The sequence below is a fragment of the Pelophylax lessonae genome (assembly GCF_965119305.1).
Source record: "Pelophylax lessonae genome assembly, chromosome: 2".
Classification (NCBI taxonomy): Eukaryota; Metazoa; Chordata; class Amphibia; order Anura; family Ranidae; genus Pelophylax; species Pelophylax lessonae.
In genome coordinates, this window is record NC_138769.1 from 502,664,513 (window position 1) to 502,808,691 (window position 144,179).

Here is a 144,179-nt window from a genome sequence, read left to right on the forward strand (position 1 = left end):
TTATTGGCTTGCAGATGCATTAGCACTGTTTCATTTTGTGATGTAAAATGAAGATAGCTTATTGCTTTATTTTAAGTGTCTTGAATAAGACTAAAATGCCTTGTATAATAGTATATGAAAGAAGAAATGTCTGCTGTTTATACAATCAGATTCTGTATTTTCTTCCGGATTCTGTATTTTCTTTATGTTCATGCTCAGTTTTTGAGCTTTTTGTTTGTTCTTTGCTTCTTTTTTATTTTTTTATATATGGCTTTATTTTTTTCCCCCTCATTATGTTTGTTGTATGTAACCAGGAACACAATACACAAAGAAGAGATAGAGTAACCAATTATGAGGCTATACTGAATCCCGCCTGTTGTGAAGAAGCATGTCTAATTCCTTTAATAGCCAACTGGAATTTGTAGTTGAAGAATTTAAATATATGGTTAATTGCAAGCTATGACAGTTTTTTCCAGAATTTGTCCAATTAGTACCAGTTTTACAGTCTTCCTGTTGTGTAGTTTAGTCTCATTTAGCTAGTACAATGCCATTTATCATTACAAATTAATGTGTAGGTTCTGCCCAGCACTGAGCCGTTTAAAGATCAAATGTACATCATAATCGGTTGTGGAGATCATTTTAAAAATGATCCTGGAAGTGTCTGCAATCCTGAAATGTAATTGCAGCAACACTGTAAAGAATGTTTTTTTTTTCTGCCGTTTTATTTTTTCAGTAGGTCCAGTATTACCAGCTAGCAGAACCAATAGGTGTTTTTTTGCCATGCATTTTGTAATTTGTGATGAAATTGCCTAACCAATGTTTGTAGGCTGTCAGCTTGCACCATAAAAACTAATTAACAAATTTTAAGGCCACTTTTTCAGCCGTTTGACTTTTAATTTTCAGCCTCTAAATGCAACTCCTTGTTGACCTATGTGGCCATGAGCATTTAGAGGCTTAAAAAAAAAAACTCACTGCACATTAGAGAAAGAACATTTTGGGCAAAAACAATGCTGAATGCTAGGAACATTTAACACTTAAGCATTCATTCATTCCAAAGGTCAGAATAAATTGACTAAATAAATAGATATTTTAAATAATTTAATTCTAGCCAGTGGAATCAATGAAAGCCCAAATGCTTGCTGCACCTGAATTGCTTCTAAAAGTGCATAATGTGGCTATAGATGCGTTTTTAAGCAGCTCTTCTCCTGCAAGGGGCTGACCAAATGCCCAGCGTGCATGAGGCCTTAGAATCAGTGTAGTCAACCATATGTGTTCGTTTTCTACAAATGTGGGAGCAGTGTCAGGACAAGGTCATCTAGAGCCCAGAACGAACATGCCAAACTGTGCCCCCCCCCCCCAGGATGTATGAGCATTATGTGTCAGCAGAATCCCCCCCCCCAAACAAAACACAGAGCACTAATCTGCATGCTTACCCCCTAAGCATAAATGCCCCCTCCTTCCGGGACAAATCTGCCTCCTGCTGAAATCCCTGCTCTCAGCATTAATCTTGCTCCCATACTCCAAATCCCCCCAGCTTAAATGCCCCCCTCTAAAAAAAAAAAAAAAATCACCCCTCCTAGCACAAATAATCTACCCCTAAAATTTCCCTTCCTAGTATACAACTTCTTCAACCCACTTTAATTTCCTCCTTCCTATCACAAATCCCCCCCCCCCCCCTAAATCCTCTCTCCTAGCACAAATCTTCTTTCAAACAAACCTCACCCCCTAAAATAAAGTTTTTCCTCCTAGAACAATACTTACCCCCTGCTGAACCCCAAATCCCCCCTTCCAACACAAATACCTCCCCTTAATCTCATTGTAGCACCCCCCCACCTCGCATGATAACAATAGTGCCCAGGGCAGCCTCCCTCCTGCCCGCCCCTTGTCCCGACCCTGTGGGGGAGTACGGTATGTCATACTAAAACGATTAGGACCATGGGCGATTATGGAAGAGATTCCTACTGCTATCAGAGTACTGGTAAAAAATGGTTCTTATCATGGAGCAGTTGTCAATTTACTGCTGTTTTTGGCATTTGTAAAATGTCATTTAGACTACTCAACCGATTAGTAGTGACTTGCACATGTTGTTATGCAGGGCTTTCATTTGCATAGGGTATGTGCTATGCATTAGAGGATTATCCTCAGAAAGACTGACAAAGTGTTATTTACTGTATTTACTAATTACTAAGGGCTTAAAATTCAACACCATGATTTTATATTACCAATTCTGGAGCTTCACTTTCTCCCCAGTTAAAGAAAACGTGTCACAATTGGGTTTATGAAGGAATCTGATTACAAAGTTTTTAATTATTATAACTGTGCAGGTTTACTTATGAAAGATTTATTTTTTCTCTTTATTTGTTATGAATCTAATTATCCAGCCATGGCTTTGAGGTCGGAGTGTCAGGGACACTTGTTGCATGCCAGCTGCTTGATATCTTGCACTATCCAATTAGCAAAAAGGAGACATCTTTCTTGATTAACTAAACCTTATATACTTATAATCACAGGAGGATATTTTCCTTAAATCTGGAGAAGACAGAATCTGGAGAAGCTGTGCATGTCATCCAATCAGCTTCTATCTTTCTTTTTCAAAGTTTAACTATAAGGTGATTGGTTGCAATGCACAGCTTCTCCAGATTCTGTCTGCTTCAGTTTTGATAAATTCCCATTATTATATTTACAGTGTGGCTGCCAAATCACATATACACATGCATGTATAAGTTCCAATATGATTACTATGAATTGACCAATAATTATGGTGCTCTTTGGCATTTACATGTCAGCATCCAAACTTACTAAGGCTAAGAAGTGGTGTATCTAAAATAAAAAATGGAATATTTCTCAAAATGTTTGGGTCCCATCTGACCTCTTAATAATAATTTAAATGCACAGTTCATATGGGAGCAAAACGGTATAATAAGTTCTTGATATCAATAAAGGCAACTATAAAGCCTACTACACACTATTGTTTTTTTTTTCAACCCAGCGGGCTGAACAAAAAAAAACAAAAACTGAAGAGCCGGGAAGAGCCGCTGTACTAACTATGCAAGGTTAGTATAGCGATCGGCCCTTGCTGAGCTATTGTGTTCTGACAGGGAGTGGTCTCCCTGCCAGAACACACTGGTCAGCGCTCAGCCCCTTCAACCAGTCACACTGGCTGCCAAATGCACTGGCCAATTGTCGGTCAGTTTCTATTGAACCGGTTGATGCTGCTCAATGTTCGGCCCCTGTGTATGGCCCTTAAATAAACAAGAAAGTTAAAAAATCCATAAATAAATTACAACCCCCACCACACTTTTGTAGGTGTTAAAAAAAGCTAATTATCTTATCAAAATTAATCCACTATACAAATATGGTTCTGACAAACCAACAAAGCAGCCATTTTTTTAATCCCCTAAAGTAAAATATGAATAAACCAGAACAAAATGATCTAGTTCATTACAGGACTAAGTGCATATTTATCCTCTTAATGTGTCACAAAAAATAAATAAAAATAAATATATTATCTACAATGATATCACTTGAAAATTATTAGCAATAATAAACATCTACCTAAATCCCCAAAAACCTCAACTATTTTCCAGAATGAGGTGAAACTGATACAAAGTTATACGTGGGGTTATTTACTAAAACTAGAGAGAGCAAAATCTGGTGCAACTCTGCAAAGAAACCAATCAGCATCCAGGTTTTATTGCCAAAGATTAATGAAACAAGCTGATGTTAGAAGCTGATTGGCTACCATGCACAGCAGGCACCAGATTCTGAGTGCACCAGTTTTAGTAAATCTACTCTACTACCCCACCAAAAAATGTAGCAAGACTTCTTTCTGCACTCCTATATATTCACCCTTCAAACTTCCAAACATACACCATGTGCTGTCCTTCACCCACATAAATCTAAACTCACCAAAAGATATTGCCACACTTTCACAGATATGGAAATTGCACTTATGGGATCTCAGAAAGATTAAAGCTGCCTCTTCAAACACTGGGCTGTCTTTAATGTGTGCATGTAATCTCTCCACCAGTGAGTATAAAAAGGAAGAGGCCATACATAGTGTAATACTGTAGGATTAAAAACCTTTGATTACTACAAGGCCATTATACGCACTTAAAAATTGTACAAAAAAGCATCCAAAATATCCCCAGCAGACCACAGCAGTGAATAGCGAGCACTCCTGCTAATGTCTCACACATACAGCTGTGCTGAGAAGAGACACTGCCCGATGTACAACTAAATGCTGCCAATTAACACACACAAAGCCCAGCTTCACCCTTAATTTAAGGGTGGATATTTGGTCACTATCACATTCAACTCATTCTCGAACATGGTTGAGTTTTTTCGAGGACTTATGTACACATTTAGAATTGCTGTTAATTTTGAAGAGATATAATTTTAGGTGAGATATACTGAATATATATATATACACTGCCCGGCCAACCAAAAAAGTCACCACCAAAAAAAAGCCACACACTCTTATATTCCATTGGACCGCCTTTACCTTTGATTACAGCACGTATTCACCGTGGCATTGTTTCAATAAACTTCTGCAATGTCACAAGATTTATTTCCGTCCAGTGTTGCATTCATTTTTCACCAAATCATGGGAAAGTCGGCCCACTGGGCAAAGCCTTCTGCAGCACATCCCAAAGATTCTCAATGGGGTTAGGTTCTGGACTCTGTGGTGACCAATTGGCCAATCCATGTGTGAAAATGATGCCTCATGCTCCCTGAACCACTCTTTCACAATTTGAGCCCGATGAATTCTGGCATTGTCATCTTGGAATATGCCCACATTATCAGTGAAGAAAAAATCTGTTAACCTCCCCGGCGGTATGATTCTGTCAGGAATTACATACCAAAAGCGGTACAATTCTTTTCATGGAAATTTGGCGTTATGTATTATAGGCCTACAATTCTTAGTAATTACTGACTTAAACCTGACCAAAACAAGACTCTAGTAGACATCCCAGATGTGATAAATTTGAAACACAAATGCATGAATTATAATCAAATCAATATTATAATTTTATTATTTAATATATAATATATATAATAAAATTATATTATTGATTAGATTATAATTCATGCTTTATATATTATATATATATATGTGTGTGTGTGTATATCTATATTATATATACACACACACATATATATATATATATATATATGTAATATATAACGCATGAATTATAATTGAATCAATAATATAATTTTATATATATATATATATATATATATATATATATGTGTGTGTGTGTGTGCATATATATATATATATATATATATATATATATATATATATATATATATATATACATATATACACATATATACATACACACATATATATATATATATATATATATATATATATATATATATACCGGTATGTATATATATATATATATATATATATATATATATATATATATATATATATATATATATATATATATATATATATATATTTATATATATATATATATAATATATATAAAATATAAAATGTGTTATGTGTTTGTGTTTTGTGCAACGTTTTTTTTTTTTTTTTTTTTTTAATTTCCCTCCCTAGTTCCGCTCCCATGCAGCATTGCTGCTGCAGGGAACGGAACTAGGAAGTCATCACACCGACGGAGGACGGAGGAGCGGCGGGACTCTCGGCTGGTGGTCACAGCAATCATCGCTGGATCGCCAGGAGAAGGTAAGAGAACACCGCTGCGATCTCTGCACATCCACCCCGAGCGTGACTCGGGGTTACCGCTCCTGATAGAAAAAATCAACCCCGAGTCACGCTCGGGATCACCGCCAGGGAGGTTAATGGATTGACCTGGTCATTAAGTATTTTCAGGTAGTGAGCTGACCTCATTTTTCGGGCACATGCAGTAACTATCCAATAGAATAGTTACTGCATGCTTACGGTAGTTTAGTTAGTTGCTTAGTTAATTCCAGGTGGTAACTTTTTTTTTTTGTCGGGGCAGTGTATATTGTGACACATTAATAGGGGAATTAAAAAGGACTTAGCACTGTATTGAGCTAGATCAGTGTTGGCGAACCTTGGCACCCCATGATGCTCAACTACACTGCAGAGTGCATGAGCATCATGGGAAATGTAGTTCCAAAACATCTGGGATGCCAAGGTTTGCCATCACTGAACTAGATCATTTGTTCTGGTTTATTTATTTAAAAAAAGCCATAAAACACATTGTGTAGAGTATATCATAGAGTATATGTGCAGATTTTCCATTTGTTGCCACGACGAATACACATACATGATATCATATGCTGCTTATACCCTGCCTTTTTTGCTCAGCACAGTGTACAGGTTTTTCATCTGCTGCTTTGTTAGGTGTAGGCACATTTGATTGTTTAGCATGCTGATCATATACATTATTTTTTTTTTTATTAAAGTCAAAGTAAAATGTTGACATTTGGATTACTTATTGCACCTTCTCAGAGCATAGAGTAAAAAGGTAGCATTATTTGGATATTCATCAGGTAGGGCAAAATGAGAGTGCACCATACACATTGCATATCAATGAATGTTTTTCCCGCTAGGTTCAGGAACATGTGCATACACACTAATGCAAGCCCACAATTTAAGTGTGCTATAGCAATTTATCCTCACACTTATCCATTACTTTATTAGATAAGGCTCAAAGTGTAAGATCAGGTACATAATAGGCCAGCAAATGTCAGTCTTCCTGATACTTATGGCTCTCTAATTGCCTCAGAAATGGCAGTTCCTATATTTCTATCCTAATGAATCCCTTTTAAGAGAAATCATACCTACATTTCAATCATTTTTATTCAAATAGTGCCATTTAAAAGTAGATTTCTGGCTGGAAATTATTCTTATTTTTTGGCACTTTTAGGTTTAACATTTTAGTAGAATGTAATGTCATCTACAACCAAATTAATAACAATTTACAAACATTAAAATATAATATACATTACATTTTGAACACTTTTGGAACCTCCAAACGTATTTAAATTTTAACTGTATACTGTAATCTAGAATACTGGAATCTTTTATGTGACCCTGATATGTACACTAATAGGGGCATTCAATAGATTAATAATCCATTGTTTCTGTCTACATCTAATATAAATTACACTGCCCCCCCCCCCCTAAAAAACAAAAAAACAAAAACATCACATTCAATGATATTCAATTAATTTGTTTATGAGCATCTTTGTCAATGTTTGCTTTCCTAGCATGGAATGTCAGGTGCCATTTGGCACAAGTAGTAGTTTGGGTCAAATTGGCTGTTGAGAATCTTGAAAACCAATGTACATATGCATTTTACATGTAGCTAAGATGGCCCACAGGCATTAAAATCAATTAACACCAAAGAATAATGTTTACATCTGTTATAACAGTTATAATAAACACATATGTTAATATATATATATATATATACTGAAAGTGTACATATTGAATACAGTAAATACATTTTTGAGTTATTCAGTGATTTTATTTCATTATTCATTATTATTTCAATTGTTTTCAATATTTGCTTTAAACATGCTCCTAGTGCATATTTATCTATAGCTTTGTGTATAATTTTCTGACATATGTATTAAAATGTATTTTTCTGAATTGCTTACCTACATTGCTGACATAGAAATCATTGTTTTTGCAGGGATGCATACAGATGTAAGGAAACCTTGCACAAGAGCATTGTATTGCGGGTGATATTGAATAAGTACTTGCCATTCCTCATTACCAGCAAACCCTAATGCTTTATAAATCAGGGTCGAAGTCCTGATTTAAAAAGGTTACCAAATGTTTGCATAATTTAGAGGTCTACTGTTTTATTGTGTTTTAATGTCCAGTTTTCATAATTTATCTGTCAGAATGTTTTGATTTTGTGATTTTTTGTCTGTGTATTGACTTGTGTTCTTTTTGTAATTGGTTTTAATTAATTTTTAAAACCATTGGCTTCAAACGTGTAAATGAAACAGAGGTAATGGCTGTTTTATATTATCTAATTATAACTGGTTTATTTTTTAAGGCATGGTGAAGGCCAATGATGATGAATGCAGTAAAGCCACCAATAACTCATTAGTTTTCAGCTTATGCTATTTTAGAATAGATGGATTTTTTTTTTTTTTTCCTGAAATTAACTTCTTTCTCTTTCCCACTCTCTCACAGAACCTCATTCTTATTCTCTGTCACTCTGTTTCTCTAGCATATCCCACATACACAAAACAATGAGCCAGGTGAGTTGCGTACCATCTCTAGTGTTTAGGGCTTCAGCGCATTTTTTTATTTTTTTGTATTTTTATATTTCCTTTACTAAACCTGCATATCCAAGGTTTACCAATGGATAGAACTGCCTACATATTGATGATTGCTCGCTGCTGGAGATTCCCTATTAATGATGCTGCTGCTTGTGCGTAGTCATTGAAATATTTTTAAGTTGAATAGTTGAGGATGTTCTTCAACAGGGTACTTTGCACCTACTTGGGGTTAATCTACATTAAATGTCATTTATCCATCTGTTTACCCAACCATTTTTACTATATTTGGGTCCAATGCTGTTCACCTTCTTCACTTGTGCTTAGAATGGGGGTAAACACACATGTTTTCCCATGTCATGTGCCACCATGTTTTCTGAGGTCTGTTCTATTTTAGATGTTAGGACTGTTTTAAGCTGCATAGTTGAGGATGTTCTTCAACAGGGTACTGTGCACCTACTCTGGGTTCATCTACATTGAATGTCATTTATCCATCTGTTTACCCAACCATTTTTACTATATTTGAGTCCAATGCTATTTACCTTCTTCACTTGTGCTTAGAATGGGGGTAAACACACATGTTTTCCCATGTCATGTGCCACCATGTTTTCTGAGGTCTGTTCTATTTTAGATGTTAGGACTGTTTTACTTAGAAACTCATTATACTCATTATAGTTGGGGTTAACGGGCAGGGATTTGTTGTAAGTGACTTTGTTTACTCTGTCCTATGCTATGAGAAATGCTCCTAGCATTGTGCCATTTGTGATTGCCTCTCACTATATTCTCTGTACATCTTTAATTACAAATGAATACCACCTTGAAAATTGATACCTGGAATAACAGGGGTTTGAACGCTGCTCTTAAGCAGTCTTTATTAATCAGTTACTATAAGAAACACAGACTTCAAACTATTGGGCTACAAGAAATACATTTGACAGGATTGTAACTGCTTTCATTTAAAAGACTGTGTATAGCATGTACTATGCTATGTATTGCAATTTTTCTTAGGTTGTCCCTATTTTAAATGCTAAGTCTGCTCATTGTGGGGTGTTAGAGGTGAGGAAAGATCCTTTGGTATATTATCTTATCTGAAAGTCCTCATTAAGGGTGAAGCGCTTGTTATTGTTAACATTTATGTACTGGCCCATGCAGACCTTGGACTTTATAGCCAATATTACCTTGCTAGTTTTGTATGGCAACACTGATTTGACCTGGTGGAGGTGAAAATATTCAACTGGGAGAGAGTACTCATGCCATTTGGCCTCATATGTTACAATTTTATTTACAGATTTGGCCTTTAGTTCCAACAACTTGCTTCCCTATGTGTGTGGGACTAGTACCTCCCTGAGGAGATTGCATACGATGGCTCTTTGGCTCTGGACCTTTATCTTGGCAGTCTCTTTGAGACCTAATTCCTGCTGGAATAATTCATGTTCAAAAGTTATTATCCAAAACTGTCTGGCAATTCTCAAACTCCCACTCAATCTCTTAAGAGGGAAACCTTTATGGTGACCATTCGTGCTTCCTTTTTAGCCATGGTTGGCACTATTCACCAATACTTTGCCATGCTGGCAGTCAAGAAGAGGTCTGAAATAGCCTGAGTCAAAATCCGCTATGTCTTTAAACCTTCCACATCCAATTATGGGGATTGGCTATTGAAAATAATTTTTTACCTTGGCAACAAGGCCATACATTTTGACCTATTTCTCTAAACCTAGATATAACATCATACCATTTTTATCTTGGTACCATTCACTGTACAGGAGTTCATGGGTACTTGGGAGGTTCTCGAGGCCTTTGTTTCATTGAATACCACATGCTATACTTCTACAGGCACTTATTAGGAGGCAGCTTTAGATCACTTTTTATCCAAGATAAATTTTCTGTAATTGACTCCTTAGTTGAGATCAGAATAAAGGCTCCTTTATCCAAAGGTGAAACTAAACATGCAATTGCTGTTTTTATGCTCAAAAATATCGGTGGATTTTGACAACTTTGTATTTTTGAGGAGGATTTTGGCAGGGGGTCTTCTTCCTAATACTATACGTGTGACTTTGCAATATCCTGTTTGTATTTTATATAATGATCAAGCAAAAGGGTGAAAATAAAATGTAAGTGAATAAATATCTGTTGAAATCCACAAACTTTAAATCATGCCACACTGGTAAAATAAAAGGCACAAAGATAATTGCATATACAGTAAAACCTTGGATTGCGAGCATAATTCGTTCCGGAAGCATGCTTGTAATCCAAAGCACTCTTATATCAAAGCGAATTTCCCCATAAGAAATAATGGAAACTCAGATGATTCGTTCCACAACCATTTATTTATAAATCCTTCAATTTATAGTCCATATAAAAAGATTATAGCATTGCAATAGGTTGTGTAACCATAAAATGTCCATCCACAAATAGCCGCTTCCACAAGGGGATTGGAAGCAAAATCCAGCAGGAGCTACAGGGTAGCAGTATGGTTCCATTTAATGAAGGTATAACATTTAGCAACTCACATGGTTGATGAATAAAACAGGCACATCTAAGTATGCTGGCATCCGGGGTAAAGCTGTCCACATAGACCATCTTCTGCACCACCGACTGCTAGTCTGTAATCCTGACCGGGAAGACCACCCTGCAGTAAAGCGATCTGAAAGCGAGGGGCAGCATGGAAAGGATGACGTAGATGGCGGTGCGGAGGATAGTCTATGTGGACAGCTTTACCCCTGATGCTTGCATACTTAGATGTGCCTGTTCCAATCATCAACCATGTGAGTTGCTAAATGTCGAACCTTCATTAAATGTAACCATATTGCTACACTTAGAGGCTCCTCTCTTCTCTTTTATACTCAGCTGTGACTTGAGGCTACTTGTATATCAAGACATCGCTTGTATACCAAGTCAAAATTTATTTGAAAATTTTGCTTGTCTTGCAAAGCGCTCTTAAACCAAGTTACTCTCAAACCAAGGTTTTACTGTATAACTTTTAATGTGCAAATCCACAACTAGAGCCAATGTGCACCTAATATCTGAACATTCAAATATTAACATATACCATGATATATATATAAATAATTCAATGAGTATAACAGCTCAGATTTACACAGTCCTCATTATTTATTCATGGTGTATCCCTTCACCATTTGATTGTGAATTTTCATATAATAGTGTATTCTTCCCGTCTTCCCAGTGACACTGCTGTGCTCCCTGACCTCTCACCCGAAGGTTGCTTTGAATAAGCATGAAGAAACTCCCCAATGGTAATGCTGTGTATTCAGCTCACCTCTAGGGTTCCTCTGTGTTCTTTCCCAGTCCACTGCTCTCTATGATGGTAGTAAGTACTCTAGGGTGCTCCTAAAGGTCCTCTCTTTATTTAGATCAGCCCAAAATGAGACAGAGGGACTTTGTTCCAAATCAGAGACTATGCACTGCACTAAAACACAACCACATTGTACTTTGCTGCCTAGGTGCATTATGGAATGGGGTGCACCCCCTCTTCATCGGTGCATAGTTCCCGACTATCCCTGATTTGGAACAAAGTCTCTCTGTCTCATTTCGGGCTGATCTTCAGTATATAAAGAGAGGACCCTTAGGAGCACCCTAGAGTACTTACTTCCTGTCTTGGATCTTAATGTATGCCGGATGCGCAAGTAACTCCATTGCGCTAATAGATGCACTTTTGGATATTAATATGCAACAAGCACAATTAATCGTGCAGTGCTAAAAATCAGTTCCAAGCTCTTTTGTATAAGGTAAGCAGTGCCCAGTAATACAGACACACAGGCTGTTATCACATTGGATGCTCGATAGAATGTCCTGCCTAAAGCACTGAGCTTCATTTATTTATGGGACAACACAGGGATAATAGCAGGAAATAATGCCTATACAACATCAACCAATCAGTTCCAAATATACAGTCATATGACATAAGTTACTCACATAGAATCAGCCAATGACACACCTGTGTACATTCAAATATACAATAGAAAAGGGGAGTATAGGATCGTGAATGAGCAGAACAGCGTGCACCGCTTTACGCCGTTGGTGTGTGGAAATCCGCACACTGTAGTTAACAATGAAACCCAGGTGTAGCCAAATTTGCGCCTAACACTGCACAATGTAACCAGTGTGTAAAACTGTGAACGCTGCTCTGATCAAACTAATAGGATTATACTACTGTTCCCATAGATGTGAGGCTATCTGCAGGGAAAGAGCCATGCTGTTTCCACTATGGTGATCAGGCACATTAGAAAGACATAAGTGTGTATCGATTCATAAAGGCAGATAGATATCAAAATGATATTGACTTCACAGAGCAAACATATCCCCACCGAGCAAACAAATCTGCACATTATACAGGGCTCCTGCTGGTGGTCATATCCTTGAACTCCACACCGCAATACACATAGATCTCTACCAGTAAACAAACCCACGCCTAGTGCATGGAGTATTCGCCGGCGGAAATGTCTATGTAGAGCGAACACATCTACACATCTAAAGGAAGGTTTTCAATGCCAGTAGTCTTTCTTCAATGCTGGTTCGCCCGTACAAGCTCTAATGAGCGTATTACAAGCAAACTGACAACAGGAGGCATAATGACAAGCTAAATAAAGCAAATCCTGAAAAATGTCCACACTAGTCCTAATAAAATTTCCACAACACTTCCATCATAGAGAGCAGTGTACTGATAAAGAACACAGAGAAACCCTAGAGGCGAGCTGAATTTACAGCATTACCATTGAGGAGTTATTACTTAATGCTTTTTTAAAGCAACCTTCAGGTGAGAGGTCAGAGAGCACAGCGGTGTCAGTGGGAAGAATACACTATTATATGAACATTCACAATCAAATGGTTTAGGGATACACCATGAATATATAATGAGGACTATGTACATCTGAGCTGTTATACTCATTGAATTCTTTTAGTTATATATATCATGGTATCTGTTAATATTTGAATGTACAGATATTAGGTGCACATTGGCTCTTCGTGGATTTGCACATTGCACATTAAATATGCGATTATCTATGTGCTTTTCGTTTTATCTGAGTTGTATGATTTTAAGTTTGTGGATTTCAACAGATATTTATTCACTTACATTTTCTTCACCCTTTTGTTTGATCATTATATAAAATACAAATTGCATGATGTAATTGGCAGCGTGGCACTATTCACTTTATGTTATACCAAATAACAAGTGCCAGCAGCAGCCATATTATCAATTTCATTCTACATTTATTGAGAGCACGAGAGTAACACACTATACATATATTGGAGACTTTGATTATGATTATCCTAAAACCAGGGAAGGATGTCTCTAAGTGTGACTGCTACTACCCTATCTTCTTATTAATTCTGATGTGAAAGTTGTGGACAAAATTCTGGTGCTAAGATTGAATCGATGTGTGATTGACTTGATGGGGTCAGATTATTTGGGCTTCATAACCAATAGATGTATTCAAATGAATATCTGAAGGTTATTTAATGATTTACAGATCCCTCAAAAGCATAGGTGGGGAGGGTGGTGATAAACACATTTGATACCACGGAATGGCTAAACCCTCTTGGGGTCTTGCATAGATTTGCTTTATAGCAGATAGATTAGCTTTGGCCCTAAATTTGTTTGTTGTGTCTGAAATGTTTTATACATCCCCTAGATCTAGAATTAGGGCTAATGATTCTGTTTCTACAACACTCCTTTTCAGTGTACCAGGGACAGGGTTGTCCACTCTTACCTACTTTCTTTGCTTTTGTCAAGGATCATCTTAACACAAAGATAGGATCCACCTTCCTTATTCACTATTTATGAATGAATTCCTTGGTGCAACATATCTTCCTCTATGCTGATGATACCCTGTTTATCTAAAGGACCCTTTAACAAGCTTTATTTTACCTTCCTAAAAATGTTGTTGTGTTTGGTAGGTTCTCTGGGTTCAAAGTTAACTTTAAAAAGTCTCTTCTCTTCCTATTAGACAATTAGGTTTACCTCATTTACTAAGCTCTGGAGCAACTGCACTTTGTGAAGTGCACAGTCTATTTGCCTTTAGAAAATCAACCCCTTAGAGTTACATTTGTGTACCAGCTATATGGCAATGGGTCATTTCAAAGTTTCCAGGGTATGAAACTGGAACATGGTGTTCATGCTACATTCTACCAACAACTGCAACATGCAGTTGCCACAACTACTTGTGTGATATTCTCATGCACCTTTTTGAAGAAGCTTCTACTATCTTCCAATAATGCTAAATTAATTTCACAATTCTATGATGCAATGCTTTTTGCTAGGACAGACCAAACTCCCCCAATTTAACATAAACAGTATATTTTGTTAAAGTAATCAACAAATGAAGAATTTTAGGACTCTTATTATTATACTATAATATTTTACTATATTATACTGTTATTTAATCTAGGGACCAATTATTTAAATTCAAATTGTACCACCACATTTACTACACCTCAATTTGACATGCTCTACCCTAATGCTTTATCGATTTCTTTCCTGCTTTATAGTCCTGACCAATGATCCAAACATTTTGGATACCAGTTAACTGTTTCATAGAAACAGTTAAATACCTAATCTCTGCTGTCCTAAGATGTGTCTTCTGGGCTTAGTGGAGGATCTTCAGATCTCTTCACATTCAAAGCACCTGTTGAGAGCTTAATATTTTTATGTTAAAAAAAAAAAAAATATATATATATATATATATATATATATATATATATATGTGTGTATATATATTTCTTATGTGTAAGTGGTCATCTCCACCATGGCTTGCTGAGTAGTAAAACCTGAATAACTCTGCCCTACCCTAATACCAAAATTACGTACTCTAACGGAGGTTTCCCAAACAAGTATGATGAAATGTGGGGACAGTGAGCTCAATCGCCCCTTACTACATTGTCCCTGAATGATTAGTACCAAGTGTCAAGGTCTCTCTGTATCTGTAATTTTATGTACTTTACATATTCATTTTCATGACTTAAGTCAGCCACATTTGTCTTTTTTTCTAGCTGTCTTTTTTTTTTTAAATAAAGAACATGGAGGACATGGAACTTTTTTCTGCTTTGGCAAAAACCATTATAATGCCCCTTTTATTTTTTTACTTAATGTATTACTATTAATAAATGAATAGTAATAACTAAAGTAATAATAGTAATAATAGAAATAGACCTTTAGTACTAGTTTATTTACCTTCTAAATACCTTAAAATGTTATCCAAAACTCAATAAAAACATTTTGTTTCTTATAATGTTTTTTGATAATAAAATAAGGTTCCTAGTTTGCACTAATAGATGTCTTTTAAGCGCTTCAATACAGGGCACTTTCACCCTCTCCCTGTCCAGGCCAATGTTCAGCTTTCAGCACTGTCATACTTTGAATGACAATTGTGTGGTCATGCAACGCTGTGCCTAAATTACATTTCTACAATTTTTTTGTGACAGATAGAGCTTTCTTTTGGTGGTATGTACTGTAATCATCACTGTTTTTTTTCTTTTTGCTAAAAAAAATGGAAAAAGCCCAAAAGTTTTGAGAAAAAAAGGTTTTCTTAATTTCTGTTAGAAAATTTTGTAAAAAAGCAATTTTCCTTCTTCACTAGTGTGCGCTGATGAGGCGGCGCTGATGGGCACTGATGAGACGGCACTGAAGGGCACTGATGAGGTGGCATTGATGAGGATGCACTAATATGCAGCACTGATGGGCACTGATAGGCGCCATTGATATGCATCACTGATAGGCAGCACTGATGGGCACTGATATGTGGCACTAATGCACACTGATAGCTGGCACTAATAGGTGGCACAGGTAGGCATCACTGATGGGCACTGATAAGTGGCACTTATAGGCACTTATAGGTGGCACAGATAGGCGGCACTGAAAGACAGCACTGATTAGCATCACTGATGTGCACTGATTGACATCATTCTGGACACTGACTGGCATCACTTCTGGGCACTGACTTGCATCACTTCTGGGCTGTTGGTGCTGCACTGATAATCAGGGCACTTATGATCAGTGGCTGATTATTTGTGCAGCTCTCCCCTCTGAGGAAATATCGCTGATTGTCTCTCCGCTCCTCACATGCTGACAGTGTGAAGAGAGGAAAGCAGATAACTGGCATTAAAGCCCCGTACACACGTACCGATCGTCGGCCGAACGATCGGCCGTCTTTTGTCCGAGGGCTGTCTTGTCTGTTGAAAAGTGCAAAAGACTGCACACTAATTTTGTCGGCCAACAACAGCCGACTGCAGAAGTGATGTCATGTGATGGTTAACTTTCCATGTGTTTTTTCTTTTCTGAGCATGCCCAGTCTTGCAAATCTGCTGTCTGTCGGCCGAATTCTGTACTGACTGGCGAACAATCGGCCATTCTGGTGTCGGCATACAAAAATTTTAATGCTTGCATGACAGATTCTGTTCGGCCGAAAGTGCGCTGTCGGCTGTCGGAAGCATCATACTAACAAGCCGAAAATCGTCCGATTGTTCGGCGGCCGAACAGTTTCGGCCGACAATCGGTACGTGTGTACGGGCCTTTACTTGTTTACATGTGATCAGCTGTGGGTGGACACAGCTGATCACATGGGTAAAGAGCCTTATCATCGGCTCTTTACTGAGATCGAGGATGTGCCATGTCTGAGGGACACAGGACATTGCAGAACGCCCCTCTGCGCGCCCCTGCTTGGGCGCATGCACTGCAAGACTTGGGTAATGTCATATGACATTGTCCCAGAACGAGAGAACCACCCTGCTACGATCATTATACAATACGGCAGGTGGGAGGTGGTAAAAATAATACCCCAATATTTTTTTTTTCAGGCTTTTATTCCCAAACATTTGATAGTAAATTTTGAGGTTGATTTACTAAAACTGGAAAGTGCAAAAAAAATAAAAATAATAAGTTTCCTGTTTTTTTTTTTTTTTTTTCAAATCTTAATTGAACAAGCTGAAGTTAGAAGCTGATTGGTTACCATAATCTCTATATATTGTTACATTGCATTCACCAACTGCTAGTATTAATAAAGCATCTTCTAAAATGAGCCTTTATTCTGGCTGTACAACCTTCCGTGCCTCACTATTGATTCACAATTATAATAGGTGGCCTTATTTGTGATTCACAGAAAATGGAAGGAAGGATTCCAAAGCTCAACTTGGAGTGCCAAATTCAGTATTTGTCAAATATAGTGTTTCAGGTTCCAAAGGCTTCTGCAATGTTTAAGAGCCCAATCTATATTTATTTTAGCAGTTTATATACAGTCGTTTAGATTAACAGCAGGTTTACTTTAATTTCCTTCTTAGTCATCTTATAAACAAATAAAAGTCAGAATCTATTTATGTCTGTGGTTTTAGGGCATGGCTATATATGAGACTTGAAGGTACTATCGGTAGATCAAAACATTTATATCTCTTACAAAGGATCACTTTGTTTGCATCATATTGATTTTTATGGAACCAAATACACAGGAGGCCACAGATCAATTTTTTGAAATCAATAATCTACAATTGTGCAGTGCCACAATGTAGTTTAATTTTAGTTGTGGAAAGTATGAGAAATGAATTCCCTACATAGACCTGAATATAGTAGTAAAAAAAAAATAAACAGCTTAATAAAATATTCATTCATGAATATGCTCATGTGACAAACTTACTTGACACCTATCCTTCAACATCAGATATGCCCCCATAGCGGTGGATGCATGGACATAAGCTTCATACTCCTTTTGGTAATAAATACTGTATATAAATGCAATGGTGGATGCTTAGGCATGTGTACACATCTTCTGCTACATCTTCTGCTTCTCCTGGCTTCACCTGATCCTTAGAGGGACTCTTTTACTTTAAACATCTGCCCATTCTTTTATTGACTTCTTAAAAAATTCTTCTTAGCCTGTCTGTTGTATTGATATCCATGTTGTCACCTTGCCAGTGCATTTTTGGGAATTCCTACAAATTATGCTTGTTACTTTATTTTGACCCATGGCTTGCACCCAGCTATTATCCTGGTTTTGCTTTTTCTCAATGCCTTGGTGAAAAGGCTTCATAGTTTGATCTTCGGGCTGCTAGCAAATATCATATGTTTAACCATCTTAGCGGTATTCCCGAGTGTGGCTCGGGGTTAAATTTCAGAGCCAAAAGCGGTAACCCAGAGCCACACTCGGGGTAGCGCCAGAAGCATCGCTGGATCCTGTAAAAGAGGTTTCTTACCTTGTCACCGGGATCCGGCGATGTGTCTCGGTGGTGTCTCGCGGCAGATCTTCCTCCCGATCCTCTCCGTCACCCGGCTTCCGTCTCCTGCGACGTGACGTTCGCAGGGGGGTGGAACCGGCGGCAAATTCAAATGTAAAAACACACCAAACACACTGATACTATTCAAAATAAAATAAATTCACATTACATTGCCCCCAGTGCCCTTTCCTGCAGTTTTACTGTACTTTTTATGTAAATATATATATATATGTAATTCTTGTGAATGAGCAGCCCAAACCAAATGTATATATATATATATATATATATATATATATATATATAATAAATGTATACAGTTGGTTTGGGCTGCTCATTCACAAGAATTGCATGCAAAATAATGGTACCGCTTTCAGCACCTAAAATCCAAAAGAATCATACCGCCAGGGAGGTTAATAGATAGTTTGTCAGTGGCAGAATTAAACAAACTAAATAATCCATAACATAGTTTTTGGGAGCAACCAAGTGTACTTAATGCACATAAAGCTTTCCAAGATGGTGACTACCTGTAGCAAAGAGTGCAACAACAATCATCTAGTCTGATCAGCTAACAGCTATCAAACACTTACAGTTGGGAGATTTACTTCATTTAAAGTACAACCTGGAGTAATATGAACTATGTAATTTAACTGTAATTAAAAAATGATTTACAGTTTTCTCAGATATTTTAATGCTCAAACTATTTAGGAATAATTTCTCAATTTGTTACATATACACATGTTTGAACATAATTTGCCATTTGGTGCTCTGAGCATATATCCATATAGGCACCTGCCATATGTATAGAAGGTGTATCATTTTATTAACATTCATATAAATTCTTACCTCTTCTCAGGTGTGCTGAATGTTCAGATCTGTTATATTTACTATATTCATTAGTATATGCTGGATATCACAGCCAGTGTGGTACTTATAGTGGTGTGGCTATATGAGCTGTGCCCTGTCATTCAGCCAAGCAGTCCTGCCATTTTTCCACCTCTACTCTTCACTTATCCAGTTACAGAATACCTTGTACTTTGTGAATAGTTCATTTTTTCCATTAGGAGTTTAAATAGATGTCTATGGCTGGAGTTTTAATTTAATGTTCACCTCAAGTGAACCTGTGTTCTCCAAATAAAATGACTGCAAGGAGATGCAAGAGGAATATTTTACCGAATATTCCTGGGGCTCCAAACTTTGGAACATACTAATATGACATTTTTACCTTTACCTCCTAAACTTGTGTCCAGATCTGTCCCTCCCACCTCTCGTTCCTTCTTATTGGTTGATGGGTCCTATGATTTACCTTATTGGTTTAAAATACAATTATTGACATATTCAGTGGCCGAACTGATTACCTTTATCCTTCTATCTATCTATCTATCTATCTATCTATCTATCTATCTATCTATCTATCTATCTATCTATCTATCTATCTATCTATCTATCTATCTATCTATCTATCTATCTATCTATCTATCTATCTATCTATCATGCATTTATTTATATAGTTACAATACCATTCTTAACATAGAGATGGGTAAAATGTGGCTAGGTTGCTATGGAAACAAGAGCCAAAATATTTCTATAGCTATACAAAATTACATATAAAGAGGTGACATTGGATTGAATACAATACAATGTCTCTTAGGATATGGAGATATGGATTTGTTCTCATGGTTTTATTGGCAATAGTCAGGTGTGTATATTTTAATAATCATGTTTTGTAAATTGTAAAGTGGACAAAAGGCATCTGTTGGTGTATATATACACTATATATTTATTTACACAGTATACAATCCACATACATACTGTATATATATATATATACTATATAAAATATACATATATATATATATGTGTGTGTGTATATATATATATATATATGTATGTATGTATGTATGTATGTATGTATATATATATATATATATATATATATATATATATATATATATATAAGCAGTAAGTATTGAACACGTCACCATTTTTCTAGGTAAATATATTTCTAAAGGTGCTTTTGGCATGACATTTTCACCACTTGTTGTCAGTAACAACTTAGCAATCCATACATTTAAAGAAACCGAAACACATAGGTTCAGTAATTAAAGAGGAAGTAAACTTCTATCGTTTTAAGTTTTACCTATAAGTAAGCCTATATTAAAAAAATAATAATAATAATAAAAATTTTATACAAATAATATAAATAAATACATCTTTCCCCTAGTTTGTAGACGCAATAACTTTTGCACAAACCCATCAAAATATGCTTATTGCAATTTTTTTACCAAAAATATGTAGCAGAATATAAATTGGCCTAAAAGGATGAAAAAAATTGATTTAAAATTTTTTTTGGAATTTTATATAGCAGAATGTGAAAAAAAAATATATTTTTTCAGAATTGTCGCTTTTTTTTTGCTTATAGCGCAAAAAATAAAGATTGCACAGGTAATCAAATACCACCAAAAGAAAGCTATATTTGTGGGGAAAAAAAGTGCAATTTTCCTTTAAAGTGCCGAATCGCAAAAAATGGCCTGGTCATTAAGGGGGGAAATCCTTCCAGTCCAGAACTGGTTAAGGCATATCTATAGGTCATGTAAATATCTCCTGAACATGCACCATTTAGGAGATATTTACTGGGCCAGTTACGTCACTGGTACATGCGATATGAAGGAACAGCGACTCGTACCATTTCTTTAGATCAGTGTGCCGTAACTGGCGGCTCCTGGGCGCATGCACAGGAGTGACGTCATCGCAGCTCTGGCCAGTCACAGAGTCATAGCCACGAACCCAGAAGGAAGACCGGGTAAAGATGGACACTGCCTCCAGCGATGACATCGCAATGCTGGAACACTTCGTTTTCAGGTAAGTTTAACATAATGTGATAGTATGCAGGAAAGTTAAAAAAAAAAACGCTATAGGTTATGTGTAAAAAAATTTCATGACACAGGGAAAAAGTATTTAACACGCTAACTAAAATGGATTTATTACTTCATCCATCGTTTGTTGGTAATGACAGCCTCCTGTATGGAGAATCTAGTCGCATGCATTGCTCAGGTGTGATTTTGGCCCATTCTTCCACACAAACAGTCTTCAAATCTTGAAGGTTCCATGGGCCTCTTCTATGAACTCTGATCTTTTGTATTTTGTGTTTCAACATGTTTATTGGTTTTGAGAATAAATACAAGGATAGAAAGACAAGGCTTTCTGCAACCCACCCCATAGGTGGCAATGGCATGAACAGGAACAGAGAGTAACTAGAAAATAGGCGAGGGAAACAAAAATAACTAAAGAAATAGGGTCATAGGCAAGAGAGAGGGGGAGAGTGAGGAAGGAGGTAACTCAGACTCAGAAGCCCCAAAAGGAGCAATTGGAGTGAGGGGAACTCATAAGAGATCCACGGTTCCCAAACCTTGAGAAATTTGGCATGTGAATCGTTCACAATACTAGACTTTTGTCAATGAGATCTTTAGTTCTTTTCATAGGTTTTCTATTGGATTCAAGTCAGGTGATTGGCTGGGCCATTCTAGCAGCTTTATTATTTTTTTTTTTTAAACCAATTGAGAGTTTCCTTGGCTTTGTGCTTGGGAACATTGTCTTGCTGAAATGTCCAACCTTGTTTCATCCTTATCCTCCTGGTAGATGGCAGCAGAGTTTTATCAAGAATGTCTTGTTAAATTTTTCCATTCATCCTTCCTTAACCACTTAAGCCCCGGAAGATTTTACCCCCTCCCTGACCAGGGCCTATTTTGCGATTCGGCACTGCGTGACTTTAACGGACAATTGCGCGGTCGTGCGATGCTGTACCTAAACGAATTTGACGTCCTTTATTTCCCACAAACAGAGCTTTCTTTTGGTGGTATTTGATCACCTGTGCGATTTTTTGATCATGCGCTATAAACAAAAAAAGAGCGTCAATTTTGCAAAAATAACAATATTTTTCACATTTTTTTATATGAAATTCCCCAAAAAAATGTAAAAATCAAAATTTTTTAACATTTTCGGCCAATTTGTTTTATGCTACATATGTTTGGTAAAAAAAATTGCAAAAAGCGTATTTTGATTGGTTTGCGCAAAAGTTATCGCGTTTACTAACAAAGGGAAAGATTTTTGTCATTTTTGTTGTTTTTTTTTTTTAACGAGTAATGGCGGCGATCTGCGATTTTTTTTTGCGGGACTGCGACATTGCAGCGCACAGATCGGACCCTTGACTGACATTTTTGACACTTTTGGGGTTAACAGTGACATTACTGCAGTAATCAGTGCTATACATATGCACTGTTACTGTAAAAATGACACTGGCAGTGAAGGAGTTAACTGTATTGGAGAGGGAGGGGTTAAGTGTGTCCTAGGGGCGTGTTTCTAACTGTGATTGGCTGTGGCTACTAGTGTAAGAACAGAAATCAACGGTCCTACATTGTAGAACCGTCTGATCTCCATTCTTACACAGGAAAGAATGACAGGCGGCTTTGTTTACATTAGCCGCCTGCCTTTCTTCCGGTGTAAAAGATGATCGCGAGTGCCCAGCGGACATTGGGTCCGCGGGCACATGCGCGGGGGGGGGCCCGTGACCGCGCGGGAGCGCGCCTCCGGCGGCGCGCGGGAGCTCCCTAGAGCCTCACAGGCTAGCGACATAGCCCTACGTCGCTTTGCCTGTGAGGGGCTGACTGCCGACGTAAATAGTCGTGCAGCGGTTGGCAAGTGGTTAAATGAGATGCATTTTGCCAGTACCGTATGCTGAAAAACAGCCCCGCACCATAATGTTTCCACCTCCAAAATTCACTGTTGGTATGGTGTTTTTGGGGTGATGTGCAGTGCCATTTGACCTTCAAACATGGTGTGTAGGGATGAGCTTCGAGTTTGAGTTGAAACATAATTTCAATTTGAACATTGGGCGTTGGTGTGTTCGCTGAAAACACAAACAAATGGGGCGCTCGGCGGGAAGTTGGCCTGCTGATGAGCGCCCCATGATGCACTACGCTGGTGCAGTGAATAAATTACTGATAGTCTGATGATTGGCCAAAGCATGCACATGACCATACAGCTTTGGCCAATCACAGCACAATGTCTGTGATTGGCCAAAGGCAGGGTGCCTTTAGCCAATCATGGTTCAGGTGCTAAGTCCACGCCCCATGCTATTTAAAACTGCTGCTTATACTGCAGCTGTGTATAGTGTGTTAGGCGAGATAAGAGTGAGATTAGGCAGGTAGTTAGTGGATTGTGCATTGTATCTAGTAATAGATCAGGCAGTGTAGTATATATATATATATATATATATATATATATATATATATAATATATACTTGCTTTCGGCTGTAATGTATTGTCGGCTCCCGGCAATACAGATAAAAAACATGATGAAAAAAACGGCGTGGAGTCCCCACCTTCGGGTCTGGTACAGATTTTAAGGGGAACCCCACGCCAAAACTGAAAAAAAAATGGCGTGGGGTCCACCCAAAATCAATACCAGACTCTTGTCCAAGTAAGCAGCCTGGCTGGAAAGGATAGGGGGGAGACGAGTGAGCGCCCCCCTCCGAACCATACCAGGCCACTTGCCCTCAACATGGAGAGAGTGCTTTGGGGTGCCTCCCAAAGCCCCTTGTCCCCATGTTGATGGGGACAAGGGCCTCATCAATGGGGGGCTTATCAAAATCTGGCGTCCCCTTTAACCAGGGGGCCCTCAGATTCCGCCCCCCATGTGAATGAATATTGAGTACATCATACCCCTACTCATTCACCAAAAAGCGTACAATAATAAAAGTCAAAAGCCAGTTTCTGACAAGTCCTTTATTAAAAAATGTAAAAATAGTGTCCCCCAATGTAAATCCATCGTCAATCACGTCACTCGCCGCACCCGAAAAATAGAAAAAAAAATGCTCCCACCTCTTCAGACGCCTCCGGCGTAATGAGCTGCTGGAGCTGTGACAGCTCTTTTATAGGAAAAGACCATGGACACCACCCGGTGGCACCGCCCCTTCTGACATGACGTCAGTAATTTATTCACTACACCTGAGCAGTGCATTATGGTTTGCTCGAGACGTCGGATTCCTATAAAAGTGCTGTCAAACTCAAACAAGTCATTACGCGGGAGGCGTCTGAAGAGGTTGGAGCTTTTTTTTTCTATTTTTGGGGTGCAGCGGGCGACGTGATTGATGATGGATTTACATCAGGGGACACGATTTTTTTATTTTTATTTTTTAATAAAGGACTTGTCAAAAACTAGCTTTTGTCTTTTTTTTGTGTACACTTTTTTGGTGAATGGGTAGGGGTACGATGTACCCGATATCCATTCACATGGGGGGCAGGATCTGGGGGTCCCCTTGTTAAAGGGGGCTTCCAGATTCTAATAAGCCCCACACCCGCAGACCCCGACAACCACAGCCTAGGGTTGTCCAGGAAGAGACCCTTGTCCTCATCAACATGGGGCAGCAGGGGAAGGTGATTTTAGACCTGGAAACAGGTCTAAACTAGAGGTGAGCGCAGGGTTGAAAGGAGGTGGGAGTCACCACACAATTGTATTAACTAAAATCCACAAGGGTGAAGGTGGAAAAACTGGGATATGAAAAGCACATTTAAAGGGAAAGATATTTGAAAGAAGAAAAGCACTACTAATTGAATTATAGTCATCTGGGACTGTCACATTTGCTTTATTTATTTTATTTTTTGTACATGAGAATGTTTGTCACTAAATAATGATGGGCACTGGTCAAGGGGGAGAAGCCAGGAGGGGGACCCAAGAAATGAAGGATCCAGGCTGCTCTGTGCCAAACCATTGCACAGAACAGGTAAGTATAACGTTTGTTATTTTTTGAAAAAAAACAAAAAAAACACTGAATCTTTAATATAATTTTAAGGATAGGTCAGAATACAAAAAGATGACCCTCAAGTTAATACTGTTTCATCATGTAAACGTTTATTTTTTTAAGGCCATTACAAAATAGGTTGGCTCCTTTAGAGGGAAGAAAACGAATATGAAATTCATTACTTGAAAAAATCAATCAAGTTCAACTGTATACAATATATACTGACAATTATACTTCCTCTAGGAGAAGGTCTAGAAGGAAATGTAGGCTTTGCCTATCTATGCTGCATATGCATTGCTATTGTCTAACATATTGAGTTGCCATAAAGTCTAATAATCCATGTAATTACTATTCAATAACAATAAACAGATGAGGATCCCGAATGTAGAATGTTTTATTCACTTAAACTAGAATGGTCTTAAGGCTATGGACATTCCACTATTTATTTATTATTAATGTGTAGTAAAAATTCTTTTAAAAACAAGCCCTTCCTGAGCTCTTTAGCTGCAGGTACCATGGGGCAATTAATCCTCATGTTTCTGTGAAAAATACTTCTAATTCAATGTTCTTTTCTAGATTGTTATATTCCTACTTGCCATCATTGAGTTGGCTACTTTCCAGACTTTTAAGTTGTAAAGTAAATACAGAGGAAGTACACAGTAAAGGTAGGGCAGAGGCCTGAAACTCAAACTGAACAATATACTTAATAGGATTCTTGACGATTTTGCGATATGTGTGATATGCCACTCCCCCAATGCCGATTTTACAGCCAGGAGCTCTCGGTTGCAAATGTCAGCCCCAATCTCAGAAACCTTGATTTCCAACAAAAATTTAGGGCAGTGTAGGGATGCCCTAATACAGAAGATGAAGTTAACATCATCTTTATAGTTTTGAAAGCTTGAATTTTTTTCTTGTGGCCACAATTTAGCATTAGCACCTTTCTTGGTAAAAGTGGAGAAGCGTTGGATACATTTCCTAAACAAATTGGCAAATTGGCATTGAATTACTTGAAAATGCTTAGGCAAAAGACACTGAAAAATAGCCTGGACCTTGATGGGATCCATGGCTAAGCTAGTATAGGAGATAATGTACTCCAGAAATTGAACTTTGGTAGCATGAAACTTACATTTCTCCAGGTTTGGCATTGGTGTTAAATTAGAATGTCATCAAAATAGTAGACAAGGAGCTTGCTTAGGTAGTCACAGAAGATATTGTTAACTGATTCCTAAAAGACAGCTGAGGCTTTTTATAAACTGAAGGGCAATACTAAGTGCCATCTTTGGTACTGAAGGCTTTGGTACTCTGGTACTGAAGGCTTTCTTCTACTTATCACCAATAAGTTATAAGCCCCTGTGAGATCGAACATGGAGAAAATGGGGGCTCCCTGGATGCAGGTGAAAAACTCTGTAACCAAAGGGAGTAGGTGTTGGTTAGGAATACTAATATGATTCAGGTCTGTATAGTTTGTACATGGTGTGACAGTGCCATCTTTTTCTCTACAAAAAAGAAACCTGCACCAGCAGGAAAAGATGAGGGTTGATTTAATTAATTTTGAATGTTTTTTCTCTGTGGCCTGGTTTTCAGGTTCTTAGAGAGGGTAAACTCACCCCTTGGGTGTTGAGGTACCAGGGAGTAAATCAATTGGGCAGTCATAATGCCAGTGCAGTGGAAGTTTAGAGGCAGATCTCGCATGGAAGCAGTCAGGAATAGATGTAATGGCAAATGAGGCTAGAGCAACTTAGTAATATAGACAGTGATCAATGTAAATGTCGCTCCAGGCCACAATCGTCAACTGATACTCAGGTTGTGTGCACATAACCATGGAACCCCCAAGATCAGAGAGTAGGCCAGAGAATGAAAATTAAAGAAAAATATATTCATGCTAATGGGATCCTATGGTAAATACCAGCAGTCTGGAGGTGAACTGTACCTTGGGCAAGTGGATGGTTGCCGATTGGAACCAGGGGGAATGGGGAGACCACCAGAGCAATAGGGAGCTGAAGCTAAGAGGCTAAATCTTTATCCATGAAGTTGCCTGCTAAGCCACAGTCCATAGGCAGAGATATTGTGCTTAGGAGTTTGGTAGATAATACCAGGTGTGGGGCAATTACCCTGGGCTTCCAAATTGCTTTGGAGAGCCCCAATTTACATTGGCTTTGAGGTGCTCGATCATTGCAGCCAGAGTTTGAGACCCATCTTCAGAAGTGGAAACAATATTGCTCATTGGTCAGCCTACCTTAAAAAAAAAGCACACCGATGTGTTTCTGCCATGTGCACATGGTCAACCATCATAAAAGAGACCTAAAGAATTGAACAATTTATCCCCAAAACCAAAAGAAGGATTAGAAGACAGTAAACTAGAGGCCAGGGCAACAAATCCTCTTGGATTAATGCTATTATGATCTTGATTTGCTGGTGTTTAGATCTTAAGGGTGAGGCAGTTACCATTACAACAGTCTAGTAAAGGAATGTTAGGCTCAGGATCAGGTACTGTAGATGCAGCAGAAGCAGGGATAGGATTAATTTGAAAAGTTTGGACTGTGAGTGCTTGAACCTGATAGGTCAACTTATAATTCATCTGCAAAAACTGGATTTGTGAAGGATCCATGTCTCCGAGTTATAATATAAGGGTTTATTGTTTATGTCCTGTTCTGTGAACATAGTGAGGCTTTTACGCAGTTTTACCTATAGCAGACAGCTTTCCCTTAAGGATGGTATTCTATCTCCACCTGTATTGCTCTCTCTCCACTTATTTCTTGCCAGCCCATGAATAATGCAGAGCAGCAATTTAAAATGGGGCTAATATGCGACAACCACAAGCCAACCCTGTTGATGTGAATGGACAAGTTTGACAGGTGATACTGCTTGTCAGCTTGATATGCTGAGTTAAATTTTCCATGACTATGGCACAAAACAGCACTGCTGTGACATGTGAACAGCCTTATCTGGCTGAATTGTAAACCCTAGCTGGGTGGCTGGGGTGGCAGTAAAACTGAGCCTCCTGTTTTACTGCCCCCTGGTCACCCTGTGTAAAAGAGACCTTACTGTAATGCTTCTTTTGACATAAAGCCTAATGTTTATGTTTACAGAGTGTGGTTGCTAAAGTTAGGCCCATTTCACACTAAGGGGGAGAGTTACTAAAACTGGTGCACTCACAAACTGATGCAGCTGTGCACGGTAGCCAATCAGTTACTAACTTCAGCTTGTTCAATTAAGCTTTGACAATAAAACCAGGGAGCTGATTGGTTTCTATGCGTTGTACTGGATTTTGCATTCTCCACCTTTAATAAAAAAAACCCCTAAGGGTCCAATCAGGTCCCCCTGTCAGTTTTACAATAGTACCTGATAGGACCCTCCATTCACCCCTATAGACGGGTAGGTGTAAACGCAGTTGTTTCCCATCCAGTCCACTTAAAAAAAAAGAAAAATGGAAAGGTATCTGTCCCCCTCCATCTAGGCGGATTCAATTGAAGGACAGTTGAGTGTAAATGGACAGTAAAGTCCCTTTACACCAACCAGTCCATAGAAGTGTCATCTGCCTGCTCTGCTCAGATCAGCAGGGGATTAGTGGACGGATCCCCTGCTGATCTAATCGGCGTCCAACCTGTGTAAAAGGGACCTTAAAATTCACACAAATAAATGAATGTGCCTCATCCTTTTTTGGATGGCTGCTTCCAGGGTTTCAATCAGACAAAGTAAGGTTTCTTATGAGCTGCCCTTTATCTAACTCATATAAGTCTGGGAACCCTTTGATAATTTGTAAAAAAAAAAAATATATATATATATATATAATTAGGTATCTTCAAAAAGTTTCTGCACTTTTTTGATAAAGTTTTGCAGCCATCTTCACCACGGCAACTCTTATACTAAACTACTGTACAAGGTCAGCCGACTTGCCAGACAGGCTAGTCACATGACACTCTCAGGCACGACCAATTACTCCTCCTCCCACCCTCACCTTTTCCAGCTGTTTGCTAATAAAAGTTTTTCATTGGCAAGATACAGTATATTGGGGATACCAACAGAGTATGAATTTTCAATTAGCCTTGATTTTGTCTGAAATTTTGTGTGAAATAAGTTGCTTTATCACTTGCCATACCTGTACATCGCTCCTCCTCAAATTCCTATTGAGGCTAACCCATATCACCTATAGCTTTGTCTGTGTTTCCTATATAAGTGTCCTTTGGTGGAGGGGCGGGCCTGCCTGATGAAGGAGGAGGACCTCCGAAACGACGTTGCGGCCCGCCCTCCACGCTCTGTCTAGCCCTCTGATCCCTGTCGGACTCCGTGGAGGAACCGACAGGTTACACACGCCACTTCCGGTTCCGGGTCACCATCCCCACCGGCTCTGCTGTACAACGGACACCTGTGAGGCTGCCCATTCAGGGAGCCCACGATACTTGCAGCACTGGCCAGCAGCTGGAACTGTCTATTGCTACACAGCACAGGACCATTATGTCAGTTTCTTGATTTGTTTAACTTCTACTGGTCCCATTGTGGGAACTGCGGATCGATATCCATATAATTGTGCTCTGGGTCTCCTGTTTTTACATGTAAGTTGCTGCAATCAATTGTCATTTGTCTATTTCCATTCATGACTTGGCGCCCTTGTTCTTCTTTTTTCTGTGTTTGCTGTATGCTTGGAGGGATTCCCTACCTCTGGAGGAGCTGCCTGTCATCATATATCCCTTACACCCTGATTTGGACTTTATGATTTCCCACCAGAAGGAACTATCATCATTGTGATTACTACACGCTTGAAGAAGGACTTTGTCTACAGATTACTTCATGCATCCTTACTAATGTCCTGTTTGTCCCCCCCTTTTTTTCATCCATCTAATTTATTCTTATTGATTCATTCATTCCACCATCTAAGAGGGGGGGTTTCTTTATTGTGGAACAGTGAGCAATGACTGACTGACTTATGTCAGTTACTTTGTTTACAGTATTGTTGTAGGGTTTGTCAGCTGCTCCTGTACTACATTATGGATCACATTAGAGAATTATTGTTCCATAGGGATAAGAGATTTAGTAACTTATTCGTGAAAGATTCTTTCCCCCCCCCCCCCCCACCCCTGTCATACCCCCATTTAAGCTCAAACCCCTTCCGTTGTTTTCTCCCCATACCCAGAAGTTTGAACTTCACATGCGCAAATTGTTCCACCAATTGGAAGATTTATTGGTCGCTGAAAATCTCCAATGATGGGACGTATCCTTCCTACACAAATATCTAGAATTGAAGGTCACCCCTAGAGGCCTTAGGGTCTATAAGGGGTGTTCCTTTTTAGATCCGGATCTTATGATTGAATGGCGACACATTTCCGATTTTTGCACCACACAATGGATTAAAGTCATCATCAGACAAAGGGAACAAAAGATTAATAAATATGCACCCCAGATTAATCATGTCGTAGATCTCATTCTACAACACTCATCCTTTTGTTTTCTGGACAGGTGGTTCTGTCACCTTCTAGATAAAATTTGGACTAAGGAGAGGCTGATGGTCCATAAAAAGATTGCTAAATTGAATCGAGATTTAGCGGACTATCAGCTGAACAGAGCACACACTTGGGCCACTGATAAGCGCCGGGGTAGGTTAGCGCAGCAATTACCACAATCCTCTGTGATTACATCTCTTCCCTCCCACCCTCGCAGACCCCAGACAGGTTCCGCACCACGATCTACCCGATCGGTTGTTCGGACACAGTCCCAACACAATTGTGGCAAGAAGGCATTCTACAGGTTAGCCAGGTTGGCACTTCACATATGCCCTCCCCTGATGTTTCTCCTGGGATGCCACCTCCCCCCCCCCCCGGAAGGGAGGCAGAGTGACTTTGACAACACAGTTGATGGTCAGTCTTGTCAAGACTCTTTGGTCCGTCCATCAGCCGTCCCCCCCTTGTCCCTTTTCACGCACGGTTGCCCCTGATGTAGTGGCCCCAGAACCTGGTGTATATGATTTGTCCCAGGAGTTGTCCCAGTCCCATTCCTCCCCTGCATTGTGTGCTCGCACCTGTACTGAGAACCATCATCATCATTTTTTGGTACAGACCCCACCCATCGGCCTGATGAAAACATCCACAAAAAGAAAAAAATCAGAAGAGGCAGACGAGGTGGGAAATCCCAAAAAAAGCAGCACATAGACAATCTTTTGACACCATCAAAATCTTTAACCTCTCGTCCCACTCCCTGAGTGTAGACAAAATGTCCATTCTCCAAAAGGGTCTTAATTTTGCCCCCAGTAACCCCCCCAATCCCTTTACTCTCTTCAGAGACTTCAACGGGTTCATCCGGAAGTTAACTCTGAAGAGATTCTTCTACATCAAAGAATTGTCCAACACCAATAGTCTCCCTCCGCGGGGGTCTCTACCAGAACCCGCAGTAGAAAATTATAGTGAGGACAATTTGACGATATTAGAGATTTTAGAGTCACTCCATGCAGAAGCTGAGGGAGATGGAGAAGGATATCCGACTCCAACTCCGATATCTCTTGCCCCCCATCAGACACACCCACCATAAACCCACCTTCACCTTTTATCCTACCCAGGCCAAGGGTTCTTTCATTGATGAATTTTACCACACCACATTCAATGAACTACGTGAGTTATGCTCTACAGTGCAATCTCATTCACACCATAACACCAACCTCACCTCTGGAGAGAAATTGGCCCTTAGTTCTTTAGGCAACAACCCGGACATTATTATTAGACAGGCAGACAATGGGGGAGGAGTGGTTATCCAGGATGCCAATGAATATCTCCAGGAGTCTAGCAGACTCCTGTCGGATAAGAAAACCTACACAAAACTGACTCCTTTAAATTAGAACTAAAGTCTCTTCTAGACCCGGCCCCCAAGGAGAAAATCCTAAATAAAAAGGAGTATCAGTTCCTTTTTAAGGAACTATGCAAACACCCATACTTCTATCATCTGCCAAAGGTGCACAAAAATTTCACCTGTCCCCCTGGCAGACCCATCATAGCTGCTATGGCTAGTTTGACATCTAGTCTATCTCAATATATAGACTCCTTCCTGCAGCCCTTGGTCCAGGCCCTACCATTCTATATTAGAGACTCCATCCACCTTCTTGACACCCTCTCCCATTACATCTGGAGTGATACTTACACTTGGCTCTCTCTAGATGTGTGTCGTCTTTATATATGTCTATCCCACACGGCACAGGCATTGCCGCCGTCAGGTACTTTTTGCCCAGGGACCCCAATATCCACCATAAGCAAGCCCAATTCATCACTGACAGTACCCAGTTCTGTTTAGAACATAACTACTTCAAATTCCTAGGTGATTATTTCCTACAGCTGCATGGGACAGCCATGGGCGCGTCCTTTGCTCCGTCATATGCCAACCTCACCATAGGTTGGTGGGAGGATAAATGCATATGGAGGAATAATCCCTTTGCGGCCCACCTGATCTATTATGGTCGATATATTGACGACGTGATAGTTATCTGGGATGGGCCCCCTTCCACCATAGCTCCGTTCATCGAGTTTTGCAATAGTAATGATATGGGTATTTCCTTTACTCACGTGATGGATTCCACCTCTTTGGTTTTCCTAGATTTCGAGTTGTCCCACAGAGGAGGTAGGATTGTGTCCAAGACACATTTCAAGCCCTCTGCGGGCAACTCGTTTTTCCACTCTGGAAGTTGCCACCATCCAAAGTGGATACAAAATATCCCCAAGGGGCAATTTTCCAGATTGCTGAAGAATTGTACCCTTGAGGAGGACTATGAGGTACAGGGCTAAGTTCTCATCAACAGGTTCCTGGACAAGGGGTATGACCCTACCCTGGTCCATACGGCCTTTGAAGAATGCAGACATCACCGCACTGCCAAACCCAAATCTGAATTGTCATCTTTTGGTGAGGTCAAATTTATAACTCAGTATCATTATGCTCACAAAAAGATGGAGAGCATTATCAGACGCCATTGGGGGATCCTAATGCAGGATCCCAAATTGGCTCCTGTTTTACCCAAGCACCCCCAAGTTATATACAGAAGGCCTAGGAGCATAAAAAACATAATAGCCCCAAGTAGGATCCACAAGCCCAAAATTGATTCACAGTCCCTTACCACCTTCTGTAATCTAGTGGGCATGTATCAATGTAAAAAAATCCTATGTAAAATGTGCCCTTTTGTCACACACAGACAAAAGTGGTTCCATGGACCACTGGGGAAAAATATACTTATAAACATTTTTTTAATTGCTCCACGGATTTTGTTGTATATGGTTTGGGGTGTCCCTGTGGTCTCCTTTACATGGGACGCACTTTTCGCACGGTGCGTGCCCGTTTTGGGGACCACAGGAGACTGATTGAAAAGGGTTCCCTGGAGCATAGTGTCCCTAGACACTTTCGTCTCCACCACAGTCGGTCCACTGAGGGATTACGCGTTTGGGTCATTGAGACCATTCCCCCCGGTGATTCGGTAGCAGAGCGCTTCCAGACCCTCTGCCACAGAGAAACTTTCTGGATTTTTACTCTTAACTCCTTGGCACCTGGGGGGTTAAATGAGGAGCTCGAAATTAATACGATTTTGTAATGAGCATTCCTAGATATTTATGATGTAATTCTGCTAATCTATTTTCTCTATATGAATTGGTCCAATAGGATCCTTTGCAAGTATTTCTATTGCAACATAGTTGTTTTAGCATATCTTATGTTATGGTGGCCATCGGTCCCCCACATATATATATATTATATTTTTTTTTATATTTAATATATATATATATATATACTTGGCCTGTCAGCTAATAGGGCAGTCATGATAATCTTAGGTGTTATTTATATTTATATGTTTTTTATGTTTTTATCCATATGCATTTATTATACATTTTTTATCCATGTAGTTTTTATGAATTTATACATACTTCATACAATCTTAATTTAACATTGTGACACTGCTTATATAGAGTCGAGGGACAGATGACAGGAAGCCCCCACACCTGTTTTATAGAGGTGGGTGGTTTCCCCTTCTCTCAACATGCAGTATTATGGTTGTTTTAATTTAAATTCATTGATTCATACTTTTGGTATTTGTATAATATAGAAATATACAGTGTCTTTTAATATATTCACTAGTGTGCTGCTTGTGTATAACCTCCTGTGTAGTCCATTGACAGAACTCTCTCTTTCCATCTGCTTGTAATAATTCCTACTGAGGCTAACCCATATCACCTATAGCTTAATAGGTCCCTTTGTCTGTGTTTCCTATATAAGTGTCCTTCGGTCCACGCTCTGTCTAGCCCTCTGATCCCTGTCGGACTCCGTGGAGGAACCGACAGGTTACACACGCCACTTCCGGTTCCGGGTCACCATCCCCACCGGCTCTGCTGTACAACGGACACCTGTGAGGCTGCCCATCCAGGGAATCCACGATACTTGCAGCACTGGCCGGCAGCTGGAACTGTCTATTGCTACACAGCACAGGACCATTATGTCAGTTTCTTGATTTGTTCAACTTCTACTGGTCCCATTGTGGGAACTGCGGATCGATATCCATATGATTGTCCTCTGGGTCTCCTGTTTTTACATGTAAGTTGCTGCAATCAATTGTCATTTGTCTATTTCCATTCATGACTTGGCGCCCTTGTTCTTCTTTTTTCTGTGTTTGCTGTATGCTTGGAGGGATTCCCTACCTCTGGAGGAGCTGCCTGTCATCATATATCCCTTACACCCTGATTTGGACTTTATGATTTCCCACCAGAAGGAACTATCATCATTGTGATTACTACACGCTTGAAGAAGGACTTTGTCTATAGATGAGTTCATGCATCCTTACTAATGTCCTGTTTGTCCCCCCCCTTTTTTTTATCCATCTAATTTATTCTTATTGATTCATTCATTCCATCATCTAAGAGGGGGGGTTTCTTTATTGTGGAACAGTGAGCGCTGACTCACTGACTTATGTCAGTTATTTTGTTTACAGTATTTTTGTTTATAGTGGTTAAATGGTTCCCCTGCTTTTGGCTTCTTGCACCAGGGCCCTGAAGGTTCTAGTTACACCTCTGTGTTAACCCCTTCCCAGCCAGTGTCATTATTACAGTGTCAGTGTACAGTAATATTACTATATTACTGTCACTAGCAATGTCAGTGTCAGTTAGTACCCTCCCAGATAGTGTCTGATAGTGGCAGATTGCCCGCTACCCTATCTTAGTCACACTAGAGGTTGCTTTTCACCATCATTATAGTACAGCATCTATATCTGTGTAAATTCCAGTATATATACCATACTTTGTAAACGCTATAACTTTCATACAAACCTATTAATTTACACTTATTAGGATATTATTTTTACCAAAGATGTGGCAGAATACATTTTGGTCCAAATTTGTTAAGAAATTTGATTTTTTTTTTTATTATTCTTTTAATTGGATATGTTTTTATAACAGAAAGTAGAAAATATCAAACTTTTTGGTCTTTTTTCATTTATATCGCAAAAAAAGAAAAAAATCCAGTGGTTATCAAATATTGCCAAAAGAATTCTCTATTTATGCGAAAAAAAATTATAAAAATTTAATTTGTTTACAATGTGTTGCATGACCGCACAATTGCCAGTTAAAGTAGCGCAGCATTGAATAGCTAAAAAATGCTCTGGTCATAAAGGGAGTAAAACCTTCCAGGGGTCAAGTGGTTAAGATACATTTGACCACTGCGCTCATAAATACACTAGTAGATCAAGGATTTAGTAGATCAAAAATAGAGAGAGTATTCCATGTTCCAGAGACATGTTAAATATATAGTAGAGAACTAAATGTACTTCAGAGCATTTTGGGCTGAGTCAGTGTCTTTAATGATTGAGAAGATGCTCTGAAAACCAATTATTATGCTCTTGCTGAGGATACAGTGTAAGGAATATTTGTTCTTCTGGTAAAAATTCAATTTGATCTAGTATTTTAAAACATTCTAATATACCAATCTTCCAGATTCTAATTGTTTTAAACCTTTTAAACAGATTAAAAAGTAGATTCAATGGATCTTATGTGATCTTTTTTCAAGCCACCTCTTTAACCACTTTACCACCGGAGGATTTTGCTGTCTTCCGTCCAGGCCACTTTTTGCGATTCGGCGCTGTGCGACTTCAACTGACAATTGCGCGGACGTGCGACGCCGTACCCAAACGAAATTTACGTCCTTTTTTTCCCACAAACAGAGCTTTCTTTTGGTGGTATTTGATCACCTGTGCGATTTTTACTTTTTGCGCTATAAACAAAAAAAGAGCGTTTATTTTGAAAAAATAACAATATTTTTAACATTTTTTTATATGAAATTCCCCCCAAAAAAGATGTAAAAACCAATTTTTTTAAAATTTTTGGCCAATTTGTTTTATGCTACCTATGTTTGGTAAAAAAAATCGCAATAAGCGTATTTTGATTGGTTTGCGCAAAAGTTATTGCGTTTACTAACAAAGGGAAAGATTTCTGTCATTTTTGGTGTTTTTTTTTTAACGCGTAATGGCGGCGATCTGCGATTTTTTTTTTTGCGGGACTGCGACATTGCGGCGCACAGATCGGAATCTTGACTGACATTTTTGACACTTTTGGGGGTACCAGTGACATTACTGCAGTAATCAGTGCTATATATATGCACTGTTACTGTAAAAATGACACTGGCAGGGAAGGGGTTAATTTTATTGGAGAGGGAGGGGTTAATGTATGCCTGGTGCTTACTGACGTGTGGGGGGGGAGGTGACTGAGTGAGTCATGGACAGATCGGATGTCCAGCTATGCTGAACAGTCCGATCTGTCACTCCCTGTCACTATGGAGATCCGCCCGCTTGTGTTTACACAGGCGGGCGGATCTCCACACTAGATCCCCCGCGATCGGGGCAGAGCAGCGGCGATCGCCGCTGCTCCTCCCCTGGCCCGACTCCCGCTGTGAATGAAAACAGGGGGAGCGAGCCTCCGGCGGCGCGCAAGCGCCGCCCAGAAGGGGGAGTGTCTGACGACGTAGTACTACGTCGTCAGACGATAACGAGCCACTCTGCCGCAGTAATATTACTGTGGGCGGAGGTAAAGTGGTTAATCAAAAATTTAGTCTAGTGTAAAATTTGCCATGCAAAACTTTTTAAGGCCTGTTGTAATATGAAGTGATTCACATCTAGAAATGAATGCTCATTAAGCTTCCACAGCTACATGAACATGATCATGTAATGAGGATATGGACACACAAATAGATAATTCAAACAGGTTAACAGAACTTGGTTAAATCAAAAGAAGGTTAAGAGCCCATTCACATTGAGGCGACACGACTTTCTTGGGGCGACCTGTGAAGCCGTGTGCACCGCGACTTTGGCGCGACTTGCAGAGACTTCACATAATGCAAGTCTATGCAAGTCGCTCCGAGGTCATCCCAAAGTAGTACAGGACCCTTTTTCTAAGTCGGAGCGACTTGTGTCAATGGGCCGCGACATACCGCGACTTGTCAGGCTAACAAGTCGCCTGACAAGTCACGCTAATGTGAATGGGCTCTAATACAAATATTGTATATTTACATTTAGTTAAAACGTTTAGGCATGCTATTACTTATTACACAGTACAACAGATTGAATAAAATAGACAGAAAAAATTATTCCAAATGATTCATCCTGTGTCTGGACTGATATAGGTCCAGTTTCAATTCCCTGGCATTAGGGAGTTCTGCCTGACTGCAAGCTATGAATAAACTAATAAAATGATATTAGTTCTATAAGGACCGTTTACTTTAAAATATCCTCTGTTACTACCATATGACTCTCCTTTTCTTGCAAAGTGTTAATTTGGGTTAAATACCAAGAATTTTGGAGGGAAAATTAAATGCACAGGAACCCCCCAGGACCCATTTTATGAAACAAATAGGAGGTCACCACTGTTGTATATGTAAACAAAGGAACGTTTTGAAGTTGGTACCAGAAGATTAGGGCTGGGTTGCTGGTATTGTTTAAAGAAACATCAGGGACACAAACATTAGCCACAGGGCCATCTTACCGAATGGGCACGCTGGGCAGTTGCCCAGGGGCCCCACTTGCCCGGGGGGCCCTACCTGCCTAGCGACTTATCCCCAGCCAAGCATTAGTCCCAATTCTCATGTGCATCCCACCGCCGACCTTAGCAGGTGGCAATGGCCTGTCGGCCCTGCACTGCTGTCAGGCCATTTGGGCCATGGAGGGGGAGCCCACAACTGCAGGAATGCCTGTCCACCTCCACGGGAACAGGCACACACAGGACAGTCGAGTCTGACTCCCATCTGTGTGTGTGTTCACCGGACCCAGCCGCCGAACTTGGAAGCTGTCATTAGCCCTACACTGCTATATCAATAGAAATAGCCTTATTGATCATTTGCATTTTTATTCTCGTTGGTGATTGTGTAGGCAGGGCCCCAGTGCACTGCATTGCCCGGGGCCCTTTAATGGTCTTAAGATGGCACTGATTAGCCATACATTGACCCAAATTTAGCTGGTTCAGCAAGGACTGAAGCAATTTCGATTCAGGTATGCCCATTTCTGTTCGTGAGAAGCTGATCTGTTGATAAACCTCCCACAAACTGGGCTTCTAGAAAATTTCAGTTTGATCAGCACCACAGCCAATAGTCTGCAGTGCTGATCTGTGTATTCTGACAGCAGAAAGGTGGGGGAGTCTCCCTGCTGTCAGAATACAAAGACACCGTGGGGGGATTTTTGCATCCACACTAAATATGTGGTTGGGAGAATCAGTTTAGTTTTTCTTTCAGCCGACTGGCGCATGGCTCATGTACTGTATGGGCAGTTTTATTCTCTACTGTAAAGACTTCAGAGCCATTACTACATCTTAATTTTTAGCTGTAAATAAACATACATCCTACGCATATATTTAGCATCTCAAACCTATATCTGCATAAATCTAAACATTTCCTATAACTAAATTCAACTAATAAAATTCTAAAATGTTTGGTTTTGCAATGTGCCTTTGAACTTGCTACATATATAATGTCCCTTTATCTTTTCATATTTGGTACACCACATCCCAGAAAAATAATCAATGTATCAAATGCACCACTCAGGACTTTAAAGGTGTCACACCATTAACCATAAAAAATAGATTAAAACAAGATGTATATTTACATACAATATCATAAAAATGTACAAAGTTACCATAAAACCTAAATGGATTATTATTTCAACTGATAGAACTACAGCTGTGTATAAAGTAAAATGTTTACATACATATGCATACATTTACTATAGGCATCAAAGAGTTTCGGCAAATATGTTTTTTACACTAATTCAGACAAAACTTTATCTTGCAAAGTGAGTTGTTGTTTTGATTGTAAAATGGTTACGTGTTTTTCAGATCTTATCTGCTTCTTCATACATACAGTATATAAGATACAAATTGCCTAATGTGCTTGTATGTTAATTTATGTGGACATCACAGACCACTTGCGGGGGGGGGGGGGGGGCTGCAGGGTACCTAAATGTGCCAGGCAAAATGTGTCCTACTAACAGGGACTACATGTTTGAAATGATCAACTGGTCTAAGGGAACCCAGAGCATACACAGCATAAATCCAACACCTGCTTTGAAGGACCTAGCTCTTCATATAGGCGGTGGATCTGTGGAGATCTTGAGGGAAGTGGCAACCTCTAGTGTCAAAGGGTATGTGGAATTTGCAGTGAATTTAGCAGGCTTATTGCTTATTGGATGGGAGAAATAGGTATCCAGTCATTTCCTGAGTGATTTAATTATATAGAATTTCCATTGATGAGTGGAGTGTAACCACCATGTATAGCCTGGGTCCCATTGAGACAACAAAAATAGTTCTATACTGTCATTACAAGTGAAGATAGAACAGAAATTCAAGACCGCAAAAAAAAAGTCAATGCCAGTTAATGAAGCATGAGGACTTGATAAGGTAAGGTTTAGGGATCAACCCATTATTGGGAAATCCCGATATATCGAGGGCCGATATGCACTTTCCCCGATATATCGGTATCGGCCCCGGAGCTGGCCGATATTGCCGATATTATTGTATGTAATTTTAGTGTATGTAAAATCCTAGCATCCGCTTTATTAGTGTTTTATATAAAGTCAAGTGTGTGTTTTTGTAATGTAATAGTGTGAAATACATTTGTTACATTGCCGTTCAGCCCTTCCGTGACCCCCAGCTGTCAGTGGGGGAGAAGAGAAGGACAGCAGAGCGGGAGATTAGCTTTCACAGTCATACTATTCTAATCGAATACCCAGCGCTTCTGTGTACACTGCAAAGGGGAGGGCTGAGATACTCCTCCTGACAGCTATGAGAGGAAAAAACAGCAGAGTGGGAGCTTAGCAAGGAGAGCCCAGAGCAGTGATGTAATGAAGGTATTCCCCACTATTCTATTACAAAAACACACACTGGACATTATGTAAAACAAGAAAAAAAAAAAAAAAGTGGATTCTAGGATTTTATTTACACTAAACTAGGTTCACACAGGATTCCTGGCATGCAAGGAGGGAAGGGAAGAGCGCACATTACAGCTAAAAGACCTACCCCACATGTTCAGTACCAGATTTGTGTCAAAAATTATCTTTATTTTGCAAACATTTTAATGTACAAAATATCGACCCATATCAGCCGATACCGATATGCAATGGCCAAAATATCGGTATCAGCAAAGAAAAACCGATATCGGTCGATCCCTAGTAAGGTTTATGATTTAATGTCTATGATTGTGGAAATGTTTCAACCAAAATAAAACTCGTATACATGCATGCTTCTTGTAAAATGTCAAAAATCAATAAACATGCACAAAGCTCACATAATATAATGGTGGACTAGCCACACTACAGCCTAGTGGATCGGCATACCGCAAAACCAGTCAATTGTACAGTGACATATGGAGTACAGCTAGGCCACTTTCACACATGTGGACCATTTGTTTCATGAGTTCAGTCACATTTTTTCAAAGAAAAAGAAGAGATTACATCAGATTTTCATTAATTTGTAATCCATTTTTTACAACCGTTTTTTACATCCTCCAGCTAGAGTGCTTAACCACTTAAGCCCCGGAGCCATTTTTTCATGCAAAACGGACCATTTGCCCATTTACATTTGTTCTTCCTCCGATCTGTTTTTTAATGGAAGAAAAATAGGGCTTTGATCCATTCCAAAAAAACAGATGTTGACAAAAGGGGATGTAAATGGATGCCTTGATGTCCATTTTTCATCCATCAAAGTTAAACACATGTGTGAAAGGGGCCTTACCAGTAAATACAGCACCGCGGCTGCATTCACTTTAAGGGTTAGTCCCTGAACTGGTTGGAATGTAATGCTGGACGTTCTTGGCTTTGATGCGGAGCAATCCTTACCATCAGCCATTATTTTATCCCTTTCAGCATAACAGAGGGAGCTGACCAGATCTTCTGTGCTTACAAACCACGTTTGTCTAGACTCCTATAATTTGGAGTCTATGTTTCCAGTAAGGAGGGATTCTATGTGATTTATGGTGGAGGTGCACCTGGGTGATCGACACTCACATTTACCTGTTCACCCAAATTGGACACTTTTTAGGAGATTTTATTTGCAATCACTGTTTCACTTCATATATCATAGAGAACAGCATTGATTGTTTAACTTTATGGACAATTTTATTTATTTTGAATGCTTAGTGCGGCAACTTATGTTATTTTTTTGTTCTATCACAAATGGTCCTATTGTGTTGTTGCCAGCAGCTTACACTTATTTTTAATTGTATTATTTAAGTCTACCTGCGCAATATTTTTTTTCTAATTTATGTTTACCAGTAAATGGTAACTAGCAATGCAATTGTTTTACACAACCTAGATCCATTACGCATAATTCCTGTCCATATTTTGGAGGGGCCTCCAAAACTCTGTTTGTGAGTCGGAGTTAATAAAAACGGAATTCCTACACAAAGGAAAAAATGTCAGAATCCCAATATGAATAGCCAGCAATATCCTCATGGGTACTTTCTAATGACTCTAGCATAGATCACCTATATACATTATATTACCAAAAGTAATAAGATGCCTGCCTTTACACACACATGAACTTTAATGGCATCCCAGTCTTAGTCTGTAAGCTTCAATATTGTGTTGGCCAACCTTTTGCAGTTATAACAGCTTCAACTCTTGGGATGGCTGTCTACAAGGTTTAGGAGTGTGTCTATGGGAATGTTTGACCATTCTTCCAAAAGCACATTTGTAAGGTTAGACACTGATGTTAGAGAGAAGGACTGGCTCTCAGTCTGTGCTCTAATTCATCCAAAAGTGTTCTATTGGGTTAAGGTCAGGGATGAGCAGGTCAGTCACATTCCTTTGCTTTGTGCACTGGTCCAAATCATTTGGTGGAGGGGGAATTATGGTGCTGGGTTGTTTTTCAGGGGTTTGGGCTTGGCCCCTTAGTTCCAGTGAAGGGCACATTTAAGGCATCAGCTTACCAAGACATTTTGGCCAATTTCATTCCCACAACTTTGTGGAAACAGTTTGAGGTTGGCCCTACCTGTTCCAACATGATTTTGCACCAGTGCACAAAGCAAGGTCCATTAAGACATGGATGAGCGATTTTGGGGTAGAGGAACTTGACTGGCCTTCACAGAGTCCTGACCTCAACCTGATAGAATACCTTTGTGAAGAATTAGAGCGGAGACTGCGAGCCAGGCCTTCTCTCCAACATTAGTTCCTAACAGCACAAATGTTCTTCTGGACAAATGGTCAAACATTCCCAAAGACACACTCCTAAACCTTGTCAATAGCCTCCCCAGAAGAGTTGAAGCTGTTATAGTCACAAAGGTCGGTCCAACTTAACCACTTTAGCACCAGCCGCCGCAGATGTACTGCAGCAGGCTGGCGCTCCCAGGCAAAAGCCCGTACATGTATGGCGCTTGCCTGGGAGGAGCTAGGGGGCGATCAGTCCATAGTTCCCAAGACCTCTCACATTTTGCACAATTGAGGGAGTCAATAGCAAGCATTTGCTCAAAGGTATTTTTTTACTGGACAATTGTTTTAATGTCAGAAATGTTAATGGAGTCATTCGATTTTCATTTGAGAAGCACCAGTATTTAGGGCTGCTAGTAACACATGGGTGACTAACACTCTAAAAGAGCTTGGATATTTGTCTATACCAACATGGAGAATTGCCAGGCCCAAGTCTGAGGGTGAGATAATCCCAGTGAGTGAGGATATGAGTTGGAAAACCTGTTTCCAAAAGCTTTTTAGAGTGGGACAATCCCAGAAGGTTTGCAGTAAGTTTCCTATTTGGCTGCAATTGCACCATCAAAGGGGGGATATAGAGGCGGAGAATTTAGCTAGTCTACAGAAAATATATTTCCATCTGTTGATTATATTGACAATCATCCCCCAGTGGTTGGGATGCCATAAAAGTTCATGTGGGTGTAAAGGCAGGCATCCCAATACTTTTGGTAATATAATGTATATTATTCTTGCATTGGAGCACAAAATGTGTGCTTCAGTATACAGTTGTAGTGTTTAATGCTTCATTCACACCTAGGCAGTTTGAATCATGGGCCGAATTGCCATGATTCTACCTGCAATTTCAAATCACGGCAAAACGTGGGACACGTTTGTGATGCCATTACTTCCTAGTGGCATCCCAATCGCAGTGTGATTTGGGGGCGGTTGTCACCTAATAAATCCTGCTCCAATCACGGCAAATCGCAGCTTGGTGCTGTTGCCAAGAAGAAGCTCCTGATCCTTTCTCAAAGCTTTGCGCTTTGCGAATTTGCTGCGATTGCTGCACGATTTATCACACAACAATCGTGGCAAAATTGCCCCATGTTTAGGGTGCCATTAAGGCATCATGGCACTGCAAACGCATCCCGCATTTTGCTGCGATTCTGTAATCATGGGCAGAATTGATTCCACCCCCAATTCAGCCTGACTGGTAAGCAAAGGTGGAAAACAAGCATGTGCCCCCCCTCCACCCTCTATATCCTACTCTATATAGTATATCCCTCTATAGTGTGTACTTGTCTCGATCCAGAGCAGTAAGTGTCATATCTCTCTGCTGCATCATTCTTCTGCTATCTGCATGAGTCACTTCTGACAGGTTTTCTTGACACCGAGAGTTAGAAAATCTGACAGGGAAGGGAGCTTCAGCAAACAGCTTGTGACTGAAAGCCTCAGCTCTGTTATTCTGTGCTGTGTGAAAGTAAGTGGGTTCCTTCCCTCCTATCAGCTGTTCTCACTGAGATCTGTAGAGTAGAACTTCAGCTTCCCACCCTCTGATTTTTGAAAGCTCAGACAAGCTGTAAAAATTCTGCTCTGAATGGTTGTAGAGAAGAGAAGGCTGTAGATAAACAGGTGCAACTTATGTAGGCAGATTTGTTTAATCTCTGCGTATCATTTGAAGCTAGTCACATCACTGGGCACATGTAAGGGTTTACAACCACTTCAATTGTGTCAAGAAAATTGTAAAAAATCCAGTAACATTTGTATTTCACTTTTCTTTATAACACGCATGTATACATTTGTGCATTTTAAAACTATGTAACACCTGAGGAAGGAACCTATGGAAGGCTCCAACATGTATTTTAATAACTTAAAGCAGATTTTCACCCAAAAGGTAAAGCTCCGCTTATCACATTTGGCACCTTTTGAGGGAAGGGGGGAGCGGGTACCTAGTTTTGACAAGTATCCACTCCCACTTTCAGATCAGTTTGCCACGATGAACTGAGCCGGATGTTCAGCCCCCCTCTCCTTCCCCCACAGCCAGCCCATTTATAAAGTGCAACACGCTTCACGCATGCGCAGTAGGAGACTGCCTGTGAAGCAGCAAGCCTACAGTATTTGGAGCTTCTCTTTAGGTTAACTAATGGGTATCGTATAAACCTGGAAAAAGAAAGTGTGACATAAGGAGCCAATGAATTTGGGAGAAGCCACCCCTGAGTAATGTATAAAAATGTAAAAACCCCCCAAAAAACCCAATCTTACCACCAGGAGAGAGGGGCAAGAAAGAGGTTTGAGCAAGAAATGTGCCTTTAAATGATGACTGCAAAATAAATGCAAACTACAAAGTATATTATACATAGTCATTTTTATTATTACAAAGATTGATACGATATACAGTGGGTATGGAAAGTTTGGGCACCCCAAGTAAAAAGTTGTATTAATGTGCATAAAGAAGCCAAAGAAAGATGGAAAAATCTCCAAAAGGCATCAAATTACAGATTAGACATTCTTATAATATGTCAACAAAAGTTAGATTTTATTTCAATCATTGACACTTTCAAAATGACAGAAAACAAAAAATGGCGCCTGCAAACGTTTGGGCACCCTGCAGAATTTATAGCATGCACGGCCCCCTTTGCAAGGCTGAGACCTGCCAGTGTCATGGATTGTTCTCAATCATCGTCTGGGAAGACCAGGTGATGTCAATCTCAAAGGTTTTAAATGCCCAGACTCATCTGATCTTGCCTCAACAATCAGCACCATGGGATCTTCTAAGCAGTTGTCTAGAAAACTGAAACTGAAAATAGTTGACGATCACAAAGCTGGAGAAGGCTATAAGAAGATAGAAAAGCGTTTTCAGATGTCAATATCCTCTGTTCGGAATGTAATTAAGAAATGGCAGTCATCAGGAACAGTGGAAGTTAAAGCAAGATCTGGAAGACCAAGAAAAATATCAGACAGAACAGCTCGCAGGATTGTGAGTAAAACAATTCAAAACCCACGTTTGACTGCACGATCCCTCCAGAAAGATCTGGCAGACACTGGAGTTGTGGTACACTATTCCACTATAAAGAGATACTTGTACAAATATGGTCTTCATGGAAGAGTCATCAGAAGAAAACCTCTTCTACGTCCTCACCACAAAAATCAGCGTTTGAACTTTGCAAATGAACATATAGACAAAGCCTGATGCATTTTGGAAACAAGTTCTGTGGACCGATGAGGTTAAAATTTAACTTTTTGGATGGAATGAGCAAAGGTACGTTTGGAGAAGAAGGGGCACAGAATTTAATGAAAAGAACCTCTGTCCAACTGTTAAGCATGGGGGTGGATCAATCATGCTTTGGGGTTGTATTGCAGCCAGTGGCACAGGGAACATCTCACGAGTAGAAGGAAAAATGGATTCAATAAAATTTCAGCAAATTTTGGATGGTAACTTGATGCCATCTGTATAAAAGCTGAAGTTAAAGAGAGAATGGCTTCTACAAATGGATAATGATCTTAAACAAACCTCGAAATCCACGGGGAATTACATCAAGAGGCGTAAACTGAAGGTTTTGCCATGGCCTTCACAATCTCCTGATCTCAACATAATTGAAAATCTATGGATAGACCTTAAAAGAGCAGTGCGTGACAGAAATATCAAAGAACTGGAAGACTTTTGTAAGGAAGAATGGGCAAAGATACCTCAAACAAGAATTGAAAGACTCTTGGCTGGCTACAAAAAGCGTTTACAAACTGTTATACTTGCCAAAGGGGGCAGTACAAGATATTAACTCTGCAGGGTGCCCAAACTTTTGCAGACGTCATTTTTCTGTTTTCTGTTATTTAGAAAGTGTAAATGATGGAAATAAAATCTAACTTTTGTTGACATATAAGAATGTCTAATCTGTAATTTGATGCCTTTTGGAAATCTTTCCATCTTTCCTTGGCTTCTTTATGCACATTAATACAAATTTTTACCTGGGGTGCCCAAACATTCGATCCCCACTGTAGAGGCATACCTTACACCAGGCCAAATAATGCCCCAATAAGAAAATTGAACACACATAATATTGTGTTATTAATGGAAATCAGGAAAAAACTGTTGTCGGCATGTTTGTGGCACATCTGACCCACTTTTTCTATTTGTGTGTCCACATTAATTTTACAAATATCTGTTAACTAAAAATAGAAAAAAGTATATATGTATATACACAAAAAAAAAAAAAAAAAACATATACATAGATAAATACACACATAGCATATCACAACCAGTAGGGTCTATCAAAAACAGGAAAACCACAAAATAATTTTTTTTTTAAAAAAATGGGGGGGGGGGGGAGGAGGGAGGGGGATGAAACAGAGGGAAAAAGTATCTACATAAATTGTAGACACGAAAGAAAACCATAAATCGAAAACACAAAAAATACCCGACATATCAACTGTAAAATAGATGCGTTCCAGTTAGGGGGAGACAAAAACTAGTTGCATCAAAGACCAGGGAACCACCAAAAATTGACACTTGCCTGACATCAAGATCAAATTCTGAGATAAAATTATATATCATTCCAGGTTCAACACATAAAGTGTCTGTGGGCTAGAGGTAACAGTGGACAATAAACACACCAGCAAAGAGAAGGGTGGGGGTGTTCCCCATGTCCACAGGTACACAAAAAATCCTATTTTTGAAGTGATTGGTGATCTCCTGGGCAGTGATTGAGTTAGTGAGTGCAGGCCATGGAGGACGAAGTATAGAGTAAAAGGTAGAGAAGAGTTGACAGGAACTGCATGAGCAGGCATTAATGAAAGTGAGACAATAGGCCTGCTTGGCAGTGTGGAGACAAGAATTATATTTTTGGAGGGAAGTCTTATATTGGTTGAAGTCTTTCTGAGACTTTGTCTTACACCACAGACACTCAAGAGCGCAGCTACATTTTTTTGAGACTTCTGGTGTCATCTGTTTGCCAGGGTTGTAGAGATCGGGGCCTGATTCTGTGTGCAGTGGGGGGGACCGAGCTCATCCAGGGCAGAGGACAGGGATCCATTGTAGACAGAAGTGGTTTGATTGGGGCAGGACAGGGATGATTTTATCATAGAGGTGATCAGTAGCAGAATAGAGAAGAGAGGGGGAGCAGAGAGGGGGAAATGATTGTTGGAGAGCGCATAGGTAGGACAGTACAAAGTAAAGGGTGTTGCCATCAGAGTGAGCAGAAGCCTGTGTCCATTGCTTCAGGTCGAAAAAAGAGGTTAGACAAAGAAGTTAGTAGGAGTGTTAGAATTAACAGGAATGTTGAAGTCTCCAAAAATGATTGTGGAAATTTCAGAAGAGAGAAAGTAGGGTTGCCAGGCAGATAAATGATCAAATTAAGTTAATACCATTCCAGGGGGTGGAAGAAATAGAAAAGTGAGACCCGCGCTGTCTGAGGGAATATATAATGAAATTAGATCCTTCCCAGATGCTGCATGTATCGGTACTGAAACCATGCAGTGAACAGACTAATATACAGGGGTGGGGGATAGTGTGCTTCTAGGAAGTGTTAAAATTAATATAAAGTGAATACTCAATTAAAATATAGGGAAAGTGTTTATACACAATAGAATAAATATGGTGTTGATATTAAAGTGCAATAGTGTAAATAATTCAACCTTAGATAGTGACCATTAGTGCTTATAGTTCCATCAAAATCATCAAATATAAAGTGCAATAGTGTAAACCAAAATATATAGAAAAATTCATTAAAGATATATATAAAATTTCCAATAAAGATATATATAAAAATATATATAAAAATATACAATTCTTCTCTTAGTAAATATCTATCAAAACAATTCAGTGACAGGTAAAAGGTGCTTAGTGCGTGATAGGGGGGTGGTAGATCACAGCAATTCTTAAAGAAATTGGAGAAAATTGATGTAGACAATGTGCTTCAAATGATGAAGGGACAGAGAGGGAAGAGAATGAAAAACCTGAAAGCTGCTCTGTGCCTTCTGCAGGCAGTGAAAAGCATTTACTTGGTCTCCTCTCAGTCAGTGATTTTCTCAGCATTTTATCCCTGTAGCAAGTCACATGGTGAAAGTACATGCAGAAGTAGGGTCTGATCAATGTCAAAAACAGTATCTCTCCTGCGCTCAAGTGGTATGCAGAAAGGTGAGTGATCTGAATTGTATTTTTTGCACAAAACTAGCAGTTTTGCTGCCCCCTCAGGACCCAGGGTATCCAATAACACTGAAAAACAACAAGAGAAGGGCGTATGCATTACCACTAAAAAGGTTTATTAGAATCCAAATAGGTAGCATACATTATACTCACAAAGGTAATATATATACACGCATGCAGGAAATAAGGACCAATTGTCTCCAGGACACTTCTATGCTGCTGGATGGCGTGATGGCTTCCACAATGACCCGGCTGATGCGTTTCTAGCGAGAACCCTCTTCTTCAGAGCCAAAATTGCCACTCATTGTCTGATCTCTGTCAGGCATGTGTAAACACAGCCAGGACTTGCACAGGCATCAGGATTTACAGACATTTTCATGAATGTGTGATCTCTGAGAAAGCATCTAAGATCAAGAACTTTCTGCTCACCCTTTTTAGTGCCCAAATAAAGATGGCTGTGTTTTTGATAAGAAAAGCAATTAAATAGGTTTTCATGGGAAATATTTTGATCTTTGTTAGAGGTAATAAACACTTGCAAATGTTACCATTACAACATTTCTAATGCTATGTTCACTTTAATATTGTACTTTTGGAATAAAAAAGTATGTTACAGTAAAATATTAATGTAATATTGCTGCTACCACTATCTTTTCTGTAAGCAAAATGCAAAGATAACATACCATTTCATTGTAGTACATCTGATCTGATGCATTTCTCCTGCTTTACTCCTAATTGCTCACACGTGTGTAAAGCCCATAGTATATGTATTGCTGCTGGCAAAACATAGCTAAAATGTTTAATGTTTCTTCTTGTTATCATTGTTCTGCCATCCCAGAAATGTCTGACAAATGCAGCTTACAGCACAAGACATTTATGTACAATAGCTGGTGTATATGTCATAAGAAAGCCTGAAAAGATGTCTGGTAAAGATCAGGAATGTCAACATTCTTTATGTTTAAATCAATAAGTATAAAAGTAAATTTAACAGGCAGAAAAACTCAAATAGAAAATACTACCTCGAAGGAATTCAGCAAAGTATTTTAGGAGTAATACGACTTTTTTGTATGGGTTAAAAAAGAAGACTAAAATTCTGCTATTATTAAATTTAGCCCTCTCAAGTTTCTTTTCACTAATATTGTCAAGAAAATGTTTTAAAGAATTGAAAAGGTAAAAAAGAGCTCAGAATTTAACATTTTACTCCAGATGATTATTTCTTTATATTTACTAAATATTTAACCCATGTTTGTATTTAATATAATTGACACTGATAGGCGTTTGCTGTAGTACATGCTGAAAAATCAGTGAAGTTAAGGTTTATTTAATTTTTTTTTTTTTTAGAATTGTATTATTGCACTTTTATACACTGTGCACTAACAAAAAAAAAAAAAAACAGATCAGGCATGCTGTAACATTATTTATTTATTTATTATTTGTCTTAACCGGTTGCCGACCGCCGCACGACTATATACTGCGGCGGTCAGCCCCAGCCAGGCAGAGTGACGTATGGGTACGTCACTCGCCTGTCACTGACTTGTGAGCCAATTGCGGGCGGGCGCCCGCCGCGGCTTGTTCGCTGAAAGTCAGTGCGTGTGACCGGCGGACCCGTCCGGTGAAGGGAGAAAGGCGGAGCGGCTTATGTAAACAAGCCGCCCGTCATTCTCCCTGGTGTAAAAATGAAGATCAGACGGTTCTACTATGTACGACCGTTGATCTTTGTTTTTACACCAATAGCCATGTCCCTTTACAGTTAGAAACATGCCCCTAGGACACACTTAACCCCTCCCTCTCCAATACAGTTAACCCCTTCCCTGCCAGTGTCATTTTTGCAGTAACAGTGCATATGTATAGCACTGATTACTGCAGTAATGTCACTGGTAACCCCAAAAGTGTCAAAAATGTCAGTCAAGGGTCTAAAATGTCGCAGTACCGAAAAAAAAAAATCGCAGATCGCCGCCATTACGCGTTAAAAAAAAACACCAAAAATGACAAAAATCTTTCCCTTTGTTAGTAAATGCCATAACTTTTGCGCAAACCAATCAAAATACGCTTTTTGCGATTTTTTTTTTACCAAACATATGTAGCATAAAACAAATTGGCCAAAAATGTTAAAAATTTTTTATTTTTACATTTTTTTGGGGGGAATTTCATATAAAAAAATGTGAAAAATATTGTTATTTTTGCAAAATTGACGCTCTTTTTTTGTTTATAGCGCATGATCAAAAAATCGCACAGGTGATCAAATACCACCAAAAGAAAGCTCTGTTTGTGGGAAAAAAAGGACGTCAAATTCATTTAGGTACAGTGTCGCACGACCGCGCAATTGTCCGTTAAAGTCACGCAGTAAAAAATCGCAAAAAACCCCCTGGTCTTTTAGCAGCCAAATCCTCCGGGGCTTAAGTGGTTAAAGCATTGTACTTTTTTTTTTTTTAGAATTGTGTTATTACACTTTTTTCATCCTGTACATGCACAAAAATACCAAACAAGCTGTACCATTATTTATTTATTGTTTGTCTGAAAGCTTTATACATTTTTTTTATGTTTGAGCACATCATTTTTTTTTTTGAACGGTAAGAAGGTTTTAATATGTTGGGTGATCTACACGAAGCTGTTTGTCCCATTTTGGATGCTAGTTAAACAGTTTGTTACCCCTTATATATTTTTTTTTTTGTCTCAATAATTGTTATTGAAATACATTTTCCAGGTTTTACAAACAGGGTAGGTACACACATTAGGGTAAATGCAACAGATTATCAAACAGTACATGGAGGTGACACATATGGTAAGCAGTGTCAGTAAATTTCAGAATCTTTGAAACATGTTACAGCCTTTGGACAAATGCCTATTTTGGCTTAGTATTCCTGTCAGTCCATAGTTCCCAAGACCTCTCACATTTTGCACAATTGAGGGAGTCAATAGCAAGCATTTGTTCAAACGTATTTTTACTGGTCAATCGCTTTAATGTCAGAAATGTTAATGGAGTCATTCGATTTTCATTTGAGAAGCACCAGTATCTAGGGCTGCTAGTAACACATGGGTGACTAACACTCTAAAAGAGCTTGGATATTTGGCTATACCAACATGGAGAATTGCTAGGCCCAAGTCTGAGGGTGAGATAATCCCAGTGAGTGAGGATATGAGTTGGAAAACCTGTTTCCAAAAGCTTTTTAGAGTGGGACAATCCCAGAAGGTTTGCAGTAAGTTTCCTATTTGGCCACAATTGCACCATCAAAGGGGGGATATAGAGGGGGCTAATTTAGCTAGTCTACAGAAAATATATTTCCATCTGTTGATTATATTGACAATCATCCCCCAGTGGTTGACCCAATGCATCACTTTATATATATCTCGAAATGCAGATTGCCAGTGGTTCAGTGTGAAAGAAGCATGTAAATCTGGTTCCCATTTTTGGATTGCATCAGTTTTGAGGAATGTCCACTTATCCTGTAGGATATTGTAGAAAAGGTATATATCTTTATCAATCGGCTTTTGGGAGGTAAGAGATTGCCAGGCCTTATGGTGTATATGTAATTCCAGAATAGGATGATGGCTTAAAAAATGTACAGTGCGTAAGCAAGTGAAGTGCACAGCTCTCGGGAGGTCGAACACTCAGTCACCAGAGCTTCATCATTCTTGGGTTTAGAATTACATGTGATATCTTGCACATAGTTTATACCATAGAATGGAAACAACTTAGTGGAAAGAAAATTAATCATGGCTTCTAAATAAGTGCAGGGGGTACTTTGAGGTCCACTTTCTATTTCGTGTTGGTGTAATGGTTGTGTAGAAGTCTCTAGGCCATTAAGGACACTTGGATAGGTGGAGATAGCGTGGAGATGTCCCAAGGCCTCCATTAATCTCCCATAAGGAGGGATACTAGGTCATTAGTGGCTGCTAGGGATGTCTCCACATGTAGCCATAATGGGCCATTAACTTCCTTAAAGTGATTTTAAAGTCTCAAGGTTTTTCACCTTAATGCATTCTATGCATTAAGGTGAAAAACCTTCTTGGCTGCAGCTGCCCACAGAATCCCCCTTTTTCTTACCTGAGTCGACCTGATCCAACGATGTGCAGGAGCCCAGCGACCCCAGCCACTGTCTCTCTCCTAATTGGCTCCTGCTGCTGTCAATCAAATCCAGTGCCATTCAATGGACGCAGCAGTATGAGCCTGGAGTAAGCCCGAACAGGTGCCCCATGGAAAGCTGCTTTCTGTGGGGGCACCCGATGAAGGGGAGGAGCCAGGAGCTCTGACGGGGCACCCCAGAAAAAGGATCAGGGCCGCTCTGTGCAAAACCCTTTTTAAAAAAATAAAAAATAAACCTTTACAACCCCTTTAAACTAGTACTTGATATAATGCATCCTGACCTCCTAATAGTAATCACAAATATCTACCAGGCCTGCTCCTCCTGCAAATTTGTGCGAAGTCAAATTTGAGCGTGAGCATCTAGCTTTTTTGACGTTCCAAATTAATTTCTGCAGTGGATCCGACAGGGATTTCAAATAGTGGGTGGGAATAGGAATAGGCAATACTCAAAACACATTGAGAATTTGGGGCAATATTGTCATTGAGGCCTGACTGCCTACCTGGCCAAGAAAGTTTGTGGTACGATATATTTTTCATTTGGGTTATAAGTTTAGCAATTAAACTGAGGTTAGTGGTGGCAAGCACAGAATGACAGAGGAGAATCTGTTCAGACTTGGTAGAATCTTCAGTACTTGGTGTGGCCAGTCTGTGTGAGTCCAGTCCTTAGGCAAGTCATCTCTAGGCTGTGTGTATAGGAGTCTTTAGGAGTATAGGCTTGGGAAGGAATCAAACGAGTTATGGCCCTGTGTGTACCAAACATGGGTGGGGGGGGGGGGGGAAGAAGAAAGTTAGTGTTATTAGAAGCAACATATAGGTAACCATAAAAACAGGATCCATTGACGGATCCATGTTCAGATATTCCTGCTGGTATGAATAGGGAGAAAGAGGGAAGGTGTGCAGTACTTTCTCTTAGCCAGAGGGAGAAGGTGAGTGAAGGTATTTAGGAGCATAATGTCAAACAACATTGTACACAGTGTAGTATAGCTTTGTAGAACAGAAGGGCTGGCAGTAACCCTCTTTTGATTTTATTGCCAGCTACTAATAGCGGCAGGATTTGATGGGAGGATTTATTTATCGGCCCACACACAGGAGCTGACAAGCAGGGAGGGAGGAGGAGAGGGGGGAGAGCGGAAAGAGAGGAGAGCAGTGGGTTGATGGAGGCACATAAACTGACCACGGTATCATAGATCAGCAGCCATGACTACCCTCATCAGTTTACATAGGGGGACACAGAAACAGGCAGGATCAAGCAGGTTTTATTTAGAACATAGAGAGGGGCAAGTTTCACAGCACAAGCACTATGCTGTGTATTCTGCTTTAAAAGAACAGTTTTTTTTTTTTTTTTTTTTTAGGGTTACAACCACTTTAAGTGAATACAGCATTATTACAAATTTTAGCATTTAGGGTAATTTGTACCCTCTTCAACCTAACTTAATATTAACTGAATATTGCATTAACAATTTATGCATGCTAATTTTTTTACCCACATAAATCATGATAAAGCATCAAGAGTCCAATAGAGCTCTTCTAAAGTAAAACACATATGTTCACTCCAAGCTTTACCATTGTGCTACTTTAGATGAAATTACCACTTGTGATATAGTTTTATTCATATATTCGAGGGGTGCAAATTACATAAATGTTGTGTTAAAAAACATTACATGAAAATGCATTTTCTTAAATATATATATTTTTTTACTGTTACATTTAAACAATGAAATAAAAATACATGTATCCAAATTTGCTACAAAAGCCCTATCTGCCCCCAAAACTGATGTATAATACATTTTGGCAGACTACAAAATCATTAAGATATAATATATGGAGCCAAGACAAAAAATGCTATGTACTCAAGGGGACTTGGGAAGAATAAAGCCTGGGACATTAGGTGAATAAAATCAAATTACATGTAGCACTGCCCTCATAAGAGCTGCTAGATATTCACTTTGGGGGTCCTCCTGGTTACCAGCGCAATTCCTTATTTCCTTCCTCGCTCAAACTTCAATAATAAGGCCAGGGGTATTTGGTTGTTTTGTTGTTTATTTTATAATGGGGATAGGAGAAGGAAATAGTGGGATACTCCAATAAACTACTCACAGTATTGAGGACTTCTATCTTCTCTACTTTTCTCTTAGATGTGGAACAGCCAGGCTGTCAATCAATCCTGCCACTTTGGATGAATAGGAATTAAGTCTCTTGGTTCCTTCAAGATTATTTGGTGGACACACTTTTATCTTCAGGACACTCTCCCTAGTATCCTCTCTCTCTCTTCTGATACCCGTCTATTAACTATCCTATGAGCAGGGGTGACCCACTCAGGTCTGGCCCCTTGGCACGAGTCCCTGTACTCACAATACACAATACACAGGTTCTCCAGTGTCTCCCCTCTCAGTCAGATTCCCCAGGCCTCTGGGTTCAGCTCCTCTTAACTGCTCCTCTGGCCCTCAGGACGACCTCCAGCATCCGCATGGACCCTCTACAGAGGAGGAGGAGCTCTGCTCTCCAACGAAAGACCCCTCAGCACATGTGCTCCTGGCTTTTATACAGTATCCCAGATTGCACCAAGGCGATCTGCCCTCTGCCAATCATCAGGACTGTATCAAAAGCTTATGCACCCATTTGTCAGGTTTCCTCCCACTGTCGAACATGCCTCCCTATTGGACCAACGTGAAACACTTCAGACTGAATGAATCGCATACTGAGCACAATGAGCAGACCTCACTAACAGATCCTGTTCTCTGGAAGGCAGAGAACAATATAGATTTACCTGCAGCCCCTCTGGTAAGCAGACAGAGCTCAAAACTATACTCCTATCACTAGCACCTACCTCGGAGGGTGCTACTTACAAAATGTATCAGTCCTTAAAATATCAACAAAGAATGTAAAAAAAAAAAAAAAAACTTTTTAACTTCAAAACAATAACTCTTGTGACATTTTATATACAATTAGGTTGATTTACTAAAACTGGAAAGTGCAAAATCTGGCGTAGCTGTGCATAGAAACCAATCAGCTTCTAGGATTTATTGTCAAAGCTTATTTGAAAAAGCTGAAGTTAGAAGCTGATTGGTTACCAGATTTTGCACTCTCCAATTTTAGTAAATCCACCCCAGCATTCGGTATTGTTGAGTATTTGCATAACTCAAATATTCCCATTTTCCATATTTTTTAGTCACATAATGTCAGTAAGGGGATAAAGGTAAAAGTAAAAAATGTCTGATTTTTTTTTTTTCTCTGAGCGTCCATATTTTCTATCAAACTTTTTCTTTTAACCACTTAAGCCCCGGAGGATTTGGCTGCTAAAGGACCAGACCCCTTTTTTCAACTTGGCACTTCGTGACTTTAACTGATAATTGCTCGGTCATGCAATGCTGTACCTAAACGAAATTTACGTCCTTTTTTTCCCACAAACAGAGCTTTCTTTTGGTGGCATTTGATCACCTCTGCGCTTTTTATTTTTTGCGATATTAATAAAAAAAGAGCGAAAATTTTGCAAAAAAATGACATTTTCAACTTTGTCTTTTAAAAAATATCCAATATACTCAATTTATGTCATTTTTTTTGGCCAAAATATATTTAGCTACATGTCTTTGACAAAAAAAAAATCAATGAGCGTATTTTTATTGGTTTGCGCAAAAGTTATAGCGTCTACAAACTATGGTGTAAATACTGAAATTTACGAAGCTTTAATTTCTGACTGCCTATCTCATTTCATGAAGTGCTAAAATGGCGGGGCAGTACAAAACCCCCCCAAACTACCACTTTTTGGAAAGTAGACATCCTAAGGAATGTTCTGAGAGGCATGTTGAGCTCATTGAATATTTTATTTTTTTGTCACAGGTGTTTGAAAAATGACTAAAAAAATTTTTTTTTTTTTTTTTACACAAAGTTGTCATTGAAATGATATATTGCTCACACATGCCATGGGTATATGTGTAATTACACCCCAAAATATATTCTGCTGCTTCTCCTGAGTACAGGGATACCACATATGTGAGACTTTTTGGGAGCGTAGCTGTGTACGGGAGCCGGAAAACAAATCACCACCATCAGAATTTCAAAGGGCGTACATTTTTCATTGCATTTTCTCACTACCTATAACGGTTTAGGAGGCCCTGAAATGTCAAGATACCACAAAACCCCCCCAAATGACCCCATTTTGGAAAGTAGACACCCCAAGCTGTTTGCTGAGAGGCATGGTGAGTCCATGGAATATTTTATATTTTGCCACAAGTTTCGGGAAAATTACAATTTTTTTTTTTAATTTTTTTTTTTTACACAACGTTGTCACTAAAAGATAAATTTCTCACACATGACATGGGTATATGTGGAATGACACCCCAAAATACATTCTGCCGCTTCTCCTGAGTATGGGGATGCCCCATGTGTGAGACTTTTTGGGAGCCTAGCTGTGTACAGGACCGCGAAAACCAATCAACACTCTCAGGTTTTCTAATGGCGTAAATTGTTCATGTCACCTCTGCACTACCTGTCGCAGTTTCGGAGGCCCTAAAATTTCAAGATAGCACAAAACCCCCCCAAATGACCCCATTTTGGAAAGTAGACACCCCAAGCTATTTGCCGAGAGGCATGGTGAGTCCATGGAATATTTTATATTTTGCCACAAGTTCCGGGAAATATATATATATATATATTTTTTTTTTTTTTTTACACAAAGCTGTCAGTAAATGATATATTGCTCACACATGCCATGGGTATATGTGAAATGACACCCCAAAATACATTCTGCTGCTTCTCCTGAGTACAGGGATACCCCATGTGTGAGACTTTTTTGCAGTCTAGCCGAGTACAGGACCCCGAAAACCAACCTCCACTTTCAGGCTTTCCAAGGGCGTAAATTGTTGATTTCACTCCTGACTACCTATCACAGTTTCGGAGGCCCTAAAATTCCAAGATAGCACAAAACCCCCCCAAATGACCCCATTTTGGAAAGTAGACACCCCAAGCTGTTTGCTGAGAGGCATGGTGAGTCCATGGAATATTTTATATTTTGCCACAAGTTCCGGGAAATATATATATATATATATATATATTTTTTTTTTTTACACAAAGCTGTCAGTAAATGATATATTGCTCACACATGCCATGTGTATATGTGAAATGACACCCCAAAATACATTCTGCTGCTTCTCCTGAGTACAGGGATACCCCATGTGTGAGACTTTTTTGCAGTCTAGCCGAGTACAGGACCCCGAAAACCAACCTCCACTTTCAGGCTTTCCAAGGGCGTAAATTGTTGATTTCACTCCTGACTACCTATCACAGTTTCGGAGGCCCTAAAATTCCAAGATAGCACAAAACCCCCCCAAATGACCCCATTTTGGAAAGTAGACACCCCAAGCTGTTTGCTGAGAGGCATGGTGAGTCCATGGAATATTTTATATTTTGCCACAAGTTCCAGGAAATATATATATATATATATATATTTTTTTTTTTACACAAAGCTGTCAGTAAATGATATATTGCTCACACATGCCATGTGTATATGTGAAATGACACCCCAAAATACATTCTGCTGCTTCTCCTGAGTACAGGGATACCCCATGTGTGAGACTTTTTTGCAGTCTAGCCGAGTACAGGACCCCGAAAACCAACCTCCACTTTCAGGCTTTCCAAAGGCGTAAATTGTTGATTTCACTCCTGACTACCTATCACAGTTTCGGAGGCCCTAAAATTCCAAGATAGCACAAAACCCCCCCAAATGACCCCATTTTGGAAAGTAGACACCCCAAGCTGTTTGCTGAGAGGCATGGTGAGTCCATGGAATATTTTATATTTTGCCACAAGTTCCGGGAAATATATATATATATATATATTTATTTTTTTTTTTACACAAAGCTGTCAGTAAATGATATATTGCTCACACATGCCATGGGTATATGTGAAATGACACCCCAAAATACATTCTGCTGCTTCTCCTGAGTACAGGGATACCCCATGTGTGAGACTTTTTTGCAGTCTAGCCGAGTACAGGACCCCGAAAACCAACCTCCACTTTCAGGCTTTCCAAGGGCGTAAATTGTTGATTTCACTCCTGACTACCTATCACAGTTTCGGAGGCCCTAAAATTCCAAGATAGCACAAAACCCCCCCAAATGACCCCATTTTGGAAAGTAGACACCCTGAGCTATTTGCAGAGAGGCATGTTGAGTGTTTTGCAGATCTCACTTTTTGTCACAAAGTTTTGGAAATTGAAAAAAGAGGAAAAAAAATGCATTTTCCTGTTTTTTCTTCATTTTCCAAAAAAAATGAGAGCTGCAAAATACTCACCATGCCTCTCAGCAAATAGATTGGAGTGTCTACTTTGCAAAATTGGGTCATTTGGGGGGGTTTTGTGCTATCTTGGAATTTTAGGGCCTCCGAAACTGTGATAGGTAGTCAGGAGTGAAATCAACAATTTACGCCCTTGGAAAGCCTGAAAGTGGAGGTTGGTTTTCGGGGTCCTGTACTCGGCTAGACTGCAAAAAAGTCTCACACATGGGGTATCCCTGTACTCAGGAGAAGCAGCAGAATGTATTTTGGGGTGTCATTTCACATATACCCATGGCATGCGTGAGCATTATATCATTTACTGACAACTTTGTGTTAAAAAAAAAAAAAAATTATTTTCCCGAAACTTGTGGCAAAATATAAACTATTCCATGGACTCACCATGCTTCTCAGCCAATAGCTTGGAGTGTCTACTTTGCAAAATGGGGTCATTTGGGGGGGTTTTGTGCTATCTTGAAATTTCAGGGCCTCTGAAACTGTGACAGGTAGTCAGGGGTAAAATCAGCAATTTACGCCATTAGAAAACCTGAAGATGTGGATTGGTTTTCGGGGGCGCGTACACAGCTACGCTGCCAAAAAGTCTCACACATGGGGTATCCCTGTACTCAGGAGAAGCAGCAGAATGTATTTTGGCGTGTCATTTCACATATACACATGGCATGTGTGAGCAATATATCATTTAGTGACAACTTTCTGTAAAAAAACAACAAAAAAAAAAGAAATAATAATTTTCCCGACACTTGTAGCAAAATATAAAATATTCCATGGACTCACCATGCCTCTCAGCAAATAGCTTTGGGTGTCTACTTTTCAAAAAGGGGTCATTTGGGGGGTGTTTGAACTGTCCCGGCATTTTATGCTCAATCTTATCCACACATCACCCACTCTTCTAACCACTTGAAAACCAAGCCTTTTCTGTGCCTTTTTGTTTACATGAAAAAATATTTTTTTTTTACTAGAAAATTACTTTGAACCCCCAAACATTATATATTTCTTTAAAGCAGAGGCCCTATAGAATAAAATGGGGGATGTTGCAAATTTTTTTGTCACACGGTATTTGCGCACAGATTTTCCAAACGCAATTTTTGCGAAAAAAATACATTTTTTTTTAATTTATTGCACAAATACACTATATAATTCCAATTTTTTTGGTAAAATTTAAAAGATGATCTTATGCCGAGTTCATAGACACCTGACATGACATGCTTTAAAAATTGCGCACGCCTGCGCAGCGGCAACAACGTACGTACATTTTTAAAAACTTTAAAAGTCTCTACAGGTTACCACTTTAGACTTACAGAGGAGGTCTACTGCAAAAATTACTGCACTCGATCTGGCGATCGCGGCGATACCTCACATGCATGCTGAAATTGCGGTTTACATATGACACTAGACCAACGCTTGCGTGTGCCATTGCGTGCAAGCACGGGGGGAAAGGGGGGGGGCTCAATTTTTTTTTTTTTTTTTTTTTTTTTGCTTTTTTATGTTATTTTGACACCTTTCCTTTAATTTTTTTTTTTTTAAATCATTTTTATTGTTATCACAGTGAATTTAGATATCCCCTATGATAGCAATCGGTAGTGACAGGTACTCTTTTTTAAAAAAATTGGGGTCTTTTATACTCTAGATCTCTCCTCTGACCTTAATGTATCTGACCACGCCAAAATTGGTGTGATAAAATACTTTCCCAATTTCCCAATGGCCCTGTTTATTTCTGGCGAAAAAGAAGTCATGAAATGCTCGTAGCCTCCGGCATCTTAGGCCATAGAGATGATTGGAGCCATTCTAATCTTCAATTAGCTCTATGGTTAGATAACTGAACCACCGGCTGCACTCTCGGGTTAACCGGTGGGACAGGAGAGCCCGAGAAAAACCACGGAAGGCTGCGGAAGGCGGCGGTGGGGGGGGGGAGACCCCTCCCACTGCATGTAAAAGCAGTCTAGCGGCCAATTACCTGCTAGGATTGCTTTTACATGTTAGCCGACCGCTGGCTGTAAAAAACGATACCAAGATGATGCCTAAATCTGCAGGCATCATCCTGGTACAACCACTCAAAGTCCAGCAACGTACCAGTACATTGCTGGTCCTTGTTTGGCATATAGGTTTTTTTTTTCATGCAGCCTGTGGGCTGAACGGAAAAAAAGAGAACCTATCAGAAATCAGCACAGGAATAATGCGTAGTATTACTCATCATTACCCGCCCAAACAACCACCCACTGAATTTAATGATGGGTATACACGACACTATCCACGTATACCAAAATAGGATTTTAACTGCAGTGCTGAAATCAGAAAATCACCACAGCTGCTATCAGCAAAGGTATCCATATATGCTGAGCGCAAACACTGTTTGTGTCAGAATATATAAAATCAATGCATGGTAGCCGACGAGGGACCTGCAAGAGAAACAGGTCACAAAAGAATGAAAAAACAAACAAAGTACATTAAAAAAAAGTACATTAGGAAGAGTAGGACATATAAAATGACTGACACAACAAAAAATTTTGGATTCTCATCATTAACCGCCCAAACAACCACCCACTGAATTTAATGATGGGTATACACGGCGCTATCCACGTATACCAAAATAAGATTTTAACTGCAGTGCTGAAATCAGAAAATCACCACAGCTGCTATCAGCAAAGGTATCCATATATGCTGAGCGCAAACGCTGTTTGTGTCAGAATATATAAAATCAATGCGTGGTAGCCGACAATTACCTGCAAGAGAAACAGGTCACAAAAGAATGAAAAAACAAACAAAGGACATTGAAAAAAGTATAGTAGGAAGGAGTAGAAGGACATATAAAATTACTGACACCACAACAGTTTTTGGATCCTTTTATTTTACTTTCTAACTGTTCCTTTATTTCTTGATTTGGGAGGGAGTGCGATCTTCTGCGATCTTCTCTTCCAGCTTGGGTCTCTCAAAATGTCGATGGACATCCAACATCCTTCGAGACCCTGTGTTTATGTGCCCTACACTGTGTCGTGCTGTACCCTACACTAATACTCCACTAGTGTATGGTAGCGCTCAAAACATTCCCCGATGCAGAGACCAGGATGGTCAGGACATTTGGGACAATAATAACGGGTGTCACGCCTAAATCCGCGCCTGCTACAGACACGACATCGTCTTTGGGGTCGTATTTGGGTAGGGGTACTCGGGAGGGCATAAGGAAAATGCCTCTCATGCAGCCGGCTCACTGCATCTGGAAGGGGAAGTTGGGCAGGCATGCCTCCTGGGTACAGGTAGGCAAGGATGACCGCTTCCTGGAATTCCCGGAAGGGTCCAGTTCGTCCTGACGCCCTGTATAGGACAAAGGCGTTCAGCATAGCCAATTGGAAAAGGTAAACAGACACTTTTTTGTACCAGCGTCTGGCTTTACGGGCAACTAAATACGGCGCCAAAAGCTGGTCGTTAAGGTCCACCCCTCCCATGTTAAGGTTATATTCGTGGACACAGAGGGGTTTCTCCATAACGCCAGTTGCCGTAGGGATTTGGACTGTCGTGTCTGCGTGAAGGGAGGACAGAACATAAACATCCCGTGTATCCTTCCACTTCACCGCAAGTAATTTGTCCGTTTTCAAGCAGGCTCTTGCCCCCCGACTAAGACGGGAATTTACAAGCCGTTGGGGGAAGCCCCGGCGATTAGGTCGCACGGTGCCACATGCGCCAATTTGTAAATCAAGCAGGTGACTAAATAGTGGCACGCTTGTGTAAAAATTGTCCACGTACAAATGGTACCCCTTTCCGGATAAGGGTGACACCAAGTCCCAAACAATCTTACCGCTGCTCCCTATGTAGTCTGGGCAGTTCGGGGTCTCCACAGTGCTATCTTTTCCCTCATAGACACGGAAATTAACTGTATAGCCTGTGGCCCTGTCACAGAGCTTATACAACTTGACCCCGTATCTGGCACGCTTGCTGGGGAGGTACTGTTTGATAGCAAGACGGCCAGTAAATTTAATCAGGGACTCGTCAATGCAGACAACTTGTTCGGGGGTAAACAAGGCTGCAAACCGCTGATTGAAGTGGTCTATGAGGGGCCGAATTTTGTGGAGCCGATCGTATGCAGGGTCTCCCCGAGGACGACAGATTTCATTGTCGCTGAAATGCATAAATCGCAGAATTTGCTCGTATCTCCCCCTGGACATGGAGGCAGAGTACATGCGCATATGGTGAGCTGGGCTAGTGGACCAATATAGCCGCAATTCACTTTGTTTAGTTATGCCCATGTGGAGGGAAAGGCCCAGAAAGATCTTAAATTCGGAAACCGTTATAGGATTCCAGCCGAATCGTCTGGCAAGGTGCGAATTTGGGTTGGCGGCGATAAATTGTTGAGCATATAAATTTGATTGATCCACAATAGATCTGAAAAGATCTTCCGTGAAGAACAGCTCAAAAAAGTTCAGGGGCGTAAAACCAGCTGTCTCCACGTGGATTCCAGGTTGGGCGGTGAATGGGGGAAGTACTGGCGCTGTAGAATCAGTGGGTTGCCAATTGGGATATGCCAGCGCATCAGGGAGGGCACTATGGGCTCTACGGGCCTGTCTTCGAATACGCGGTGGCTGCGGGCCACTACTTGTGCTAGCCACCGCACCAGCTTCAACTGCACTTAGGGGACTCGCCACGTCAATCAGGTCTTACTGCAGTGCTGGTTGTACTAGGTCCAGGTTGTACTAGGCCGCTGGCGCTTGCCAGGTCGCCAGAAGGATGAGCGGCACTAGTACCCACACTCTGCTCCATACGAGCACCCTGCGATTCCTGCATTTCAACAACACCAGAATGGGGTCGGGTACGCCTGGGTCTAACAGGGACCCATCTGTCGTCGGAGCTGTCTGTCAGGGAGCCGCTGCTGTCATCTGGTTCGTATACTGACCCTGATTCTGCCGGTGAGGCTTCCCCATCGCTCTCACCTGACATGGTCATCATACTGTAAATAGCTTCATCACTGTACGAACGTTTAGACATTTTGGTAACTAAATTTACCCGTACAGTGATGCGACTCACAGGTAATAAAAGCACCTGGTTGTCGAAGACTATTTCAAGCGCTACCAAAAAAACTGCTAATGCTAGCAGGGATCAGGCCTGACTCTGCTAACACAGCGGTTTTGTGTCTTGTGTTTTTTGTAAGTGACAGTAATCTATTCATTACTACACTTACCTGGGTGAAAGGGTTAAACGCAGGTGCTGGCCGGAATCAGTGCTGATCGTGCAAACACCGCGTTTTGGGAACCCTAAACTATGGGGGCGCTAGTATAGCTCTGATCAGATCAGATATTGATCTGTTCAAACACTATACTAGAAATGGAAGTGTAGGTGCGTGCGTGCGTGTGTGGTGATCAAGGGGTTACTTCTAAACTATGCGCCGGGGATCTGGGGGGGGGTGGCGGGGACCCTAAACCTCCTTTGGGAAAGAAACTAGCTAGCTAGCGCAACCTCAAGTCACAATGACACCAATACAAAATACAGTAAAAACAGTATATTATGTGTGTATTAGTGCTAATGTGACAGAGGGTGTAGGGGTTAACGGGATGTGATCAGGGGGGGATCAGGGGTTTAAATCTTTATTGGGAGGGACTGGCGGGTATCCTAAGGATAAAAGGAACGGTGGCAAGCGCTAAACCTGGTCACAAGTCACACTTATACGGGTATATAGAAAATGCTATATACTGTATACAGTGTGCGTTGTGGCAGGGGGTGTAGGGGTGATCAGGGGGGGATCAGGGGATTAAATCTTTATTGGGCGGGTGGCGGGGACCCTAAACCTCCTTGGGACACAAACTTAGTCGCCTGCGCTAATTCTGATCACAATCACACTAATACAAAAATACAAAAACACAGTATATTACGTTTGTATTAGTGCTGATGTGACAGAGGGTGTAGGGGTTAACTAGCGGTGATCAGGGGGGGGTCAGGGGAGATCAGGGGCTCAAATCTTTATTAGGGGGGGGTGGCGGGTAATTCAAGTGGAAAAAAGGGGGTCGCAAGCGCTAGACCTGACCACAAATCACACTTATACGGGTATATAGCAAAATGCTATATACTGTATACGGTGTGTGTTATGGCAGGGGGTGTAGGGGTGATCAGGGGGGGGTCAGGGGCTTAAATCTTTATTGGGCGGGTGGCGGGGACCCTAAACCTTCTTGGGACAGAAACTTAGTCGCCTGCGCTAATTCTGATCACAATCACACTAATACAAAAATACAATAACACCGTATATTGCGTTTGTATTAGTGCTGATGTGACAGAGGGTGTAGGGGTTAACGGCGGTGATCAGGGGGGGGTCAGGGGAGATCAGTGGGTTAAATCTTTATTAGGGGGGGGTGGGGGGTAATTTGAGTGGAAAAGGGGGGGTCGCAAGGGCTACACCTGTTCACAAATCACACTTATACAGGTATATAGGTATATGCTATATGCTGTATATAGTGTGTGTTGTGTCAGGTGCTGTAGGGGTTAATTGGGGGGGCGATCGGGGGTGAAATGTGCCTATCTAAGTGTGTATGTACGTGCTTGGTGCTGTACTTACAATTAGATGTGCTCTCCTCTCACGCTGGATCCGAAAAGACCGTTGGGAGGGGAGGGCACATCTCCTCTAAGCCTGTGTTTACATTTCACAGGCTTAGAGGGAGATCTGATTGGGCAGGACCGATCAACAGGTCCAGACCAAAAATGATTGGCCTGGACCTGATGACTGATCGGTTCTGAACCCAATCGAGTCATCGGCGGGACCGCGGGTGCGCGCGCGCGCGCGCCAGAGCGGCGAAGGCTAGTGACGTACCGCTACGTCACTCTGCCTGGCCGGGGCTGACCGCCGCAGTATATAGTCGTGCGGCGGTCGGCAACCGGTTAAACATCATTAACTATTATTTTTTTTCATTGGTTTTCTCCTGAGAAAAGAAAATTGAAGGATAGGAAGGGAAGGATACCGATTTATTGGATGAAAATAGTGATTCATGATAATGAATGAACATTTTGAATAGAGTGGGGAAAGCTGAGAACTAACAGATTTCAGACGCTATCTGATTTTTCTATTCTGTCTGACGCCCTTCAACTGGATAGAAAATGAGGGGATACCATTTCCTTTGGAGACAGTAATAAAACCCTGACAGATATTCTTAGACTTCCTGACTTTACTAGAAAACGTATTTTTACTGATGCTTGTGTCTCTTCGGGGGATTTCATCTCGCTGCTTCTGCCTGTCACTATTCAAATAGACTGTAAATCAGGAAATTTTCCTTTGCTTCACATGCTGTTTGATACAATAAATGGGCAGAGAGTATGGAATTTTTTTTCAAATGGGGACATAGAGAGCAATGATAGCTTCATTTTTCTTGCAGTACAGGTTTTAGGATCCCCTTTAGAAGGAAATGGTTAAAAGCACTGTCTTTTTATTTACCCTTTTTTTGTCCCATTAGGTGAAGGGAAAATCTCTTCTTAGGCAGTTGTCACTAAAACAGGTGTTACTTTGTGAAAAAATTACCCAATATATCTTTTTCCAGAGACAACTATAAAATGTAGAATTCAGCGTCATTTTCCGGCCCAGTAACAATTGTTACCTAGACAAACAGAGACTGTAATTGTCCTAGCTGAGACACAGATCGTAATGAAGTTCTAAAGAGTATAAGAAAAATGTGGGAAGTTGGATTGTTTTTATAATAGTTGCTCTCTAAGAAGAAACAGGGGTTGATTTACTAAAGCTGGAGCACTCAGAATCTGATGCAGCTGTGCATAGTAACCAATCAGCTTCTAACTTCAGCTTGTTCAATTACACCTTATACACACGATCAGATAATCGTGCAATAAAAATCGCACGATAATCTGATCGTTAGTACACAGCTTTTGACAGCCGATCATGACATTTCGTCCCAACAAAATCCAAAGGGAAAAACACGAAAGCTTTTGTCGTAGGATAGTCTAGCAAACGACAATCGTTTAATCAGCACAGTATGCGTTCACTAAAAATCGATAGACAAAGACCACGCATGATCAGAAACATGGAAATAACCCGGAAAAAGCCTGGCTGCCATTATTTTTGTTTTGCACTATCCGATTCTGAGCTACGCAACCAGAAAGCTTTTCTGAAATCGTACAAAAAAAACCATACATTTGGTACGCATTGTTGAATTCGATACTAGTATCATGCAACAAAATGCGAACGATAAGTCGTACGATTATTTGATCGTGTGTACGAGGCATTAGACTATAATGATGATATAATCTTTGAAGAGCTGCACCAGGTTTTGTACAATGCAGCTTTAGTAAAAAAAAAACAGTCATTGGCTTGGTATATGTTTCAATTGAACTAATGTGCAAGAAGAAATAAAAGAAAGGTTTCCTTTACCAGCTTCTAAAGCAGATGATTTACATCATATATACATACATCATATATACATATATACATACATACATACGTCTTATACATACCCTCATAAAAGATGAGGGACTTTTAAACCCCCAAAATGCATTAACTTTTGAATGCTGGATTTTGCAAAACACTTTCCTACTCGCACAGTAGTTGTTTTAGGTAAAAAAAAAAAAAAAAAAAAAAGTTTTAAAAGCACTCTATTCAATCATAAAAGAAAAAAAAAAAAACAACAGCATTGTTTTAGAATATATTATAATAAAATTAAAATAGTAAGTATTCTGATTTTTAGCAGTAGTTAAAGTTGACATTTTCATGCACAAGTGCATGAGTCAGATGAGTGACCTAATCCCCCTCAATTTACCCACCCACATATGACCTAGCCTAGTGCTTCAATCAAAGACTGTGCCTAAAAGCATTATGTGTAATATGTTCTTTGTTCAAAATACCCATAATTGTAAAAAAAAAATGATACTTCAATTATAGTTCAAAGTATAAACTTTAAAGTCACATCAATCCCAAAAACAAAACAAAAAAATAAAATTATATATATATATATATATATATATATATATATATATATATATATATATATATATATATATATTGTGGTTTACTTACCCTTAAATGTGGTGGCTGCATTTGTTTTCTTTTTTAGGCCTATTTTAACTTTATTTTTACTTGCCTTAAGGTGCCCCCCACTGTTGATGAAAAATGAGTGGAAACACCTTTGGACAGCAGCATTGTCTTTTTGATAGGGTAGTGTTATCAAAATCAGAACTCCAGTTAACACATTTTAGGCAGTCAAAGCAACATTTTTTTTTTTGCTTTTCAGATAAATCTTTGATGTAAATGAATAAAATCTAATCATTGTAAGCAACCTTGCCAGAGGTAAATGGTTTGTCTCATCCCCCTTTTACTTGCTTCTCTTGCTTGGTTACTGGATCACCAGCTGAAAATACAAGGAAAATAAATAAAAAAAAAAAAAAAAATGAAAAATAATGAAGCCACCACACTTAAGAATATTTAGGCTGCAATATATTAACTTTGGGTATTTTGGCTTATTACAGCTTTAGGTGGTTATACCGGGATCATGGTTGAGACAACAACTATAATCCCCGGTACCATTTTTTTCTTCTAGTGAATCTCTTATATATACAGCCGCTGGATCACTTTTACAGGTGGTGCCCTTCCCAGACTCTTCCATCCTTTTGGTAAGCCCGAGACCAATCTGACCAGGGGCATCAGCTTCCCTGCACATCATGCGAGGTGTTCCTCCCACTGTGTGATGTCAGAAACTGGAAGCAATGAGGATTTAGTAACTTCCAGTTTTGGATTGTTTATTTACAAGGCAATACTGTCTGGTACAGCATCTGATGAAACTGATCTTAGTTTTATCAAATGCTTTGGAGGCCAGAGGATAGATATAGGGTCTAATAGACCCCAGATATTTCCATGAAGAGGACCTGTCATGGCCAATGCTATCACAAGGGATATTGTTCATCCCTTGTAATAGCAATAAATTTAATCAGAAAAAAAAAGTGTACAAAATAAATAATTAAATAAAAACTTTTCAAAGTGCCTCTGAGTCCACATGCTCATGCACAAAGGCGAATGCAAACCTAGGTCCATTCATATGTAAACAGCGATTGTACCACACATGTAAGGTGAATTTCCAAGCAAGAACAATAATTTAAGACCTTCTGGGTAACTCTAAATGGGTAACCTGCACAGGCTATTAAACTGTCACCTAGGGATAATATAATGTTTGTTGCCATTCCACAGGCATATGCAATTTTAAAGCTAGACATGTTTGGCATCTATTTACTTTTTTCACTCATTATACACTAATTCAATAAAGTGTATTTGCCCCCCCCCCCAAAAAAAAAATTGTGTTTAAAAAAACACTACACGAATATCGTGTGATGAAAAAAAAACACACCTGCCAATTAATTCTCCAGAGTATCTCCTTGAAAAATGTATAGTGCTTGGGGGTTTTAAAGAGGAATTAAACCCTCCTCTGACACTTTTATCTATAGGTAAGCCTATAATAAGGCTTACCTATAGGTACTGTAAATATCTCCTAAACCTGCACGGTTTAAGAGATATTTACCTTACATGCAGCCAGTGACGTCACTGGCGCATGCGCTCTGAAGGAACGGCCTCTGGTGCCGTTTCTTCAGAGCCCCGTGCCGTGACTGTCGGCTCCCACGCGCGTGCGCGGGAGTGACGTCACCGCGGCTCCGGCCAATCAGATGGCCGGATGCCGCGATCCCGGAAGACGGGCGACTGGACATGTCGCCCGTCATAGAGGTGAGCGGACGGCACGGCGGGGGCTCGTTCTAAGGTAAGTATTTCATAATGAGCTCATTATGTCTTTCTCTTACAGGCTGCAAGAAAAGAAAAAAAAAGGTTGTTTGGGTTTACAACCTCTTTAAGTAATTTTCTAACACGAAAAATGCATATATTTCCATGTGGTTGAGAAATTTAAGAATTGGCCTGTGTTTAAAATAGTTTAAGCTGAACTGCAGACAAATGACAAATTTTACAGATAAAATGCATATAAGGGAGCTGTTTTACCTGCCAAAGGATTTCTATTTATGTCAATCAAGTGGGGTCGCATGAAAACCGATACCAGTAGAGTTGAGCGAACACCTGGATGTCCGGGTTCGGCGGGTTCAGCCAAACTTGAAAAAAAAGTCCGGGTTCGTGACCCAAACTTAACCCGAACTTTACCCCGATCCCGGACCCCATTGAAGTCAATGGTGACCCGAACTTTTGAGCACTAAAATGGCTCTAAAAAAACATGGAAAAAAAAAGAAAGAAAAATAATTGTTCCCTTAAATTGGTGCTTGTTGAATAGCAGATTAGAACAGCAGTGTCTAAACGCTGTAAGTCACATTAAAATATAAAGGAAAAAACATTTTTTTTTTCTAAATCCAGATTAAGCAGACACATATGCACTGAGCTTGTGTTACATGGCCGCTACACGCCGCACGCCGCCCACCTAACAGACTGATAAAAGTTTTTTTTTTCTCCCTCCTCCTCACTGGGCTCAGATCAGGGCTAAAAGATCATGCACTGCACCCCCACACAATAAAATCGATGTAGATCGCTGTCTGATTAAAGAAGATTCTTCCTATTCTTTCCCTGAAAGCAATCTCCAGCCTGCCCCTACAATAATCTCCTATCTCTCCCTCAGCAGCATCAGGAACCTGACCCTACAGTAGTTAGAGCGACGTGCAGAGTAGAGTTAGAGTTAGAGTGACATGCAGCGCTATGTGACTCCAGCTTATATAGAGGCTGGGTCACATGCTGCACTGGCCAATCACAGCCATGCCATTAGTAGGCATGGCTGTGATGGCTTCTAAGGGCACACTAGTTAAACGCTTGTTGATTGGCTGGCCTGCAGCTGTTGAAACCGCGCCATTAAAACCGCGCCAAAACATTAAATAAATTACCGAACAACGGACTGTATCCCGAACATACAGTAAAATGTTCGGGTCCGTGTCCGGGTACCGAATACCCAAAAGTCCGGTACGATCCCGAACAATACAGTCTGTGTTCGCTCAACCCTAGATACCAGTACTATGCATACTAAGCATTTGCATGAGTACTTGTACTCGTGCAAAAGCGCTGAAACCAATATCTTTGTGGTGTAATTTGAGCCCATACAATATGAATGGGCTCAAATCACACTGCAAAGATTTGCATATGATTTAAACAGGAATGCGGTGCAATTCCTGTCTGAATTGCATGCAGTTTCCCCCACCACTCCTGTGTGAACCAGGGCTTGTCATGGTGCCTCCTGCTTATACCCAGTCAGATTTTACATGGTTACATAGCTTGAATTAAACCAAAAATTCATTTAATGCTGTATTAATTTTGCAGATCTGCATTTACATGTATATTTTTTTCGTCCTGAGTAAATTATTAAAGAGTACCTATCACATACCTGGTAGCAGAGCCCGATATGATGAGGAAGGCCTCACTTAAACCTCTGACTCGGGGCCCCTGATAGTGTGGACAGGAAATGCAGGAGTGCAGAGTGGCACAAGTGGCAGGTGTCCTCACTGGGCAGGAGAAGTCATCAGATGGCTTCAGCAAGCAGGCAAGCAGTTGGGGCTGGTCACAGCAGGCAGACTAGCAAGGTCAGGAAGGCCTGGTCATACACAGACGGGATGGATCGGGTAAAGGACACAGACAGGAGCATGGTCAGGAAACAAGCCAGGTCTGGAACCGATTAGTGGAACAGGAGCCAAAGGAGCAGACAGAAGCTGAGGTCGATGCAGGTGGAGTCTAGGGAATTGTTAAGACAAGCCAGGTCAGCAACTGGAAGCAGGATACGGGTTCACAGCATCACAGGTTACACTGGAGGCAGAAGACAAAGCAGCACTGATCCTGAGCACTGGCTGCGTTTAAATAGTCTGTTTGGCGTCAGCATTAGTGATGTCGCGAACCTAAAATTCGCGGTTCGCGAACGGCGAACGCGAACATCGGCAAATGTTCGCGAACCGGCGAACCGGGCGAACCGCCATAGACTTCAATAGGCAGGCGAATTTTAAAACACACAGGGACTCTTTCTGGCCACAATAGTGATGGAAAAGTTGTTTCAAGGGGACTAACACCTGGACTGTGGCATGCCGGAGAGGGATCACGCAAAAAAAAGTTCTTAAAAATTATAATTTTTTGATAGAGAGCCAATTATTGGAAAAATTAAAAAAAAATAAAAATAAAAAATTTCTTTGGATTTAGCATCTGGGGGGTCTAAAAAGTGTACCTGTGAAGTTTCAGCTCTGTAGCATGTCCAGAACCCCTAAAAAACAGCATTTTTCTTATATTTTCAGGAATATGGCTTCTCTGCGGCTGGCTTTTTCTCTTGCAGGAATTTAGCGGGCATTTTTTTAGGCAGGCATGTCATTTTTTGTATTTAGTGTCTGGGGGGTCTAAAAAGTGTACCTGTCAATTTTCAGCTCTGTAGCATGTCCAGAACCCCTAAAAAACAGCATTTTTCTTATATTTTCAGGAATATGGCTTCTCTGCGGCTGGCTTTTTCTCTTGCAGGCATTTAGCGGGCATTTTTTTAGGCAGGCATGTCATTTTTTGTATTTAGTGTCTGGGGGGTCACAAAAGTGTACCTGTCAAGTTTCAGCTCTGTAGCATGTCCAGAACCCCTAAAAAACAGCATTTTTCTTATATTTTCAGGAATACGGCTTCTCTGCGGCTGTCTTTTTCTCTTGCAGGCATTTATCGGGCATTTTTTTAGGCAGGCATGTCATTTTTTGTATTTAGTGTCTGGGGGGTCACAAAAGTGTACCTGTCAAGTTTCAGCTCTGTAGCATGTCCAGAACCCCTAAAAAACAGCATTTTTCTTATATTTTCAGGAATACGGCTTCTCTGCGGCTGGCTTTTTCTCTTGCAGGCATTTATCGGGCATTTTTTTAGGCAGGCATGTCATTTTTTGTATTTAGTGTCTGGGGGGTCTAAAAAGTGTACCTGTCAAGTTTCAGCTCTGTAGTATGTCCACAACCCAAAAAAAACAGCATTTTTCTTATGATTTTTAGTAGAAAACTAATGCAGTGTCTTTCCAGCTGTCTTTTTTTCTTTCTGGCAAGCTGAAATATGATATGCCAAGGCAAACATGCCTATCAGTTGAGCTATGACACAGACAACACTGCACACATGGGGAAATATGTAAAACAAAAAACAGGAAAAGGAAATTAGGTGACGGTCACAAAACATGATATTGTGATTGGCCAAATAAAAAGTCACCTCGCGATGAGGTCGCGCCAAAGTCGCGCTAAGTCGCGCCAAAGTCGCACTGGAAGCGACGCTACTTTAGTGGTAGCGGCAGTGTAAACCAGCACTAAAACATCCAGTGTGTGAATACGATCAGGTATGATGTTTTATCGGTCAAGTAGTGTAAGGGTTACGCCCGTCGCCCGCTTCACAGTGACAGACCAAACTCTGACAGACCAAACTCCCCGTTTAACAGTCAGTCAGTCCATTTGCACAACCGCAAACTCCCAATTTGCACAAGGTTGGATACCAAGCTAGCCATGTCCCGTTCCTTGTCCTCACTGACATCATTGAAGGTCTCTTCCTCCACCCAGCCACATACAACACCAAGGGTCCCCGAAAGGTGAGAACAAGCCCCCTGGGACGCCTGCTGTGGCTGGTATTCCACCTCCTCAAAGCCACCTTCCTCCTCTGACTTCTCTTCTTCAGACTCCTCTCTCTGCGTTGCCACAGGTCCAGCAATTGACAACGACAAGGCTGCTTCTGGTGGTGATGAGGACCACAACTCTTCCTCTTCATGCTCATCTACAGCCTGATCCAGTACTCTTCGCAGGGCACGCTCCAGAAAAAACGCATATGGGATGAGGTCGATGATGTTGCCTTGGGTTCGACTGACCACCAGGGTTGTCATCTCTGCAAAAGGACGCATGAGCCTACAGCCATTGTTCATGAGCATTCAGTAACGCGGCCAAAAAATACCCAGCTCCGCAGAAAGAATGAAAGAAAATGAATGTTTTTTTTTTATGAAAAATTATCCTGCGGATCGCTTTTGGTCTGTACACAATGAAGCAACGACCTTATCATCTGGGGTGTGCCAACACAATCCTAGAGGTGATCGCTTCATTGTGATACGCAAGCCCCTTCACCACGACAAGGTAACGATCACGAAGGGGAATTGACACATGTATGTGCCTTTTTTTTTGTTTTTTGTTTTTTTGCAGCCACAGTGTAGCACCAGAGGCCAGAAAAATTAGGCATGTACACATGCATGAAAAAGTAGGTATTGTTGCAGCCGCTGCTGTAGCAGCGGCCTGAAAAATTGAGGTTTTAAGGCAGAAAGTGCACTAAAACATTGCTGCTTGAACCGTAGTTGGTGGCGGAGACGTCACGTAAGTCATCCGGCATGCAGAGAATGATTATATACAGCAGCGTGTGGACCATTTTTAGGCCAAGGCATCTCAGTCATCACCAGGCCTTTTTTAGTCAAATGCATCCCCCACTGTCAGTCCCTTCGGGATCCATGCCTCATTCATCTTAATAAACGTGAGGTAATCAAGACTTTTTTGACCTAGGCGACTTCTCTTCTCAGTGACAATACCTCCTGCTGCGCTGAAGGTCCTTTCTGACAGCACACTTGAAGCGGGGCAGGCCAGAAGTTCAATGGCAAACTGGGATAGCTCAGGCCACAGGTCAAGCCTGCACACCCAGTAGTCAAGGGGTTCATCGCTCCTCAGAGTGTCGATATCTGCAGTTAAGGCAAGGTAGTCTGCTACCTGTCGGTCGAGTCGTTCTCTGAGGGTGGACCCCGAAGGGCTGTGGCGATGCATAGGACTAAAAAAGCTCCGCATGTCCTCCATCAACAAGACGTCTGTAAAGCGTCCTGTCCTTGCCGGCGTGGTTGTGGTGGTAGGAGGAGGATTACTTTCACCTCTTCCCCTGTTGGATTCCCGTTGTGCTGTGACATCACCCTTATACGCTGTGTAGAGCATAGTTTTTAACTTATTTTGTAGCTGCTGCATCCTTTGCGACTGCCGGTAATTGGGTAACATGTCACAGACTTTCTGCTTATACCGGGGGTCTAGTAGCGTGGCCACCCAGTACAGGTCGTTCTCCTTCAGCCTTTTTATACGAGGGTCTCTCAACAGGCATGACAGCATGAAAGACCCCATTTGCACAAGGTTGGATGCCGAGCTACTCATGTCCAATTCCTCGTCCTCACTGATGTCATTGAAGGTGTGTTCTTCCCCCCAGCCACGTACAACACCACGGGTACCAGATAGGTGACAACTAGCACCCTGGGATGCCTGCTGTGGTTGGTGTTCCTCCTCCTCAAAGCCACATTCCTCCTCTGACTCCTCTTCCTCACACTCCTCTTCCAGTGTTGCCGCAGGTCCAGCAATCGATGGTAAGGCTGTTTCTGGTGGTGGTGATGGTGACCACAACTCTTCCTCTTCCTCTTCACGCTCATCTACGGCCTGATCCAGCACTCTTCGCAGGGCACGCTCCAGGAAAAAAACATATGGGATGATGTCGCTGATGGTGCCTTCAGTGCGACTCACTAGGTTTGTCACCTCCTCAAAAGGACGCATGAGCCTACAGGCATTGCGCATGAGCGTCCAGTAGCGTGGCAAAAAAATACCCAGCTCCGCAGAGGCTGTCCTAGCACCCCGGTCATACAAATACTCGTTGACCGCTTTTTCTTGTTGGAGCAGGCGGTCGAACATTAGCAGTGTTGAATTCCAACGTGTCGGGCTGTCGCAAATCAAGCGCCTCACTGGCATGTTGTTTCGCCGCTGAATATCTGCAAAGTGCGCCATGGCCGTGTAGGAACGCCTGAAATGGCCACACACCTTCCTGGCCTGCTTGAGGACGTCCTGTAAGCCTGGGTACTTCTGCACAAAACGTTGCACAATCAGATTCAACACATGTGCCATGCACGGCACATGTGTCAACTTGCCCAAATTCAATGCCGCCAACAAATTGCTCCCGTTGTCACACACCACTTTGCCAATCTCCAGTTGGTGCGGGGTCAGCCACTGATCCACCTGTGCATTCAGGGCGGACAGTAGTGCTGGTCCGGTGTGACTCTCTGCTTTCAGGCAAGTCAACCCCAAGACAGCGTGACACTGTCGTATCCGGCATGTGGAATAGCCCCTGGGGAGCTGGGGGGGTGCAGTTGGTGTGGAGCAAGACGCAACAGCAGAAGAGGACTCAGCCGAGGAGGTTAGCAAAGAGGATGGAGTAGGAGGAGTAGAGGAGGTGGCAGCAGGCCTGCCTGCAAGTCGTGGCGGTGTCACCAACTCCTCTGCAGCAGAGCCACGCATTCCATGCTTGGCAGCCGCCAGCAGGTTTACCCAATGCGCAGTGTACGTTATATACCTGCCCTGACCGTGCTTTGCAGACCAGCTATCAGTGGTCAGATGGACCCTTGCCCCAACACTGTGTGCCAGACGTGACATGATTTCCTTTTCCACAATAGAGTACAGGTTGGGGATTGCCTTTTGTGAAAAATAATTTCGGCCGGGTACCTTCCACTGCGGTGTCCCAATAGCGACAAATTTTTTGAAGGCCTCAGACTCCACCAGCTTGTATGGTAAAAGCTGGCGGGCTAAGAGTTCCGACAAGCCAGCTGTCAGACGCCGGGCAAGGGGGTGACTCTGCGAGATTGGCTTTTTGCGCTCAAACATTTCCTTCACAGACACCTGACTGTGGGCAGGTGACGAGCAGGAACTGCTGAAGGTGAGAGGCGGAGGGGCGGGTTGTTGATAGGGGGCATGGAGGACAGCAGTGGTTGACGTGGCTGAAGATGCTGGACCAGGAGGAGGATGGTGGCTTTCAGTTTGTGTGCTGCTTTTACTCATGTGTTGATCCCATAGGCGTTTGTGATGTGAGATCATGTGCCTTCGCAAAGCAGTTGTACCTAGGTGGGTGTTGGACTTCCCACGACTCAGTTTCTTTTGGCACAGGTTACAAATGGCATCGCTGATATCAGAGGCAGACACACAAAAAAAATGCCACACTGCTGAGCTTTGCAAGGACGGCATTCTGGTGGTGGCAACAGCTTGCGTTGATTGGCGTGCTGTCTGGCTGACCCCGGGTGCCGAATCTACATGCTGTCTGACTGCGCCACTAGCTCCTTGCGATGACCTCCTCCCCCTGCTTCCAACTCGTCTCCTCCTCCTCTCTGTCTCCCCATCTGAACTTTCCCCCTCTTCTTCTGCTCTTCGAGCAGGCACCCAGGTCACATCCACAGACACATCGTCATCATCAGCCGCTTCACTTGACAACTCAGCAAAGGCAGCAGCAGCAGGTACAACATCATCATCATCACAATGTACGTCCATGTGTATAATGCTGCCTGACTGAGACATATCCCCGTTATCTACATCCTCTGGCACTAATAGTTGCGCATCACTTATTTCTTCAAACTGATGTGAAAATAACTCCTCTGACGGATCAAGTGAAGCGGCTGTGGTGCTAGTGTTGGTGGTGGTGCCGGCGGGCTGGCGAGTGGTAAATTGAGAGGTGCCCGAAGCTGAGCTGGAGGAGGATGGTGCATTAAGGTTCCGAGCGGAAGCTGTAGACGATTGGGTGTCCTGTGTAAGCCAGTCAACTATGGCCTCAGAATTTTTTGAGTTCAGGGTCTGTGGTGGCCTCTGAACACTGGGCATTATTCTAGGGCCTAAGGAAATCACAGCACCACGACCACGACGGCCCTTGCGGGGTGGCCTGCCTCTGCCTGTCATTTTTTTTTTAATGTGTTGTTACTGTTGTACTATGAGTGCAAGCTGCTGTGCCACCTTATATATCAGTGGTGGGTGGGCAGTGGCACAGTACACTCTCTGTGGACCTGACAGCAGTCACTGGCACCCAGGCAACTGCAATTTAAAAAATATATATATTTTTTTTTACTTTGCAAGCTGCTGTGCCACCTTATATATCAGTGGTGGGTGGGCAGTGGCACAGTACACTCTCTGTGGACCTGACAGCAGTCACTGGCACCCAGACAACTGCAATTTAAAAAATATATATATATTTTTTTACTTTGCAAGCTGCTGTGCCACCTTATATATCAGTGGTGGGTGTGCAGTGGCACAGTACACTCTCTGTGGACCTGACAGCAGTCACTGGCACCCAGGCAACTGCAATTTAAAAAAATATATATATATATTTTACTTTGCAAGCTGCTGTGCCACCTTATATATCAGTGGTGGGTGGGCAGTGGCACAGTACACTCTCTGTGGACCTGACAGCAGTCACTGGCACCCAGGCAACTGCAATTTAAAAAAATATATATATATATTTTACTTTGCAAGCTGCTGTGCCACCTTATATATCAGTGGTGGGTGGGCAGTGGCACAGTACACTCTCTGTGGACCTGACAGCAGTCACTGGCACCCAGGCAACTGCAATTTAAAAAATATATATATTTTTTTTTACTTTGCAAGCTGCTGTGCCACCTTATATATCAGTGGTGGGTGGGCAGTGGCACAGTACACTCTCTGTGGACCTGACAGCAGTCACTGGCACCCAGGCAACTGCAATTTAAAAAAATATATATATATATTTTACTTTGCAAGCTGCTGTGCCACCTTATATATCAGTGGTGGGTGGGCAGTGGCACAGTACACTCTCTGTGGACCTGACAGCAGTCACTGGCACCCAGGCAACTGCAATTTAAAAAAAAATATATATTTTTTTTACTTTGCAAGCTGCTGTGCCACCTTATATATCAGTGGTGGGTGGGCACACAGTGGCACTGCAGTGGGCACAGTACACTCTGTGGACCTGACAGTCACTGGCAGCCCAGGCAACTGCAATAATAAAAAATATTTTTTTTTTCAATTTATTGCAACAAGATGCTGTGCCAACGTATATATATCAGTGGTGGGCAGTGCACTGCAGTGGGTACAGTGCACTCTGTGGACCTGACACAGCACTCACTGCAATTATGACAGAGGAAAAAAAAATATTTTTTAAAATGCCAGGTACTGTGCCTGTGCCACCCGAAATGAGTGTGGTGTGCACACAGTACAGTCTGTGGTAGGTCTGTGGCCTCTCACACACAGCGGGCAGGCAACTGCAGTGTACAATAGATATATATATATATATATATATAAAGAAAAAAATCTATTACCTTACCAGCCCTTGAAAGGGCTTTTGGGGACACTGTATATATATATATATATATATATGTATATATATAAATAAAAAAATCCTCAATTACCAGCCCTTAAAAGGGCTTTTGGGGACACTAGATAGATATAGATATATATATATATGAAGAAACAACTCAATTACCAGCCCTTAAAAGGGCTTTTGGGGACGCTAGGTATATATATATATATATATATATATAAAAAAAAAAAAAAAAACACAAATACCAGCCCTTAGAAGGGCTTTTTGGGGTGCTGATATTACAGCAGTAGTGGACCAAGAACACTGCAAGACCAGGAACACTGACTAACTGTCCCTAGCTTAACAGCAGCAGCAGCAGCAGCAGCAGCTCTCCCTACTCTCACTACACACACTGCTTCAGAATGATCTAAGATGGATGCTGCCCTTGCTTATTTATAGGAGGTGGGAGGGTGTGGGAGGGAGGTACGCTGATTGGCTGGAAATGTGTCTGCTGACTGTAAAGTTCAGGGTCAAAGTTTGCCTCAATGATGTCTTATGGGGGGCGGACCGAACATCGCATATGTTCGCCGGCAGCGGCGAACGCGAACATGCTAAGTTCGCCGGGAACTGTTCGCCGGCGAATAGTTCTATACATCTCTAGTCAGCATCTGTCACAGGTGCACATAAGTGCCAGCGCACATGAGAATGCACGACAGCTAATGTGTGCATGCGAGTTCGAAGCAAAAGGGAATATGTTTTAACCTGTGCACAGGAGTTCATTCAGAGGAGTTATCTTGCTGGCGTGCATGCACATCCTGACATTACCTCCACTTTTGTTAAGAAAAAATCCCTCTGGTTGATCTATGTACATTGCAAGGATTTTAACAAACTTTGTTGAAGAATCCTAACTGTTTCTTCTCTGAAGGAATAGCACTTTGTTTGGTAATGTTGTTTTGCAGAGTGAAAATGAATAGGAGTGACAATTTCATTAATAATCAGCTGATGCACTTACAGGGTTGATTTACTAAAACCAGAGAATGCAAAATCTTGTGCAGCTGTGCATGGTAGCCAATCAGCTTCTAACTTCAGCTTGTTCAATTAAGCTTTGACAACAAATCCTGGAAGCTGATTAAATTTTATTCCATTCAACCCCACAGTGTTTTAATGAGGAAATCTACAAGGTCTGCATTAACCCTTTAGAAGCATCTCGCCAAAAATGAAATTTCTGTTGCAGAGGATACCTAGAATCTGAATTATATCTTAGTGTAGACTTCTGGGGAAATTATTGAGCCAGTCACACAAGCACAAAATGACATTTCTGATGGTGTTCCATTCACTAACTGTCTACAGAACACTTCCAGGTTGTCATATTGCATTGAATTTAAAATAAAATTACAGCACTTTTGATTGAAAAGGAAAGGTCATTTTTTATATTTTTTTTGTAAGTGAAAAACATTTTAATATAAAAGAAAAAAAAATGAACTGCACAACAAATGGTAATGGGTATGAAACCAGTAGGATGACTAATTGAGGGTTGAGATCATAGGGAGGTTAGGCTCATTATATCCTAATACTATACTCTTTACAAAGCTTCCAACATGATTATGCTGTTCCCTTGTATGACCACCATGCCAATATTTTGATGCCCGCTTGGTGACACTTCTGTGCATTCATCTACCATGAGATTCACAAATGGGTCAAATCCTCAAAGTATTCCCTGAACATGTCTCCCTCCGTTTAACTTTAAAGATCATTTTTTTGTTCATGAACTTCTTTAACTCAGGCAGGTGCGCTTTGCTCATGGTTAAGCCGTTCCTTCGATCTGCTCCGATCACACAACGTTCTCAGCACATAGGAAAGGTAATTTTTAATAACATTAAATTACATTATGACTTGTGTCACAATTGCATGTGCCATATCATTATATTTTTTTACAATGTTTTTTCCACAAAAGTGGAGTTACCCTTTAAGGCATTTTGAGGAACCAATATAGAAAAGAAAACCCACGCTAATCAACATTTTGCCTCAGCATAATGATTTCAGACCAGTGTTTTAAACTTTCTTTTTCACACTCATGAGGTCATATTAGGACAAAGCTGCTATTGTATCGTAAATAGAATGCACTTTTGTTAAAGTATGAGAGTTTTATTTATTTGGATTGAATAGAGAACATTTGAGTGTTGCAAATGAAGTCAAGCTTTGCTGTGGTATCATGTAGTTCTATGACTGTTATTGATGAACTTTCATACAATTATTAGAGATGAGCAAGCTAGTCAAAGTCTACCCTGGGTTTTTATTCACTAAATGTAGATAATAAAACCAGTTATTATGGAAATATCATTATTTTTTCATGAAAACACTGACTACAGTTCCCATTCATTTTTTTTTCAGATATTCTGCAAATTTATTGTACATCTGTAAATATACATAGATATAGGTGATTAGTGATTATGAAAACAAGGAGCAAAGGTGATATTACTGTTGGAGAATTCTATTAGAAGGACACAATAGTGGTGACTTGGTAACAGAACAGTTACAGCTAAAGCTGAAGACAGATCTGGTTGTGGTGGCAGACAAATAATGAAGCATCTGCTCAGGAATAAATGTATATGTGTACATTTTACATATAATAACAAAAATGATAAACATTTACCATACCATGTGCTTTTCTTCTATAGTATTTAAAGTTAGCAAGTGTTGACACCAAAGTGTGATCAAAGATTGTGTGTTTTTATCTATTTTTACAGAAGAATGAGGGTACTTAAGAGAATAAATGAATTACTAATACCACTCCAAAACTTTAAGTGGGAGCTACATGAATGAGGGTTTGTGATGCAAAGGCTTTTAAGAATGTGGGCCAATAAGAGAATTTGTGCCTGATGGTTGGAGAGGATGATTTTAATTGGTTTCTGGTAAATAGACGAACTTTGAAAGAAAAATCCAGTTTTTAAGTAACAAATGGAGTTAGTAAAGAACTGATGTTATATAGGCATTGATTTGATACCATTCAGGCTGCTTCCTTCTATACTAATTGTACACAGTGAAGAGCTTTGTCCATTAGATTTATGAGAGGGCATTACAATAGTCAAGCTATGAGGTGATCAAACTATCTTTTGTAATTAATGGAGGGATTTTGCAACAATTGATTTTGCCACAAAATTGCTATTTTTTTCTTTGCCAAAAGTTTGTCAACGTTGGCCTTTTTTTTTTTTACTTTACTTTTTTTACTTTTCTGGATACTGCTTAGGCAAAATTTGTTTGAAAATAAAAATAATATAATTTGTTTTCTAACAAAGTCTTGTTATCACAAAATCAGTGCTGACATGGTACTAAATAGCTTTGTTTAGAAATTAATATAACCCTAACTCTAACCCTTACCCTAAGTTTAACACTTACTCCAATGTTTTTCTAATATTTATCCTAATGCTAACTCTAACCCTTTTATTTTGTAACAAAATCAAGTAATGACCATATTTGCCATGTCATGTTAAAAGATCAATGTTGGTAAAGAGTGCCATCCATTAACAATGCTGAATTGTTGATGAATAGATTTATGAACCGTTAAGGTGATCACATGGCTTTGTTAATAAACAAAACCATTAATCATCAGCTAAGCTCTTGTGATAAATGGCTTTATTATTCAAAAAATATTTTTTTACTATGACACGGATGACATGGTTACATAGTTAGTCAGAATGAAAAAAGACACAGGTTTATCTAGTTCAACAAATAGAAAAATAAATACAATTTACATTTTTAAAGAAAAAGATCACTTTCGTAAACAGAACCCTATACTTATAGTTGAGGAAGGCAAAAAGTGCTATAAAGCATGGTCCAATTTTCTCCAGCAGGAGGAACATTTTTTTCCTGATTCCCAGAAAGCAATTGGATATTTTGTGGCTCCACAATCTATGACTTTGTTACCTATTCATATTTATATCCAGTTATAGTTAGTGAATTGAGCTCTTTTTTAAAACAATCTAGTGAGTTGGCCAGAGCTGTTTCTTGAGGAAGTCTGTTCCTGTTACTGTGAAAAAGCCTTTCCTTATGTGGAGGTTAAATATCTTTAAATTCAGACGTAAAGCGTGCCTCCTTGTCCTTTGTAATGACCCTAAAGTTAATGAATCTGCACCAAATTCATTATAGAGACCACTCATGTATTTATGCATGGTGATCATTGTGATAGACTCACCCAGGACAGAGGTTTTTGGAGGGGACTGCGTGCTAGCCTCTGGCCTACTGACTATGGGCCCTGGCTTTTAAGGGAACACTATTTTTTGTGAGGTGTATGCTGGGGGGATCTATGGAGTAATGTTACTTTGGATTCCAGCCTATATCTCCCCAAGACGCACAGACTCTGGGACTCTAGGCCCGGGTTCAGGAGGGGGGGGGGGGCGCTTGCTCGTCTTCCCCATCCTGTCCAGCCAGGCTGCTTGCTCGGATAAGGGTCTGGTATGGATTTTGGGGGGGCCCAAATGCCATTTTTTTTTTCAATTTTGGCGTTCAACTCGAACTCGAACTTACGTTCGACTCAAACTCGAAGCTCATCCCTACTAATACTTCCCTATATGCTTAGACCTGATCTTTTTACTATTATTTTATCTGAAAACATTTTTAAGGGTTTGTCCTATTTAACAACTTATTTAAATATGTATTAAAAAATATACAATATATACTGACCGTTAGAGCAAGAGTTTGAGTCAGAGTTAATGTTATAGTTAGAGATGATATTACTTATCAGAAAGTCATTGGTCACCAAATCAGAGCACACATAGTGATCAAACTGCACTGTTTATGAATAAATCTATTTCAGTGACAGCTACCACTGTATTTCTTTCTGGAAATAAATTATTTTCTTAACAGTTGTTGTAATAGAAAATAAATAAATAATCCTACGTAATATTAATGCCACTTTCATTTTCACATGGGGGATTCTGCCATCTGTACAGTCCAGTCCTACTCTCAGCACACTTGCTGGTCTTTCTTTTCTATTCTGCCTTCTGCACATAAACCCCACTTCCCAGTATCTATTCTAACAGTGCAATGACCTCTCTAGTACACATTTAGCTTTATACAGTCAGTGCTGTCCCACTCATTGTTCAAGCTTTCCTTTGCAGAAGGAAACCTACCTGTTAATATTTTTTTTTTTCCTATTTTAACAAGAGGCTTACTGAGACAAGGCAAGCAAATACTTACAATCATTTCAATCTAATAAAAGGAATTGCAATAGTAGGCAATGAAGGAGCTTCAAGAAGACAAAATAATCTTCAAGCTTGCAATTTTTGGCATAAAAACTATTACCGTGATTCCAATGCAGGGAGAAAACATCAAAAAGCGTGTAAAAGGGAGACCTTTTGGATCTATTTTTTGTGCACTCTAGCCCCAGGTGGTCTAAATGAGGACCTTGATAGCTACACTTGGTGTGAAACCCTGATTCCAGCATATTTGGGTGTATAATGGATTATTGTCCTTGACAAAACTATACAGGAGGAAGTGGTCTTCCCTCCATTATGAAGTCTGTTATATAGTCTAAAGGTTGACTATGATTATTGTTTCTTATAACTATCCATATTTACTTTTTTTTCACCATTTTAACATCAAACAACAAGCAATTGTGTATCGATTGGCTTTTTAGTTGTAGTATCATATCAGCTGGATTATAGCTCTTTTACCAATACTATATTATTATATACACAAGAAGTGATTTTTTTAATGGTAATTTTGCATTTGAATGTTTAATCTAATATACAGTGGGTACGGAAAGTATTCAGACCCCCTTAAATTTTTCACTCTTTGTTATATTGCAGCCATTTGCTAAAATCATTTTGGTTCATTCTTCTTCCTCATGAATGTACATATGGCACCCCATACTGACAGAAAAACACAGAATTGTTGACATTGTTGCAGATTTATTAAAAAAGAAAAACTGAAATATCACATGGTCCTAAGTATTCAGACCCTTTGCTGTGACACTCATATATTTAACTCAGGTGCTTTCCATTTCTTCTGATCATCCTTGAGATGGTTCTACACCTTCATTTGAGTCCAGCTGTGTTTGATTATACTGATTGGACTTGATTAGGAAAGCCACACACCTGTCTATATAAGACCTTCCAGATCACAATGCATGTCAGAGAAAATGAGAATCATGAGGTCAAAGGAACTGCCTGAAGAGCTCAGAGACAGAATTGTGGCAAGGCACAGATCTGGCCAAGGTTACAAAAAGATTTCTGCTGCACTTAAGGTTCCTAAGAGCACAGTGGCCTCCATAATCCTCAAATGGAAGACGTTTGGGACGACCAGAACCCTTCCTAGAGCTGGCCGTCCGGCCAAACTGAGCTATCGGGGGAGAAGAGCCTTGGTGAGAGAGGTAAAGAAGAACCCAAAGATCACTGTGGCTGAGCTCCAGAGATGCAGTCAGGAGATGGGAGAAAGTTGTAGAAAGTCAACCATCACTGCAGCCCTCCACCAGTCGGGGCTTTATGGCAGAGTGGCCCGACGGAAGCCTCTCCTCAGTGTAAGACACATGAAAGCCCGCATGGAGTTTGCTAAAAAACACCTGAAGGACTCCAAGATGGTGAGAAATAAGATTCTCTGGTCTGATGAGACCAAAATACAACTTTTTGGCCTTAATTCTAAGCGGTATGTGTGGAGAAAACCAGGCACTGCTCATCACCTGTCCAATACAGTCCCAACAGTGAAGCATGGTGGTGGCAGCATCATGCTGTGGGGGTGTTTTTCAGCTGCAGGGACAGGACGACTGGTTGCAATCGAGGGAAAGATGATTGTGGCCAAGTACAGGGATATCCTGGACAAAAACCTTCTCCAGAGTGCTCTGGACCTCAGACTGGGCCGAAGGTTTACCTTCCAACAAGACAATGACCCTAAGCACACAGCTAAAATAACGAAGGAGTGGCTTCACAACAACTCCGTGACTGTTCTTGAATGGCCCAGCCAGAGCCCTGACTTAAACCCAATTGAGCATCTCTGGAGAGACCTAAAAATGGCTGTCCACCAACGTTTACCATCCAACCTGACAGAACTGGAGAGGATCTGCAAGGAGGAATGGCAGAGGATCCCCAAATCCAGGTGTGAAAGACTTGTTACATCTTTCCCAAAAAGACTCCTGGCTGTATTAGATCAAAAGGGGGCTTCTACTAAATACTGAGCAAAGGGTCTGAATACTTAGGACCATGTGATATTTCAGTTTTTCTTTTTTAATAAATCTGCAACAATGTCAACAATTCTGTGTTTTTCTGTCAGTATGGGGTGCTGTGTGTACATTCATGAGGAAGAAGAATGAACCTAAATGATTTTAGCAAATGGCTGCAATATAACAAAGAGTGAAAAATTTAAGGGGGTCTGAATACTTTCCGTACCCACTGTATGTAGACATATGTAAAAAGTACCTTTCTAAAGCTCCTATAACTGATATCAGCCAACATGACATGTAATGACATGGTCCACATTGTATAAATCAGCTTGCAGGCTACAAAGGACTACAAAAAATGGCATCATAAAAATAGAAAAAATCTTAAAAAAAACATTTGGACAGATTGTGGATTCCTCAGGGATAAACTATCATATATAATATATATAATATATATAGTATTTGTTGCAGTTGTATAGTACATCAGCATATACCAATCCTCGAGATACTGGGGTACCACTTGTCCACATGTATTTTCCGCTCTACATGCTTCTCGACATGTTATTGCTTCTTCAGGAGCTTAGGTAAATCTATTTCAAATGAAAACATTCATTTATTAGGATACATGAAAAATAAACATACATATAGTACATGTAGAGGGTGAAACACATCTGAGGGTCCTCTCCGGCGGGTGGAGAGCAGAGCCGAAGCTATCTTACACTACCTGGTTCAATTTTGGTCACGGTGAGTCAGCGTCCTGTGTGTTTTTTGCATTTTTCTTTAATAAGAATATATATAAGAATTAATTAATTATTTATTCATTCATTTTTTTTGTTTCAATTTTATTAATGTATACATTTTCCATTTGGTGTATAGTTTTATATATTTTTGTATGTATATATTTTTTCTTAGTATCCTGAAGAAATCTATTGTCTCTAAAATCATGAATGAACAAGAATTTGCACTCCGAGAATTAACATTGCAGCACAATTTATTTATTTATGATACCAGTAATTTAATAATTTATTAATCAAATCAGCTTATTTATTAATTTATTGATCTTTTTAATCTCTTAATACAAGTAATACAGAATATATACATTTTATAAACATATGTACATTTTGTTATTAACAAATAATATTAGTATTTATAACAATGTTCTTTTTTGCCACATGTGCTTTAGTCTATTTAAGGGAATATGGCTGCAGAGGTTAGGTAATAAATAGGAGAAGCATTATAGCTGTTGTCTAGTTCAGTGTCTGTGAGTGAGAGCATCTGTTATAGTCCTGGCCAGCTTTCTTGACCTTATATTCCCCTACGAGCGCTTGTTTTGTATGGGTTCCAGTAAGGCTGCAGCCTGTGCTTCATTAGCCACTGGGTACTACAGCGGGCGGGTTTCTTCCAGGAGAAGATGAATAGCGTGCACTCCAGCAGCTATGGTGAGTGCTGAAGCAATATTTAAAACAGATGCAATGAAAGACCCTGGCCACCTTCACCAACTTGTGACAAATAGCTGGTCAAACCTACATTGCGCTTTCACTGATATTTGATGATGGCACTCTCAGCCTCGCCCAGCACAAAGATTTTCTAGCTGGTTGGACCACTGACTGAGAGGGATCATCACTGGGTATTATGCACTTAACTGTTTATACCCCAAATGAATCACTGTAACTAGATATTGATTATTAATAAAAATGTTCACAATTTTAGTAATAACAATTCTGATGTAATATAAATTTCTTTAACATACACTGTCACCACTGACAGATAAATACAGAGATTTACCATGCATTAGCACTCTCAAAGTAACAGGGATTCTTCAAGTTCTGCCTTAAGTGCATCAGAGACAATATTAACTATTTAGAAATAGTGTTAAATTTAAAAAAAAACAAAAAACAAACAAACAGGAAAAAGGTGCAAACAAAATATTTAAAAATCAAAAAGGGTATTGCAAAAGAAAATAAGAGACAATAATGCAGTTTTTTTTACATATAATACTATGTTAGAAAATCTACATTTTGGTAACTTTATACAGTATATTGGCACATTATTGTCCAGCATGAAATTACAGTTTGAATGAATTTAAACATGATGGGTATCAGATGATCAGATGATTATTATACCTAGGAGAGATAATGTGTCCAGGTTGCCTTCATTACCTTCTAATATAATGGTGTTTGGCCTTAAAATGCTGCTAATTCATTTATACAGGTGAATAGTGTCCCTTTTCTGGCATTACTGCTATTATCCCAGGAGTTATGACATATACTGAAGTTTTTGCCAGATAATCAGGAAAGGGATAGTAGTTTAGCATTTTTAGCTCATCGACCATCCGTGCAGTCTGGAGAACCTCGTACTAGTCTCGGAAATTGAGGAGCCGAAATTGTAGGGTACGAGGGGGGGGGCAGGGACCCCACTACCTCTCCACTGTGTAGTATGGGTAGAATTGTGCCTCAGGTAAAAGGGAGCAGAGCAGCTCTTCCACAAAAGACAGTAGGGTTTTTACCTTTCACCCCTTTAGGCAGCCCCACAACCTTAATTTGTTCCTCCAGTTCCTGTTTTCAGCATTGTCCACCTTATACTCCAGGGCGCATACTTTAGATTGTAAGTTATAGGTAGTGTACTCTGTGACAGTATCCTCCATCTGGCCAACACGTTGTTCCACTGCCGACACCCAGGAGCGGATCTTATCCAGATGCTGCCTGATAAACCCCACATCGAGTTGTACAGCCTTAGGCTATGTTCACATCTTGGCGTTGCTATTACAGGCGTTTTTATGGGCGTTTTTTCAGGCATTTTTATGGGCGATTTTGAAGGCGTTTTACAGGCGTTTTTTTGTGTAGGCGTTTTTAGATTGAATAGAGACCAATGGAAAACGCCTGTAATCTGCCCAAAAAGAAGCTCATGTACTTTTTTGAGCGTTGGGCGTTTTGCTCACAGCGTCAAAACGCTCAGATGTGAACAGGGGCCATTGAAATGAATAGGATTTGTCTTGTAAGGCGTTCTGAGAGCTGATACTAGAGCAGAAAAACGCCCCCAAAACGCCTACATGTGAACGGAGCCTTAATTTTGATAGTTAGGGTGCTTGGCAGGAGGCAATCACTGCCATTACCTCCTAGAATCTGACCTGTGGGGAGTCTGCAGGCTCCTCAGCCTCAGTCTGGGAGGCCATGTTGAATACAGGCTGATGAGAAGCCGCCATTTTGGGTCCAGAGTTTGGTAACAGCCTCGCCCAGGCCAGCAGAGCTATGGACCATGTGGCCTCTCACATCGCCATCATGGACACACCCCCATATATTTTGAAGTTTTTAAATCTCCAAGAAGACAGACATAAATGTGTATTCCCTAAGCACTCATGACTAAAGGCAAACATTTTTTTTTCGTTTTGAATAGAGTGCAGAGGGATTGGAATGCTTGTCAGTTTTCAGTGCCCCGTTATAGAGATTTACCCTCTCTATTTGTTCTGTTTACCATTATCATTAAAAGTGAAAGTAAAAGAAAATCCTAAATTTTGGGCTGTTCCCAGAAAAATAATAGATGGAAAGTCTTCCAATGGGGACACTAGTTCTGGTGATCTGGAGGTCCCAGAGGAATTTCCTAAATTTGCCGGGATTTCCTCTCACTTCCTGTCTGGCTATAGAACAGGTAGTGAAGGGAAATCTCTGCAATAGGACACAGATGGCAAGCAAAAATCTGACAGGGCTTTTAACACTCCCTTACTTTATCCAAAATGTAAATCCAAAATGCAAAAAAGTTTTGCCTACAGTTCTAATTTAATGTTGTAATTGCTTTGCCTGGCTTGAATGTTTTATGATGGCTATCAGAGTGAAATTGGGATGTATATTGTATTAATCTCTGTTAAGGGGATTTACAATGGCTAACCCCAATTCACTCAGTGAACTTGTGTAGATTTTTTTGTTAAAAGACATGGAGATGATAAGTATACTTCAGTTTTTCATTCCAGACCTCCTGTTAGGGCCTTCAATGAGATATTTACAGCTTCAGAAAATCCCTGTTTATTAATTATGCACTAAGTACTGGTCAGCAGAATAGTTAATGTTATTCTGAAGTTCTTTTGTAGTGTTCAGACCCTTTGCAAACTGTTTAACCAAATGACTAAACCATGGAAATGCACTCTAGGGATTGTAGTTAGATTTTGAAAAGAGACGGAAGAAGGGTCACAGCTACTCTGTCTCTTATTCTAAAAAATGTCATGGTTGACCAGGAGTTTAAAACAACATGGCTGTCCTGAGTTGTTGCACACCAGTTTTTAGGGTGCCTAGTATGAATTATCATCACAGTCACTATCAATGGGGCACAGAGCCAAAGAGGAATCCTGGCAATATGGGATAAGATCGCTATGATTCCCACATGATGTTGATGTTATGGCTGGTGCAATCGAGTTAACAGAGTACACTGACTGCTTTATCCTTTTAGGATTTATATGATTTATAGATGGTTGCAGCATGTGGTAAGCAGAGGACAATCGTGAGTTTTTACAGTATACCATAGCGCAGTGTGTTGTTTCTGTGAGACAAATAATGTTTATGTATGATCCCCCCTCCCCCTCCCATTATGGGATGGTCAGCTCTCAAATGGGCACATTGCACTAATAGGTGTTTTTGAAACTGCGATGTGACTAACAGGAAGAGGGTCATCCCTCCAAAATGTGTCACCATGTACCTTTGCTTGGGTGATGTATAAGTCTATGTATGGGACTCCCACATCTCGGTTTTGATGTTAACACTTGGGTTCCATTAAATTCAATGCTTTTGTCCTTACCTTTTGTGGGTATTTTTTTGCACTTCGTTTTTTTTATGAACTTTTTCAAAGTACCACACTTGGTCTTTGTGATTTTTTTGTCATTTTATAGAAAGGAGTTTGACTTGAGAATCAACAGCACAGTGTCAGATCATTTTGTATGGGTGTTTCTAAAGCAACCCTAGCCATAAGCCAGTAGTGAATTCTGGCTCCTTGTAACCTCAATTTTCAAGATTTTTTTAAAAACAGGGAGGTGAGGTATGGGAGAAAAAGGAGCACATTTATTAGCTAGAGGAATGGGAAGGAAGGTAGGGTTATGTGGGGAAGGGAAAGCAGGTAGAAAAAGAGAAATGGAAAAAAAGAAGAAGGGATGAGCTAGGAAATAGAAGAAAAGGAAAGGCAGCTTGTTCAACAAAGGACCCAGGGGAGAAAGTGGCACGATGAAAGAAGCCTAATGGGGGTGTGGTTCATCCTGATGCTGCTGATAATATGTGCCTATTGTGAAGTCATTCCAGGAGTTTTTGCATATCCATACAAGCTTACCTATGTTTTCTTATGCTGGGAGCCTAGACAGATAGACATAGCTCTAATACAGCATTTATGTGTTTTGCAAAGCATAGGTAGGTCTGAATCATTTCTGCCATTCTTAGCAAAAAGTAAAAAAAAAAAGGCCAGCTTGTATAATGGCCTTGAATTATTGATCTGATCTCAAAGATTAATTTAAAAGGAGTGTCAGTAGTCAGGAGCGTGCTACGTTGTCAGTCCAGAGCCTGATTAAGTCACATTGCGATGGCATCACCACTGTAAAGACATTGGCATGTCAAAGCTTTTAGCAAATAGAAGCCTCAAATCGAGCAGAAGAGCACTCTGAAATGTCAATAGAGACTGAAGGTAAGGAACCATTCTAGCCTTTGTCTGTAATAGGTACCAAAAAGATTGTACCCTAATGGGCCAGAGACAACCAAAACACAGACAACTGGAAATATTTGCAGCAGTAAAAAAAAAAAAAACTTAAAAAAAAATGGCAGGCAAATAGTTTTTTTGGCCCTTGGTGGCAGTGTAGATTTCTCAGCAGCTAATTTGGTGGGAGGGAGCTGGCACCACATAGACAGAGTTGTATAAAGTACTCAAAACCCATACTTGAGTAAAAGTACAAGTGCTCGATCAAAAAGTGACTTGAGTAGAAGTGGAAGTGCTCGATCAAAAAGTGACTTGAGTAGAAGTACTAAAGTATTCAACATTTTTTGTACTTAAGTATTGCAAGTAGTTTTTTTAAAAAATGTTGCTACTCAAGTACTGAAAGTAAAAGTACCAGTAGTTTTGAAAAAGAAATTGCTACTCAAGTACTGAAAGTAAAAGTACAAGTACTGTGTTATGAAGTTATTAAAGAAAGAAGTCAAAAGTTTGAACATCATATTGTTTTTTATTATTTCAAATGCAGCTTTTATTTATACATACAGTAGCATTTATTTTCGTTTGCGCTGATAATACACATGTTTTGAGCTTCATGAAACCTGCCATCTACTGTTCTGGCAGTGGTAATTTTTATAATTGTAACGAGTAACTATGCAGCACAAAAAAAAAATATCGGAGTAGAAGTATTGAAATCATTGAAAAAATGTAGTGAAGTAAAAGTGGAAGTAGGAGAAAAAAATTCTACTCTAGGAAAGTACAGATACCGCCTTTCGGTACTTAAGTACAGTAGTGAAGTAGTTCTACATAGTTACTATACATCTCTGCACATAGGTCACAGTGAGGCTTTGGATAGTTGCAGTTCTCCAAAAGAATTGTTGAATTGGGCTAGTAAATGATTCAGAGTGGGTATTGGGGGTTATAGTCAGGGCCGGTGCTTCCACTAGGCAAACTAGGCAGCCGCCTAGGGCGCATTGCCACCTAGGGGCGCAGCCAGGAGTCGGCACTCTCTCTCCATCATGAATGATTATTGTGAGCTGAGGGGTGAGGTGGCGGTAGGGGAGGAAGAAGGGACAGAGAAAGATGCAGGGTGTCTTGGCCCCTGGCTTTCCACCACTGTTGGAGGGGCCCCAAGAGGCAGGAATGGAGCCTACCAGAGTGCTGCCTGCATGATGATCCTCTTCAGCTGGAGCTGAACGGCCTTAACCCCAGGCAGGAAGTGACTCTCTGCACTGAGCTGGTAGGCAGCCGTTCATTTCCCTGGGTTGGTATTAAGCAGGGAGCAGAGGAGAGCTGAACCTGAGCCGGAGCTCGGCACTGGAGGGCTGAACCTTTACTGGGCCAGAAGCGACAAGGCACCGGAATGGTCTGAGGAGGTTGTGATGAAGGACATGCGGAGCTCTCTGACTGCTGCTTTTCCCTCCACCAGGAGCCGGTTGGAGCTGTGGTGAGCACTGTGGTCCAGGAGAGGAGCGTCCTGGGAGAAGGAATCAGCAGGATCGCTGTGAAGGAGGGCAGAGTGGGGGCCACTCTCTTCATACCGCCCAGTTAGTGTCCCCAGAACAGGGGATCGGGTCCCTGGGTGTTACATGGAGCATCCCTGGTATGAAAGGGAATCGGGGTCACCAGGGTTCCCATGGGGAATCAGAGTCACCAGGTGTGACATGGAGGATAGGGGTCACCGGGTGTAACAGGAGTTCGGGGTCACCAGGTGTGCCATGAGGAATTGGGGTCCCTGGGTGTGCCATGGGGGATTGGGGTCCCCAAATGTGACACGGAGGAACATCAGGGTCCCCAGGTATGACATGGAGGAACATCAGGGTCCCCAACTGTGACATGGAAAAACATCAGGGTCTGACATAGAGGAACATTGGGGTCACTGAGTATGACAGCATGACATGGAGGAACACGGGGGTCCCTGGGTGTGACATGGAGGAACATCAGGGTCAGTGGGTATGACAGCATGACATGGAGGAATATTGGGGTCCAAGGGTGTGACATGGAAAAACATCAAAGTCCCTGGGTGTGACACGGAGGGACATTAGGGTCCCCGGGTGTGACATGGAGGAATATGGGGGGGTCACTGGGTATGAAAGCATAACATGGAGGAACCATCGGATCAGGGTCACTGGGTATGACATAGAGGAGTTTTTTACCACTTCCCTTTTTTTTTTGGGCGGGGGGCGCAAGTAGCTGGTCTTGCCTAGGGCGTAAAATAGTCTAGCACCGGCCCTGGTTATAGTCTTCCCAGGAATGAGTAAAAAATGAAGGCTCCAGGACGTAAGCTGCTATCAGGAAAAGTGAAGCCTGGCAGAGCTTGCTAAAACAACTCTGCGATTGCAAAACCATGAGCCCCCTGTTCAATGTTTTTAAAGGATTTTGGGCTCTTTGACTGTGTGTTTGAGGCTCTCTTTGGATGCTATACATGTGACCCTTTAAAGCTTTCTCCTTGTTTGAGCGATGCCCCAATTTAGTTGAGAGCTGCCTCACCAGTCACTGTGCCTACATTCTAACCAATCCTCTAATGACTTAAATCCAGTGCTTCATCTCACTTTTTTCCACTCTCCCTGTTCACTGTCAGCCATACCTAAGGCTTCCTGCATACAAACAACTTTATACCTTCATGTTTAATGGCAAAGCTCTCTCTATCTGCTTGCCTTCCCAGTACTGCATTGCAATTCCCTCTGTACACTTTCCTTAGCAATGTTACATTTCCCACCTGTGTGTTTGCATCACCCTTCCTTTTCTTCCTCTCTCAGGTCATCAAATAATTCATGAAAACAAAACTCAGTCACAGAACACAAACAGACCACATACTCAGAAAGGAAAACAGACAGTCCGCATACTCAGTCACCAAACAAAAACAGGCAGCATACTCAGTTACAGAACAATTAAAGTCAGAATACGTAATCACAGTACACAGATGAAGCATATACTTAGCGCAGCAAGCAGTCAGAGAGCATTCAATGACACTTCTGAGCTATTACAGGGTCTAACCATTAGTGCACTTATGCTCCGAGCCAGCTCAGATGCAGATCAAAGACTTTCAGGTTGATTTACTTAAGGCATATAGGTTGTGCTCTTTGTAAGTGCAGTTGCACTGTGCAAGCACAGTTCCTCCAGAGCTTAGTAAATGAGGTAACTTTACATAGAATACCCAATGACATGCAAGGAAAATAAAGAAAACAGCATTTTTGCTTGCACATGATTGGATTATGGAAATCAGCAGAGCTCCCCATCATTGAATAAGCTCTGGAGCAATTGCACTCGTACAGTAAAACTGCAATTGCATGAGTGCACAGTCTATTTGCCTTTAGTAAAACAACCCCTTTCTGTCCGTGACACATACAAAGACCAGATATATTCCCAGGTCAGCTGGTTGGGTTTATGAAGGGGGCAGTGAATAACATATGACAGAGGATGCAAACAAACTCACTTAGCCCTCGGTGCTGGCCTGCTCAGACATGCTGTACCTGTCCTTATTCCAAGCATAGGAAGATGTGGGTGTTGCTGATTAGCCGCAAGTGCTGTAAGTGCTGAATCAATCCATCAAACCATGTGTGCAGTGAAGTAATGTTGTCAAAGGCTCAATGTATTAGACAGTACATACTGTAGCAAGTACATTTCAGGGGCTGTCTCAGACTCCATGAAGTGAAAGGTATGGCTAACATGTTTTGCCTGCTTGCTGTGACCACAAGCTTCTTTAGGACCACAAGGTGGCACTCACACTACCCCAATTTATGGTCTTATAGACCCTGTAGTTCCTTCCATAAACAGCGGTTGGCGCCATGACAGTTAAAATCACCAATACATTTAAAACTGGTTAATGGTTACCTCACCACAGTTTAAAGCAGGTATCTTCAGAAGAAAAGATAGAGGTCCAGGGCTCATCTAGAATTTAAAGGAGTATACCTTTTAGGAAAAAAAGCGAAGGGGTATTGATCAGTTTCAACCAAGAACACAAAGGGGTGAAATAACACCCCCACCCCCTTCCCACCCACACAAGGTCCCAAATCCCAGCTAATACATAAGAGGTCGGGATTAAAAAGAGTACACAGGCATACTCTGGGCGCATCTGCTCATCTTTCCAAGAAGACTCTTTGATGATTCTTTCTAATAGAGTGACTGTGCTCTCCAATGCGGACCAGAAGTGATCTCTTCGTCTTAACTACATAGAATTTCTTGCAGGGGCATTTAATCATATAAATGAGCCTGCAAGTAGTACAGTTAGTAAAATCTTTGATGTCAAATGTCCTAGACCCATTTGCATTCAAGAACACCTTTTCTCTCTCAATAAAGGGACAGACCGTACAATGCCCACAGGGAAACATTCTCATAGGTTTAAGGGGCCATCTGTAAGTAGTTTTCTTAAAAAATTCCAATTAGACAAGGATATCCTTAAGATTATCAGTTCTGCATGCCACCATGAGTCGGTTAGGGCCCATTATTTGTACTAGCTGTGGATTACTTGTCTATACATGCCAGTGCCTCTTCATGATGGATGTCACCTCTCCTCACTGTGCACCATATTTTGTGATAAATATAATAGTTTCCTTTCACCTTCAACCTGGTGAGGATCATGTTTTGAAACTAGACTCTTCCTTTCCGTACACAGTGATTTTTTTTTTTGCCTTTTCAATACCCAATGTGGATACCCTTGCTCCCCAAATCTCCTATACATAAAGGATGTAACCCATTGACTTTAAAGAGATACTTGTACAAATATAGTCTTCATGGAAGAGTCATCAGAAGAAAACCTCTTCTATGTCCTCTCCACAAAAATCAACATTTGAACTTTGCAAATGAACATATAGACAAGCCTGATGGATTTTGGAAACAAGTTCTGTGGACTGATGAGGTTAAAATTGAACTTTTTGGCCGGAATGAGCAAAGGTACGTTTGGAGAAGAAGGGTCACAGAATTTAATGAAAAGAACCTCTGTCTAACTGTTAAGCATGGGGGTGGATCAATCATGCTTTGGGGTTGTATTGCAGCCAGTGGCACAGGGAACATATCACTAGTAGAAGAAAAAATGGATTGAATAAAATTTCAGAAAATTTTGGATGGTAACTTGATGCCATCTGTGAAAAAGCTGAAGTTAAAGATAGGATGGCTTCTACAAATGGATAATGATCCTAAACACGTCTCAAAATCCACGGGGGGATTACATCAAGAGGCGTAAACTGAAGGTTTTGCCATGGCCTTCACAATCTCCTGACCTCAGCATAATTGAAAATCTATGGATAGACCTTAAAAGAGCAGTGTGTGACAGACAGCCCAGAAATCTCAAAGAAATGGAAAAATTTTGTAAGGAATAATGGGCAAAGATACCTCAAACAAGAATTGAAAGACTCTTGGCTGACTACAAAAAGCATTTGCAAGCTGTGATACTTGCCAAAGGGAGCAGTACAAGATATTAACTCTGCAGGGGGCCCAAACTTTTGCAGATGCCATTTTTTGTTTTCTGTAATTTTGAAAGTGTAAATGATGGAAATAAAATCTAACTTTTGTTGACATATTGTAACGCTCTGGGTTCTTAGTTCAATGGGGCTGGATCTACAGCTGCAGAATTCCACTCAGTAGTCTTGTAGAGATATGTTAAATCACCTGATCCAACACTCTTGACTCATCACAGTGGTTCAGCCTGATTCAGTATGCACATACACAAACACTCAGTTAATGATGTTGCAGGAGTGATAGGTAATTATGCAAGTAGCAGTGAAATGATACACTGAAGGTATAGGCTTTGAAGAGTGACAGTAGATGGTGATAAGCACTCAGATAGTGATGTTGCAGGAGTGATAGTAGATGATGATAGGTAGAAGTAATAGTTACAATGGATAACACAGGTATGTTAGTCTCTTTGTAGGTGTGTGGAGGTAGGTTGGTAACTGATGCGAGAATCGGATATAGCATTTAACCGATGTGAGAATCGGATAGGGCTGGTAACTGATGTGAGAATCAGCTAGGCTGGTAACCGATGTGAGAATCGGATAGGGCGGTAACCGATGTGAGAATCGGATAGGCTGGTAACCGATGTGAGAATCGGATAGGCTGGTAACCGATGTGAGAATAGGATAGGCTGGTAACCGATGTGAGAATCGGATAGGCTGGTAACCGATGTGGTGTTCAGAGGTATGCACAAACAGAGTTGCAGGGTAACAGATAGCAGTAGACACAAGAGCTAGCAATCTAGTTCAGGAATGCAGGGTTTAGTAAGCAGTAGGCACAAGAGCTAGCAATCTAGTTTAGTAATGCAGGTGATAGATACTAGAGAGCATGTATCCTAGAGCTAGCAACAGTTCTGTAATGCAGGTATTGGTTTGCAAGTGTTGTTTATAAGAGGGGGTCCCCTGTGGGGTACTTATCAATAGCCAGTAGTGAGGGAGTGCAGGACAAGGTAGCGAGGCTCCGGTCAATCCAGGTATAGGGTATGTAACTGGAAGATTCGGCAGCGTCAGGTTAGGCAGGTATCAGGAGCGGTTGCACGAACAATGTGTGAGTGCAGACCGTCAGTTGAAATAGCCACTAAGTGCGGCGCCTGATGATGATGTCAGCCCTGTTAAAGGAATACACACCTATATGCGTTCCACCTACCTGAGTGGTGGAACGCAACCCGGAAGTGAGGAGATAGAAAGGCACTGAGAGTGCCAGGATCTTACACATATTATAATAATGTCTAATCTGTAATTTGATGCCTTTTGGAGATTTTTCCATCTTTCCTTGGCTTTTTTATGCACATTAATACAAATTTTTACCTGGGGTGCCCAAACTTTCGATCACCACTGTATATCTTAATGGGAAATATCCTTTGTGGAATATGGGAAATATCCTTTGTGGAATATGGGAAATATAGGAAATATCCTTTGAGACCCGGGCCACCTGGCTAGATTCAAGAGACTTCGGGCTCAAAGAATTACCCCTTAACCTTTTTTACACCCCATATCTTATTTCCCTAGCTCCTTTCCTTGTCGTACTCTCTTATACCTCCTACTCCTCCCTTATCCATCCATGTTTACACCCATTAACAAAGTAATATATAACTAGACCTGGTTGGAGGAGAGCAGTATGCAGTTGGCTCTATCTCTATCTTGGCTACAATGGATACCAACTTGCATGCTGCTCCCTGCTATCCAGTGATGTGACATTTTGTATGATATATGTTTTATGTTTTGGTAAAGTTCTGTTCCTTGTAATAATAGGCCAACAGGTATTCGGCTAGTGGCAAATACTATACCTGTGCTAGTGACTAAATAAAAAAGCTGCAGCTTCCAGTGAGATAGCACAAATAAAATTATAACAATACAAGCTGCGCAAAAAAAAAAAAGATCAATAATAAAGTAAAAATGAATAGATGAACAAATAAATGAAGTGTAATAATAGCACAAAGTGAGTATTAAATGACCAATCTATAAAAACTTGATTAGTGAAAATTGATATAATGATATTCAACCACGTACCACCACATATATTGTGGCTAAAAAAAAGTCCCAAATTGTGAATAGTGAATTAATTGAATAAGTGAAAATATTAAATAACAGTTCTTGAGCGCATAACAGGCAGTGGAGGACACTACATCACATGTGACTGTTATAGGTATTTGGCTAGGCAACCAATATGGCCTCTGGCCCTCCATGTTCTAAAATTGTGTAATTGTGTAACAGTGTAATGCTTATAACATCTACATTATCCACTCTGTTATTTTGAAAAGCTCAACAGTTAAAAAAAAGATTTGATGACATTTTAACATTTGCATTTGGTTACCTCTTAGATTCCCACGAACAGACATACCCAGCCGAGTCTGCAGCAGCATGCAGTCAGCAAGTAGTTAATAACAGGAGATTTCAACACTCGTGCTATGGTTATTTTTTTAGCTGCTAAAAAAATGAAAGATATGAGAGTTCATAGATGTCTGGGGATCTCTTCTGGCAGGTCAACAAACAGCATTGTTTTGTAGCCTTTGGGTACATTCTGTCCGGTCGGCAGCGTGTGCCTGCCCCCACTATGAAGTGGCAGCCGCGATTGCCGCCAGTCACCCGCAATCGCTCCCCTCTGAGAAAGAATAATGGTCAGCTGTTATAAACACAGCAGACCGTTGTTCTCTATGAAATGATCACAGAGCATCTGTGATCCTCCTATATAGGATCACAGGTCTCTGTGTTCTTTTCACAAGTCCCTCCCCCATACTGTTAGAAAACACTCCCTTAGGCTCACACTTAACTGTTTGATCACCCCTGGGTTAACCCCTTCCCTGCCAGTGTCATTATTACAGTAACAGAGTATATTTTTAGGACTGATTACTGTAGTAATGTCACTGATCCCCCCCAAAAGTGTAAAAAATGTCAGTTAGGGGTCCGATCTGTCCACCACAAAATTACACTGGTGATCAAATACCATCAAAAGAAAGCTCTATTTGTGGGGAAAAAAGAACATTAATTTTTTTTTTTTTTTTAAATAAATTTTATTCGGATTTTCAAAAATACAATAACCGCATAGAAACTGTAACCAATAGCATAAACATTAATTGGCCTAAGATAATACAAAACATATAATTTGTCAAGGGCAAGTGAGGCCTTCCAAGAGAAAATAAGGAAGAGAAGGGAAAAGGAAAAAGGAAAGAAAGAAGGGGGGAGGAAGGGGAGGGGAGGGGGGGGACCTGCACAGAACTATATTATGTTAATGTCTGAAGGTGTCTGAAGGTGTCTCCGCCACACCGAGCCATCACTGCCCCCAGCCCCCCCCTAGGGTTGACCGGAGGACAGCAACGGCCCAGCCCGACAAAGCCAGCTGACCATGTGAGCCATACCACTTCTCGGCATATACTTCAATAAAGACTTATGGGGAAATCAGTCATAGAAAACATCGGATAGGGGTAAAAAACGTGGAAGGTCAAGGAATGGAGGACGTCACATCTATAAAGTTCTGTGAGAAGGCCTGGGTAGCCGTAGCAGAAAACTCGGGCTCCTGTAGAGCTTCCTTGTAGGCCGACCATTTCTTCCAAAAGCGTTGAGAATTAGCTTTATTAATGGTTAAGTCCAAATGTTCCTTAGTGCAGAGTGATTCGATATCCATTCTGACTTCCTGGATGGTCGGTGGTTTGGAAGATGTCCAGTTTCTCAAGATCACTCTTCTAGCAATCATATAGCATGTTATGATCCAGGGTTTGTGTGCATGGATGATGGATACAGAAGCCTTGGTATGCATTCGTGTTGATGGGGGTGGGCGTTCACCCAAGTAACCGAAGAGTAGGGCAAAAGGATTCTTTGAAGGTGGAAGTCCGGTGACCCTGGATACAAGTAATTCGACCTTGTCCCAAAAAGCAGAGATTGAGGGACAGGACCAAAGACGGTGGTGTAGGGTGGGACGATGTTGAAAACACCATGAGCATCCTTGAAACGGTATATGCATAGGTGAGGAGGAGAAGGGTGCATACGCATGATGCATAATTTTTAGCTGCTGCTCCCTCCAGAACTCGTTGCAGATTAATGCACAGGTGGAATTGTATCCCACTATTATGAAAGGCTTTGATCCAGTACACGATAGTGCTTTGTCCCAAGAGGTAAATGGTACATCTGTTGAGGTGGATCTAAGTATAGTTTGTATGGGACGGTAAAGGAGAGAAAGCGAGCGAGGTTGTTTCTGGACGATTAAGTCTAGAGCATTGGGGTTAAAGCGAGTTGAGACATTCGAACAAAGTGAATTGACATGTGCAGTAAGCTGGTAAATGTAGAGATAATGACTAGTTGGGATGTTGTACTGATCTTTCAGAGTCTGGAATAATAGCGGAGTTCCTAGTACCGGATCGTACAACTGACCAAAGGTGTTAAGTCCCCTAGAGGCCCACAAAGCGTATATTGATTCCAAGCCCAGTTGTTGGAGAGCAGGGTTGCCCTTGATAAGTAGATGGGGTGATATGAGTTGGGAGTAGCGCAATTTTTTCCGAATTTCTCTCCAGGCTACTCGAGTGTCTCTCAGGAGGACATTCTGCCGCAGTGGAAGAGGCAGGTCTTTTAGCTTGCAATGAAGGATAGCTGCCAAATCGAAAGGATAAGCCAACTGAGATTCAGTCGAGTAGTCCGAGAAGATTGATGTACCTTTAATCCAATCCATACCCACTCTTAGTAGACAACAAATATTATACAGCCGTATATCAGGGAGGTTTACCCCTCCATCATACTTGGGGGGGAACAGTTTGTGGAGAGCAACTTTGGGGTTTTTTGGCAGACCAGATAAATACAGAGAGAGCTTTATGCAGTCGTTTTATGTCCACATGTTTAATAAGTAGGGGCAGCGTTTGCATGAGATACATTAATTTAGGGAAGCTGACCATCTTGAATAAGTGACATCTACCTAGCATGGAGAGGGGAAGTTTGGCCCAATTCTCCAATTCCCTAATGATTTTTAATAGAAGAGGGGTATAGTTTAAATGATATAAAGAAGAAGGTGATTTACCGATCATTACACCAAGGTATTTGATGTGGGAGTTGACTATGGGAAATGGGGAGGAGGAAGTCCAATGTTGAGCGTGGGGGGCGCCCAATGGAAGTATTTCACTCTTGTTATAGTTTATGGGGAGTCCAGAGCAGAGCCTAAACCTGTCAAAAATGTTTCTGATGGTATTTGCATCTTTGGGTGGGTTGGATGTGAATAAAAGAATATCGTCCGCGAATAACGTTGACCTGAGCTCCTCCTGTCCTATCGCGACTCCATGTAGAGGGGCATGGAACGTAAGAAAACGGGAGAGGGGTTCTAAGGCAAGGTTAAATAAAAGTGGGAAGAGGGGGCACCCCTGGCGAGTGCCCTTATGTAGTGGGATGGGGTTGGAAATGTGGTGGGGAGTCACAATTTTTGCAGTGGGGGAAGCGTACATTTCCGAAATCAAATGTAAGAAAGGGCCTGTAAATCCACATTTTAGAAGAGTGAGGTGAAGCCATCGAAAACTAACATTGTCGAATGCTTTTTCAGCATCCAGGGTGATTATGGCAAGATTTGAGGAGGGATTGAGTTGTTGTTGGGAAAGAACAGCTAAAACTTTGCGGATGTTAGCTGTCGCTGAGCGACCTTTGGTGAAACCTGCCTGTGATGGGTGAATAAGGGAGGGCATAATCTGGGCCAACCTATTTGCTACAATTTTAGTAAATAGTAATAGTAATTTGGCATCCAAGTTGATTAGTGAAATTGGACGGTATGATCCCAGTTCAGTTGGATCTTTACCCGGTTTGGGGATAAGTTTTATGAAGGCTTGTGTGCCAGTAGGAAGGTATTGTCCTCCATTCAGAATGTGTTGGAACATTGTGGTCAGAGAGGGGGATAAAAGGTTTTTGGTAAGCTTAAAAAATTCTTATGTGAATCCATCAGGTCCAGGGGCCTTACCAGGGGAAAGTGAGGATATAGCATGCATCACTTCATCCTGGGAAATGGGAGCATTCAATTGAGAAAGTTGGGTGTCTGATATCTTAGGCAAAAGTATGTCCTGTAGGAACCTAGATGCCTCCGATTCATCAATCGGGTCCGGTCCATATAGGTGGGTATAGAAGCGTTCCAAAACTGAGGTTACCTCCTCAGGAGAGGAGAGCATAGCACCTGTGTGATCTTTAAGGGCGGTTATATGAGTAGGGGTGTAAGGGCCTTTGCACAACTTGGCTAGCAGCTTGCCAGATTTGTTTCCATACTTGTGATAATATAAATCAGAAGCAGATTTGTGGAATTGTTCTAGGGCCAAAGCCCACTTGTCAAATTGGAATTTTGCCTCCCTCCACTGGATCGTGTGTGTGGGAGATGGTTGCTGTCGGAGACGTGCATAAGCTTGTTGTAGGGCTTCACTCGCCTCTCGATAGCGGAGATTAGCCCTCTTCTTATATGTAGAGGCAAATGCTATGATCCTTCCCCGCAGTACTGCTTTGCCCGTCTCCCATAGCAAAATTGGATCATGGGCATGTTGGGCGTTATCCTCCAGATATGATTTCCAAGTATCCTGAAGAGACTGCAGAAGATCAGGATTGTGAGAGAGGTATGAGGGGAAACGCCAGGGTTTAGCAAAATTTCGGGGGGGGGGGGGGGGCGACGATGAATAAATGACGGAGATTGGGGAGTGGTCAGAGATCACTAGGTCCAAAATAAGTGGGGTATGGAGCGAGGTGAAGAGCTGTGAGTTAGTGAGAAAATAGTCAATTCGGGAAAATGAGTCGTGGGGAGGAGAGTAGAAAGTGTATTCTTTGGCCATGGGGTTGGCCAATCTCCAGATGTCTATAAGATTTAGGCCGTCTGCAAAGGAAAGAAGGGGGGGGGATTGGGGCGTCAGTAGGTGACTTTGTGCGATGTAAATTATGAGTCCTGTCAGAGGTAGGGTCCATCACTGCATTGAAATCACCACCCAGCAGTAGTGGCACGTGAGAGTGAGGGGCCAACAGACCAGTTAAAGTCTGGAGGAAAGAAACAGAGGGGGGTGTGGGGGCATATATATTGGAAAGGATAAACGCATCAGCATCCTGTCCCACCTTAACAATCTGTATTCTACCGTCTTTGTCAGAGTATACTGGGGTGACATCAAGGGCGACCCGTTTGTGGATCAAAATGAGAACACCTGACTTACCTTTGGGCGAGGGAGATCCGAAGATCCTACCCACCCAAAGCTTGCGCATGCGGTCAAAGTCTAGGGCTGGAAGATGTGTTTCTTGAAGAAGTGCAATGTCAGTGTCTAGCCTCTTGAGATGTCTCAGTATCGCCATTCTCTTGTGAGGGGAGCGAAGTCCCTTGACATTCCAGGATACGATTTTTAGATCAAGGAGGGAAATATATTAGGGGTCTTACATGACAAGGAGTTGTATACAATAAAGTGTGGATGAATATAATTGTGGTACTGCTGCTTAGTAAAATGCATGAAGAAGTCCGGTACTGGCATACATGAAAAGTGGGCAGAGAGTGGATACCAGGCCAAAGGATACCTATAGGTCCCAGGGTATGGCAGAGAGAAAGACAGGGGAAGGTCAGGAACAGAGCAACAAGGGAAAACATAGGGAACATAGCAGACTGAGTCTTCTCTTTTTTCCGCATGAAACTCTCTTCTCCGACAGCGTTACCGAAGCACAGAACTGGTACCGCTCGCTATGAAACACTATACGTCTCACGCCAGGAATAAAGCATAATGCAATGAAATCCAAGCCTCCAGACGATAACAGATAGCGAGGGGAGTCCTAAATTTCAGCAAGGTTGTGGCGGAGGGATGCAGAAGCTAAAGAGTCATAAAAATGTAAATAAACCATACATAGTAGTACAAAAAGACGCACTTAAATTGTATATCATTAAGGACAAGGTAGTGCAAAGGGCCTCAGAGCAATAACCTGAAAGAACCCACGATATTATAATGAAAGTCAACAAGTGATACAGAACATGGCTAACCGTGGTGGAGTGGCACCCCTAAAAAACTCGGGGACTTGCATAAAGAATCAGCGGTGCCTGCCTCTGTGAGATGGTTTATCAGAGAGGCGCGCTCTCTTAGGAGAATCCTTGCGGGGGCTACGGAGATCTCTGTTGGAGGGTGAGATGGAGGGAGCAGCAGGCGATTGCGTTTCCATGGCGAGATGGAAGTGAGAGTTGATGTAATCCATAGCCTCATCTGGGTGGGTGAAGGATTTGGATTCGCCACATTGGTCTGTGAAACGAAGCGTGGCAGGGTATGCCAGGGTAAATTTCAGACCCTTTTGATATAGAACACTGCAGGACGGCTGAAAGGCTTTATGCGTGCGGGCCACCTCCTGTGAATAGTCCGCAAATAGCAGCAATTTAACACCGTCAAGTATAAGCGACTTTGCATTTTTGAAGGATTTTAATATGGCCAGTCTGTCAGCATAGTTCAAATACCTCACTATGACTGGGCGCGGTGATCTGCGGTCATTAGAGGGGGATCCTAGACGGTGAGCTCTCTCTATGACACAAACTGAGTTAAGACCCAGTGCCTGAGGGATCCGTGTGGTACCATGTCAGGTAACAGGGTCGCATTAATCGATTCAGGCAGTCCTATGATGCGCAGGTTATTCCTGCGTGACCTGTTCTCCAAGTCATCCATTTTATCAAGTAAATATTGTTGTGTCTGAGCATACCTTGCATCATTTGTGAAGGACGATTGGATTTCTTCCTCCAGGTCTGATACCCTATGTTCCACTTCATTCAGCCGTTTAGCGTGGTCACCCAGTTCTTTGCGGATTTGGGACACACCTGCTGCCATGGCCCTCTCAACAGCCTCTGCAATGGTGGGGGATAACAGAGCAGCCACCGCCTGTGCCATCTGTTGATATTGAGGGTCTATAGGCTGGATCGGTTGTGTCATATCTGAAGAGACAGGCGCGCTGCCTGTGGTATCTGTGGCGGCCATATTGTCTGAGGAGAGAGGCGCGCTCTGGGGCTGGAGAGCCGATGCCGGAGGAGGTGGATGTACGGTCCCGCCGTGGACCAAAAACCGATCCATCCGCTCGTGCGGAGAAGGCGGAGCTGTGGGAGCCGGTCAGCGGACGGAGTGAGCGGTATGATAGCCGGTTTTGTAAGCGGGCTGTGGGAGCCGCAGTCTCTCACTCCCTGGTCAGACGGCGCCGGAATCGGAAGTCTCAGAACATTAATTTTAATTAGGTAAAGCATTGCATGACCGCGCAATTGTCCGTTAAAGTAACACAGAGCTAAATTGTGAAAAATGGCCTGGTCATTAGGGTGCAAATCCTTCCGGTCCAGAAGTGGTTAATGTTACATTGGTGAAACATAAAATATCATGGATTATGATCAATGAAAAACTGACCAGTATTCATAGAGATAAGCAAGCTAGGTTTGAAAAAAGTGTGTAACCCTGGATTGCGTACCTTCAAGCTCCCTAAACACTGGGCTATCTTGTGAGGGGAGGCCAGGGCTAAGGGGACCTACTCTACTCTACGCTTATTTTTTCCCCACTTTTCTCTCTTTCTTCCCCATACTTCACTTTTTCTGTTATTTGGTTTTGTTATACCATAATAATACTTTCTTGGTAGGATGCTGTTGGGGGACCGTAAAGCCTCCCCAATTGTTCTATTTTCTCGAGATCAAAACCACATGATTCGTGGTATTGAGACCAGTCCTAGATGACAATGCTCTTACAGTATATCTCACTATGTTGTAGAGATATGTGTGATCACCAGGTTACTGTAATGTTACTTGATAATCATTTCTATCTGTTGATTTTTCTTGGCGTCTAGTTGCTAATACCTATGGGCTCATAGCCTTAGACAAATTCCATTAATGAGTAGAGCCTAAAACTTTTTGATATTGTTTATTTTTTTTTTATGTTTAACTGGTCAGGGCCTCTGATCACTTTATAAAAAGCATCCCTGTTCTGACAACTATTTGACATTGTTTAGGCATAAACTTCTGTGTGGTGCCTAAATTTGTAATAAAAACTATTGGAAAGAAAAAAGTTTACATTTTTTTTTCTCAGCAGCAGAATTGAGAGCGCTACTGGATATAGCCATCAACATTTGTTAACACTCATTGGAGAATAATGACTTTCACTTTGATTTCCCATTAACTATATAAGATGGTAGGATAAAATGCAAGAGAGCAGTTTTGAAAATGAAATTCTGCCCATAAAGCTCAGTGCACAGAGATCATTTGAACTCCTGTTCTTAATAAAGGAGATAACAATCAGGAAAAATCACTGGCACTGGTTAGAGGAAATTGTATATTATTTCCTTGGAGATAGAAAAACATTTTATTGGTGGAAGAAAAACATTTTACTTAATGGAGACCTTATGTGTCACTTTCTTTGTTACTTGGGGCTCTATTTTATTATCTTGTACTAGATTGCAGATGGATCAGGTCATATTTGATCCACAATCTGAAAATGTAGGGAAGATCAAAGACTGGTAAAAATATAATTGTCTAAACTGGAGTCAATTGTGGTGATACCAGTTTGCCTTTAATAGTTTTCCGTATGTTGATTAAATGGTTAATTATGGGGCTGGAGAAATATTTCTCTAAGAGGGAAAATTTCCAAGAGTTTTTTGTGACCTCAAACCCCCATGAGCTTTAACTCCATAAAGAATTTGTTTACCAACATTAAAATTTGATTGAAATCCGGATAAAATTGAAAACTTTAGACTGACAATCCTGCTAAGAAATGAGATGCGATGCTCTTTAGTTATTCCATGACTTTTTTGTTGAATGATCAAATATCATAGAATTAGGACAATACAATCTCCTAAACAGGGCTCAAGTGTTCTACTTCCCATTGCTAAGGATTGTTTAAAAGTGTATAGGCTAAAAGATCTTGGGGGGCAATGGATTTTCTTTCTTACTTTGACATTGACATATAGGTAGACCAGATTCCCTTAGAAAAGTAATAAAAACAAAATATATATGGAGAGGATGTTGTTTTAAATAAATCACATCCCATACCTAGCATACATTGTGCAAAGTTTGAGGTGATTGCCTGCATCTACCATGCCTGTAATGTTACAGTTACCTCATTCGTGGACAGCATATGGCTTGCGCACAAATAAAAGGAGGGGACAGCTTTGCCGTGTTTTCCCAAAAAGTCTGGTTTTGTCTATATTTAGTTCAGCAACATGTAAACAGAGAAAAGTATGAAGGATCCCTATTAGGAATCTTTTACACATTAGGAAGTATACATCCCTTATTATTCTATTCCTCCTATCTTACCTCCCTATCCTTATATTAGACTGTCTTCTTGTGTAGCCCTTTTCTGTGATTTTCAAAAATGCCCCTTACTCCTCTGTGGCTTTTTTTCTCTGTCTCTCATTTGCCAATGGTGTGTTCTCCACATATTTTCTCTTCCTGTTTTGTGCCTAATTTTCCCTAAATGTTTTCTTTTTGCTGTTCTGTTTCCTTGGTTTATACTCCATCAATCCTAATGTCACTGCTTTCTTTTTATTTGCTTGCTTTGATCATTATCCCTAATATCATTATGAGTATCTCTTTCTCGTGAACCCTCTGCTTCTTCTTCCCATGATCTTCTGCCCTCCCCTAACACCTCTGCTCTCTCCATCTCCACTGCCAATTCCTTCCTTTCAGCTAATGTATAGAAATGCAGAATCTTCTGACCTAGATTTTCAGTACATAAGGCTATTGCAGGCACAGAGATTTGAAAGAAGTGACACTTCATTCATGTAAGCACTGCTCCACAGCTGCTCTCTGCATATTGGAGCCAGACTCATAAACACAAGCAAAATGTTTCCTGACATTCTATAACTGTGAGTGAATCCTAATCACACATGTTTTTGTGTAACAAAGTAGACTAGACAGTTGCTAGGATATGGAAATCTCCCACACTTAGTTTACAAGGTTAAAAAATAGATTCAACTTATAAGTCACTATAGACATTACTCAAGATCTCCACTTATTCCTCCTACTCCTCTATATGCTGTGTGCATCTTCTCTATCTCCCTTTCTTTTTTTCTCTCCGCTTATTTTCACTTTTTAATTTGCACCTATTTTCCTAAATCTCCTTTTGGGTTTTACATATACTGAACAAATCTATAAACGCAACACTTTTGTTTTTGCCCCCACTTTTCTTGAGCTGAACTCAAAGATCTAAGACCCTTTCTATGTACGCAACAGGCCTATTTCTCTCAAATATTGTTCACGGATCTGTCTAAATCTGTGTTAGTGAGCATTTCTCCTTTGCACTTCTCTTGATCGGCATATATGACAGCGTGTTCTAGGTCCTGCCAATATCCAGCAACTTCACACAGCCATTGAAGAGGAGTGGACCAACATTTAACAAGCCATAAATAATAACCTGATCAACTCTATGCAAAGGAGATGTGTTGCACCGTGTGAGGCAAATGGTGTTCACACCAGATACTGACTGATTTCGGGCCCCCCTGGACCCCCCAATGCAGTAAAACTACATGTTTTAGAGTAGCCTTTATTGTGGCCAGCCTAAGGCACACCTGTGCAATAATCATGCTGTCTAATCAGCATCTTGATATGCCACACTTGTGAGGTGGATGGATTATCTCGGCAAAGGAGAAGTGCTCACTAACACAGATTTAGACAGATTTGTGAACAATACTTAAGAGAAATGGGCCTTTTGTGTACATAGAAAAAGTCTTAGATCTTTGAGTTCAGCTCATGAACAATGGGGGCAAAAAAGAAAAAGTGTTGCGTTTATAATTTTGTTCAATGTATTATTAGGTACTACCACACAATGGGGTCAATTAACTAAGAGTTAAAAAACAGCAAATAAAATGTGGTAAAATAACGCATGTGGTAAATTAGTTGTGAAAGCTAAATTTTAGCGTTAAATAACAAATGCAGTATTTTTAAGATTGTACCGCATTTGCTCATATGGTAATTTACCACACGTGTCGGTGGTTAAGGGTTGTTTAAGGGCATTTCCTTATAATAACATTTTATGTTTTAACTTGTTTGTTAATTTTCTTTTGCAAAAACATTTTTTTAATTTAACAATTTTTTTTACAGTTCTCTGTATTTGGAGGCATTCAAATGTGAACTACCTTCTCAAATTTATGTCTCCTGATGCTAGGCAATCCAAGTCTTTTCCATGTGGAAATCTGTTGCCTGAAAATATCTTTTACTTTCAAAGATTTTTATTAAGTTTTAACAAAACAAAATCCATCAACAGATAACAGCATTTAGCCATATAAATTGGTAGGTAACTATGACCTGTGGAGTGAAAAATGTCAGCCATAAACAACAATGCAGGTAAAGAGGCTCCTATGGAGGAAGAGCAACGTGAGTAAAAGTAGAACATCATGCAGCCGGGGGGGACCCCCCTGACCCCCAGGCAACCCCAATGGGATCACAATCTGTCGCCCGGAGAGCCAGGAAAGACCCCACCCGAAGAAGTGATCAGTAGCAGACTGAGGGAGTTCAGAATCCAAAATAGTAAAGCCGGTTCGGATGAGAGTCAGGACCGCTTAGGTGATTTGCTAAGGTCTCTGGTGAGGAGCATAAATCAGGAGGGCAGTAACATCTGTGCTCCGATGAGAAGCATAAGTAGTATTTTCAGAAAAAAGGTCCTTGTAGAAGGGAGACCGTAGGAGAACAGGATCAACTAGAATCCTGTCATGGTTACCCTAACAAAAGTAGATACCTACCAACAGGGGTGGAGAAAGGGCAGAGAGACCAGGGGGTAAGAGAAGACAAATGGGATAACGGACAAGAAGAAGAAAAGAGAGGGGGGAGAAGAGTAGGGGTGAGATACATATATGCCCCAGAGGTCCCAAGATCCACTAATAGTGTGAGATAGACCCCTCAATAGATAAGCGAGGTGTGAGTATAGGCAGCCCAGGGTTCCCAAATAGTCTCAAATTTTTGGTACGTATTCAGGAGACTACTAGATAGTTTTTCTTGGGTCATGATCCAGGAGACTTTTCTTTTAAATAAGGTGAATGAGACCGTAGGGCTCTTCCATGCTTTAGCTATAGTCAATTTCGCCCCCAGAAGCATGAAATGGATCAACCTTTTTTGACCCTTGGTGGCGTTGTTCGGAGCAAAGTTTAAGAGGGCTATCGGAGGAGTTTAAGGTACGGATTTACCAGTAACCTTGTGGATCAGATGAAAGACCTTGTTCCAGAATCCCCGTAGTTTCGGACACTCCCACCATGTGTGCAGGAAGGTGCCCTTATGAGCGCAACTCCTGAAGCAGAGTGGCGAGGACGAGGGAAAACAGCGGTGTAGCCTTTCCGGAACAAGGTACCATCTGGTTAAGACTTTCAGACTTGCTTCTATTAAGGTAACATTCAAAATCCCCTTGTATGCCTGTTGCAGAGCTGAGTACCACTTCTCTGGTTCCCAAACCCGAGATAAGTCCTTCTCCCAAGCCAGAGCATAGCTCGGCTTGGGGCCACTCCCAGAAAGTGCCCCGTGAATAGCAGAAATCCCCCCTCTGCTCCATGGCTGAGCGTGGGAGGCAATGGCTTAGATTTCCATATGGAATGTAAGAAATGTGTAAGAAATGTGTAATTTGGTGAAACCTGAAGAGTTCAGAATTAGGCATCTTGAGTTTGCTTCTACAGTAGGAAAGAGAGATGGGTCCCAAGGGAGTGGCCTATCCTGTATAAGCCTTTGTCTAGCCACCATTTGAATTCAACGATATTTAGACCCGGAGGGAAGCTATGGTTTAGGAAGAAGAGTGAGAGTGGACGTAAGGAATAAGTGAGTTCGGATTTACCCTTAAGCCTGTCCCAGAGAGCTAAGGAATGTGAGAGTGTTGGGGCTAAAATGGCCGGTCTGTATTTGGGGAGGCACCACATAAGGAAATCATTGGTGTGCAGCGGCACAACCTGGCGTTCCATGTGCACCCAATCAGGTTTTGCCGCGCAAGAGTAGATCACGATATCTGTGCCAGTTGGGCCGCCTGATAATACCATATTAAATTTGGGACCCCCAATCCCCCTCTGTTCCGTGATCTGAACAATAGCCCCCTCGCTAATCTTTGACCTTTTGAACCCCAAATGAAAAATATGATTCTTGACTGGAAGCGTTTGACATGGTCCCTTATCAAGGGAATGGGTAGCGACCTGAAGAAGTAAAGAATTCTCGGCAATAATGTCATTTTCACTGCGTGGATCCTACCCAGCCAGGACAGGGGAAGGTGAGACCAGCTTTGTAGGTTTTGACTGAGTTCAAGGAAAAGAGGTGGGTAGTTGGCTTCATATAACCCATTTATTTTATTTGTGAGGGAGATACCCAGGTATGGGATAGAACTTTCACCCCAGCTGAAGGGGAAATGAGGCTTAATGTTAGATAACATCTGTGCAGGTATATTGATATTTAGAGTGTGGGACTTGGACATGTTAACGTGAAGACCAGATATAGTGCCAAAAGATTGCAGGAGTGTATAAATGTTCGGAAGGGAGATTAGTGGATAGGTGATGAAGACGAGCAGATCATCAGCAAAGAGAGCACATTTGTGGGTGTGCGGACCGCATTGGACCCCGTGGAAATCAGGGTGAGATCTTTTTGCTTGAGCCAAAGTTTCCATCGCTATTGCAAACAGGAGGGGTGAAAGAGGGCATCCCTGACATGTACCCCTTGAAATAGGGAGTGGGTCAGAGTAGCAACCCTGAAACCGCACCCTAGCCCCCGGTTTGGAGTATAAAGCTCTAAGGATATTCGTGAAATTTGGACCAAAGCCCCATTTATCCAAGACCAAAATTTTTTTTTTGTAAATGTATGGCCTACTAGAGCTGCTGAAAGTGCTCTTTACTAGATTGCTTTATGTTTTTGGCCCAACTCTGTGCTGCTGCCTATGTTTAAATTGTGGAAACTGAAGAAAACTTGACTATACTTTTTTATATTTTTTTTTTAAACATTTTTATTTATTTTTTATGTTCCTATTCAAGTTTACCTTGCTGCAATGGTGTATATAACCAAAAGTATTGCAGTGGCCACTTCAAGAGGTCACTTCTAGTTGGGGTAATTGTCATGGTTGTCATACTCCATTGTTGCACTTTTGTAAACATTTACTTTAAAGAAAATATATATAATTTTTTTTAAAAAAAGTTCTTAATGTTAAATTTAAGCTGATGTTTGCATTTAATTTGCACTGTACGTCATGCCATCTTGTGTACTCATGATGTATAATGTCACATTTTTGTGTGTCCACTGATGGTGAAATAGTGTCAACTTTCTGTGGGTCCTCTGTGGGTGGAATTAGACCCCTCTCTGAGGGTAGTATTGCACCCCTTTCTGTGGGTGGCATAGTACCCCTTCCTGTGTTTTGTCTAGTGTTGCCAACATCCCCCTATCAAATAAATGTGTGAATAATCCCCCAGAAATGGGACTCTAAGAGGTAACCTAATGCAAATGTTAAGATATCATCAAATCTTTTTTTAACAAATTCTAAAACCTGATTTCCTAAAACTATATATGGCTGTTTAAATATATATGAAGATACTAGATACAACAATATTCCTAGTATTGTACAAATCCATGGCCTCAAAACCCCACAAATAACAAACATATGGTGATGGTGGTTTGTTGCTGTGGGGAAGGAACCCAATGTGTTTCTACCCCCTGTTAGGGATGCTGTGTTATCACTAGGAAGTTTTATACTGGGGCCACTCCAAAAACGTGAATCTTCTATCAGACATGTTCTTCACATGACTGGAAAACAAATTTTCTGGAACGCATTGGATTTCTTCCCCAATGTTCATTTCACACTTGATTGAGCTTTTACAAAAAAAACTGTTCTCACATTTTTGGGCCATTATGTGCAACCTGCTTCTGCAAGCACCCATAAAAATCCCTGTTGTTTTAGCCCACTACTCCACCATCAGCTTCTACCTTCTCATAACCACATTATTTGATCTTCCCCTTATTATCTACAATTTCCTCTCCCACAACATCAGCTCCCATACCCTATATTTCTACCATAGACTCCTGACTCTTCCCTTCTCAATTTGAATTTCTTGCCCCACCACTCTCCACTCTTTTCATCATCAAAATTGACTCTACACTGTCCAAACTATTTTATTCTCTGTGCTGATCTGTGCCTTTCTGTAACATTTGGTCCAAGGATTTATGAATGAGGCTGTCAAGTTTATCAAGGATCAAAGCAAAGGTCTTGGTTGAACGCTTTGAAGATTTTAATGGTTGGCTTTCAGAAAGGGTTCACTCACTGAGGAATAGAGACGTGTATCCAAAAGTACTAATTTAATTGTGGCTATATTTTAATCCTCAGAAACAGATCCAATCCTGCTGTTTTTCCTTGCATTATTAAGGGGCATTGTTGTCCTTGGTATGCAAAGCAATTAGGGCTATTCTTTTATCAATATTTTCATTGTGGACATGTTCAGATGGATACGTTCACTATGAGGATGTGCAGATTTTTTATTTTTTTGCCTTTCAGGTTCTTTTGAGCTGAGCTATATGGTTATTGTGCAACCAAGCAAATAAAGTTCAGATCAATACACATAAATCACAGAAAATGTGCAATACTAAATAACAAAATACATACATGTAGATAAAGTGCATGAGTGGTTTAAAAGCCACTGTATCTGGTAAGCCTTCAATTTATTTGTCCTATCGGTGATGGTTACACACCCAAGATCACAATAGAAGATTTATCAGCACCTTGCACATCCATGGTGGAATTTATGGACTATTTGTTTGATGAACATTTTTTCTAACAGCGTCAGCTTTTAAACCACTCATGCACTTGAGCTATATGGTTGCCATTCAGCACACTGTCTGTATGGAATTGTTACGCATAAATTATTATCAGTAGTTCTTCTTTATTAAATGATTTATTTTAATTTGCTTTATGTAGGCCAACGTTTTGCTGTTACTATCACTTAAGTGTACCAATTTTCTTGTAGATGACATTTAGCAAGCAGAATAAGAATGACATGATAATATTGTTATAAGTTATTAAACACGAGTCTGAGTAACACAGGTTTTGATCACATTCAAGGATGACATCTAGTAAAAAATCTTTGCCAGTGAGATGTGGCACCTAAAACAACATTGCCACCTGTCATATTGCTGTCATTCAGAATGTACTCTCTGTACATCCCAAACACTTTTTATACAGGGTCCATCGCTGCAGGAATAGCAAATATTGTCTATAAATCAACATTTGAAAGTGTTGGTAAATCAATAACATTGTACTTATTTTGAAAAGTCAAAAAAAGAGGGACATTCTGAATAGTGTGTAGATATATGAAGACTTGTTGAAAAAGAAAACACAGCTTTAAAGTATTTTAGGTATATCATTTTATTTATATTTCCAGCTGATCTATCTGATATTTTGCTAATTCTAACTGTGTTAGGATAAAGTCTCTGTTTGCATACATACTACTAACTTTCATTTACTATTCAGTTACTCACAGAACATTTTGGAACAAATGCGTTAAAATGTTACTAAGCCCACAACAGTAAAATCAGTCTGTATATGCAGTAATGCATGTTTGCTATACTCACTATGGAACCTAAGAGGTTAATCCTGCGCATTGTGTAAAAAGGCTGTTTGATCCTGTCTTTTCTGATCCTCACCTTTTTCCACTGACACACAGACAAATGCTCTGCTCTTTAGGGGTGCCATTGACTCTTGATGGTACCCCACAGATTGGCAAACATAGGGTGCTTTTCGTGTGGTGCAATTGAAAAAAAAAAGGGTCAGAAACTTCCTTCCCTGCATTTCTGCGGGTAAGGAAGCCCATTGAAATGAATGGGGTGCCCTACACGCAGCATGCAGCCACACAGATGTGAACCAAGGGCTTGTTCACATGTCAGATTGGAGGGGTGGTAAAACCACACGATTGAGCTGTTTTTACCACCCTCCCCCTTCAGCTGAAGAGGCAGCAACTGGGGGTGTACACTGCTATACACACACACACACATATACACACAGAGACACATGTATAAAGCTCTTTAAAAAAAAAAAAACAGCACAGTACCTTTTCCATTCAGCCGGGTACTGTGCTGTAGGGGAAAGCAGAGAGCAAAACATACACTTACCAACCCTTTACTTTAACTTTTGAGGGTTACGGAGCTGACTCACAGTGCCAATGTACAATTCGACAGGTGATCGGGTTCATCTGACAGCCCTTCTATCCCATGATCCCGTGGCACACCGGGGTCCCAGATCTTAAATGATATTATGGAGTGGCATGGGTGGCTCAATTGTCACAGATTTACTCTGAATCATATAGACTAGAGTGGGTCACCTTAGAAGCACCTGCCTGTGCCCCACTACGTTTTGACCTATGTGGATTCCTCCTAAACATTGCAAAGTGATCCTCTGCCCCTCACTCTCTCATTCTTTGCACGTTTGGGACTGTTTTTGTAAGTCAACGCAGCTTCTGGCGCTGCATACTCTGCTAGCACCCCTGTTTCTTATCCTCCATTTCCACCTGGCCCCCACCCTTCTGACTTTCAATGGTAGGTTAATAAGGGTCTTTACCGTAAAATCCATTTTTGTGACCATAAACGGATCTGCCTTCCCATCTATTTTACTCAGCAGTTGGGGAGGGCGCCCTCTGAGCTTTTTCACCTACAGCAAATTTAAATTTTTTTGTGCACATTTCAGCGAACCACTACTGATATAACCATGCGCACAGCTTATGAACAAAAATGTTTTCACAGGGAGGCTCAAAGAGGTGGCATCTCGGCACTGTGTAAGCAATTTGTTTGCATATCTACAAAATCACCTAACTTGCTTGCCTGGAAGCAAGACTCAGGAGAGGAAATTGATGAAGCAGACTGGACAAATTGGTCCCTAAGGATGTATAAAGGTATCATAAATTCTCTTGTAGAGGCAGGTTTTAAGGTGCTCTCCAGGTAGTATCTTCTCCCCGACCATCTCTCCAAGATATACCCGGGGTCCTCTTTGCTTCTAGGGCTGCGGACAGGTGGGTACAATGTACCATACTTAGTGGACATGAGCCAAGGTCTGACGGTTCTGGATAAAAGTACATTCTTTGATTTATAGGTGACAAAAGTGAATATTGTCAAGAACCCAAAAGTTGCCCTTTTTAATGAACCTGTGGATGGAGTTCTCTCAAACCACAAGATTTGTTTATGTTTCTCGCAGCAAAAATTGCCATAGCATCTGCCTGGAAAAGCCTAGTAGTGGACCTGGGCAGAAAAAAAGCTATACTGGAAGGGACCAGTAGATAAAGAGAGTCTTTTGAGGATGGATAATGAAACCACAGGGTCACGAGTTGGTCAAATAGAATGTGTTTTATTGGTGTAAATAATACACAGTTTTAGACTATGGTTCAAGCAGAGGAGTACAGAGGTGTGGTTACTGTAAATAAGGGTGTATATAGAATAACACTTGTGGTGTAACCAACGTAGTGAGAGGTGGTAAAATGATCAAGTCATGTGATCAACAATACGATACAGTAAGATGTACAAGTTTACATATAGATTGCAATGAATCAAACAGTACAGTACAATAAGTATCTTTCTCTCTCATCCTCCCTCCTCCCCCCCCCCCTTTTATCTCTCCATGTTTCCCACCTGGAGCCTGGCCCCATCCCAGGAATCCCTGTCAGAAAACGGCCCTCGATCAGCCAACCTGTGGGACAATCAGTGTAACCCTGCCAGATCCCTGGCACCTTTAACCCACGAACACCGGCCCAAGTTCGGCCAACCTGTGGGACACTCACACCCCCCCCCCCCCGTGATACTACACTGCTCATTGGAAATCCAGTGTATCTTTGCCAACCTCTGGCACTTCCAGCCCGTGCATACCATAGTCCTGTCATTGACACTGGTTACCTATGTTCCCCCCTCATACCGATTATCCACACGGTTTATTCTAGGCACTAAGCCTCAGGGATCTCTCTACCAGTACCATCCCCCCCCCAACAGACGTCCGATTGATTCATTGCAATCTATATGTAACTTAGGCTGGCCATACATGATACAATTTTCATACAATTTTCTGTACAATTTTCTTGAAATTTACCTTCAAGTATGTAGTACGAAGGCCTGCCTAATTGGATACAGGTGAAAGTGTTGTTTAGCTTTGACCTCACATTATGTGGTTTGTGGTGGATCTAACAGAAAATTGTAAAACAAAAGCTGAACATGTATGGCCAGCCTTATACATCTTATTGTACTGTACTGTTTGATTCATTGCAATCTATATGTAAACTTATACATCTTACTGTATCGTATTGTTGATCACATGACTTGATCATTTTTACCACCTCTCACTACGTTGGTTACACCACAAGTGTTATTCTATATACACCCTTATTTGCACTAACCACACCTCTGTACTCCTGTGCTTGAACCCTAGTCTAAAACTGTGTATTATTTACACCAAAAAAACACATTCTATTTGACCAACTCGTGACCCTGTGGTTTAATTATCCATCCTCAAAAGGCTCTCTTTTTGTCTACTGGTCCCTTCCAGTTAGTATAGGTTTTTTTCTGCCCACGTCCTAGAGCCAGGGGAAGGACCGATATACTTGCTGTGTCACCAGGGATATCACACCCAACTATTTCAGCTAGACCATTTCCCCCCTTTTTTGTAGTAGTGGACCTGGCAGTTATGAGACATTGAAAAGTTGACGAGGATCATGCTAAATGAAAAACAGGTCAGCATTATGAAAGATATTGTACATCTTCGATGTTTGAGAGAGTCTGGAAGTGGTGTGGGGACGGACGAGTTCGGCCTTTGGATGGGTTTTACCTCTCATTCTCTCTTCCTTTCCTTCTTTTTTTCTGCCTTCTTTTCATTTTTTTTTTAATCTGCCATAGCATTTTGTTACTGATTGTACATTGCATTCTTGGTATTCACCATGCCTGTGCTGGTTGGCCAGTGGGATGTGGGGATGCCAAGATTTACCTTTACAGGTCCCACCTGTGAGCTTGACATATATTCCAATAGTTCTTATGTTTGTTATAGATTCCTGCTCTCATTTGCATCCAACTACATTTTCTGTATAGTACAGTTATTACCACATTCGACCTGCATTGTGGATCTATCACACTGTTTAGCTCTTTTAAACAAGGACACTTTCTATGTTGTGGTTATTAAAAATCTAATAATAACATATTGAAACAGAAAAGCATTAAAGTTGTTTCCCACAACAACATAATAGAATATTTGTCTCTATTTGTCACAATATTTTATCTATTAAAGGTATTTAAAATTACCGTAATCCACCTTGCACTTATGTGTTCACCTTTAGGCTGGGTTCACACTTAATACGGATGGGGCTCACAGCAAGGGTCAGATGCGTCCCCGTTCTCTGCTGCAGGGACGAATCAGGCCCAAATTTTTGTGCAATCCACTCCACAGGTGGGGGAACCAGCTACATTGAGAGCTGGCCAAACTTTCCTGTCATGCAAATTGGATGTGGAGAAACCCGCATCCAATTTGCACTAGTGTGAACCCAGCCTTAATACGTGCCTCTGGGTAGTATTATGATTTTATAATTTTTTAAATATTTCCAAATTTCCAAATAATATTTTTTTGTCTGCTACCAAGATGGATGGCTTAATAGATAAAGATACGTCTCTTTCCTTCCCATGCCGACCACAGCATTTACTTACTGACAATACTAGCATCCGGAGATCTTCACGCTACAGCTTTCTCAACCAGGCAATTCACAGCCTCTGGTGAAATTTTAAGACTTTATAAATATTTTACTGGTCCATACACACATCAGTCTTCATTCATTGTAATGAGAAGCCTGTTGATCAGTCCATGAGATTGCATATGAATGCAGTTGAATGATGTAAGTTTTATAAAATGAGTAAGTCAACATATTTGGAACTCTGAGTTTGAATGATTTGTATTTCTTGATTGCTGCCAATATTTCCAATTTTAGAATTGGAACTGACAGGGAATCCAGGACTACTTGTGAAAGAATAAAGATTACTTTTGCTCATTATACTTAGCTATTTCATGCTCTGCATAGTGACTTGTAATTTGTTTTAAGAGTATTGTAAGTCTTTGAATATTTTATATCTGTTCTTGACAAGAATAAGAAGTCTGAAGGTCTTTTACTCAAGAGTTTAGTTGCTTTTACTGGTTACTTATTTGCAAAATGTATTTCTCTTTTATCCCTAACTTTGAGAATATTGTAGCTCTAGAATGGCTTTAAATGACAACCATACTGAAAACATTGATATTCATTAATTTGATTAGTTTTGGACAATCTCTATGATCCCCTTCACTTTATCCCACCCGATATGACGATAGCCATATAATTCTTTTTCCATATGATAGAACTGTAATCCTGTAAATCTGTTTACAGTTACATTAATTGTATATTTGACTAAGATTCTGCCAAGAATATCCTGTTTAAACATTCAAAACACAAACCATATAAAAGGAATATAACAGTAAGAAGGTGACTAAAATGAGAAGATTGTGGAACTTATTTATATGGAATGATATATATTGGTATATTTGAAAGTACCAACTGCCAGCAGCATGTAATGCTCCTGTTCCATGGTAGCTGCTGATCTCATTCCAGCATCCTGGTTTTGGCTGAAATGCTCGCTCCCTGTCTAACTGTCCACCTACAGGTTGATTGATATAGACACAGCCACTGAGTGGAGACTAAACCTGTTTAAAGCCTTTCAAGCCCTTACTGTCATGCTTGTTTGCAACTTCAACGTACTTCAAGCTCCCTGTTTGCCTGCCTTCTTCCCTTGTCTTGACCTTTGCCTTCATCTGATCCTCGCCCTGCCTACTAGTTTGGATTTCCTTGTTATCAACCTCGGATTGGACGTTAGACTACTCTCTGAACTCTGCCTGCCACGAGTCCTGTATGCCATTTGACCACTCTACCTGTCTGCCAACCGCAAGTACCTGTTTGCTGTAGTTAGTTTGCACCTCTCCTGGGTAGTAGCCATGCACTATAGCACTGTGTATAAGGCCTGAGGGCAACCGAGTATTGGTAGGCCTGCTTGCCTTATGGGAAAGGGGTCTTTTATAGGTAGAGAACAGAGCCAGCTATAGTGCCTGACCACCAACTCTAGGGGTAAGCGTGACACCAACATCCCAGTCAATTTGTAACACTATACATGGATCAAAGCAAAAGGACTTTTTGGATACTTATATGTCCTGACCCAATCAACAGATTATTTTAACAAAAATCAATAATTTTATTACTATGTTTGAATAGAATAGTTATAAAACAGTGCCATGTCCATCACAGTTTTCCAGAAATCCCATAGGGAACCCCATAAGCAAGATAAAACACTTACTAAACATATTTGTTGGATCTTAATTGCAGATTATGCATAGTACAACATATTTCCTCCACAGTATTATTAATGGGGTGTCCAGCTCTCTATGTGTTTCTTAGGCCTAGGGCCTTCTTCCTCAGTAGAATTGGAGATGTAGGATCTGAAATATATGCCACAACCTAATAATAACATATTAACCTAACATAGCAACAATCCCAACAAAGTCTCAAAGTAACTTACATTCTGTGAGTGCTAACAGCATCAGAGAGACATAGAGCGATGGGCATCCCACCAATGACATTGTGGATGAATTATGTTGTACAATGGGCGTTCTTGTCAAACCAATCTCTTAGCATTCTACGAGGAGGTAAGCTGTGAGCTAGATAGGGGGAGACCAGTGGATGTGGTGTACTTGGATTTCGCTAAGGCGTTTGATACAGTTCCCCACAAGCGCTTAATTTATAAAATAAGGTCTGCAGGCATCGACCGCAGAGTTTGCTCTTGGATACGGAATTGGCTTAAAGGGCGTGTCCAAAGGGTGGTAATAAACAGCGCATACTCAGACTGGTCTGAGGTTGTAAGTGGGGTGCCCCAGGGCTCAGTCCTGGGACCAACCTTGTTCAATTTATTCATAAACAGCATTGAGGACGGGATCAGTAGTGCGTTATCAGTTTTTGCAGATGACACAAAATTGGCCAGGGCAATAACTGCACAGCATGAAGCAGATATCCTACAGAATGACCTGGACAAAATTACAGAGTGGGCAGCGACATGGCAAATGAGGTTTAACGTGGAGAAGTGTAAGGTTTTGCACTTGGGGACTAAAAACATAAAAGCACAATACACTTTAGGAGGGGAACCCCTGGGGGAATCAAAAATGGAGAAGGATCTGGGAGTCTTGGTTGATGATAGATTAGGCAACAGCATGCAATGTCAAGCGGCAGCTGCCAAAGCCAGCAGAATATTAGCATGCATAAAGAAAGGGATGTATTCCAGAGATAAGACTATAATCCTTCCACTTTATAAAACTCTGGTCCGACCGCATCTGGAGTATTCTGTCCAGTTCTGGTCGCAAAGTCCTCAGGAGGGATGTGTTGGAGCTGGAGAGAGTCCAGAGAAGGGCAACTAAACAAATTAGGGGATTGGAGGACCTTGACTATGAAGAGCGTCTACAATCGCTCGATTTATTCTCCCTGGAGAAGAGACGTCTGAGGGGGGACATGATAGCAATTTATAAATATCTTAATGGGGATCCCAGCTTAGAAAAAAAGCTGTTCATTCGAAGGGATTGCATGAGGACTCGAGGGCATACAATGCGATTAGAGGAGAAGCGTTTTAACCTCAGGCAACGTGGGGGGTTCTTTACTGTTAGGGCTACAAGATTGTGGAATTCTCTACCACAAGAGGTGGTTTCTGCGGGTAGTATAGTGGCTTTCAAAAGACTCTTAGACTTACATCTCAAGGATCAGAACATTCAGGGGTATGTGAGATGATTACAGCCACACACACCTACACAGGTTGAACTGGATGGACTATTGTCTTTATTCAACCTCACCTACTATGTAACTATGTAACTATGTAATGTGCATAATCTGTAGTTAGGATCCAATAAATGTACTATATTAACAAAGGTTTTGAGACGCCTGCCTTTACACGCACATGAACTTTAAAAGCATCCCAGTCTTAGTCCATAGGGTTCAATATTGATTTGACCCTCCCTTTGAAGCTATAAACAGCTTCATTTCTTCTGGGAAGGCTGTCTTCAAGGTTTAGTAGTGTGTCTATAGGAATGTTTGTCCATTCTTCCAGAAGTGCATTTGTAAGGACAGGCACTGATGTTGTACGAGAAGTCCTGGCTCGCAGTCTCCTCTCTAATTCATCCCAAAGGTGTTCTATTGGGTTGAGGTCACTGTGCAATCCAGTGAAGTTCCTCCACCCCAAACCCACTCATCCACGTCTTTATGGACCTTGCTTTGTGCACTGATGCGCAGTCATGATGGAACAGGAAGGGGCCAACCCCAAACTGTTCCCACAAATTTGGGATCATGAAATTGTCCAAAGTGTCTTGGCATGCTGACGCCTAAAGCGTTGCCTTCACTGGAACTAAGGGGCCAAGCCTGACCTCTGAAAAACAACCCCACACCATAATCCCCCTCCAACAAATGATTTGGACCAGTGCACAAAGTAAGGTCCATAAAGACATGGATGAGTGATTTTGGGGGTGGAGGAACTTGACTGGACTGCACAGAGTCTTGACCTCAACCTGACAGAACACCTTTGAAATTAATTTGAGTGGAGACTGCAAGCCAAGCCTTCTCGTCCAACATCAGTACCTGACCTCACAAATGCGCTTCTGGAAGAATGGTCAAACATTCCCATAGACACACTCCTAAACCATGTGGACAGTCTTTCCTGAAGAATTGAAGCTGGTAAAGCTGTGGGTTAACTCAATATTGAACCCTTCAGACTAGGACTGGGATGTAAAGGCAAGGAAGGCACCCCAAAATTCTTGGTAATATAGTGTAGGTTCAATAGGTGTTAAGATTTGGTTACAGGGTTCCTTTACGGGCTTCTTGAAAACTTGTTGAGCACTTCTATTGATGCAGAACATACTGTATGAGTAACTGATCCAAGGTCTCTTTGCTTTGTTCCTTATATAACAAAAATGATGAAAAAAAAAAAACATAACCTTTTGGGAAAACCCTTTCCAGTATTGTGTTAATACCAGGTAATTAATCCAATTACTTGGCAAAGAGCCTTTGAACCTTTAGCCAAAGAATATTGACAATGCTTAGAAAACACTTATCCAATGCTCAATTATTACTTTAAATGTGCTAAAGTACCCCCCCCCCATGTAAACATGTAATCAATTTGATTATTGTTTGACATGTAATGAAAAAAGTATAGAAAAATAATGACCTGTAGTCACTTAGACCATAAACCAAGTTCAGCATTTTTTTTGTTCGAGACAAATTCACATAACAATAAATAGCAATTATAAGAATCCTATAGCTGAAAAGATTTGTTTCAGAATGGCTACAACTTGTTTTTTCTCATTTGCAGTGCAAGTTTATGAAAAATGAAATTAAAATTAAAAGAAACATCTAAGACTGGAGTAGCAAACCAAAATATAATAAGTAAAACCTTTTTGGGATCTTCAAACAGCTTTAATAGTGGGTAAAATCCCAGCTGCTTGTAAATAAATGATTAGTAATCTGGAGCATCCAGGTCAATATTGGGGCACATATACTGTATGTGGTGTCCTAGTCTTTTGTTTTGATTTGACGATACTACCCTGTTTCCCCGAAAGTAAGACATCCCCCGAAAATAAGACCTACTTACAGTTTTGCCTCTCGCATAAATATAAGGCATCACCCCGAAAATAAGACCTCCCCGATAATAAGGCCTCCCCTGAACATAAGGTCTCCCTGATAATAAGGCCCCCCAAAGCTACCGCAACTCTGCACTCTGGACCGTAGCGGCGGGCGCCGCCACGCAGCTCACTGTTAGCCGCAGTGCAGCCGGAGCAGACAGGAGGTGTGAGGTCTCTTTTAATCAGAGAACCTGCGCCACCACCAGGACAAGATGCCGCCTGCTGCTCGCTCTGCTATGACGGAGTCTGGCTGACTCACAATTAGACAGTGAGTCGCATGGAGCAGAAGTCGGGCACTTTGTGTGGACACACAGGGGTGACTGAGGTAGGGGGGAAATGTCTGATAAAGGGGTGGGGGATGTCTGGTGAAGGTGTCCACTGGAAAAGGGGTGGGGGGAGTGGGATCACTTAACCACTTGCCGACTGCCGCAAGTACATATACTGCGGCAGTCAGCCCCAGCCAGGCAAAGTCACGTACTGGCTCGTTCCCTAACAAGTCAGTGCGTGTGACCGGCGGACCCGATGTCCGCCGGTCACTCGCGATCGTTCGCCTGGGAAGGGAGAAAGGCAGGCGGCTAATGTAAACAAGCTGCCTGTGATTCTCCCCTGTGTAAAAATGGAGATCAGGCGGTTCTACTATGTAGGACCGTTGATCTCTGTTTTTACACTAGTAGCCATGTCCAATCACAGTTAGAAACACGCCCTTAGGACACGCTTAACCCCTCCCTCGCCAATACAGTTAACCCCTTCCCTGCCAGTGTCATTTTTACAGTAACAGTGCATATGTATAGCACTGATTACTGCAGTAATGTCACTGGTAACCCCAAAAGTGTCAAAAATGTCAGTCAAGGGTCCGATCTGTCCGCCGCAATGTCGCAGTCCCGCAAAAAAAATTGCAGATCGCCGCCATTACTCGTTAAAAAAAAAAACACCAAAAATTACAAAAATCTTTCCCTTTGTTAGTAAACGCGATAACTTTTGCGCAAACCAATCAAAATACGCTTTTTGCTATTTTTTTTACCAAACATATGTAGCATAAAACAAATTGGCCGAAAATGTTAAAACATTTTGATTTTTACATTTTTTTGGGGGAATTTCATATAAAAAAATGTGAAAAATATTGTTATTTTTGCAAAATTGACGCTCTTTTTTTGTTTATAGCGCATGATCAAAAAATCGCACAGGTGATCAAATACCACCAAAAGAAAGATCTGTTTGTGGGAAAAAAAGGACATCAAATTCGTTTAGGTACAGCGTCGCACGACCGCGCAATTGTCCGTTAAAATCACGCAGTAAAAAATCGAAAAAAAAACCTGGTCAGAAAGGGGGTAAAATCTTCCGGGGCTTAAGTGATTAAAATGACACTGGAGGATCAGAGAGGGCAATTAAAATGACACAGAAGGGGGGAGGGGAATCAAAATGACACAGGAGGATGTAATTTGCTGGTTCATGATGACAACTACTACCGTACCATATACAGGCAATACATTTCCTTTTTTTTTGTTCAACAATAAATGTGTTCCGTATTCTTCTTCATGGAAAAATAAGACATCCCCTGAAAATAAGACCTAGCGCATCATTGGGAGCAAAAATTAATATAAGACACTGTCTTATTTTCTGGGAAACAGGGTAGCACCTTGATAATGTTGGAAAGACTGTGAAGAGTGAATTTAGACAGTAAAAAAAGAACAATATTTCTTTCTCCATGAACATACAATAAATGTTATGAGATATTACCCATTGTGATGAGACAAAATTGGATACCATATTTATATCTGATATTATTGTCTCCCAGTGTATCTGGTGTAATAGGTTTTTTTTTTTTTTATCAGAATATACAGGGAGAGGTTGGTAGGTATTTGGGTCTTGGTTTCTTTAACCACTTCCTTCCCAGCCTATTGTCAAATGATGGCTGGGTGGGACATTCATCGTGCCATGGGCTAAGCTGCAGCACCATCTGTCACTGGCTGTGTCAACTGGAAACAGATCATGACTGATTAGTGTACTGGCCCGCTGCTGGCGCCATGTGATCACTGTAACCAATCACATCAGATCATGTGACAGTTATAAACAATGGATGGCTTCCTTTCATGCCATTCACAGTTGTGATGCTAGCTCTGATTGGTCAAAGTGATCACCTGGTACAGACAAGGCCAATCACAGTCCATATGTACCATGTTATTAGCTGTGGCCAAACACAGTTAATCACGACAATACACACTGAATAAATCAATTTCATTCAGTAAAAGTTCAGTAAGTAATCATAATGTGTAAGAAAAAATCCTGATCACTTCCCTAGAGTAGTACTATGGTAACACTGTATTGCTTTGGTCACAGTGTGTTGAATAAAAAAAAAAAAATGTAAAAAAAAAGAAATACATTTAATTAAAAAAATAAAAAAAATTGAAAAAAAATATTATTATTATTTTTTTTTTTACATACTGTCACCAGTCAGTGTCTCTGATCACCGCCACACCAGTTATATGATGACACTGTATTGCACTGATAACAGTATGTAAAAAAAAAAGTGAAAAACAACAATTTTTTTTTACATTTTATCATTTTCCAAACAAATTGTGACAAAAAATGACAACTTGAAAAATGTTTCCATGCATTTTTTTAAATAACTTGGACTGTCTACTTTCCAAAAAGGGGTCATTTGGGAGATATTTGTACTGTCCTGGTGTTTTCAGGCCTCAGGGAATGGAATAGGCCATAAGTACATCAGGATTGATCAATTTTCAGATGTATATATCAAAGTTTGTGGACTTTATAACTTTACTACAGACTAAATAATAAGCAGAATACAGTTTGACCTACATTTAAGAAGAAAAATTATTTATTTGCAAAGTTTTATAACAGAAACAAAGAAAAACACGTTTCTTTTTTTTCAAACTTTTTGGACTTTTTATGTTTTTTTAGCAAAAAATAAAAAATCCAGTGATGATTAAATACCACCAAATGAAATCTCTATTTGTGTGAAAAATATATAAAAATGTTAAAATAGGTACAGTGTTGCATGACCGTGCAATTGTCATTCAATATGCGACAGCACTGAAAGCTGAAAATTGGCCTGGGCAGGAAGGGAGTGAATGTGCCCATATTGAAGTGGTTAAACATTTCTTTTTTATGTCACCTGTAGTCATGGAGATGCCTAATGACATCTCTTAACAGTTTAGTTGGACCAGAATAAACCTCTCTGTGGCCCAATAGATCTCATTCTATCTGGCATGCATGCCATAAATAGTTTAAAAGACATCTGTTAAGATCACTTACAGTCTCAGAAACATTACATACTTAAAGGTTTTTCCATCCGGTCCAGCTATCTAGATCTTCCTAGCATTTTTCCAAAAATTGCATTTTTTCTTTCACTTCTAAGAGCTTGTCATAAGACACATTTATTGATGACATAAAATCATACTGCTTTAACGTTGTCTTTGTGACACCTTCTCCCATGAGTATATCTCCATGCCCAGCTCTTTGCAATAAAAACAATTTTAAGTCAGACAAATTTGTTTGTTTTTTAAGGGAACTCTTTGTACCTTCTTCCATTGCTTGTTCCTCAGGCCCCCCTACCTATCATTGCCACTGAAGACATTCTGTTGGCTCTCTTTATCCTCTTTTTTTTCTAGCTCATAGATGCCATCCTGAGATTCCAAGTGGGGTTAATTTACTAAAGCATTGCACATCTGCTTCAAGCATGCCCCTGGCACATCTGTGCCAAAAAAAGGGGTCCAGGTATTTATCAAGCTGCACACCCGCATAAATTCAATCATCCCATAGTTACTAACAGAGCCACAATTGTACAAGGATGCACACAACAGCACCGAATAGAAGATGGCACTGAACTCACAAAAATCCTTATTTAGAGACAACAGCAAGCACATTGTTCTCTGATGGCAATTGTGAGTTCAGGGAATGAGGATATGCATATATCACATGTGTTAAATGTATGATAGCTGTGACAAATCAAATAAAATACAAGCGCATACAAATAGCACACACCAGGGAGGATATGTGTTGGGCTACTGTGCATGTGTAGAGGCTATTGTGGTAATTTCTACTGCAACTTGCTAGCACTAATGTTTTTTTTTAGTAAATGTCTGTGTTGAAATACATTGTTCATGTATTTTTGTGCATCAACTATCGGTAGTAGTATTCAGCACAGATATATTTTTCGGCCAGTAGATGGCACTGTTTACAAGTTTTTAGCTGCATCTATGGTAAACTCTATGTCTTTTCTCTGTATAATAAAGTTCCTGTTTCCTGTCTGCAGTTAAGGCAGAGGTCTACCCAAAAGGAGAAGCTCCACTTATTTGTCTCCTCCCCCACCTCTGATGCCACATTTGGCACCTTTCGGGGTGGGGGGGAGTGGGTACCTTGTGTTGACAGGTACCTGCTCCCACTTCTGGGTGACTTTGCTGCAGTGAAGTCAGCTAGAAGTTTGACCCAATTAGAAAATAAGCTCGGTTGAAGACACCACTGGATACATGAAAAGGTGAGTGTCCTAATATCAAAAGTCAGCAGATACAGTATTTGTAGCTGCCAGATTTAAACTTTTTCTGGAGCTCCTCTTTACGACTGTGCAGGCAGATGCTCCCAGTACTGTGGCAGGCAGCTGCTCCCAGGAGAATCGCCGTACATGTATGGCGATTGCTCTCGGGAGGCTCGGGGTGAGCGCACGGCTCCGATTGCCACCTGACACCCGCGATTGTTCCCCGCTGAGAGAGCAGAACGGTCAGCTGTTGTAAACACAGCTGACCATTCTTCTCCCTGAAATGATCATAGAGCCCCATGTGATCCTTCCCGTAGTTAGTAGACGTGATAACTTTTGTGCAAACCAATCAAAATACACTTATTGCGATTTTTTCATCAAAAATATGTAGCAGAAAACAAATTGGCCTAAAATGTTAAAACAATTGGATTTTTAAATTTTTTATGAGAATGTCATATAGCAGAATGTGAAAAATATTGTTTATTTTTTCAAAATTGTCGCTCTTTTCTTGTTTATAGCGCAAAAAATAAAAATCGCACAGACGATCAAATACCACCAAAAGAAAGCTCTGTTTGTGGGAAAAAAAGGACATCAATTTTATTTGGGTGCAGCGTTGCACGACCGCGCAATTGTCCATTGAATTAATGCAGTGCCAAATCGCAAAATAGGGCCTGGAAGGGGCAAATCCTTCTGGTCTTAAAGTGGTTAAGCAGCAAAATCTATGTAGACTGTGCACTTTATGTTCTGTAGGGCTATATACAGAATTTTGTATGGTCTGACACTGTGTTTCCCAATGTGATGCAACGTATGATTGGTTAAAAGTGTATTTGTGCTGCTTAATGTGACCTTGCTTGTCTCATTTTTATAGGTAATTAGGAAAATCAAAGAAAATAGGAACATCTACCACAAGCACCCTATAGATGAAACCTACCACTGTGCCTCGGCAGGCACGAAAAAGATCAGAAGTAATGAAACTCCACTCAACTAATAAAATATTAGATTAAAACATAAAATTAATTGGTTACCATGTGAAAAAATTATATATATATATATTTTTTTTTCGTTTTTGCGAATCAGCTCTTCTGTGTTGCAGTCTCTAATAATATCACATTGGGGTTATCATGCAAAAACATGTCATTATTAGTATCCCTAATCCAAATCATGGGACTTCATAAACCTTCAATGCAGATCGTATGAATCACAACTGAAGCTTCTAACCCCCACCTTGCCTTTGAGCATTAACATAAGCATCTAACATTTTTATTCCAGCTTCTTATTTTTGAATCTCATATTACAAACACCAAAGAACTGTTACCAAACTTTGAGTCAGAACTGCAATGTATTATAGCAATTGTGTGTATCCATATTTGAATAAATGGCTGGAAATACTGTATAGTATCATTTTGAAAGATGGAACATCATTTTTCCACCTGCTGACAGAATGTTGATATCCCTATTTACCTGGAAGTAAGTACATACTTCTGGTGGTAAAAAAAAGATAACTGATGTTTATTTGTCTGAAAACTTCTTATCATCCATTTTCAGCCAGCTTAATGGGAATATGTTTTTCGATGTGTTTCTTAGGTCAGGTAGTCTTGTTTTATGTTCTTAGGGGCCTAATAATTTAGAGCGCTGCATAAGCTGTAACATATATCTTACTTAACTAATCAGAACACAGTTTAATGTTTTCTAAAATCTCTTGCGTTTTTTTGCATTTCTTTTTGCAAAATTCTTTAAATAAAGCTTGCATAAAAAAATGATTACAATGAAATCAATTGGTATTTCTTATCTATATGTGACTTTCAAGCCTTTTATTGTTATCAGAACATGGATACCCTCATTTTGTTTCAACTACTATATTTGTGAATTGCTATTTCTGTTACCTTTTCTAAAAATATAACAAACTGAAAATAAAATATGACTTTTTCCACCGTTTTGTGGTAAAAAAAATGTACAGTGAAAGTAGAACTATAGGCAAATCTTTTGTTTCATTTTTGGGAGGGTTATTGGGGAGATTTACTGTCACTTCCTGTTGCATAGCCAAAACAGGAATTATGAGGAAATACTTGCAAATTAAGGGGCCAGAACTAGTGTCCCCATTGGAAGCTTTCCCCCTATATATTTTCCTGGGACAGCACAAAATTTGGGATTTTCATTTACTTTAACCACTTAAGCCCCGGAAGATTTTACCCCCTTCCTGACCAGGGGGTATTTTGCGATTCGGCACTGTGTGAATTTAACGGACAATTGAGCGGTCATGCAATGCTGTACTCAAACGAATTTGACGTCCTTTTTTTCACACAAACAGAGTTTTCTTTTGGTGGTATTTGATAACCTGTGCGATTTTTTGATCATGTGCTATGAACAAAAAAAGAGCGACAATTTTGCAAAAATAACAATATTTTTCACATTTTTTATATGAAATTCCCCCCCAAAAAAATGTAAAAATCTAAATTTTTTAAAATTTTTGGCCAATTTGTTTTCTGCTACCTATGTTGGTAAAAAAAAATCACAATAAGCATATTTTGATTGGTTTGCACAAAAGTTATTGCGTTTACTAACTAAGCGAAAGATTTTTGTCATTTTTGTTGTTTTTTTTTTAACACGTAATGGCGGCAATCTGCGATTTTTTTGCAGTACTGCGAAATTGCGGTGGACAGATCGGACCCTTGACTGACATTTTTGACACTTTTGGGGGTACCAGTGACATTACTACAGTAATCAGTGCTATACATATGCACTGTTACTGTAAAAATGACACTGGCAGGGAAGGGGTTAACTTTATTGGAGAGGGAGGTTTTAAGTGTGTCCCTAAGGGGCGTGTTTCTAACTGCCATTGGATGTGGCTAGTGGTGTAACAGCGCAGATCAACGGTCCTACATAGCAGGACCGAGTGATCTGTGCTTTTACACAGGGGAGAGTGACAGGCGGCTTTGTTTACATTAGCCGCCTGCCTTTCTCCTTCTCTACCCGACGATTGCGAGTGACCGGCGGACATCGGGTCCGCCGGTCACACGCGCCGGCTTCGTCGAGTAGGAGCGGGTGACGGGAGCACGCTTCCGGCGGCGCGCGTTTGCCCCCTATTCGCTCCCAGGCTAGTGACGTACCGGTACGTCACTTTGCCTGGGAGGGGCTGACCGCTGCCGCAGATAGTCAGGCGGCGGTCAGCAAGTGGTTAAACATAGTAAACATGGCATATGGAGAGGATGAATCTCCCTAACAGGGGGCATAAACAGCAATAAAAAACTTTGAGAACGTCCAAACGCGCGCCGTCGGAGGCGTGCTCCCGCCTCCGCTCGTACTCGACGAAGCCGGCGCGTGTGACCGGCGGACCCGTTGATGACGAATCACGTCAGTCACGTCGCAACGCATGCAAGCACACACACGCCACAGCCATTTTCGTTTTGCTTTTCATTTACTGCTGACATGTGAGTATCTGTCTTGCATTTGTTCAATAAACTCCATTATGTATTTCACCATGTGAGCTCCCCTTTCTTGGAGGTTTGCTTTTATGCGAGATGATCATTGGTGGAGATTCCTGAGCAACGTTTTACCTGGCATTCATTTCCATTTGGGGTTGTGATGAGTCGGATGATTGCTGCAAAGCCGCGGACCCTGGGATATCCTTATTATATGCTCATTTGACCACTCATTCATGTGAGGGTCCACTAGTTCTGCTAAGCGCTCTTGGTGTGTGAAGCATGGTGGTGGAGCTATCAGAGGGCACAGATTTACTCTGGGAGCGGGAATTTCTTCCATCAATCTTCATTTCTTTCTTATTTAATCTAAGGACTGGCTATCACTTCTCTTAAGCCGAGAACCCTTTTGTGCTATTAATATCAGTATTGATTGTGAACATTTTGTGGTACTGTTTCATGTCCCTATCTGTATGCCCTTCATGATGGATATATAGTTTGTGCACATTTACAGTTACATCCATTATTGGTGCTGCACTTTTTACTTAGCAATAAAAAACTGTTAGGGGTTCTAATCCCTCTTCAGTCTGTCCGAAACTAAAAAACAAACATTTTTCCCTTAGTTATACTTGAAAGCTCCTAGCTTATCATGGGGACATGTGTGGGAATAAGCACTTTATTCCTAAACATTTTTTTGAAGGTAATTTTTGCACGAGAGATTGCTGATAAATTTTTGATGGACTGCATTATCGAATCAGTATTCAATTTGGTTTAAAGATTTAGCATGTTTTTATGTGATATTTTGTATATATGCACCATGCATAATTTTAGAGGTAAATAACTGAAAAACATGTTAACACCGCAGGGGGGAGGTGTATCGTAGCACAGAGAATAAACAAATACATTTGCTTTTTATATGATTTGATTTTTATATGTTTTACTGTATATACTGAACATTTTCTGTGTTTCTATATATTGCAAAAACATAATTATTTCATATACTATTGGAGGCAGGGTATTGCAGCACAGCTTGACCTTATCTTTATATACATATTTTTTTATAATTTTTCTTTATATGTTTGTTTTTGGGAAATGACCTTTTATCAGTCATAAGAGAGTAAATATTAAAGGTGTGTGAGGGAGGTGTGTTGTAGCATCACACCAACATTCATTTTTATTCTTTTGTCATTTATACTCCAGATACATCGAGTATAAATTAGATGTGTTGGCAGCTGCAAAAAGGACACTTAATTTACCAGTGCAGTAATCAATCATAATTGTAGTTATCTGAATTTGTAAAAAAAAAAAAAAAATTCTGTTTACATGTCTCCTCTGCATATGACTGGGGAATGTGGTTGACATCTTAATTAGTGTTGAGCGAACACGGACTGAATTATTCGTGTTCGTACCGAATAATTGGATTTTTTGTACCCGAACACGGACACGGACACTTTACTGTATGTTCGGGTAAAAATCCGTGTTCGGTCGTTTTATTTCCGGGTTTTGCATGCTTTGGCGCTCTTTTCATGGCGGGCTTTCAACAGCCAATCAACAATCGTTTAACTGGTGTGCCTTAAGCCATCCCAGCCATGCCTGCAAATGTCTCAGTAGCTGTGATTGGCCGTCTGAAGCATGTGACCAAGTCTTTATAAGTTCGAGGCAGCCGCAGCGGCGTCATTATGCTGCTTAGATTCAGGGACAGAGCACACATCAACGTGCTGGCTGCTGATTAGGGAAAGATAGGCAGGAAAAAACCATTTGTGTCCGGATAGAATTGAGGGACAGGTCGGAGTGTTTAGGCAGGGCGAGTTGTAGGCATTTTAGGGATAGAGTCTGCTGAATTATAGGGTCAGTGTCTTCTACAAACTACAATCGATATTGCTGTGTGGGGGGTGGGGTGAATCTGCACTCAATCCTGATCTACGATCTCTTCTCAATCCTGTTAGGGACAGAGTCTGCTGAATTTTAGGGAAACTGTGTTCTACAAACTACAATCGATATTGCTGTGTGGTGTGGGATTGGAGATAGGCAGGTGTCAGTGATCCACATCCATTTTTCTGTGTGTGAGCTGCAGTGAACACAATCTTTTTGGGCTGCAGTGAACACAATCTTTTTGGGCTGCAGTGAACACAATCTTTTTGGGCTGCAGTGAACACAATCTTTTTGGGCTGCAGTGAACACAATCTTTTTGGGGTGCAGTGAACAAAATCTTTTTGGGGTGCAGTGAACACAATCCTTTTTGGTGTGCAGTGAACACAATCTTTGTGGGGTGCAGTGAACAAAATCCTTTGTGGGGTGCAGTGAACACAATCTTTTTGGGGTGCAGTGAACAAAATCCTTTTTGGGGTGCAGTGAACAACATCCTTTTTGGGGTGCAGTGAACACAATCTTTTTGGGGTGCAGTGAACAAAATCCTTTGTGGGGTGCAGTGAACACAATCTTTTTGGGGTGCAGTGAACACAATCTTTTTGGGGTGGAGTGAACAACATCCTTTTTGGGGTGCAGTGAACAAAATCCTTTTTGGGGTGCAGTGAACAAAATCATTTTTGGGGTGCAGTGAACACAATCTTTTTGGGGTGCAGTGAACACAATCTTTGTGGGGTGCAGTGAACACAATCTTTTTGGGGTGGAGTGAACAACATCCTTTTTGGGGTGCAGTGAACAACATCCTTTTTGGGGTGCAGTGAACACAATCTTTTTGGGGTGCAGTGAACACAATCTTTGTGGGGTACAGTGAACAGAATCTTTGTGGGGTGCAGTGAACACAATCTTTGGGGGGTACAGTGAACACAATCTTTGTGAGGTGCAGTGAACACAATCTTTGTGGGGTGCAGTGAACACAATCATTGTGGGGTGCAGTGAACTCAATCTTTGTGGGGTACAGTGAACACAATCTCATACTTCTGAAGGTTTGAGGGTGCTGCCTGTTCCATACTCCCCCTACTCCTCATCTAGCCTTTTAGGGGTACAAACAATAGTAATTGGGGCCTAGTGTGGTTGTGTACGTGTGATATACATACACTTTTTTGGGATCATATTTTCTATTCCGCTATTTAATCAAAAACCTTTGGGGATCAGTTAAATTGGGGGATAGTCTGTGTTGGTACGTGTGAGAGAGATCCACCTTTCCAAGTTGTTGGGGTTCATCTCATACTTCTGAAGGTTTGAGGGTGCTGCCTGTTCCATACTCCCCCTACTCCTAGCCTTTTAGGGGTACAAACAATAGTAATTGGGGCCTAGTGTGGTTGTGTACGTGTGATATACATACACTTTTTTGGGATCATATTTTCTATTCCGCTATTTAATCAAAAACCTTTGGGGATCAGTTAAATTGGGGGATAGTCTGTGTTGGTACGTGTGAGAGAGATCCACCTTTCCAAGTTGTTGGGGTTCATCTCATACTTCTGAAGGTTTGAGGGTGCTGCCTGTTCCATACTCCCCCTACTCCTAGCCTTTTAGGGGTACAAACAATAGTAATTGGGGCCTAGTGTGGTTGTGTACGTGTGATATACATACACTTTTTTGGGATCATATTTTCTATTCCGCTATTTAATCAAAAACCTTTGGGGATCAGTTAAATTGGGGGATAGTCTGTGTTGGTACGTGTGAGAGAGATCCACCTTTCCAAGTTGTTGGGGTTCATCTCATACTTCTGAAGGTTTGAGGGTGCTGCCTGTTCCATACTCCCCCCTACTCCTAGCCTTTTAGGGGTACAAACAATAGTAATTGGGGCCTAGTGTGGTTGTGTACGTGTGATATACATACACTTTTTTGGGATCATATTTTCTATTCCGCTATTTAATCAAAAACCTTTGGGGATCAGTTAAATTGGGGGATAGTCTGTGTTGGTACGTGTGAGAGAGATCCACCTTTCCAAGTTGTTGGGGTTCATCTCATACTTCTGAAGGTTTGAGGGTGCTGCCTGTTCCATACTCCCCCTACTCCTAGCCTTTTAGGGGTACAAACAATAGTAATTGGGGCCTAGTGTGGTTGTGTACGTGTGATATACATACACTTTTTTGGGATCATATTTTCTATTCCGCTATTTAATCAAAAACCTTTGGGGATCAGTTAAATTGGGGGATAGTCTGTGTTGGTACGTGTGAGAGAGATCCACCTTTCCAAGTTGTTGGGGTTCATCTCATACTTCTGAAGGTTTGAGGGTGCTGCCTGTTCCATACTCCCCCTACTCCTAGCCTTTTAGGGGTACAAACAATAGTAATTGGGGCCTAGTGTGGTTGTGTACGTGTGATATACATACACTTTTTTGGGATCATATTTTCTATTCCGCTATTTAATCAAAAACCTTTGGGGATCAGTTAAATTGGGGGATAGTCTGTGTTGGTACGTGTGAGAGAGATCCACCTTTCCAAGTTGTTGGGGTTCATCTCATACTTCTGAAGGTTTGAGGGTGCTGCCTGTTCCATACTCCCCCTACTCCTAGCCTTTTAGGGGTACAAACAATAGTAATTGGGGCCTAGTGTGGTTGTGTACGTGTGATATACATACACTTTTTTGGGATCATATTTTCTATTCCGCTATTTAATCAAAAACCTTTGGGGATCAGTTAAATTGGGGGATAGTCTGTGTTGGTACGTGTGAGAGAGATCCACCTTTCCAAGTTGTTGGGGTTCATCTCATACTTCTGAAGGTTTGAGGGTGCTGCCTGTTCCATACTCCCCCTACTCCTAGCCTTTTAGGGGTACAAACAATAGTAATTGGGGCCTAGTGTGGTTGTGTACGTGTGATATACATACACTTTTTTTGGATCATATTTTCTATTCCGCTATTTAATCAAAAACCTTTGGGGATCAGTTAAATTGGGGGATAGTCTGTGTTGGTACGTGTGAGAGAGATCCACCTTTCCAAGTTGTTGGGGTTCATCTCATACTTCTGAAGGTTTGAGGGTGCTGCCTGTTCCATACTCCCCCTACTCCTAGCCTTTTAGGGGTACAAACAATAGTAATTGGGGCCTAGTGTGGTTGTGTACGTGTGATATACATACACTTTTTTGGGATCATATTTTCTATTCCGCTATTTAATCAAAAACCTTTGGGGATCAGTTAAATTGGGGGATAGTCTGTGTTGGTACGTGTGAGAGAGATCCACCTTTCCAAGTTGTTGGGGTTCATCTCATACTTCTGAAGTTTTGAGGGTGCTGCCTGTTCCATACCCCCCCTACTCCTCATCTAGCCTTTTAGGGGTACAAACAATAGTAATTGGGGCCTAGTGTGGTTGTGTACGTGTGATATACATACACTTTTTTTGGATCATATTTTCTATTCCGCTATTTAATCAAAAACCTTTGGGGATCAGTTAAATTGGGGGATAGTCTGTGTCGGTACGTGTGAGAGAGATCCACCTTTCCAAGTTGTTGGGGTTCATCTCATACTTCTGAAGGTTTGAGGGTGCTGCCTGTTCCATACTCCCCCTACTCCTCATCTAGCCTTTTAGGGGTACAAACAATAGTAATTGGGGCCTAGTGTGGTTGTGTACGTGCGAGATACATACACTTTTTTTGATCATATTTCCTATTCCGCTATTCAATAAAAACCTTTGAGGATCAATTGAATTGCGGGATAGTCTGTGTCGGTACGTGTGAGAGAGATCCACCTTTCCAAGTTGTTGGGGTTCATCTCATACTTCTGAAGGTTTGAGGGTGCTGCCTGTTCCATACTCCCCCTACTCCTCATCTAGCCTTTTAGGGGTACAAACAATAGTAATTGGGGCCTAGTGTGGTTGTGTACGTGTGATATACATACACTTTTTTTGGATCATATTTTCTATTCCGCTATTTAATCAAAAACCTTTGGGGATCAGTTAAATTGGGGGATAGTCTGTGTTGGTACGTGTGAGAGAGATCCACCTTTCCAAGTTGTTGGGGTTCATCTCATACTTCTGAAGGTTTGAGGGTGCTGCCTGTTCCATACTCCCCCTACTCCTCATCTAGCCTTTTAGGGGTACAAACAATAGTAATTGGGGCCCAGTGTGGTTGTGTACGTGTGATATACATACACTTTTTTGGGATCATATTTTCTATTCCGCTATTTAATCAAAAACCTTTGGGGATCAGTTAAATTGGGGGATAGTCTGTGTCGGTACGTGTGAGAGAGATCCACCTTTCCAAGTTGTTGGGGTTCATCTCATACTTCTGAAGGTTTGAGGGTGCTGCCTGTTCCATACCCCCCCTACTCCTCATCTAGCCTTTTAGGGGTACAAACAATAGTAATTGGGGCCTAGTGTGGTTGTGTACGTGCGAGATACATACACTTTTTTTGATCATATTTCCTATTCCGCTATTCAATAAAAACCTTTGAGGATCAATTGAATTGCGGGATAGTCTGTGTCGGTACGTGTGAGAGAGATCCACCTTTCCAAGTTGTTGGGGTTCATCTCATACTTCTGAAGGTTTGAGGGTGCTGCCTGTTCCATACTCCCCCTACTCCTCATCTAGCCTTTTAGGGGTACAAACAATAGTAATTTGGGCCCAGTATGGTTGTGTACGTGTGATATACATACACTTTTTTGGGATCATATTTTCTATTCCGCTATTTAATCAAAAACCTTTGGGGATCAGTTAAATTGGGGGATAGTCTGTGTCGGTACGTGTGAGAGAGATCCACCTTTCCAAGTTGTTGGGGTTCATCTCATACTTCTGAAGGTTTGAGGGTGCTGCCTGTTCCATACCCCCCCTACTCCTCATCTAGCCTTTTAGGGGTACAAACAATAGTAATTGGGGCCTAGTGTGGTTGTGTACGTGCGAGATACATACACTTTTTTTGATCATATTTCCTATTCCGCTATTCAATAAAAACCTTTGAGGATCAATTGAATTGCGGGATAGTCTGTGTCGGTACGTGTGAGAGAGATCCACCTTTCCAAGTTGTTGGGGTTCATCTCATACTTCTGAAGGTTTGAGGGTGCTGCCTGTTCCATACTCCCCCTACTCCTCATCTAGCCTTTTAGGGGTACAAACAATAGTAATTGGGGCCCAGTGTGGTTGTGTACGTGTGATATACATACACTTTTTTTGGATCATATTTTCTATTCCGCTATTTAATTTAACTGGGCCTCCATGCGAGACCTGTGTGCCTTGTTGCGCTGTTTTGAGTACTCCACCAACATGGCCAGTGGCAATGACGCCGTTCTCAGCTTAACTATCCCACTTCTATGCCTCCTTGAAAAAACAATTCGGGCGATGATGGAAGAGGATGTGGCACAGGATGAGGAGGAGGAGGAGGATGAAGAGGTAACATTTCCAAGGCTTTCAGGGCAGTCATTCGCAAGGGGCTCCGAGGGTGGGTTCCTGCACACGCAAACGCCAGGGACGCAATTGTCCAGCAGGGGCACAGTTCTGGAGGATGAGGAGGATGAGGAGGAGGAGGAGCTGGAGGAGGAGATGGAACCATGTTCACAGCAGGGTGGCACCCAGGCCAGCTCATGGCCATCACTGGTGCGTGGCTGGGGGGATACAGAGGACACGGACGATACACCTCCCACAGAGGACAGCCTTTCGTTGCCTCTGGGCAGCCTGGCACACATGAGCGATTACATGCTGCAGTGTCTCCACAACGACCGCCGAGTTGCCCACATTCTAACTTGTGCTGATTACTGGGTGGCCACGCTGCTGGATCCCCGTTACAAGGACAACGTACCGTCCTTAATTCACTCACTGGAGCGCGATCGCAAGATGCGCGAGTACAAGCGCACGCTGGTAGACGCCATGCTGCTGGCATTCCCATCTGACAGCGGGGCCACAGTGGAAGCACAAGGCAGAGGAGGAGGAGGAGGAGGTCGCCAACGCAACCAGGGCACCGCCAGCACCTCAGAAGGCAGGGTTAGCATGGCCGAAATGTGGAAAAGCTTTGTCAGCACGCCACAACAAACAGCAGCACCAGCAGCTCAGATGGAACGTCTTAGCAGGAGGCAGCATTTTACCAACATGGTGGAGCAGTATGTGTGCACACGCCTACATGTAGTGAATGACGGGTCTGCCCCCTTCAACTTCTGGGTCTCCAAATTGGGCACATGGCTTGAGCTTGCCCTTTACGCCTTGGAGGTGCTGGCGTGCCCTGCAGCCAGTGTATTATCTGAACGGGTATTTAGCACGGCTGGGGGCGTTATAACAGACAAGCGCAGCCGCCTGTCCAGAGACAATGTGGACAAGCTCACGTTCATTAAAATGAACCAGGCATGGATCCCACGGGACTTTTCCGTACCTTATGCAGAATAGCAATGGATACCGACCTTACCCACCCATTGTTCCATTTTTGCTCTTTCTCACTCTTTTGGGGTGTACCCTCATTTAAAATTTTTGAAAAGAAGCAGTGTTGGCTACCTCGTCCTCCTCCTCAGGGCCAGATTAATGTAGGGGCTATTGGAGCTGCAGCTCCAGGCCCCTACCTTTTATATAGGCCCCGGGTTGGCCATATTCTTTGTTACCGCTCTTCTGTCACTTGTAAACACAGAAGTCTGGCTTCTATGCTCGCTTCCCCAGGCAGCACCCTCAGAACCTCCCCACACAGCGTGAAGGCCGGACAAGGAGGGACAGTTGGCGATGCATGGATGTGTTTATGGGCTTCAGAGACAGCATCCCATGTTGAATTAGGCATGCATGGCTGCACCCTTCCTCCTCTGGGTGCATGGCAAGGCACGGCCCTTAAGGCCCTTCAAAATCCTCAGCACCAAGCCCATGATGCTGTTAATCCGGCCCTGGTCCTCCTCCACCGCCGCTTCCACCTACACCGCCCATAGGTGTGCGCAGCCTATTGCATTAAGGTGTGCACCCCAAAGTTGAAATACACATGCATGTGTTTGCCAGCAGGGAGAGTAATGTATCGGGGCCATGTACCTGTAGGCAAGGAGAAATAGAGCAGAGCAGGTCCCAGGGAGATCTTTCCCATCTCCTCACTGGCAATGCTATGTGCCCTAGGTGATTAGGGTGTGCCCAGGCACACCCAGCACACCCTGTGCGCACGCCTATGTCACCGCCACATCCACCACCACCTCAACCTCCCTCCTACTCCATATGGGCCTCGTCCTTCAGAGATGAAGAAGAACATTGTTTTATTTTTCTGTTTTTTTTTTGTTGTTTTAAGTTATTTCCCTATCCACATTTGTTTGCAGAGCACTTGCCATGCTCTTAATTACGTTTTGCTGCCATTTGCAGCACTCTAGCCCTTTCCTTTGGTGTTTTAGAGCCATTTTAGTGCCTTAAAGTTCGGGTCCCCATTGACTTCAATGGGGTTCGGTGTCCGGGAAAAGTTCGGTAAAAGTCCGGGACGAACCCGTCGAACACGGACATCTAGGTGTTCGCTCAACCCTAATCTTAATGCAACAGTTGTTAAGCTATGAGATGGCAGAAAAAAGTGAAAAACAATCATATGTCCAGAGCCTAATTGAAAAAAATAAAATAAAAATAACAATCTTGATTTCATATGCTCACTGAAAATACATCATGCGTTACCTTTAGAGCCGGTTCACATAGGCGCGACCCGACTTGCCGGGGTGCCCTGTGAAGTCGCGGTGCGCAGCTCGCACTGCGACCTCGAAGCGGCCGGCACGGACTTCATATCATTGAAGTCAATGCAGGTCGCTCCAGGTCTCCACAAAGAAGCTCAGGACCCTTTTTCTAAGTCAGAGCGACTTGTGTCGTTCCTATTAGAACGGGTCCTGTGCTACTCTATGGCAGGCGACCCACGGTGACTTGTCAGGCGACCAGGTCGCCTGACAAGTCGCCCCAGTGTGAACGGGGTCTTAACCACTTGCCAACCGCCCGCCGCAGATATACGCCGGAGCGCTCCCATTAGGCAGCAGAGAAGCCAATCCACAGGGCTGGTGGCCACAACTGCTGCCAGGCACTCGCGATTGTTTCCCGTGAAGAGAAAACTATGGTCTGCTATTTTAAACACAGCAGATCATTGTTCTCTCTGGAATGAACACAGAGTGCCTGTGATCCTCCTATTTAGGATCACAGGTCTCTGTATTGATTCCCCAAGCCCATCCCCCCACAGTTAGAAAACACCCCCTAGGCTCACACTTAACCTTTTGATCGCCCCTGGGTTAACCTCTTCCCTGCCAATGTCATTAGTACAGTAACAGTGCATATTTTTAGCACTGAATACTGTAGTAATGTCACTGGTCCCCCCAAAAGTGTCAAAAATGTCAGTTAGGGGTCAGATCTGACTTCTGCCATGTTGCAGTCCCACTAAAAATGGCAGATCGCCGCCATTACTAGTAAAAAATTAAATAAATGAATAAAAATTACATAAATCTTTTCCCTAGCTTGTAGACACGATAACGTTTGCACAAACCAATCAAAATATGCTTATTGAGATTTTTTTTAACAGAAATATGTGGCAAAATACAAAATGGCCTAAAAAGATGGAAAAATTTGATTTTTTTTTTTTTGGGACTGTCATATAGCAGAATTGTTGCATTTTTTTGTTTATAGCGCAAAAAATAAAAATCGCACAGGTGATTAAATACCACCAAAAGAAAGCTCTATTTGTGGGGAAAAAAGGACATCAATTTTATTTAGGACTTTGGAGATGAAAGGCATCTGTCGCTGGTTGGGCGCATACAGATTCAAAATTGTATAGTGCACACTGTTTATGGAACAAACAAGGACAAGGTAGCGGCCTTCTACATCCGTGATTAAGTCGATTTGCTGGAAAGAGAGTCCCTAATGGCTATCATCACACCTCGTTTTTTGGCCGTGTATCATGAATGCACCACATATGGAAAGTTTTTATGTTGACAGTAAGGCAGCGGTGTCTGAGAGAAATGGGTCTCTTGTACACAGAGTACGTCACTTTTGTGGAGATTGGCAGTAGATCATAATGATTTCCGCTTGACCGGGTGGTTTAACCCCCTTGCGTTAATAGATAGAACTATGAGCGGCATGTCTTGGATAGGAGGAGCTAGGAGTATTGGCAGAGGTACTCACACTTTAGACGATTGACACCAAACGAGCAGGCAGTATACGGA

The 144,179-nt window shown here is 41.1% G+C and overlaps 1 pseudogene across 1 annotated transcript; it reads right to left on the minus strand.

Annotated features, from left to right (window-relative positions):
* Window positions 1-80,852: 80,852 nt before the first annotated feature.
* Window positions 80,853-81,215, minus strand: LOC309547765 (small nuclear ribonucleoprotein G-like; annotated as a pseudogene). The gene has a single exon. The product of its transcript is annotated as a small nuclear ribonucleoprotein G-like (transcript).
* Window positions 81,216-144,179: the final 62,964 nt, after the last annotated feature.